We start from the raw sequence: 144,179 nt of genomic DNA, 5'->3' as shown, positions 1-144,179 counted from the left end.
CTGTGTTTGATTATACTGATTGGACTTGATTAGGAAAGCCACACACCTGTCTATATAAGACCTTACAGCTCACATGTCAGAGCAAATGAGAATCATGAGGTCAAAGGAACTGCTGAAGAGCTCAGAGACAGAATTGTGGCAAGGCACAGATCTGGCCAAGGTTACAAAAAAAATTCTGCTGCACTTAAGGTTCCTAAGAGCACAGTGGCCTCCATAATCCTTAAATGGAAGACGTTTGGGACAACCAGAACCCTTCCTAGAGCTGGCCGTCCGGCCAAACTGAGCTATCGGGGGAGAAGAGCCTTGGTGAGAGAGGTAAAGAAGAACCCAAAGATCACTGTGGCTGAGCTCCAGAGATGCAGTCGGGAGATGGGAGAAAGTTGTAGTAAGTCAACCATCACTGCAGCCATCCACCAGTCGGGGCTTTATGGCAGAGTGGCCCGACGGAAGCCTCTCCTCAGTGCAAGACACATGAAAGCACACCTGAAGGACTCCAAGATGGTGATAAATAAGATTCTCTGGTCTGATGAGACCAAGACAGAACTTTTTGGCCTTAATTCTAAGCGGTATGTGTGGAGAAAACCAGGCACTGCTCATCACCTGTCCAATACAGTCTCAACAGTGAAGCATGGTGGTGACAGCATCATGCTGTGGGGGTGTTTTTCAGCTGCAGGGACAGGACGACTGGTTGCAATCGAGGGAAAGATGAATGCGGCCAAGTACAGGGATATCCTGGACGAAAACCTTCTCCAGAGTGCTCTGGACCTCAGACTGGGCCGAAGGTTCACCTTCCAACAAGACAATGACCCTAAGCACACAGCTAAAATAACGAAGGAGTGGCTTCACAACAACTCTGTGACTGTTCTTGAATGGCCCAGCCAGAGCCCTGACTTAAACCCAATTGAGCATCTCTGGAGAGACCTGAAAATGGCTGTCCACCAACGTTTACCATCCAACCTGACAGAACTGGAGAGGATTTGCAAGGAGGAATGGCAGAGGATACCCAAATCCAGGTGTGAAAAACTTGTTGCATCTTTCCCAAAAAGACTCATGGCTGTATTAGATCAAAAAGGTGCTTCTACTAAATACTGAGCAAAGGGTCTGAATACTTAGGACCATGTGATATTTCAGTTTTTCTTTTTTAATAAATGTGCAAAAATGTCAACAATTCTGTGTTTTTCTGTCAATATGAGGTGCTGTGTGTACAATAATGAGGAAAAAAATGAACTTAAATGATTTTAGCAAATGGCTGCAATATAACAAAGAGTGAAAAATTGAAGGGGGTCTGAATACTTTCCGTACCCACTGTATATGAGATGTTACTAAATCATGTCACATCAAATCCAACACACTCTCATTAAACTTTGTAATAATTAGTATGAGGGCAAAAATGTGTTTTTATGACTTTTCATGGTTGGGTTTAGGGACTTAGGGGTTTGGAAAATGTTTTTTTATACAACTCAAATTGTAAAATTTTACCAACAAATTATTACAACTGGGTTGATCAAATATCTTTTTCTTTTTTTTTTTTCTTTTTTTTTTTCTTAAAGAGATAGTTTCATTTTTGAGCGAACTGTCATCATTTGCTCACCCTCATGTTAATCCAAACATGTATGGCTGTCTTTCTTCTGTGGAACACTAATGATGATATTTTGACAAATTGTTTTTATTCATACTATCTAAAAGGTTCAGTTGGGTTCTATATAGAACTCTATTGGCAAAAATAACTTTATGCCAAAAGGGTTCTATGGAAGGAGAAAGGATTGCATAATACTTTCATGTTGAACGGGTATTTCAATGTTTTTCTGGTGATAAAGTATGTTTACAAGCTGTTTAATTCATACAATTTAATTAAAATTAAGAAAAAATATATAACTAAATTAATTAATTAAAACTAAATCCCATTAAATGATCTTATGATGGAGGCCCCTAAAAGGTTCTAACGTTTTCTTCTAATGGTGTGTTCACACCGAACGCGAATAGCGCGTCAGGCGCGAGTGATTTCAATGTTAAGTCAATGCAAAAACGCGTTACGCGCGTAAAAAATTCCTGCGGCGCGAATGAGGCTTAGAGCGTGGCGCGGTAGACGCGAATACGCCTCGTTCGCGCGAATAGCGCGAATTGAGCGTCTGGCGCGTTAAGCGCGTTAAGCGCGAATGATTTTATTTGTGCTTTTTGTGCATTCATGCGTTTGACACGAATTCGCATCTGCCGCCCGAGTTGAAAAATCTGAACTTCTGCGTCAATTCGCACCGCGTTAACCAATAAGGAGCCTGCTTGCTGCTGTCACGTGGTGAAGTGACAGTTTATAATGTTATTTTATGTTTGGCCTCAATAAATTATTTTGTAATATAACTAAAATGCACAACAAAGCAAATCTTTCACATAAAAACTCGATTTCAATATATGAGAGATACTCATTTTGTATTGAATGCAATTTATTCCATATCTATTCTATATTATATGAAACATTATTAATCTAATGTAAACACAATTTAGAGTATACAAAAAAAAATGGCTCCATTTATTATCAAAACAAAAATAAATGACAGATTAGGTGGGTGCCGGCGAGGGTGAACCTCGCGCCGGGCTTTACAGCGCGGGCTCGCCAGGCAGCGACCACTCGAGGCCGAGGCCTTATATGGCCTACGCTGTCCTCGTCAGCGTCCTCACCGTTAGGTCCACCAAACCTAGCTCCTGGAGCAAATTGTGAAACTCCTGAAACCCTCCGGAGGGTCTGGTGGACTTGAGTACAGCGACGATGTCCCCTACACAGCTGTTTCTGCTCTCCAGAGCATATACGAGCAGTGACTCTCTCGATTAATGCTAACGCTAATGCTCGATAAACATCTAAAAAAGATGGCCGCCAACGGGTTTTCGAAACTTTCGCCTCTGACGCGCGTAAATTTCACTTCAAACTTTTGTTTTTACGCGCGTCAATTAATGAATTAACACAAAGTGGTCAAGCGTATAACTAGACGCGGCAGGCGCGAATTTGACGCGCTATTCGCGTCCGGTGTGAACGCACAGTAAGAGTGTATAATGAAAGTCAATGGGGTTCAAATCAACACAGGACCCCACTGACCAGGGGTGTCCAGTCCTGTTCCTGAATGGCCACCTTCCCACAGAGTTCCAACCCTAATTAGACATTTCTGAACCAGGGAATCAAGGTTTTCCAGATTAATATGTTGCATCCCAAATTGCATAGCCTACTTGTAACATAACTGCTCCGAAACTCAAGGGTTGAGGATCCAAACACAGTTTAATGGGTTAATCCACAGACTAAGGATGGCTGACGCGAAACAGTCGTTCCAAAGCTTTGCGAGATCCCGAAGCGCAGATGTTTCGAAACACTGATCCGAAGCGTGATTCAAAACACCTATGTCACGTGACTATGGCCAAACGAAGCCTCGAAGGGTTTCACTAAGTGTTTCATCAGGTGTGGTCCGCCGAATCAGCGTTTGATTGACACGGTCGGGAACAGACCACACAGTCGCACATCTGTATAAAAGTGAAATCAACGCATCTTGACCTCGTGGGTTTTTGTGAGAGGAGTTTGATTTTGAGATAGCGGATTTTTGGTGATATAGTGACATAGTGCGATTTGATTAGTTATAGGCTATTTAGGCTTGCATTTAAATTTAACATGAATTTAAATGAAACTGGAAAGAGATAGCAGTAATCTTTCCTCATTTGTATGTCCTAGCTAAAAAAAATATCTCCGCCGTCGGCGTCAATGGCCTCGTGGTCAGTTCGCCGACATGTAGCGCCTTTGCACTCGGGCGTCCCGAGTTCGAGTCCCGGCTCGTGGACCTTTCCCACCTCGTTTTTTTGTCATCTCTCTACTGTCCTGTCACAATAAAAGGAAAATCACCAAAACAATATATATATATATATCTTTGCATGCCAGTAACAAGTGTCCCTTGTGAGAGGATTTTTTCAAAGGCTGGAGAAATTATCTGTAAAAAAAGAAGTAGTCTAAGTCCTTCCACAGCAGAGAAATTAATATTTTTGAATAAAAATCTCTAAAAAAGTGAGACATTGTGGCTTGATTTCTTTTATTAATATTCATTTTGCAAGACCAAAATAACATTATGCACAGTGAGGAGCCTATAGGTTACAATCTTCACATATTAGAAAATTATAATAATAAAAAAACAACACATTTTTTTAATGGCTCGTCAAGGTTGTTTCAGATCAACACCTGCAAGTGACCACTAGGTGTCACCGTTGAGACGGGTGTCGGATTGATTCGAAGCCTCGAAACAATATGGCACATTTGGTTCAACTGTTTCAATTGCTTCACGAGGCCTCGGTCTGGCCATCACTACCACAGACATGCACAAAGGCCAGGCAAAGGTCGAAACACAGATGAGCAGTCCAAACAAAGACAATGTCCAGGGCTAAGGCAAAACCAACTAAATCTGGGGAATAAGGCTCAGAAATGCAGTACTTACAGACTAACAAGACCTAGCAAAGAGTGACTGAATTAACCAGGTATATATAGGCAGAAACTAACAAGCAACAGCTGAATACAATCATGGCTGATATTCTGGACAGTGGGTTATGGGTAATGAAGTCTTTGCTCGAGTAAAAATAGTCTGAGGTGGAGTACCCTCTGATTGTAATCAAGGGGCACTCTCACTGGTGATCGTGACACTACTATTCATCCAAAATATTTGAAAATTAGAGTTAGTGTGTCCTAAATCGAAACATTTTGAAATGAGTATTCATGCAAACTCTCAACCCATTGCATTTTTAAAGGATTCAATCAACAATGGATTTGATTCAGAACTACAAACATGACTGAAAAGTTAAAAGACTACAAACATTGTGGATGTGCATGATCAACTGTTAAGTACAGAGACTTGGGTAAAGGGCGCTTGAGTGATGATATATCAATAACTCACCAGTCAAAAAATATTTGAATGTTATTCATGTTTTTTTTTGTTTTGTTTTATGCAGGTTTTTGTGCTGAAATACTGTATGCAAATACTGTATGCAGCAACAACAACAACAAAATTATAGGGCTTGGTCATACAAGTACCCCTAAAGGCTTAGATGTGTATAATGAATGCCAAAATTATAATTTTAAACACATCATCAGATTAACATAAGATTTGAAAAATGCTGAATATGTCACAATAACAGATTCCAACATCATGCACCTCCTCTGCATCTCTCATAAATTGGGGTCAGTAACTACAGAGGCGGCTGAGAGATGGCTATATGCTGACATTTTACTGCTAACAGCAGAAATAAACAACACTCAGCCAAGCCTGGATGAGATTGGCTTTCCTCTGCAAAAGGTTATGCATGAAAATACTCTACATCAAAAATATATATATATATATATATATTCATGTATGCAGGTAATTTGAAATACTTAAACCATTGTACGCTGAACTTTTGCATCTAAGCAAAATTACAATCTCTTTTTGTCAAAACCATACCTAATTTATCAGAACAAAATAACATTATTGTAATTAAGATGTTTGTAATTCATTTTTACAATGCATTCACAGATTCATTCCATGAAACACTGATGTATAACTGAATAAGTGCTGATCTACCAAAAATCTGAATCAAAGCCGCAGTTAAGAGTCTTAGCCAAAGGTCCTGTAAAAGGCTACAATAATTTATACTGTAAAAAATACAGTATTAGCAACATTTTAGGTTTTACAGATTGAGCACAGATGATCTGCACAGATATCTTCAATTGGTATTCCACTCGACCATGCCCATGATGAGGCCATGCCTCTCATGGAATGAGCTCTGATGCCTATGGGACAACGGAGGCCCGTTAGACTCATAAGCCAGCGAGATAGCATCTACTATCCAGCATGACAATCTCTGCTCCGTGACCACGAGCCCTTTGGTGCAGCCGCCGAAGCATACGAATAGCTGTTCTGACTGCCTGAACGGGGCAGAACGCTCTAAATAGACTCTGAGAGCCCTGACAGGGCAGAGTAGATTTGCGTCTCTTTCGCCCTCTGACGGGAGAAGAGCTGATGGTGAGATGACCTGCTCTCTGAACGGAGTGGAGAGCACTTTAGGAACATACCCGTGCCTTGGCTTAAGGATGACTCTGGAGTTGTTGGGTCCGAATTCAAGGCAGGAAGCCCTCACTGAGAGCACTTGCAAATCACCCACTCGCTTGACTGATGCCAGTGCTAGCAAGAGAGCAGAATTGAGCGTAAGAGGCTTCAGGTCAGCGGACTGAAGCGGCTCGAATGGGACCCCTTTCATGGCCTCCAGGACTGTGGAGAGGGCCCAGACAGGTACAGAGGGGAGTTGAGGTGGGTTTAGCCTTCTGGTCCCCTTGAGGGAGTGCACAACTAGGCCGTTTCTTCCCAGTGATTGCCCGGCCACATGAGCGTGAAATGCTGCTATGGCCGCTACATATACTTTGAGCGTGGAGGGGGCGTGACCTCTTGTAGAAAGGAGAGCACCTTTGTCACTCCGCATGAGTACCATGCTGTGCACCAGCCGGAGAACACTAACCATTTTAGTGCGTAAAGACGCCAGGTTGAAGGCGTACTCGCTTCAGAAATGGTATTTAGCACTCTTTCCGGGAGGTTCCCGGATACTAGTTGAGGGGCCATACTTGGAGGGCCCACAAGTCGGGACAGGGATGCCAGATTGTCCCGTTCACCTGCGTGAGGAGGTCTCGGCCATGGGGCTGTTTCCAGCAGCTCAACCATAGGCTGGAGATGGGCCTGCCATAGGCTGGAGATAGTGGGCACACAGCCTACATTTAAAACATCTCCAGCGTGAGCTAGAGGGAGAACAGACAGAAAACTGCTCTTTTTGTGTTTTATTTGGGTTGCTGTTAAAATGGCGCTTGTTTGCAGGTGTGCATGTTTTAAAACAGACTCATTGACTGCAATGTTGGCATCTCCAGCCGCCTGAACTAAATAGTGGACTGTGTGATGTGTAAACGGCTTTTTGGAGGGTGGTCCGGCCGCGGCGGGACTCAACCACTCTCTTTTCCTTCCTGTCACAGTACTAGGGATGCTCGGGGTCCAACACAATCTTGGGTCAGGAATTCTCTCATATCCTTTCTCCTCAGCGCCGCCGACATTCAAATGCGGCGCTTTCCACGACTTTGTTAGTTCGTCATGCACCTCGGGGAAGAAAGGAGCAGGCCTCTGCCGAGGGGCCTGTCGGTGCCTCTGCAGGAACCACTCGTCCAGCCTGCTTCACATGGGTTCTTCTTCGACGGCCTTAGTTAGCATGTGGAGAAGCTCAGAGTCAAAGCTGGCTCTCATGCCGCTGGTGCTGGCTTGTGTTGAGGGTGCAGGGTCGGCTATGGAGCCCATCCACCCCTCGCATTCGGATGCAGCAAGGGAAAGGCTGTCATCCTTCTCTTCCTCCTCCTCTGATCCCCCAAAGGAGACGAGACCGGCCACTCGCTGAGAGGGACGCTGGTCCGCCTGTGTGAACTGGACCGGCGAGGGGGTTTCTCTGGGTGAGAGTGAGGCACGTGGGGACTGGACCGGCGTGGGCTCGCTCGCATCTGTCCGCTCTGGTATCCTCTGTCCGTGGCGCTTCTTTCTGTGCGACCCGGGCATAGGTAAGGGGAGAGTGGGAGGCGTGGGGTCGTCGTCTGCGAGGCTGGCCAGTCGAGCCCGCAGGGTGGAGAGCGCCATCTCATCACACTCCGGGCAGCTGCCCTTAGAGAGTGCAGGCTCAGCGTGGTCGCAGCCCAGACTGGGGGCACACAAAATATGATGATCCGTGCCAAAGAGAGGACCTCTGCACGAGGCACAGGTGTCTCGAGGCATTTGAAACAATGCCTTAGAGAATTTGCTCTTTTAGATAAGTGAGTCGCAACGGCGAACACACTAACTTTGAAAGGATATATGGCACAGCAGAACAGCGGGCTGAAGGTGGCGTCCAGTCGAGATCAGGAAGCCGGCGTCCTCAGAGCTGCTTAGCAGGTGGCTTGTTCCGCTGAAGGCTTTTTGACGAAAAAAAAAGGCTTTTTCTCAAAACCGGAGGTCAGCGAAGTGGAACTTGCTGAAGGAGATTAAATCTGAATTCTATGGCGAAAATGGGGGCTTAAATAGACATAAGCCACACCCATTCTGGCGGGCTCTGATGCGCCTTAACGCGAAGCGACCTGATTGATTCGCACGTCTTAGCCGCCTTGCCATAGGTTCGTGCAGTTGCCACAGCACAGCTAATGAGCGCGCTAGACGCTCAGTTGTATGTTTGCTGTGCAGCTGCACTGCGTTTTAAAAAACGCATTTGGCTTCAATATTCTCGAGAAAAAGAGTTTTTCCCATAGGGTAAGCTAACTTACGCAATACAAGAGACCTCTCAAAAGGGAACCATAGTTATTTCAGTGTAAAACAATCAAATGTTAAGTGTTGCACAGGGAATTCTGGGAATGACAATGTACTGTTTTTTATGACATATGATTTGTTCTTTTTTACTTCCAGAAGCTGTAAATTTAACAGTTTTTTGCTGTAAAAATGAAATGAAATGTCCCCTTAACCAATTAACAGGAATTAACTGTTGCATTGTTATGGCCATGCTTTATGGTCTTTCTTTTTATGGTCTTAAAATTACAATCATTTTTACAGCGTAGTAAGCCTGCTGCCATGCCTTCTGACAAACAACAAGAGTGAATCAACAGTATCTAAGCCTTTTGTGAATAATGTGGTCTCTACTGCTCATTTGATCAAATGTTTTATTTTGAATAAACCAATTTAATTTCACGGCTGACTCGATTTTGTAGATGATGAGGAGCATTGGCTGGGTGTGATTAAGTGGGTTTCCAGCTTGTTCGATACATGCAGCCCACAGCTTAACCCAACACACAGAACAGTGATCTCATCAACGCTCTCATTTGGGCATGCTTGCACAAATCGTTGGCACAGGCTGCTGTTTATGCAAAATAATAATTGAGATGTCATGTTGAGCTTGTTCTCTTGCACATTCGTGATACTTTAGATGGTAAACAGCAGATTGTATTCTTGCATGGTGGTGCAGAGATAACTATGTAGGGTTTGGTGACTTTTAGGTGTGTAGTGAGTGGGTGAGTGACTTTGGTTGGTCAGCCCTCATTACAAACCAAAGCATATTCAACTATTAAATAATAAAGCAGGAAAGATGTGGGTGTGTTTTTTTATGAAGAAATTGACAGACAATGGGCTAAGAACTGAACATTCATTGATTGAACTACTATGTAATTATTTGAATGAGTGTTTTCTACCCCTGTCTCTTGTTACTATATCAAAATAATCCTTCACCTAAATGGCACGTAAAAAAAAAAGAAAAAGAAAAAGTGTTTTGACGTGCCAACACTTCTCATGTTGGTTAGAGAGACCCTTCCTTTCTAAATGAGAGTTCCCTGACTAAAATAAGCCGCAGACTGTACATTACTTTAGTGATGATGTTAACAAATGTGGTTTTGCAAAAGTAGACAATTAATGGAAATTGCAAAAGAAAAGAAAGTATAATCACTTTTATCGGACAGACTGCTAAAAGCCCATTCACACCAAGGACAATAACTTTTTTAAATCATTCTAATTCTAATAGAATAAAGATGTCTGCGCCAGTAATGATAATAATCAGAGGAACATTATTGTTGGAATGACTTTCAGAATTATTATTATTTATTTTTTTCTGATGAATGATAAAAACACTCACAGCCACACACACCACATGACTTTTAAAGAGTTTGAGCATTTAAAGCAGCATAAAACGTTATCATCCATTGATGTGGACACTAATCCAGTTATAATTATAGATATAATTCTAAGTGTGAACAGGACTTAATTCAAAGCAGAGCTGTTACTCAGCTGGTTTGGCATCATAAGCACCGGACTAGCGAGATTAGTAAAAGTCAGATACCCTATGAAGGAAAGTCAGAAGATGAATAAACTGAGATCAAACAACGAAAATAAAGATCATTCTTAACTCCAGTTGAAGGCTGGAGGATGAGAGGAAAGTTGGATAGAGGGATGATGAGAAAGGAGAGGCAAGGAGTTGAGAGGGGTATAAAGTAGGTTATTCCGCCATGGATACATGCATTTGTTAAACTCCCACGTCTTCACTGGCCGGAGATCAAACATATGTATGCACTTCCTAGGCTACTTATCCACTTTGCTTTTTTGCCTTCACTTTCTCTCCATCCCTCTCATTAACCATCTAGGCGTTATAGTCATTAGGAACTTCACTTCAGTACAAAAGAAAAGAAAAGAAAAGATGAAAAATAAGGCACAAAAAAAGGAAAAAGATAAAGAAAAAGAAAATGAAAAGCAAAGATTCTGAAAAAGAGCAGAACATTTCTCTGTAAAGAACAGTGTATCAGCAGCAGTGCTGAGTCACGACCATCAGTGGATTCATCAGCAATCAGTCTGTCGTCTCTCTACAGGGACACCAGGCCTTTGTTCGCAGTGCATTAGCCATTCCATCACAAACAATTAAATACATGCTTGACCATAAGATGGCAAATTAAAGATCTTTTAAATGCAACCATCGTTTCTGTGAAATACTTTTAGCCTCACACTGTGAGACGGGCAGACATGTAGAGCATCAAGTGCTGCTATTACACAGGGACACAAGCACAAAAGCCTTTCACAGTCCTCCATTAACTCCTACTGAGATCTTACACCTCAGGCTCTGCATTAATTTACAGTCACAGTGTGTGTATGTGTGTGTGTGTGTCTGTGTGTGTGTGTGGCCAAACTTGACAGGGTTTTAAGGAATTACACGTGTCCTGATCCAGAGGAAGAAATGGAGAGGGCACCCTTCCTGAACTACAGGCCCACTTTCAGGAGAATCATTTTCATTCAGGGCACCTTGAAGTAGGAAGTTTCGAAGCAGACTCAAATTAGTCATTCTGGGATGTGATCAAGTGTGTAACTGACTGAATAAAGAGGATAACCACAGAATTTGAAAATAGGAGCCTTTCAAGAATATGGTATGTTTGGTGAAGTTCATAGTTCAGGGAAGGAGGAGCCAGGAACTGGCGAAGTTTAATCACAAAAATAAACAAACAACAAAATGAGAGTAAAGTGGCAGCCCCTCACCGACAACTGCTGCAAAACACGAAAACAAAACAACAACATAAAGTTCCATGCCTGGTCCTCCCTTGTCTTCCCACTGTCATCACTCTTCCTTTTATCCTTCCGGAGCTCCTCCGTGGGACTCGAGACCAGTGTGGTGTGCAGGTTAAATTCATTGACACTCACGCCACCGGCCTCGCTCCACTGCCACGGCTCTCAGCCCTGACCTGCTTCATGCCACAGTATGGTTGGTGTTATATGATGGTCTGAGTTAGTAACTGTAAATGTGTAGGTTTAAACTCTGGTAGCCTAAATCGATGACTTTCACCATTGTTCCCTTTAAGCAAGACACTTACCCTCTGGTTAACCCAAAGGTTGCAGGTTCGCAACCTGCTGCAGTACTTCTCAGTACCAGCAGTTCACGAGTTCACACTTACAAATAAGTCGGATAGAATAAATGCGTATTTGGCGTGCACGGCGGGTATTCGGCCCGAACCCAGAGTACATCCTTATATACCAATAAGTTGGTCAGGATGGACAATAGTGGAGTTTCTCTGAGTTAAAGGGACACACTGGCTTCCTACCAGGCATTTTGAAAAGGCCATTCTGTTTTAGTCTCCAACTGTCCTTACAGGATCCAGACAAAAAATGGCTGCCGGCTATCATAATGGTGCGTTTTTATGAGGAAGTGACACTGCTGTGGTATAAACAGGAAAGGAAGCTGTGGAAGTATGTCTCTCCTCACTCCTGGTTAATTTCCTGGACACCTGTGGGGCCAGCTGGTGAGAAGATTTGACTGAAGACTGCTGACAGACCAGCAGAAGGGCTGAAAGCTGATCCTGCATCCCTTGCACAACAAGCGCAAGGCTCACCATGCCATTGCTCCAAGCCAGAGACAGATGCAGAGACAAACTGCTGGCAGGTCTATGGCTCTCTCCTCTGCTGTGTCTCACAATGGCATAAAAAGTCCCCTCGAGGGTGCTTTCACACTCTCAAATGAGTTTGATTACTTGGTCAAAACCTGAGTTAGACTCCCTTCCACACTTCCTCTTGCTGGTCTCTGTTCACACTGTACTTTGCAACATAGGCTCATTGGAAAAAAACATGCCTCTACCTACACTTTTGCTAGACTCCAGAAATGTACCTATTGTATACAATTCACTACATTTGTCTGCTGAAATGAACACTAGTGACAGTAAAATACCTAAAAATTTTTATTCCTTTTTCACTCAAATTATGATTACAAGGGCTGATTGTCCATTAACAAAGACTTATTTTCTCTCGGTTCCTAGCACAATACTATGTTATGACCTCCAAACACTTTTAACATAGTGAATGATTTGTAAACATTTTCACATTTGCATCACATAACCAGCTGCATATGGATTTTCTGACAACACAGGTACGAGTCCAGTGAAACACAAGTCACTATTAATGATCTAAAAGACTTGTAGAATGAAACTAAAATGGCATGGGTGCTTCAGCCTATAAATAGCACTAATGTTAGTTTTAGGGTTGGGTTTAGTATGGGTGGTACATCATTTTCAATTGTGTTCAAGCACTAAACTTTTAGGGCCACTCGCTGGACATTTAATTTCGACATTTACGTTTATCTGTTTCTGAGAAAATTAAGCATGGTTTCAGTGCCACTTACTGGACAATACACTTTGAAAGCGCTTTCACATGAACAAAACAAATATCTTTGACGACAATTTGAAAGCCCCCATATTTAAACTTTTTGTAATGAAACACTGAGTCCCTGTTGCCTGTTATCCTCTAATGCAGCTTGAAATAATGAAAGTCAAAGTAACATAATGAGTCAACAATAAGCCCAACCTTGTGCAAGAGAAAAGGTCAGGTTCAATAATGAAACACCTTTTACAATCAGCTTCTACAGTAAAGTGACCAAACTGCTAACTAACTGCAATGAAAGACCCAGATGTCACCATACTGTGCAAGTTTCTTTTAGAATGCTGCAACCAGGGGTTAAAGTGGGCCGGAACGGTCCAAAACTGTGTTCCGTCACCTCATCTAAATAAAATAAAAAGTATTAATATCAATGATAATGCGATGGTAGGCTATAGTTAAAAAAAAATGTCCGAAAAAAAAAAATTGCACCGTCAAATTGCAGCCAGCCTGGTGCTCCTTCTGAAGGAGTCCTTCCGCATCAAATCAAAACGTAATATCACAAACACGCTTCCCGACGTTATGTTCTCAGTCACGGTTCCCCTGTCTGATTTGAGTGCATCTACGCCGGTTCACGCTTGCAGACAAAGTCCTTCCACCCCTCCCCGCTGAACGCCTGTGATTACTAATGCGTGAAATGCACTCACGGTGGTTGAGCGTGGTAAAGTTAGTTTTAGGTTCAATATTCACCGGACATTTGTTTTCCCTTGCCATTGTTCTATAGGGTCGGCAGTCTTACAAAGATATCAATAGCAGGATTAGTTTTAACATTATGTAACCATTGTACACTGTAAAAAAATTGTAACACTCCCAAATCAAAAATTTCAATTGACCAATAACATCTAAATTTTTCAATTGGCCCAAGTGAAAATCTGTACATTTAATTTTTGAATTTACAGAATTTCACTTGGGCCAATTGAAAAATGTAGATGTTATCGGTCAATTCAAATTTTTTACAGTGTATATCGACATGAAATAGTCATTCAAAATCACCTACGTGCATTATAGCTGCATATTTGTTTCCACAGCGCGTGATGTCTAAGGGAACGTCTGCCAGTTGCACCAACTGCGGTAAATGTAGCCTATAATTTGTATTATTTAAAATGACTTTTAACATTTAAAAACGTCTCGGTTCCCTGAGATGAGGGAACGTGGATTGCCTAAGGCTAGCTTACGCTATGGGAAAACTCCTTTTCTCGAGAATATTGAAGGCAATTTTTTAAAACGCAGTTTTAGCGGCAACTGCACGAATCTATGGCGAGGTGGCTCAGATGCGCGAACCAATCAGGCCGCTTCGAGGCCTAGCACGTCAGAGCCCGCCAGAATGGGCATGGCTTATGGCTATATAAGCACCCATTCTTTGCCAAGGAACTCAGGTTTAATCGACTGAAGCGATCCCCTGATCAAAGCACAGTGGCACGGCGGGTTACGCAATAAAAAAAAGTAAAAGTAAAAAAGTAACCGAGACGTTCCCTTTCGAGAGGTCTCTCGAATTGCATAAGGCTAGCTTACGCTATGGGAACCCCCTTCAAAACGCCGTGCATGCTTAAACTTCGCTCCGTACAGTAGCCCAAGGCAAGATGCCTGAGGCTTATAGAAGAGTAAAGTATGAACCCAAAAAAAGCTGTGGAGAGGTCCCAGATAGGCACTGAGGGGGGTCGCGGAGGGTTTAGCCTCCTTGCCCCTTTAAGGAAGCGCATGATGAGGTCGTTTCTTCCTAGTGATTGTCCGGCCACAAGAGCGTGAGATGCTGTTATGGCCGCCACATATACTTTGAGCGTGGAGGGGGTGCGACTCGCGTCCAAGAGCTCTTGTAAAAAGGCGAGTACACTTGGTATTTCGCACGAGTAGGGATCCAGGCTCCGTGCTGCGCACAAGCCAGAGAACACCACCAATTTCTGAGCTTAGAGGCACCTAGTCGAAGGTGCTCTTGCTTCAGTTATGTTTTTTAGCACCCTATCCGGGAGACTCCATACATGAGGGGCCATACATGAAGGGCCCACAAGTCTGGACGGGGTTGCCAGATTTTCCCGCTTCCCTGCGTGAGGAGATCTCTCCTCAGCGGTATTGGCCATGGGGCTGTTTCCAGCAGTTGTGCCAACTCAGAGAACCATAACTGGGTCTTCCAGAGAGGGGCTATTAGTATCACTGCGCACTTGCTTTCCTTGATCTGTTCGATGACCTGTGGCAGCATCGTGACCGGAGGAAATGCATATAGCGGACGGCTCGTCCAGTCATGGGCTAGCGTGTCATTGCACTTTGAGAAAAATGTTCGGCAACGAGCGTTGTCTTCTGAGGTGAAGAGGTCGACCTCTGCCTCGCCGAAGATGCTCCATATCAGCTGAACCGTCTGCGGGTGAAGAAACCATTCCCCTGGGGGAACATTGTCTCTGGATAGCATATCCGCACCCTGGTTCAGAATGCCTGGTACATGCCCTGCCCTCAGCGAGCGCAGGTTGTGCTGAGCCCATAGAATGAGACTCCTGGCCATGGCGTGCAGGTTGTTTGACCCGAGACTGCCCTGGCGATTTATGTAGGACACCACTGCCATGTTGTCCGTCCGGACCAGGATATAGTGGCCTTTTAGATATGGGAGAAAAGCTTTCAGTGATAGAGCAACCGCTCTCATCTCTGGACAGTTTATATGTAGGCGCTTCTCCAGGGTTGACCATAGGCCAGAGACGGGCCTGCCCTCGTAAAGGGCCCACCAACCTAGGTTGGAGGCGTCTGTCGAGATCACTTTTCTCCTCGAAACCACACCCATACTCACGCCTGACTGATACCAGTCGGCTGCTTTCAAGGGAGCCAGGGCTTTGATACAGCTGTGGTTCGCTCTGATTTGTAAATGGCCAAATCGCCACGCGTGAGCCGATACTCTGGGTTTTAGCCAGCGCTGGAGAGGACGCATGTGCAGTAGTCCAAGCTGTAGTACTGATGATGCTGAGGCCATGAGACCCAACATCCTCTGAAATCTCTTGAGAGGCTCTGAAAGATGCCGCTAGGCGTTGAATGGTGAGCGCGCGCTCTGACATAAGGCGCGCTTTCATTTGTATAGAGTCTATCACTGCACCCCACTGTACAGTGTGCTCTTGGAAGCATTAATCCTTAGACCCAGGCATTGTAAATGGCTGAAGAGCCAGGATCTGTGAGTTATCAACTGTTCCTCCGATTGGGCTATAATCAGCCAATCGGCGAGGTAGTTTAACACTCGCACTCCCCGCTGTCTCGGGGGAGAGTGCTGCGTCCCTGCATTTCATAAATGTACGAGGTGCCAGTGATAGGCCGAGCGGTAGTACTGTGTACTGGTAAGCCTGCCCCTCGAAGGCGAATCTCAGGAATGGCCTGTGATGGAGTGATATTTGGATGTGAAAATAAGCATCTTTCAGATCCACTGAGAAAAACTAATCCCCTGGGTGAATTTGCGCAAGGATTTGTCTAGTTGTCAGCATCCTGAACGGACATATGCGCTTTGTTCAGGTGTCTGAGGTCTAGGATGGGCCTGAGGCCACCATCCTTTTTCGGAATGAGGAAGTAGCGACAGTAAAAGCCTGACTCGCTTTGTGAAAGAGGGACTGGTTCGACAGCTGCCTTTTCTAACAGTTTCGACACTTCGGTGCGAAGGATGTGCGCCACATCTCTTCTCACTGTCGTTTCGACCACGGCTCGAAAGCGGGGTGGGTCTGCGAGCAAATTATGTTTTATTATGTTCAACACCCATACTGATATACTGGGGATGGTCTCCCAGGACTTGGCCCACATAGCTAGGGGTTGAAAGAAAACTGGGGACGGGCCGCTCTGTGACAGGGGCCCGGCCGCCCAGCCATCTTGTAATGCTGTGTGAACAGTGCTTATGTGCAGGGGCGCGTACTTTACAGCAGGCAAACCTTTCATCACATCTCCAGCGCGAGCTGGAGGGAGAACTGAAACTGTGGGAACAGTTTTCATGTTTAGGGGTGCATACTTCATAGTGGGCACACAACCTACATTTATTACATCTCCCGCACGAGCTGGGAGGAGAATTGGTACTGTGGTGGCAGTGCTTATGTGTAGGGGTGCATATTTCATGGTGGGCACAAGCACTACATTCATTACCCTTCCAGCGTGAGCTGGAGGAGAGTTTGATACTGTGGGAACAGTGCTTGTGTGCAGGGGTGCGTACTGTATAGTGGGCACATGACCTGTATTTATTGCATCCCCAGTGTGAGTTGGAGGAGAGGTTAATACTGTGGGAACAGTGCTTGTGTGTAGGGGTGCGTACTTTATCGCGGCCACGTGACCTACATGACACAGACAGAAAAGAGCTCTTTTCGTGGGTTTTTTGCGTCGCCGTAAAAACGGCGTTTGTTTGCAGATGTGCGTGTTTTATAACAGACCCATTTACTGCAACATCGGTATTTCCAGCTGCCTGAAAAGAGGGGACTGGGAGATGTGTGAGACGTTTTTTGGAGAGTGGTCTGGCCTCGGCGGGACTCTCTCTCTTTCTTCCTAAGGCTAGGGAGGCTTGCGAGGCTCGCGGTCCAACACAATCTTGGGTCGGGGGCCCCGTCTCTCAGGGAACTGCTGGCGCTTTGCAGAGCGAGAGCGGTGACGGACTTCAGCCGCTGGGCGGGGCTGGGAGACCAGAGGCGCTGATTTTACCTGCTGAGGAGGTGGCTCCTTCTTTTGGCGGCTTGAAGCAGAGCTGGAGCGTTTTGGGAGAAAGTGACGCATAGCTTGCAATGCTTTCTGCGCCTCAGTGTAGCGCTCCGCGAACCCTTTGACTGTTGAGCCGAACAGACTGGTGGTGTAGATAGGAGTCCAGAAAAGCTGCTCTATCTGCGTCCTTCATCTCAGTCAAATTAAGCTATAGGTGCCGCTCAAGCACCATCAAGCTGGTCATGCTTCGTCCAATCGTCTGGGCTGTCGACTTTGTGGCTCGCAGGGCCAGGTCTGTGGCGCTGCGCAGATCCCTGAAAGCTTCCGGTTCAGGACCAGACTAGTCCAAAGAGCGGAGAAGTTTGTAACAATCGGCCTTATCGGTAGAGTTACATGAGCTAAAAATGGGGTCAGATTAAACTGTGTGAGTTTGTTAAGTGTTTTAAAAGATGAGATGACAACAGAAATAAAGTGAATAAATGAAGTGTATTTACAATTTCTACCAGGAACTTAAAACAACACAATACAACAAAGAAGCCTTAGGCTGTTAAAAGCATAGTCCATTGGTTCCATACCATAAAACAGTCCTTAAGAGTCCTTGCGTGCTGTAAGTCCCAATGTGTAAGTGTCCACCGGTGTATATACAATCCATCTGTAGTGATAATCCAATGAAAGTGATGTGGTTTGCTGGAATGGTAAGTCCTTAAAAGCAACTCCTCGATCCAGCTTTGGTCCTCTTGACAGAGACCATGTTTGTTTGCCATGCTGCTTCCTTTATGCTGGCTATTTCCTGTTTCCTGTCATGTGATTTCTCACATGACAGGCAGACCATAATCATTTAAAGACATACACACATAAAAACAGATAAGAGGAATAAAATGGACTAAAATGACTAAGACAACATGTAAACCTATTAAAACTCTAATATACATAAAATCATTATAATACATAGAGTGGTTAAAACATGTGTCATGTGTGACAGTGGCGCGGCAAAGCTTGGACGGATGCAACGCTTTAGCTTTCCATCCAGTTGTGGTGGGCAGGCAAAGGTGTGCAGCCACCGCTTCCTCGAGGGGAGGAATCACCTCATAGCCTTTCTCCAGAGCGTCGTCTACGGTAGAGAGCATCAAGGAGAAGGAAGGCTTTAAGCAAGCTAAGTGTGGCGCCTTCCACGATTTCATCAGCTCATCATGCACTTCTGTGAACGATTGGTTCGTGCATTTGAGCTGCCTCGCCATAGGTTTGTGTAGTTGCCGCAGCACAGCCAATGACCGTGCTAGTTGCTTATCTGTGTATGCTTTGCAGCTGCACTGCGTTTAAAAAAAATTGCCTTCAATATTCTCGAGAAAAGGAGTTTTCCCATAGCGTGAGCTAGCCTTATGCAATACGAGAGACCTCTCGAAAGGGAACAGACGTTTTCAAATTCCAAAGCTTGTAGAAGGTTCTTATTGGCAATACTGACTTAGGCTACAGCTTCCCTGGTAACCTTGAGTAAATTAATTTGTCTAAGAAAATGATTCATAAAACATATACATATCAGTTGAGCCTATGTTTACTTTCTTCACTGACACAGATGAAAATGAAAAGACTATCAGTCAAAGTTCAGTTTTAGGAGGGGAAGAAATAGGGCAGGATAAGGAGACTGGGAGAAAAAGAAAGATGAAGATGAGGAGAGAACAGGTATTGACAAATAATCTAATGCCCACTAACATGGTTTTAAAGTTATTTCTTATCCATTTTTGGGCCTTCAAAAGTCTTAAATTGCACACATGTATAGGTCAGAGAAATCCAAATTTTCTTTGGGGGAGCATGCCGCCGAACCCCACTAACTACCTCACATTTGAATGCCGGTGTCTGTGGGTGGGGCTTGTGGTTGTGATTTATTTCTGTTATAGTTGTCTTCAGCCATTTTTATGTTTGAATTTACATTGTGAAAAACAAGGTTGTGTTCAATATTGTGGGGATCAGCTATTTTAACATAGTATAGTCATCATATCAGTGTAGATGTAGATGAACCAAAATAAAACCATTATAATATCAAGTAAATAAGTATTGTGATACTTGGTGCCACAGTGACACTCTTGTCCCAAAAAGTATTGCTATACCACAATACTCAATATGTTGTCCCACGGTGAGTCATTTTTCCCTGTTGCACCTACACAAAATTTGAGGGTTCCCTCACCTGCCAAATCCCACTTTAACCACTGGCTGCAACACAGGCTCATTGGAAAAACATTCCTGTGGCAACATTTTTGCAAAATGCGAAATACATACCAATACGTACATATCACTGCAGTTTCTAAACACTAGAGGCAGTAAAACACTTTTAATCATTTTCACACGCAATTATGATGACCTCAAAACACTTTTTTACCATTGTGCATGATTTATAAACTAATATATTTTGGAGTTTGCATCACTTAAACAGCTCCATATGTTCAGTTTTTCTTACTTATAAAGATTGCTCAGTAGCTCAGCTGGTACAGAATTGTACCTGTGATGCAGAGAGTTCAGGTACGATCCCTGTGAAAGACGAGTCACGATATATGAGAGCTCAAAGTTCAAAAACAAGTTAAAGTGCAATGGTTTCAATTACGTTTTTATGTAGCAGTTGCTTTTGTTAACACTATCTGGTAGGTTTAGGGTTTAGTGTAGCTGTATGTTATTTTTAAACGTGATAGAACATTCATCTTTTAGCGCCACTCACCGGACATTTCAATTCCGAACTGCAGTGATATGTACAAACACTGACATAATAAAACGTTGCCATATTCACGTTCACCTGTTACAAAAAAAAAAAAAAAAAAAAAAAGCGCCACTCACACTTTTTAGCGCCACTCACTGGACATTTCATGTTCCCACAGGTACGTTTTTTCGAATGAGCCTGGGCTGGAATATTCTATCCCGGACACAAGTCTCCTATTTTCCAAAATTCTGTAAATCATTTAAGGCAGCACTTCAGAGGCACTTCATCAAACCAAAGTCTTGGTGTATTTTGTGGCTCATTTCCCACATCGGCATACAGCCGAGATGTTCTCTAGCACATTATACGAGCAGAGAATCTGAAACCAGCAGACCGACATTTATGTGCAGCCCCCGTGCTCTTTATCATACCTTCTCCAGCTGCTAATGAGATCATGAGACCACATTTAAATCAATAACGCAATTCACTTTCCACTCCGTTATCCACCAACCTATTTCGCCTCATCCTCGCCGCTCTCTTACGGAGCTGTCAGCTCTCTGATGGGTGGCGGTTTGGGGGGGGGGGGGGGGGTTGGTGGTATATCTCTCCTGCTGTGTGCAGATGGTAAGGTATGTGTGATCGGTTGTTCTGTGAGTCTGAGCGAGGCACTTGGCAGAAACACAGTTGAGCAAGAATTTACATGAGCATAATAATACAGATGGTGAATGAGGCAGGTTCTGCGTGCATTAGGGACATTCTGACAATGTGAACACAGTGTGTTTACAAGCATACGGTGCCTCGCCTGCTTTCAGGTTGAGGACACAATGTCATAGCACCAACTGCTGTGTTGTTTCAATAAGCTACGGTTCGCTTTTCATTTATTTATTTTTGTTGAAATGTCACAACTTGTTTTTTCAAAAGAAAAGGTAGAAATGGAAATGAAAAAAATTAATGTTCACATCTTTATGTATGTGCTTTGCATGGAACCCAGAGTAGAATAACATAAAGGAATAGTTCAACCAAAAATGAAAATTCTGTCATCATCTATTCACCCTCATATTGTTCCAAAACCCCATGGTTTTCTTTATTCCAAGTTGATAGTGGTCCATGCTCATTCACTTTTATTGTACGGAAGAGGGCTGCGTTTCCCAAAAACATTGTAAGCCTAAGTTTAAAGAACAATTGCCACCAATGTTCTCTACGATCAACTTAGGTTTACAATGCTTTTGGGAAACGCAGCCCAGAACAGTAAAAGCATTCTTCGCCCACTATCTTCTTTTTGTGTTCCACATAAGAAAATACTGTAAATGATATGGACTGACAAGAAGGTAAGTAAATGATAACAGAACTTTTTTTTTATTTTATTTTTTTTATTATTATTTTAAACCATAATTCAAGTAACACTCCTTCATAGAGGCCTCATTACATTCAGCAGCAAAAAAATTCACAGTCTCCTGAGCACGCCATAAAAGCAAGAATTAGAAAATGAATTGAAGCGCAGCCAAATTGTCATATTCTGCATCATAAACCTTAAGCCTTTGACATTTATTTTCCAAGACAATGTTGTTAATGAGCCACACCAGCTTCCTAGCGCTGCAGAGGTATGAGGCGGGAATGTAAGTGGTAAATGCTGCCTTCCCTTTAAGCATGATAAAAAACATCTGGCTAAGATCAGAAGTCTAGATATGCAACAGAGCTCTTGAGAGAGATGCTCCATTTGTCTGATCTATGCATCCTTTACAACCCTGTGCTCCACCTATTGTAGAGACACATTCCATAATGCAGCAGATAGGGTAATGAGAAATGAGGATGGAGAGCTAAGTCATGGTACAAATATGAGGAAGGAGCCACTGTAACATGGAGGAGAGAGTGTTTATGTGAGGATTGAGCACTTGTGTGTGTTTACTGCCACAAGCCTACTTGAACATGTGCAAGAACACTGTATAGCCTATTGTTACTTTCTCTGCCACCTGTGCATGTTGTGTGCTGACTAATTCAATTATTCAACTAGGGATTTTAAGATTAAAGTTCTGGTACAATCTTGTTCCAATCTTTTTATTTTTCACCCTTGAAATGGTTAATACGGGTTTAATGTAATCCTGGGTTTCATCTTGTTCAATAGGCCTGTTTCACATTGTTCATACTTAATTAAGTCTGGATAGTCGGGTTTCAAAATTTCATACACATTTGTTTGTCATTTTACAGAATATGGCTGGGGATTTACATGCAGATGAGGGTCCATCTACTGTATAATCTCTACGCATAATCTTAAAAAAAAAGTCTGAAAAAAATCTTTCATAAATGTTCCTCATTTAAATATTTGGTCTGTGTTTGTATTACAGACTTTATCAATCATGGCCTCAACAACACAAGAAACTGTGACATCACATGCCCTCTCTGGGATGACCCTGAGTCCACGCAGGCACTGAAACCTTGCCTTCAGGATGCTTACCCTGCCCCGTGTTCTGCTGTGGGCCAGGTTGAATTGTGCCTGTAGTCCAGGCTCAGGTTCAGGTTAGGGTGTCATCATATAGGGCAGACAAGGGTACCCACTGTCCCCCAGCAAGTAGCCACTGAAGTGTCCTTTAATGTTAGTGTATAATTAAATAAAGAAAATAAAATCATTGTGTAAGTCAAAACTTACCTTTTTGAAATTTGTGGCACAACGATAAACATTCCCTAACTCCCTAAACATTCTGGCATCATGTACAGACCCTGGGCATTTTTCTTCAACATTAGTGATGAGGTGGGTTGCATCACATATTACCTAGTTGATGGATGATTTAATGGTTTAAACACCAAAAGATTTAGCACCCAAAAATCTATTTTTACCTGCACATTGATGCTATAGATTGACTTCCTAATAACGCTGTCTCCTTCATTGACTGAAGGAGCTTTAATAGGAATGTGGGCTCCATCAATGCACCCAATCACATTTGGGAACCCTGAAATTGAAAGTTATATAATTATAAACATTTTAAAATGATTGTGGCTGTATAGTCAAGTCAAGCCAAGTCACCTTCCTTTATATAGTGCTTTTAACAATATAGATTGTTTCAAAGCAGCTTTACAGTGATAATAGGAAATTAGAGTAACAGAGATTGTTTTGGCTTTACATTAGCTCTAGAATAAAGGTATTGTCCAGCTAAAGTTAGTTTTGATTGATTCACATCCGTTGCAACGATCCTTAGTTATTAACTTAGGGGCCGCTAACACGACACCGTTCAAACACAAAACACAAAACAGTGCCTGGTGGCTGGAGAACGCAAACCTTGAAACAGGTTCCATGGTGCAAGCCTTGTAAAAAATTTTAAAAAGGTTATCTCTGTGCAAACCTCAAAAACGCCAACGGTGCACACATGCATATTACGTGCCTAGTCTATAGGTATGCAAGTTTGAATATATATGTGCGCTAGGGGTGTAACGGTTCACAAAATTCACGGTTCGGTTCGATACGATACACTTGTGTCACGGTTCGGTACGGTTCGGTTCGGTACGTTTTCCATACAGCAAAAATAAATAAATCCCAGAGAAATTTCCTTGAAATAATTTTTTATTTTTATTTTTTATTTAATGAAACTAACATTATAAAGTATGATTTTTTTTTGTTTGTTTTTTTTTTGCTTTTTTTTTACTGAGTAATAATGGAGCTTGACTCTTCTTATGAGCATATAAAACAAAACAGCTCCTTGGACAAAATGAAATGTAATATTATAATAGTAGGCTAGTTAAACAAAGGTTTATTTTAGTTCAGAGTAACATTTGAGGGCAGCAATTGTATTCATAATGTCAAAATAAAACCGACGTAATGTTACTTAGAAACATTATAGCCCACTATTCCTGACAAACTTCCATACCTTGCAGTTAGTGTTACTACAGTAAATCCATGGTGAATGTTGCTGATCTGTGGATACCGGTCAGTTCATTCATTCATGGCATGATGTTTCTTCCTGGTTTCCACGTCAGCGCTGTTTGATCCGTTAATAACAGAGAAATGTGCATGTTTCTCACTAGATCTCGCAGCGATGTTATTACTTCAGTGGTGAATTCAAAAAGCATTTGAAATTCAAATGCTTTCTTTACTGGTCTGGATCTCTTAGCGCTGTGTGGTAGTGTTGCTTAATCAGGCTCGCGCATAGGGCTCGCGAGTCCCGCTTCACAGGTCAAAACTGATAAACGGTCCACACAAACACAATAAGAGTAGCTCCGTTTCGTTCCTTACATTGCATTTGCCAGTTGATGTTGTGGTCGCGCCAACCTCTATGAGCGCGCTTGCCACCCGCGACGCGCCTTCATTTGAAATAAAATTGAAATTTTGGTCGGCAGAAAAAATGGTCCAACGAACCGTTCGGTACGTAATGCGTACCGAAAACCGAACCGAAAGCCTCGTACCGAACGGTTCGATACGAATACGCGTATCGTTACACCCCTAATGTGCGCACAATATATGTGTAGTCTTTCTTTACAAATTGACAACAACAAAATACTTGTCTGGCCTTAAAAATGAATAATACTGAATTATTTATTGATTCCGCGTAGCCATGTCAACCGGAATTATTTTGACAACGTTTTATCTGTGCCTGAGGTAAAGGGAAGGAGGCCTTCACAGGGGAGAGACTAGTTGACACTTCAGGACTGCGCTGTCGTCATGTCCAGGCACAGGTCCTTCATCAGATCTGGATACGGCTTGGATCCGGCAGACTGCGGTAAACCTCGTACAAACACGCCCTACACACCCCACATGCTCTGCATCGCCATCTATGTTATACAAAAAAACATAGGCCATAGGCCTCTCACGGCGGAAAGGATTTCGTATTATCTGCTTCCACATCCACTGGATCGTCTTCAAAAGGGCATGCTGTGTTATGCTGTGTTAAGGAGCAGGTTATGTTCAGAGCTTAAGTTGCTATGACTACTTAGATACCATGAAAGTTACCTCCGTTTTTGGAACCGAAAGCTGAGGTTATCCGCTTACTTACCCTTAAACTTATCAGGTTATGTCACATAACCTGCTTTCTGGAATACCCCCCTGGACACCCCTGTGTCATACAAAAGTCCAACAACAACAAAACAAAAGACTAAATAAAAGAAAAAGAAAAAAGAAAAAGGAGTATTTCCTGTCACTGTTCAACATTTTAACTTCCATCAAAGTCTGTGAAAGTTTCATGGAATCTACAAAACACATTCATATTGAATGAAGCAAGCATTGAGACAGTTTACGATTGGCTGTTTGATGCTAATCAACCATTATACCTTTGGCAGTGTTGTTGAAAGTTAGCAAATTGGCTACCCCAATGTAAAAAGACGATGTAAAGAAGTCTAATTATTTGTAGAACCTGACAATATTTGAACATTTTAAAAGGAGCTTGTAGAAGCTGCTGGTCTGGCATCTGGATTAAGGCATGCAGTAGCTTAGAAACTGGAACTGGACAAGTAAAGTCCTGGGTTGTGACATTATACACAGGTGGCAAAGCTTACATCTATGCCTTTCACGGACACCTGAAGAAGGTCAGCAAACAGAAGATTAATAAGTATGTCGTGTCAATAACACTTTAAGGTTACATTTATTTTAAGGTGTCGTTGTTACACTGTAATTATACATTTAAGTACTGAGTAATATTAATTAACTACATGTACTTACTATAGGGTTAGGGTTAGGATTAGGGTTAGTTGCATGTAATTATGTATAATTTATAGTTATTACTATAGTAACTACATGTAACATAATATGTAACAATGACAGTGTAAAATAAAGTGTTACCCACTTTAATTTACAGTGTCCTTGTTACATATGTTACATATACTTACTATAATAACAGTAAATTATGCATAATTACATGCAACTAACCCTCAACAAAATCCTAATCCTACCCTAACCCTATAGTAAGTACATGTAGTTGATTAATATTACTAAGTACTTAAATATATAATTACACTGTAACAATGACACCTTAAAATAAAGTGTAACCGTAGTGGAATCATCTGTATTTGTATAAAGACTCCAGCTTCAGAAAGACATGGAGGACCGTGAGATTCATCTTTCTGTGGAGAGTAACCTCATTAAGAGTGATTAATTCAGTCTCATGACTAATATAGTCCAGAGTGACCCTGAGCTTCCACACAGCTCCCCATAGACCTTTTCATCAGTTAATCTAGATAGGAGTCTTGACCATGGGATCAAGGTTTCTCTGGTTTACATGGCCAGTCAACCCCTGCTGCTCATATCTACACCATTTTGCAGGCGAAAAGCCACTGACAGTCATTCATAACAACTGTGCATTCTGAGGAAACATACAGTTACATACATACAGTTGCTTATATTAGAGTGGATGTTTTACCAGTGACAGATTATTTACACAGGTTTCTCCAGGTAATATAGACCTCCTTGGCTTTGACAACAGACGCTCATCCTTGTTATCAAAGCACTACACAACACCAAAGCAATAACCACATCACCCAAACAGACAGACATGTTTGCCCTCAAGCTCACCTTAATTTACCTGAATGAAATAAGACAGACGATAAATGTAGAGCTGTCACCTGGCACAGCACATCACAGATTCCCCTGAGAGGTGTGCTCCGAGCAAAACGAGCTTCACTTGCGGTTGGATATTCACTTACTTTTGACAGCCTCCTCAAAAGTTGTTGCAAAACTTCTTCAGTCGCACGCTCTCCTTTTTTAGTACCACTCATAACCTACTTAAGCTGTATTTTTTCCCACCCTGTCATTCTTGCCTTCTTGTGAATGTGAGCCCACGCCAGCTCACTGCTCCTCGGGAGCTTAATGTTCTAGCATTCATGCTAAAGTGAGGTATGAGCTTTACAAGTGTACCCATCAGTCCTCTGCACCGTTCTCCAACGACGTGTTTTCCACTGACGAATGAGTGCGATGTTTCATATGAAATATTTTTTTATTGTGGCATTTGTGAGAAAAACTATTAAACTTTTGTAAGAAAATAAGTGTTACCCCAGTGATGTCTTTTTATATTTAATGATGTGTTATTAACAAAGTTTGGGAGGAACATGTTCAAATTGACTATCCAATCTGCACGAGAGGAGGCCTATATGTATGTGCATAGCCGACTCACCTATGTTCCTCGATAGTTTTCTGCATCCCTCCTCCACCCCGTCTCCTCACTCTCGCCTGGTTACTTTCCTAGCCAGGGATACGGGGGTGAGTACTCTGGGTTCGGGCCAAATTCCGAGCTTGGAGCCCTCCCCTCGGACAGCACGCCAAATACGCATACTCTTTACTCTCTCTGATTATTTGTAAGTGTGAACTCGTGAAACAGTAATTTGCCTTTCTGAATTCAAATCTCACTGGCTACATTGCTTGCATGTGTTATTTTGCTCACATTTGTTATGTTTACCCTTTTTGAAGTTACTGATATGATTTGTAAATGAAAAATAATCTGTCCTCCTATCTGACTTTTTCATTTTCATTTTGAATTCACCAACTCCAAATAACCCCAATTTGCCTTTTTGCTCTAATGCGGTGTAATCTAAATGCCACCAACATGCAGTATTGTGAAATGTAAAACATTTTGTGCTTGCTGGAACATCACTGTAGCACTGCCAGCAATCTTCACACGGCGCTATTCTGGTATTAGTCAACCTTTGTGTACCCTGAGGGAACTTTCATCAGCTCTTCATACCAGCCATGGTTGTCTTGAGTTTCCCATGGATCATGCGAAGTATGATTCAGTGGTTCCAAGCATTAGCAGTCTCCATGTCAATCAACCCCCGAGGCAAGGACCCCTGCCAGAATGCCAGAAAATCCATCCTGCCCAAAGCTTTTTCTCTATAACCTAGCTGAGGGAAGGATTTCCTCCCACTTTAAAGTCAAAGTCGATGCCAGGGACAACATTACCATTTCTATCCCAATCCATTACACTGGTGGAACACCATCCGAAGAGACACCCTGAGAAAAGAACTCATAAGTAGCAAAGGAAAAAGCAGTTGCTACAGTCCTCAGGCAGATTCTGTCTACACCATTAAATCAGAAATCCACTAGCTTCAGCTATGACAAGGCAGAATCAAGCAGCTCCTTATGCTGGTGAACTGCATTCTTATCCGTTGGCGTTGAGACAAGTTGGATTTCAGCGATATACCCTGAATCAATATCGCTTTTAATGGCAAGAACACAATTTCATTAGTAAAGTCTTGGTTAACTCCCGAATGAAAATTACATCAGATACAGCCAATTAAAGCAAGACGGACTGAGTGTAAACATTCTGAACATAGCAATCTCAAACTCTCTGACTCTATATTAAATTCAGTTACTTAGAGATGTAAAGCTGGAGGCAAGAATTTTTAGGAAACTAGGCCTTGGAGTATTTCGGCCAAAGAAATTATTTCAATCAGAGGGACAAATACATGCGGTTTCCTTTTTGCGGTTTATTCATCAAGGCTAGACCTCCAATTAATGAAGCTCAGGAGACTTGGAAAGGAGGAGGGCTACTTGTAGAAAAACGAGGAGATTATCACTTGGACTGCACTGATTAAAACATAATCAAAGAACAAGGTGGGTGAGCTCCCTGTCTACAGTATCTGTTGCTTTCTGCTTCTCGGGGTGCTCATCATTTGGACGATGCTGAGAAGACTCTCGAGAATTCATATGCTGTGTAGTGTTGATGAAACGAAACAACTTTGCCATCATGTTAATCAAGCCCATGAGGATGCAGCAGGTCTCTGACAGTTGGAGTTGCTTGACTCACCACTTTTAGCTCACTGCTGAGGTACTCTGCATTTGAAATGAGACCGATAAAGTGAAAGGGAGACTGCGGGAGAGAGGGCTAGGAATGTTTTTTGTCGTTTAAATATTCCATTTCTCACACAATCTTCCAGTAATCATTTAGGGCTTAATTAGAAGCACTTGCTAAGACAAGCATCACTTGTCCATACTTAAAGGAATAGTTCACCTAAAAATTTTAATTTCTAAACCTGCACTCATAAATGAATAAAATGTTTAAGGTTAAAGATTTTTGTTTTAAATTTGCTACTGAATGATCATCTGTATTTTAAAGGAGAGGTGTGCAAATACTTGTCTATGTTGTCAGCCTAATGTGCAATGAAAGGGGTAACATTTTCCACAGACTATCCGACTAGCCGAGCCATATTTAGACACAAAAAATATCATAGAGGCTCAAGTTTTGATGGCTAATAAGCAACCACATACAATGCACTAATAGTAATAACCATTTAAAACAGCTTAGCAATCACCGAAACATCACGGTAGTGGATTTGGAACTGACAAAAAACACGTTTCTTAATAAAGTGAACACATCTAGTCATCATAAGCGAACTACTGCGCTCAGCTTCACTCAAAAAATCTTGCTCAATGTAGTCTATGTTTGAGTCAGCATACACCCAGACAAATCTCAGCTAGACATAAGCCTACAGCACTGAAAGCATCTGGTGGACATCCAGAGGAGACTATGAGGCTGAGCACCACTCATCCAGTGCAAAAGCAGAGCACAAGAGTCTCAGCTCTGTTCAAACAGACAGTTGCTGAGAAAGGATTGTTTATACTGTTTCTCATACAAGAGAGTCCTTGCTGATCTAGATCATATTTTAGTCTATTCTTAGTTCCATTTATTAGTTTGAATTATTCTGAACGGATCTGCTTAAACTCATATGTGTATTATTACTTTTCTTCCCACCTGTCCTTGCCTGCATTAATGTGCTGAGATCTTGGCTTGAGTTTTACTGAATAATACTCTTCGTCAGCGTGTACGTTTTGGGGTGTCAAATTTTCCTTCCTATCCAGGTTTAATGTGAAGAGAAAATTATGAGTAAGCCTGCGGGTTGACTTCTCAAAGAGTGTGAACCTTGTGCTGTCAAAACATTGCTCTGTTTGTTGGAGCATGTGAAGTTCTGGCTCAACCAATAGGGTGAGTTTTGGATGGGACTACCTGTTTGTCTGATGGATGGAGGATGAATGGAGTGTCTCAGAAATCTGTTATTGCAATATAGCAAAGCAGTGATAATGTATTTTACTAGGCCAACCCAGAAGTTAGCATCACCCTGGCTTGGCAAATCCATTTGTTAATTCATTCTCACAAAAGCTCATCATGTCAACCTGGTAGTTTTAAATTATGATTTTGTTAACCAAATCATTGATTTTCCCAATTGCATTGCTGTTTGGGCTTAAAATTTTCACAAGGGCTTTACAATTTTGGTTGCAAAATGCATCAAACAGTCACTAGCTATGTTTCCATTCAAAGTTGGGAATTTAACTTATGTGCAAAATTGGAATATCACATAAAACATTAGCTAATAAAGCAGCATTTTCATCCCATGTGTTCAAAAAAAAAAAAAATCAGCATTTCAGAATGATCAAACCAACATTTGAGATGCTGTGCAATGAAATTGGTCAGCTGGTTAGTCCAGTTATCCAATCACATCCTCTGTTGAGGCAAAGTCACGTGAGGTTTTTGTTGCGCACTGAGGGATTTATTTAGCAAATGTGTTTCCATCATAGTTTATGCACATCTTTTTTTTTTTTCATCTTAACCACACAAAGATAAGTCTTTATTAATCGAGAATCTGGTATTTAGGTAGATGCCTTTTTTTTTTTCAATGAGCCAATGTTGATTAAAACAGTTCCCAAGGTAGATCTTTATAACACTATTCTTTAAGTACGCTGTCTCACACACACATACTTGCCATTTCTCATCCCTCTTTGCATCTTGCTATCCCTCCTTATCTGTCCGTCTTCCACTCCCATCTCATCTGCCGCACCATCTGTGCAGCTGTGATAAGTGCAGTACTTTCTGTCTCCTCCCTGTTGTTCCCCCCAGACCCTTTCTCCTTGTATTCCTGCTTGACTGACACACCTTCCACTATTGTATGATTCGACATTGTATGATTGTCTCCTGCAGTGAGATGGGTGTACTGTTGTCAGCAATGGAAACACTGCTATTAGAGACCGCAATGCATTCGTAATCCAGTTTGCTACAATACAAAAGCATCTGTTCTAACATGACATTTTCCACACAATGACAAGGCAGTCTGCAGCAGTGATGGCATATAAAATAAGACATTTTGTGATGCCAAAGTGGCCTCTGCAGTTTGAATTTGGAACGCTTTCAAGTATAAAAAGTGAACACAATTAACAATCTAAATCGCAAAGTTACTCAGTGGATAGGCAGCTAATTATTTTCATGTATAAAACCCTATTTATACTGTCTGAGAAGAATAGTAAGATATTATAGATATCAATAAATAACCAAAGTTAAATAACTGACATGTGTTATTAAAAAAGTACGTCAGACAGAGTTACAGCACGCACGGAGATGAAAAGGGTATGTATGGACGTATCTAACTCTGGAGGATATGGTGAATAAGCTAAAGTCCCAAGAAGTCAGCGTGTTCCTTTAAGAAAACAATTTTCTTTTTCTTTTTTTTTCTTTTTTACTGTTGAAAAAGTGAAAGCATAATGTTTGGGCCCTTGAGAAAAATTACTACATTTTAGCATACTTTTAAAAAGAGTACTTATTACAAGAATAATAGACTTTACAAGAACATACAGTAACACTTAAGAAAAAGTGTTCACTTTTTCTACTTTGTTTTCTGCACTCGTTGGAATCATGAAATCACTCTTGTTATATTATATGCAAGTTTATTTTATTCATTGGAATTGTTTCCCAAAACAAAGAACACATTAATGCTGTGTCTCCTTTGAGGCTCAGTCAGGAATAAAAGAATCCTTGTTTTAGATTTGATGTGTCTTATTCCCTGACATAGCATATACAGACGTTGAATGGCCAAATATATAAATGGGCAAAGACAGCTATAAATCACAGTCGCTTTCCACTGAATAGGAATTGCACAAGGTCGCTTGGCTCAATCCAACTCATCAATAATCTGGTTTTATCGGCTGTAGAAGTGCACCTCATAAAAACAACAAGAAACAACATAAATCCTTTCATGACACAACAATAAAGATGTACTAATCATCGTCAATGCTGAACCCAAAGAAAGGTAAAAGTTAGGGATACCGGTTTGTTAGGACCTTAGGGAGCTTGAATTGTTTAATGCGGACTTTTAATTTGATGGCTCCGCCATGTTAAGATGCCATCCTGGTCACTTCGCTTAGACTGTGTTTTTATCTTGTATTTTATTTAGAATTACTCTTGTCTTTGCACATACAACATCTGCAGTGAATCACTGCAGATGTTGTATGTGCAAAGACAAGAGTAATTCTAAATAAAATACCTTAACACTTTTGACCATCAGAAACCACTATACTCACCTATTCTGTGGCGTTTTATCCATCGACCCAACGTGGCCACCAAAGATACTTTGTGCGACAGATGGGAATAATAGGCAGGAGAGATGTGACGGAACAAAAAACACAAAGGGAACCGTGCTGGGGTTCGTAATAGACTGAGGACTAGAGCACATAGTCCACCTTTACCCAGTATCCTGCTCACCAACGTCCAGTCGCTTGAGAACAAGATGAATGATCTCAGAGCCAGGATAAGATTCCAGAGGGACATTAGGGAATGCAATATCCTCTATCTGTCCAAAACATGGTTGAACCCCTCAGTACCGGACATAGCTGTAACACCAGCCCATTCTCATCCCAAGGAGTCATATAGTGACGCTTTTGACATTTCGTCTACATCCAACGCACATGGCACCCTTTAGCGTCAATATGAGACGCAGATAGATATGGGCCAGAAGGCGCCTCCTAGCGGTCTAACCCTAACCCTACCCCAGACCTAAGCCTACCCATAACCGAACAAAGCTATCTGCGTCTCATATTGACGCTAAAGGGTGCCATGTGCGTTGGATGTAGACGAAATGTCAAAAGCGTCAGTATATGACGCCCTAGGATGAGAATGCGTTGGTAACACCGTCTGATAACTTTACTGTTCTTTCAGATGGACAGGACAGTTTGTTTCATGGTTAACAGCAAATAGTGTGACCCCAGGAACATCACCACCCTGTCGCATTCCTGCTCGCCTCACTTGGAGAATCTAACGATCATGTGCCGATGTGTTCTATCTGCCTCGGGAGTTTATGTCGGTCATCACTACGGCCTTTAATATTCCACCACAGGTGGACATAGATACGGTCCTGTCTAAGCTCCATGATGTGCTCAGTGTGTGTCTAAACAGTTATCCGTGCGCTGCTACCATTGTGACTGGAGACTTTAATAAAGCAAATCTCAGACTAGGTAATGCCGAACTTTATCAACATATGATCCAACTAGAGGGGATAACACACTGGGCCACTGTTATTCTCAATTCAGGAATGGCTACCGGCTTTTGAAATCAGATCACGCCACTATCTTTCTCATACCAGAATATAAACAAAGGCTTTGTGCGGGTATCCGGAGAGGCAGGTAGTGAAACATTGGTCCGCCCAATCAGAAGCTGTGTACAATGCAGGACTCTTGTCAGGAGACATGAGCGACTAAAAAGAAGCATTTTATGCTCTCCGACGTACAATGAGAGCCACTAAACAACGTTACAGAGAGCGAGTGGAGTCTTATTTCCAACTGAATGACTCCCGACGCATGTGGCAGGAATTGAGGACTATTAGTGCTTTTGGAGGAAGACACACAGCTGCGGTAAGTGCAGACTCTTCTCTGGCAAAATGAATTGAACACCTTTGCGTGCCTCGTAAAGCTCTGAAGCACGAGACCAGTGGCACTTGTGTCGCAAATTACGAAGGTTTTTGAGAGGCTTATCAAGAATATCATGTGCTCCTCCATCCCCAACAACACTGACCCACTCCAGTTTGCCTATCGCCCCAATAGGTCTGCTGAGAATGCTGTCTCCCATATCCTGCATGCCACTCTTACCCACACTAACAGCAATAAAGGGAATTATGTATAAACACCAGTAGAGAGAGTGAGCAGCTTCAAATACTTTGGAGTGCACATCTCTGAGGATTTGACCTGAACTCATCACATTCAAGCCCAAGTAAAGAAAGCCAGGCAAAGGCTGTATACCAAGTGAGACTACTAAGGAAATGCAGGGTTCCCCCTGCAATCTTAAAAACTTTCTATACTGAGGCTATATAAATTAATTCATTAATAAATTAGTAAATTAATTTAAATCATTTCATCTCATCATGGTACAGGAACTGCTCAGCTCAGGCTCGTAAAGCCCTACAGAGAGTGGAGCTCGTAGCCGAGCGTATAACTAGAACCGCTCTCCCTTCTCTGCACGTCATTCACATCAGGCGATGCAAAGTCGGGGCTGTCAAGGTTCTCAAGGACTCCACCCACCCTGGAAACTCACTATTTAACCTGCTGCAATCAGGCAGACGCCCCTGTAGTCTGATGGAGAGGCTCAGGAGGAGCATCTTTCCTCAGGCCATCAGACGACTCAACTCTGACATGAAAAACATTGCACTTTAATTAAGGAGGCTGATGGTGATAAGTTATTTAGTACACTGCGCTGCACTTTACGCACATTGCTTGGTCATTTCAATGTTGTTGTATCCTTTATATAAAGTATTTGTGTATATTTTTATTGCACAGTCCACAGGAAATGCCTCATTCTGAAATGTGTTAACTTTCAAGGTGGTTTTCTACCTGCACAAAACAGCGAGCAGCAAATGTAACCAGGTGACCATTTTGCCTTGAAAGTGATGTTTATTCTGATGATGGAGAAAATCATCATCCCTGCATCATGAACAACTTAGGCGCTAAACAATGACAAATGACTCATGTGATAAACGCACTGCATATAGACGATGGAAAATGGAAATGCGCGTGTCAAATTGAAAGCACAGGATTGTATCAGAAAGAATATGGCGTTTCAAAAGTAGGGCTGGCCAACCATTTTAAGTCCAAAGTTGTTTGGAAGAGTTGTGCACAATGCATAATTTACTTCATTTCAATTCATGAGTGTGAATTTAAATTAAATAGGCCATTCGAAGAAAATCAATACACTCAGGAGAAATTTCATTAGTCCAAAACAAGTTTAGAGTTACATCATTAATGTTAATCATCATTAATCATTAATGTCTATTTATGCTTATTAATTTATGTGAAATTTCTTAAATATCTTTTTGAAAGTAAATGTTTACCCTTTTCAGTGTTCCACCACAGTTCATAAAGTGGCTGTATTATTTTAAGTAATTTAATATTAAATAATTAGTTTAAAAATCCAATAGGTGCATTACAAATATCATTACTCCTTATGGTTGCATGAAGTTACTTATATCTTAATTTTAGACATACATTTTTATTTAAATTTAGTCCATTTTAAGTAATAGCTATACTCTTATACTACATGTTTGCGCACTAATGCAATGAAGTTACACTTCAGTTGTATCCACAAAAACTTAAACAATAGAAACTGTCTATCATAAGTGAATGTCCATTTACTAAAAATAATTAATAATGCAACACTTGATTTCAACATTTACTTTCTAAATTCAGTCCTACTCAAAGCATGCTAGGAATAAAAAATAAAAATAAAAACACGGCCCAGTTTTACTTAATTCAACAAAAATAATGAATGTAGTCTTCACTAAGCTTCACTTTTACGTAGTTAAGAAGTCAACGCAATGAAATTAAGTTGTATTACATTGCTTTAGCTCATTTTCATTAAATAAATTGTACAAGCAGCATTTTTTTTTTTACTGTGGCATTTTAAACTTTAATTGTTCATAACATCTAAAGTTTCTGGAAAACCCCAATTCACTGTGCTGTGTAAAAAATTCAAGAAAGATGCGTCATGTATCGCCTGAATTGATCAGAATTATTCATTATATTTAATGAATAATCCATAGACCCCTCACCCAACCTGTTCCAACTAAACTAGAGGCCAACGTGTATGTGAACAACACCTCCCGAAAGGCAGAACAGGCTTACCATGGCAACAAAGACAAACCAGCCAAGAAATGGCACTTTGCGACCCAAAGGAATATGGTGCGAGTCTCACATAAAGGTTGTTCAGGTGGTTAACTGACTCATATGTTTCCATAGCTTCAGTACCCTGTTTCGGTTTCATTCATTCACTTTCACTTTCCATTTACCCATGTATGCATGATTGTACGCGTTTGATGAGACAAGTTATGTGTTTGTAATTTAGTTAAATACAACTTTTGTGCACATTTACACAATAATTATTACTAGGTGTTGATTCTGGGGTCATTGCTTGCAAAACAAAGTCCCTTTAACGATGCAATCACAGTAGTACTGTATAACATTTTAGGTCCCAATGAAGAAGAAAATGATTCAGAATCAAAATCAAAGTTAAATTTATTAAACTACATCCACTAAGGTACAAACAAAAGTGGGAGTCTACGAAACAGAGTGCATAGCACAAACAATACCAGACCACTGAATGAACCAAAATGAGGGACTTAAATACACAGTGATAATGAACAGAATACAAACAGGTGTGATCGTTAAATCAAATACTATAGTGACATACTAGTGGTGGGAAAATGAGAACAAAGGAAACGGGAAACCATAAGCAAACTAATGTCCTTGAAAACCAAACAGAATGCAGGTGTGACGTACTGCACCCATTAAGAAAGAGTTTTTTTTCTTTGGCTGTGAAAATAACCTTTCTGAGAGTTGATAGACGATTATTACTAAGTGTCCGCTGGACGAACAGGCTGTTTGATTGCAATATTAATTCTGCTGCATCAAGATAATTCTTGAGTAGAAAGAGTAGGGGTGTAACCCCGGTGCCCTGGCAACATTCCACCCATTGGCCCTTGCCAATCATGGCCTCCTAATAATCCCCATCCACTGAATTGGCTCTATCACTCACTCTCACTCTCTCTCTCTCTCTCTCCTCAGTGCTCCACACTGGTGGTGGTTGAGGAGAGATCCCCTGATATGATTGTAAAGCGCTTTGGGTGTACAGTAGTGCATATGAAAGCGCTATATAAATGCCTCATTCATTCATTCATTAGCATTTTTTGTCGTTTTCACAGATTCATGTGAACGGGGATCATTTTGACAACGTTGTTGTCTGTACTACAAAAAAGCAAAGGATAAGCATTTCCATTTTTAGTACATTGTTGTCGTGTAAACGTACCCTAAGGGCTTAAATACACAGAGAATACATTCAACAGAGCAAGGAATGTGTGAGAATAATTACAAACAATAAACTAGAACTCAGGCAGAACAGTGACAGAAAACAAAACTAAACAGAACATGATTGTGACACATATGAAGAGTTTGACAAGAGTTTCTGAGTAATTCATTTAAAAAAAAAAAAAAAAAAAAGGATAATTCTGCATCCTTTTCTCTACTTTAACATTAAATTGAAGTTCAAGAATCAAACTCAATTCAATTCACAGTAGCGGACAACCCATGGTATTTTGCTCATCTAACACAAAGCAATATCTGAGGCAAAGTTGCCTTTGGAATATCAATGCTTCTAATTCAAAGTCAACCTAAAAGCCTCAAAAAGAGAAAAGCAGGTCGAAAACAGACACCATGCATGTCAATGCCCACAACACAAACATATTGATATTTTAAAACTGAACTAACACATGATGAATGCGACAATAAACTTAGAACACTGATCCTCGGGTGAACAGATGCAGATGAAAACCGATCTGAAAGAATCAAATTATTTTCCAGATCGATATGGCTTTATTTAGTGTGTGTATTTAAATTAAAATGGGTTTTTAGAATCTATTTTTTCAGTCATTATCTCTTCTATTGTAATGAATACCAAATGGTCCAGAGGCCACAGCCAATCGATGCAGCTCTGCCTGAACACTCTGCGCCTGTGAGGTTTCTGTGAGGTCAAAGCACTTAAAGGGTTAGTTCACCCAAAAATGAAAATTCTGTCAGTAATTATTCAGATAGCATGTAATCAATGAAACAGTGTTGACTCATTGTTGATGCGTCAACGCTAATTGCATTGAATTAATGTAACAAAGTGATGTTGCTTTAGTATCACTCTTGCACCCTCAGTTAATGGTGAAGCAATGTTGAGATTTCAACCAAAAATCAACGATAATAGTATTGATTCAACATTACAAATTGATATTTTATCAACATCACTTTTGCACCCTCAGGTAATGTTGAACAAAAAAATCAATGGTAATGCTATTGAATCAACATTACACTATGATTGATTATGCATCACCGATGCTAAATCAATATTGAAATTAACAAAAATAATCAATAGTAATATTGTTGAATCAACGTTACACTATGATGTTGAATCTACATCACTGCTGTTGAATTAACAAAAATTATCTTTGGTAATATGGTTTGATCATGTTACAATGTGATGTTGATTCTTAAACACGTTTTGTTGAAACACTGAAGTTAATATTGAAACAACATTCAAATTTCATCTACACTTCAATGGTTCGTCAATAAATTCCTGACCATTTCAAAATTTAGCGAAAACCTTTTAAAATATAAATGACGCCTTTCCAGCAGTTGAGTCAATTTATTTTATTCAATCAATCAATGACAAAAATATATTAAAATATCTGATCAAGGGGGGGGAATAGGACAAAAGCATTTCAACCTCTAAAAATAAAATTGGCTTCAGAAGTCTGATGTCATAACTATAGGTGGTACAACGGTTCAGGTTTTTAAAAATCTGTCTTACATCAGACTACTGCCTCTTTTCCTTTGGGTTCTCTAAAAAATGTAAAAAGAAAGCATGATGTTACTCAAGAACAAGACAATTTGGTTGTCATACATACAGTCACAATCAAGAATGTTAATATAATAAACGCAATATGATTCACTTTTTAAAAAAAGTTGCTGAACACAAAATATTCTAACTACTCGTTAAATTCTGTATATTGGATTTATTTTTCTAAAATCTATGAATGCTTCAATATCAAAAGAAAGCACTTTGACAGGGGTGTCTGATTTTGGCCACATTTACACATAGCCGGGTATTTAGAGAAACGAATATTCCCCCCCCCCCCCCCCCCCCCTCCGTTTTCAAAAATAACATCGTGCACTCAACATCGTTTTCAAAAAAGTTGTCGTTTACATCAACCTGCATAAATACGCTGTCGAGCGCCATCATAACTATGCCAAACCTATGGGCGGCAGTGTAGGGAGAAGGATAAAGCCATGCAAGCCAATCAGAATCCTCAAAATCAACAACAACGAATAGCACGAGCGACTTCCTGTTCCTTTCAAAACAACAGACATGGCACGAGGTTCATGACGTAAGCATTTTCTGGCGCATAATGTGATGTTTGAGAACCTAAAACCCCGTTTCTCCCAGTTGACACGGCAACACATAACCGGCGTTTTCAGAAATCTCCACTTTGGCCGGAGTTTTTAGAAATAATCGTTTTCTGGGATAAAAACGGCATTTTCGTGTAAATGACAGGCCAAAACGCAGGGAAATATCTGCGTTTTCCCATCGTGTAAACTGTGTATAAATTTCCTATATCTCCAGCCCTAATTAAACACACACCTGAGGCAGCTAATCAAGGTCATTAGGATCAATGAAAACTTCCAGGCAGGTGTGTTGGAGCTAAACTCTTCAATAAGAGGAACAAACACCTCTGAGCTATAGCCATTAAATATATCTCAGTTCATTTTCTGTGAAACTACATAGCATTCAAGTAACAAGTTTATCTTGTAGAATAAAAGAACTAGGTTTTTTCAATGAAAAATTCTTTAACAGGATAGTTCAGCCCGAAATGAAAATTCTGTCATCATTTACTCACCCTCAAGTTGTTCCAAACCTGTATGAGTTTCTTTCTTCTGTTGAACACAAAATAAGATATTTTAAAGAATGTTGGTAATCAGAAAGCATTGATTTCCACAGTAGGAAATAAATACCATGGAAGTCAATGGCTACCATAAACTGTCTGGTTACCAACATTCTTCACTCTATCTTCTTTTGTGTGCAGCAGAAGAAAGAAATTCATACAGGTTTGGAACAACTTGAGGGTGAATAAATGATGACATCATTTTTAACTATCCCTTTGAAGCTGCAGATTCACCTTATGTTGACCTTAATCTCTTTAAATATCACAAAATAGCCATATCAGTCACTTTCTTAAGAAACACAAGATGTTTTTTGTTATTGTGTCTCAGTGGAAACAAGCTAAACTGAATGGAAATCAGTTACATTTCTCAAATTTAATACAGATTCAGGAATATGAATGATTACCTGATTAAGCAGTGATAATGCACAGGATATAATCAAGTCCCAGGTCAGGTGATTATGCTGTCGACAACAACTCAGTGTATAATTAATGTCAGCATTATCAGGAGGGTGCTTCTCTTTTTTATTTTTTTATTGTCCATCTTCATCTGCCTTCACTCCTACTAAAGGAGCAATGTGCTCTGCATGCAAGCACTGATGGATGCAAGACATGAGCTATGTTTGCAGTGCAACATTCTTGCTCATGTTCATGTCTCCTGCACTTCAAGAAATCTGTTAAATGACATTAGAACTATATTCAGGAAATTCCTAATAAACTTTACTAAAGCAAGGTGCATTTTTTAAGAATATAGAAATATAGATGCTTTATTCAAACACTTTAATAACTTTTTAATCTATCGAATTACAGTGAGTAACAACACAAATCAAACGCAAATAAGCACGCAATACAAAGGAGCAGAGAAATAAGGTGCACCATTGTTCGAAACAAACATTGAATACAAGTCATGTAAGTATGTCAGGTGCTTCAACAAACAAGGCTTCTGTATAGGATGCACCTATGTTTTCTCTCTAATGAGGAAGCATTAGACTGCTGAGAAGTGCACATGCAAAACCAAAATGGGCGTTTACCAATCAGTGGCCAATTTCATAAATAACGACGTTATTCAACTATTCATTTTCTTCTGTGTGGGCCTCTAAGTGAGTTCACGTAGTGTAACAGCGCAGCGCTTCTGGGTTGTACGTCAGAATGTAGGCTCACTATTGGCAAGCATCACACACATCACACACATGACCAGCGTCGGCCAATAGTGAGCCTACGTTCTGACGTACAACCCAGAAGCGCTGCGCTTCACTACATCAACAGCTTAGGAGAATGACATGGAAGAGAAGAGATGGTTGAATAAAGTCGTTGTTTTTGTTTGTTTTTGCGCACAAAAAGTATTCTCGTTGCTTGATAAACTTAAGGTTGAGCCACTGTAGTCACTTGGACTATTTTAACGATGTCTTTACTAACTTTTCTGGGCTGGCAGATATCAATTATCTTGCAGCCTATGAAGGAGTGAGACAGCTCTCAGATTTCATCAGAAATATCTTAATTTGTGTTCCGAAGATGAACGAAAGTCTTACGGGGTTGGAACAACCTGAGGGTGAGTAATTACTGACAGAATTTTCATTTTTGGGTGAACTAACCCTTTAAGGCAAAGCCAGTGATTAAATGAATAGTTGCGCACAGGTGTGTTTACACAGGACTGTAGTAAGCTGGATCTGTACGGCAGATCTTGTGTATTCATGCGTAAGAGAGAGCTATTGATCAGATTAGCCTGTGGAGGTACATAGCGATTGGTTTGTCCTGATAAGCTGTCTCTTTCTCACCTTCTCTCTCTTTTTGTGGTCTGCTGAGAAATAGAGGTGGTAGGTGAGGGAGGATTACTTCCTGAATCAGAACCCTGAGCCACAGCTGTATGTAATAGGGTCCATGTGGACGTCTGGGAACAAAGATGAGATTATGAAAACAGACAGAGGGTCAAAAGAAGGAGACCTTCTCAATCAAGAACTGTGAAATGTTAAAACTCTAGACTCTGTTGCGGAGCGGCTCACACTCAGCATATACAGTAGGACCTCAAAATTGCCATCCTTTGGTTTATGAGCTCCCAATTTCACTGCCAGGTTAGTATAATTTTATTATTTTAACTAAAATATGAACATTAATAACCTAACCAAATTTTTAAGTGTTAAAGCAAATTCAGGTTCCAGTGTGTAGTGGAGCCATCTAGTACACAAAAGTATGTACAAACAAGAGTTCACTGTTAGTCGCCAGCAGCACACCAGCTCCAGACAAACAATGATACTCAAAACTGTCCTGTTACAAGAGCTAACATGATAACAAAAGCATCATTTGGTTCTGTGATATATAGCAAAACCAATGTTACTCATGTATGGAGCAAAACCAATGCAACCTCAGGCTTTCCCATTTAGGTCTCTCCTGCGCTGGAATGCTTTTCTAATCCTCAAACCACATACTCCTGCCAATTGGCGAAAGAATTGGAGGATGAGAAGGGCAAGGTATTTCTAAACCTCTTGTAACATCTTGTTTGAGGAAACTGCTCTTTTGCTGAGATTTTGGGCACCGCTGGCTGTGAGACCAGCAACGGAACAGAAATAAATTATTTCTGCTAGCTCCCTCCATCTCTGGGTTGCCCATCTCAAGGAAGGATTGGAAGGTTAGGCGGGTGCCGAGACTGGCGGCATTACCTTTCTGTGGGTAGCTCGACGTTGCGGCTTAGGTGAAGGCTGCTGCTGTGGCCGTGACGAAGCAGATGTGGAGGCCACAGGGGGACACTCTCGGCAACAAGTAGGTTGGGGGGGCAGACGGATGGGTGTTGGCAGCAGCATCCCACTGCTGGGCAAAGTTCTTAACAGTGTCGCTCGCAGAAGAGGCCGGTCTGGGGGATGGGAAAAGCGAAAAAAAAAGTCAAGAAAGCGAACTTTGTTGACCTCCTTCATATCGACCAGGTTCAGCCACAGATGGCATTCCTGGACTACTAGCATGGACATCGTCTGCCCCAGGGGACCGCGCAGTGACTTTCGTCACCTGGAGGGCAAGGTCCATCGCTGTACGCAGCTCCTGCATCAACCCAGGGTCAGAAATACCCTCGTGCAGCACTTTTAGTGCCTTGGCCTGGTATACTTGTATGGCATGCAGGGCGGAGGCGGCATGTCCAGCGGCGCTGTGAGTGCAGCCGAGAACTTGTGATGTGGACAACTCTGCCATGTAGCAGCATTTTGCGGGCACAATGGTACTGGAATGACACTGTTCAGCACACCCTGCCCCAAGATACCAATCGTCCAACCGCGAAGGCTCCGGTTCAGACTCAAACAACACTACTCTCCCTGAAGGAGGCAGTGCAGCCAAATCTTCATCCTCAGAGGATGCTAGCCCGCCCTCTGATGCAGCAGTCAACATCCGGTCTATCCGTGGGTGCCCCGAATGAGATGCTGGGACCTCCATGAGGAGGCCCAGCAACCACAGCCAGAAGCTCCACAGCCTGCGATGGAAAAGAGGAGTGGGAGGGCCATGGGGATTCACCCGGCAGGAGCGCTCCCACTGTAATCTTCAGATTACCCTGTGTATTAACCAAAGTGTCCCTCTGCTGTGCAGAAGAAACAGATTGGGGAAAATTAAGAGGGGACTCCACCTTTTACAAGATATCTTAGTATTGATCTCAACATCGTAATGGCTATCTTCCCACAGTGGGTGCATGACACATCAACGAATTCCACCTCAGCGTGCTTACGGCCCAGACACGTGAGGCAGAGATCGTGGCTGTAAGACGGGGCCAGGAAATGACCGCATCCAGAAACACACGGGTGGAATGGGATCTTCAAAAAGACAACATCACACCCGGGTTTACTCTTTTAGGGAAAATTGCTCTTTTTATGTTGAAGCGCCCAGGGGAACAGCCGCTGCACTTAACCATGCACACACACACAGCAACCATGACCTCCACTGGAACATGCCTTCACACCAACACACGAACAGCTTCCCTCTTGTTTTGTAGAAACTAAACGATGATTGAGAGCAGAGTGGAGACAAATGTCCACTAAGCGAAAGCTTAATGTGAGTATTTGCACGCTGCCTTATAACACCTGGAAGCAGGGGAGCTGCTTGCGATGCAAATCTCACTCGCCATTGGCTTGTTCTGTTACCACTCTAAGGTGATTGGGCTCTCAGATGAGATCCCAATTCGTCAGTTCAGTTCTGACGTGACTGACTGATAGGGAACAACTGTTATGTGTATCTTATGTTGTAACACATACTAGACATGGTGGAGAAATGTTAGTCTAGTTTGGCCATTATGCATCTGTAATCCATCATTTTCTACACTGAACACCATAAAATATCTGACTTCAAGGGATTTAGAGTGTGAGGGTGTGAGAACAGCATGCGGCCATCTTTGATTGAAGGATCCATTTGGCAGTCAAATACACACAGATATGATCAGACATGGCTTGAACTCAACTCTCCACATTAAAGCGTCATGGTGCCTCACAGGCAGATCTATTCTCATTCGCCCCATGTATCAGGGATCGGTTACTCTAATGATGTTCCCACAAAGAAAAATTGCCCCCCTCCTCAGTTCCCTTTCCTCCCTCATAGACGGATCCACCTCCTCTCAGCACTCTGATTAGGATTTCCTTGTGCTGAAGATGCTCATAATGCGTGACTTATCACAATGAGCTTGCTCTAAACACGAGCCACCACAGACAACTGGTGAATGGAAATATAACTCCGACAGCCAGGGTTCAAGACCCTCATTATAAATTATTTAATAACATGGATATGGATACACCATTATAATCTCAGACGGACCACTGCACTCCTTGGCCTTCTGACCTCTGCAACAACATAAAATTCATTTTCAAATGGTTAGGATTAGTATTAGGTGTGTAGTTAAAGCAAATAATTTCTGTGTCGATAGTGGTATCAAAAGGAATTGCGAATATAACTTTATTTTAAAACCTGGTGGTGCTTGTCAGGGTAAATTGGCTGCCATGATGCTATAGTAGCATGTTGTGGCAATGTGTTGCTATGTGTTTGCTAAGGTGTTCTGTGTGATTGTGGGTGTATTGCTATGTGGGTGCTGTCTGGTCCAAATCAAAGGAGCCTTACCGTCTACAATGTAAGTCCATGGTTATTTTTTGCCCATTTAAGTGCCCATGTGAAGTGTGTAAAGTTGTGGTCACAGTCACACACTGTAAATTTTCACCTACAGTATTTCAACTTAAAAATGTAAGGCAGCAACTGAGCTCAAGTTAAGTAGAATCAAATTGTCTGTACAAGTCATTTCAAATTATATATTATAAAAAAAATATTTTGAAGTTAAATTGATTTGACCTTATAAAAGATTGAAATAAAAAAAAAAAAAAAAAAAAAAAATTGATAAGATAAAGTAATGTTAAAACATATGTTGCCGTGAATTGTTGATCAAATCATTTTTTTAAAGCTGCATTTGCCATTGTTCTTCAAATATTTACGGGCGAAATCCAGTCATTTCTATGGGAATCCATGCAATTTTGTGTGAGGACACAGATTTCTCTGCATTGGCCAACAGAAAGCAGCTTGGTTTGAAAGTGACTTGTGTGAGCTGTGCTTCATAAATTACTGCACTATTGACAGTAGTGATCACACCTTAAAGGGTTAGTTCACCCCAAAATTATAATTCTGTTATTAATTACTCACCCTCATATCATTTCAAACCTGTAAGACTTTCATTCGCAGAGTTGGGGAAGCTACTCTGAAACAGTAGCTTGACACATAAGTTAAAGTAGTTAAGATATAGGGGCCGTTTACACAAAACCAACTTTTTTATGCGTGTTGGCTGTTCATTTACACAACGATGGCATTGCTGGCCTGAAAACGCACACTTTTAAAAAAGTGCACGTTTTTGAAAATGACTCCATGTAATCTACAAAAACGTGAATCTGTAAAAACAGTGACATCATGCACATTCGTATAGGCTATTACGTGTTTAGTCAATAGGCTTTTTTTTTTCAAATGGGAGGGGGGGGGGGGATATAGACATCATCACAAGCGGTTATAATTACACAAATCAACACAAGATATTTTGTCGTCATGAAAAATTAAGGAAAAAAAAAACTTCTTAAAGGAAGTAAAAATGGGCTTTATATGAGAGGAGAATATTCTAAAATTGGGATTACATGTTTCTGGTTTTGTGAAGATGAAATTTACCCAGAAGACAAATTAGGCCTATGTAATTTGTGTCTACACAGTCATGTGCGTTGGGCTAGAGTGTGTTGTGGTAAAATAATGTGTATGTGCGCAAGCGCATAGTCTTTCTTTACAAAGTGACATCGCCAACTACTAGTCTAGCATGCATGCTACTTGCTGGAAAACAGTAGTTATAGCTACTGGAAAAGCTACACTGTTTTAAAAGCAACTGTTCTACTGTCAAGCTACTGAAAAATGTTGTTGTTAAAGTTAGTAGCGTCTCTACCTGTAGTAGTTAACTACTCCCCAACACTGTCCGTTCATCTTTAGAACACAAATGATGATCTTTTCAATGAAATCAAGCTTTCTGTCCCTCCATTGACAGCCTACGCAACTACCACTTTCCAGCCCCAGATAGGTAGTAAAGACGTCATTAAAGTAGGAGTGAACGTGCTGATCGGAGAAGACAGTGGTGTACTCGCGCCAGATGGACAAGTAGTTGGAGGCTTGTTAGGAACTTTAGTTTTAAGTTCGAGCGCTCCAGCCTTTTCAGACGGATTGCACGCTGAGTTTCAAGCTTGACTGTTTTTGTGCATCAGCTGACTTTGGTATACTGCTGCCGGCTTCGTTCCAACTCAAGCTCCTTCAGCAATGGGTCTCGTGGATATTGCAGCTCAGCGGAATCTATGCTGAATGGTTCCTCTGGTTTTTGTCTGCTCCGCTCCCTCACCCACCGAACTGGGTTTTGGGTTTGCAACACCTACTAGCTCGCCCTCCTCTGGCAAGATCCAATTTTCCATCATATGTTTCACAACCACTTCCTTAATCTCCCTCTTTACTGCACTCACTCAATCTATCTATCCATCTATCTTTTTTATTCAGTATATTAAGACATATTGAGATTGTGGTATTGTCTTTTTAAATTGTGACTGGCATACAATTACGCAGACCGCCAACCTAGCAGGCAGCTCTATTGAAAATGTTTCATAGCTTATCGAACTTTTTGTGCAATTTCAATTCAGCAAGAATAAATAGGTAATGAGATAAATGAAAAACACTTCAGCCATCATTGTGTTCCCGCTGGTATGACGATGAGCTATACCTGCAGAATCACAATCACTTCATCTTAGCTCGCTCCTTCTGGGAAATGCTTTTCTTGATAAAAAAATAATAATCGGCCATTCTTCAGATTTGTTCTGTGTGACTTTCACACACTACTTAGAAGAAGGTGGTAACTATAAAGTTCAGAGAATAAAAGTGAAAGCAAATGTCAACACAAACACACACGTTGGTACACCTGTCATTATTACGAGGACATTCCATGAGCGTAATGGTTTTTATACTGCGCTAATGATATTTTCTAGCCCCTAACCCTCTAAACTTACCCATCACAGTAAACTTTCAGCTTTTTTACATTCTTAATTTAGAAAATCGTTTAGCATGTTTATTTAGCGTTTTGAATTACAAGGACATCCTCATAATGTAGGGGACATGGCCTGAAACCTGCACACTACAATATAAGGAGGACTTTGTGTCCTCATAATGTAGATCAAACTAGTATACCCACCTTCAGACAGAAGCACTTTTAATGATCATATTACTCGTACACAGCATGTGCAAAGTTCCGCAATAAGCCTTTTAATTGGATTAGAGCAAATTACCATTTGTACTGTCAGCTTAGTTTTAGTCATGACGATAATATTCTGATCCTGCCACTGCATAGACATTAATTACTGCCTAAGACAATGAACCTGAAATATAACATTGTATCTACTATTTTCCATTAGATTATCATCTGCATGTTCATATCAAACCCTTCCAGACTGGTTTATTACATTTACTTCAGGGTAAATCTCATGAAAACATGAATTCTTCATGTGAGTGAACAATTAAAAACAAATTAGAAAACTGTTAGTAACACTACAGTAAGATCTCAGTTACCCTTAATGCATTAACTAAAATTAACTAACATTAACTAACAAAAAATCAATTAATTTGATATAGTATTTATTAATTTTTGAAAATGTTAGTTAATGAAAATACAACTGGTCATTGTTAATGTCAGCTCAGGTCCATTATATAATATTAACATACAACTTTTGCTTTTAATAATGTCAGTGAAAGTTAAAATTAACAATTCTAAAGCATTTATTAGTCTAATGTTAAATGGAACAGTATTATAAAATGTTACCATACTATCATTTTCTTTGTGAAAGAGAAAAACGACTCAGTGCACCTTTAAGTACAATATAATGCCTTATTTCACTGAAAGAAATATGTGAGATTGACGTAGTTTTCTCTTTCTAACAACAGGTACAGTATGATGAATTGATTCTGTAAATGAAAGACAAAAGACACAGCAGGAGCCCAAAAAAAGCAAGCAAGTCAGACAGAATGACATCGATTGAATCATTTCAGCTTCAACTGTTGAATAGAGATGTGGGATTTTCTCATGTTTCCTCTGCTTCAGCCTCCAGATATCATTGATCAGAATCAGAACAGAGATTTTAAGATGGGATAGATGAGTCCAATCAGAATGCTGGCATTCACGACACAGCCTCCAGAGCTCAGCCTATCACCATACTGGTCCAGCAGCTGCAGAGCAATCCCATTGGTCCATCCGAATCCCAACTATGCCAAAGGAACAAGAGTGAGAGTTTGGATTATCAGTCACGTTTCTTTGCACAAATCATGTGAGACCAGATATTCGTCAAATTTTAATAAGGTTAGGGTTTCAGCAATAGAAATACTGATATAAAGTATAAAGTCTGATATAAAGACTTTCCATGATACATCTTATGAAATGTATTCTATGAACTTGGAATTTGATGATCTGAGCTTCTATTAATTTGCCATTTCTTCTCTAGACACTCTATTGGTCCTCAGGGTCTTGAAAAAAAAATAAAATGAGATTCTACATTTCAAGAATGGTTCTGCTAGTCTGAAGAACTCTAATTTACCCCTAATTCCTCCAGAGATTAAAATGTCTCCGAAGCGCTGTGGCCAGCTCAGAAGCAGATTTATGAATTTGAATATGTAAATATGAACAGGCCATTAATACCTGAACTTCATACTCGCCACCTCCTCCGGGCTTTCCATCACCGTTGACATTGTACTGTAACAAGAACATGGGGTGAAGAGAATTGCAGAGAAAAAGAGAGAGTGAGAGCGAGGAAGTTGAGTGAACACCAAGTCATAACGTATTAATTTACAATCAACATTTAAGAAAGCAGCATTCCCATTAATATTTTACATTTTTAGATCCATTTAAAGATGCGTGTCATTTGTGTGCATCATTAGCAGGAAATAATGGCTGTTCAGAATGAATGTTACATTAAGTGTCATGCTGATCAGCTGAATATTGCTCACTTTTTCCTTGTTATTCCACATTCACTTGTGAAATAAATGAATCGGGGCTGATGGTGAATAGCGAATTTCTATAATGGCATCAGCAACTGACAACTTTTGTGTGATCTTGCTGCATAACACAACACAAATAAGAGCAGCAAAGCTAGATGAAACCTTAAAACCGGAGTGACAAAGCAGTATCAAGACTCAAATATAGAATAAAAACAGTATCAAACTCCATTAGAACCAACCAACCAACCAACCATGAGAAGAGATCAATATACAGAAGAAAACGGGTAGGTTTTTAACAGACTTGAAAACAGACAGTAGGGGCCGTTCTAATCTCAAGGGGCAGGGTGTTCCAGAGTCGTGGTCCTGCCACCGCAAATGCACGTTCTCCTCTCCCAAGTCTAACGCGAGGGACTACCAGCAGAGCCTGGTCGTTGGATTTTAGGCTTCTGGAGGGAGTGTAGGGATGGAGAAGTTCAGAGAGATAGGCAGGAGCTAAGTTATGAAGAGATTTAAAAACAGTAGAATTTAAAAAAAATAGAGATTTGAGAATCAGAGAGATGTGGTCATATTTGCGACACTTATGTAGAAGTCTGGCCGCTGCATTTTGGACTAACTGAAGACGAGCAATTTGAAAACTTGATATACCGCAATAAGGAATTGCAGTACTCTAGCAGAGACGTTATAAATGCATGAACAGCCATTTCCAGAGTTTTCGAGGTGAGAAAGCCTTTGATTTTAGCGAACAGATGAAGTTGGTAGAAACTGGAACTGATAACGGATGAGATCTTAACGGAAGTTCCACACCCCTGGGGATTTAAGAGCAGATAGACTCTCTAACTCTGGACTTATACACAGAGTTTTCATTTGGGCTGAAAACAATGACCTCAGTCTTGTCTTCATTTAGGAAGAGGAAATTTTGGGCTAGCCATGCTTTAACCTCCTCGAAGAATCGCAGAAGAGAATTCAGCGTTGTAGGGTTGTTTCTCTTGATTGGAATATAAATTTGAGTGTCGTCTGCGTAAAAATGAAAGGGTACGCCATGACTCAAATAGCGTTAAAATAGCGCCCAGAGGTAGCATGTATAGAGAAAATAGAGAAGGAGCCAAAATAGAGCCCTGTGGAAAAACACAGGTCAAGAGGTGCCATAGAGCTGGAGAAATTACCCATCTTTACTCTAAACTCTCTGCCAGACAAGGAATTTGAGAGACAGCAAACATGAATATTAAAGTCGCCCACCAGTAGGAAGCGATCATAGTTTGTGGCAATATTGCCGATAAGCTCAGTAAATTGCTGTATAAAATCCTTAGAAGAATGTGGAGGGCGGACCATTCCAGTCTAGATGGAGAAGCTTAGCTTCAAAACTGGGGAAAACCGTTACAGGGACAAACCAGCAGCGTGAGGAGAGAGAGTTATTTAAAATTGTTATAATACCACCCCCCGTGTCTATTCGGACGAGGAGAGTTAAAAAACGTACAGGTCGCTGGAACCAGTTCTGAGAAGGGAGTTAAAGGGTTAGTTCACCCAAAAATGAAAATTATGTCAATGACTCACCCTCATGTCGTTCCAAGCCCGTAAGACCCCCGTTCATCTTCGGAACACAGTTTAAGATATTTTAGATTTAGTCCGAGAGCTTTCTGTCCCTCCATTGAAAATGTATGTACGGTATACTGTCCATGTGCAGAAGGGTAATAAAGATATCAAAGTAGTCCATGTGACATCAGTGGGTTAGTTAGAATTTTTTGAAGCATTGAAAATACATTTTGGTCCAAAAATAACAAAAACTACGACTTTATTCAGCATTGTATTCTCTTCCGGGTCTGTTGTCAATCCGCGTTCACGACTCCGCAGTGGCGCTGCTGACGTAAGACGCTGCTGACGTGCACACTTACGCACCATTTAAAAAAATATAGCAATACCAAAATACAAACAATGTAGAATAGCTTGAATACAGCGTGCGTCTCCCTCAGACTGTAAACGAAGCTCGGGCGCACCAGATAACACGTCAGCAGCGTCTTACGTCAGCAGCGTCACTGCAGAGTCGTAAACGCGGATTGACAACAGAACCGGAAGAGAATACAATGCTGAATAAAGTCGTAGTTTTTGTTATTTTTGGACCAAAATGTATTTTCGATGCTTCAAAAAATTCGAACTAACCCACTGATGTCACATGGACTACTTTGATGATGACTTTATTACCTTTCTGGACATGGACAGTATACCGTACATATATTTTCGATGGAGGGACAGAAAGCTCTCGGACTAAATCTAAAATATCTCAAACTGTGTTCCGAAGAAGAACGGAGGTCTTACGGGCTCGGAACGACATGAGGGTGAGTCATTAATGACATCATTTTCATTTTTGGGTGAACTATCCCTTTAAATCACCAACCTTTATCCAGGATTCTGTGATGAACATAAAATCTTAGTTATGTGAAGAGTAGAAGTCATTTAATAAAAAGGTCTTATTCACCACAGAGCAGGCGTTTATTAATGCCATCTTAGGTGGAGGAATAGTAGCGTGAGATGAAGACGCTTTTCTCAATGAGCGCAGATTTCCGTGATTAACTCCTTGCCGCCGGGAGCAGAGGCCAACACTGTGGAGATCAGCCCGAGCGACAGGACTTATGATGCAGGGGAAAAAACAGGACGGAGCCAACGGTAAAGCGCATCCAGTGGGCGCCAGGCAGCAGAGCTGCACCGAAACGAAATGCCAGCTCGTAAATAAGCCTTGAGTTCCACGATGTATCCTCCGCGGGTTCCTCATTTCCTCCTTCGCTTTCTCCGTGAGGTTTTGAGCGGCCACCGGCGGATATCATGCAGGATGACCGTTCGGAGTGGCTCGTGCGATATGTAGAAGGGGCAGTCCACGTCCAAGGTGTGAGAGTTCGTGAATGATCCACAACAGAGGAGTGGATGTCTGGGAGAGCTTGATGGGCATAGACTAGACGCGTACAACAGGTTACAGACACAGCAAACAAGCAGAGAAGAAACCACGAGAGCAACAGACGGCAAGCCAAACACACAGGCGCCATCTGAAGTGACCTGTCATGACTATCTGAAATCGGCACCTATTCCAAAAAAAATTATTTAACTATTACCTACATTACTCCACTAATATAGTCCACTGAATGAGTGAATGAAAATGAAGCGAATTTGGACACTGAATGCCCTGCGGACTGTATTTTCTGGTGAGATGCAGGAATTAACTAAATTCATTGGTAAATTGGTTGTTCGTTCCCTCAAATACTGCACTATATAAGAGTATAGGGGGTGATTTTGGAGACAGCCCAGAGTGAATTTTTAGTGGACTTAACCTTCTCAAACATGGCCTCATATTTGATGTACGCACGCCAGTTGGTCTGGATCCACCGTTGGGCCAAACTGAAGGCGAGCTCTTTAGCGTGGGCTGAATCGAGCCCAGAGAGACCTGCAAAGACATGATGGATGGGGTGAGAAGTGGGTGGGTCATTTAAATGGCAAATTCACCAACTACTGAGAATCATTAATCACATCTTAATAGTCACTTCCAAAACTCACAGACAAGATATGACAGCAGGCAAATTGAATTTTGAAGGGAAAAATGTGATTTAGTTCACTCTGAATCTTCAGACTGAAGATTCTTCAAACACACTGCTTCAAGTTATAGCTGAACTGGCTGATGTGCGTTTGATGCTGATGCATTACAGCCTGCCTGCGCCTTTGGATAAACCGTACACTGCTGCAGTTGGAAGAGAACCAAACTGTTATTGTCTACAGGATCACACTTTTTTTCCAAGGATGTTCTCTCCCAACCATTTGGTTCCCAGGATTTTCAGTGAGAAAAATGCAGATCTTCATCTGCCACTTGATAGAAGCAAGCCAAATTCGGTAGATGACAACAAATTTGCATTACATGGTGTCGTCCTCAAACTATGAACAAACTACATAAAAACTGTAAAAACTGTTCTGGTGCCCAATCCTGTTCCGGTGCCCAATCCTGTTCCTGGCAATAACTTCCTTATTGTGTCTTTATCCATGTCGCGTTGATCAATACGCCATTTCATATTGCATTTTTATTGGCTGATCAGTAGACACACTGAGATGATCATGCTAAATTTGACACTTTCAGAAAATGATTGCAGGCTATCTATGGTCCCAAGACCATGACAACGGCCGTCTTTGAACCTCTCACTATACGACGTAGTCGGAGCCACGACCACAGAAATCGGCACGATTGGTTATCTTTCATCTGGGACAGCCCAAAATCATACTATGTGTCCCGGGCATAAAGTGGACCTTCGAAATAAAGTGCACCCCCCCCCCCCCCAAAAAAAAAAAAAAAAAAGAGGAAACTGCAATTGTAATGGCACACTGTGTTGATTTACCACTTTATGTCCAAAGTAAAATGTAATAAACAATTACCTATAGAAGTATTGGCTACCGGTCAACATTAACCAATATCCTGCACGTTCTTAGAAGGGTGACCAGAAAAATCATGCGTTCATACAATTAGCCTGGATGTTGCAAAATGTTTGGCCCAACAGATGTAGCTCTTTATTTAATACTTTGTTCTATTAATAGGTCAAAGAACAACCCAGCCCACACACACTCATTACATAAGGCTAAACATCACACTGCTGTTGTGTTTGCATGAGAGAACAAGTGTGAATCACAGTGCCAGTTAGCAACCAGACTAAAGAGAAGTCTGATTATCAGGACAAATGGCTTCCTGATGGAGACAGAGTCAGAAATAGTGCTCTGATCACATTAGGCTTAGTTAATGTCAGTTTGAACAAAAAGTTAAAATACAGACAAATATACTGATGAATCATGTGCAATAAAACCAAAAACAAGTATTTGGAAAGTAAATAGGGTCCATTTAAGTTACATACAGTGCCAAATAGTATAAATTGCTTTATGTGAGTGTAAATTAGGTAAGCACATGTAAGTGTCCATAGTCTAAAATAAAGTGCAACCATATTTGTAATAGGGTTATTATTGTTTACTAAAACTAAGAAAGTACTGGGTAATATAAGGTGGGTTAAGGTTAAGATTAGGGGAAGGTTCAGGGTTAGTGCCTGGTTATTACCCAGTTATTGTAATAACTATAAAAAGAACTTCGTATATACATGGGGAACATTGCTGTACAATAAAGTGCTACCAAAAACATTTGTTAATTGAAAAAGCTGAAATAAAATATAAATAAATATATTTTGAAAAACTTACACTGAATGAAAATGTTGCCTTGGCAATAAACTGAAACAAGTTTAAGTTGAAGCACTAACTGTTTTTGTCAAAATGTAACCATTATATCACCGAGCTCTTTATGTAAAATTGGATGTATAAATATGTACAACTTTATACGCATTCATACAGTATACTTGTTTAGGGAGATATTTTCTATACATTATATATATATATATATATATATATTAACCTCTTGATTGCTTTAATTGTTTCAAAACGTAAACTATATTATCGCCCATTTATTATAGGCATTATAGGCATAGAGCATATTGAAAACTCAATTAGAGGAGGTGATAGGCTAAAGAAACTCTTGCAAAGAGAATCATTTTGGATTTATACTTTGAAGGCTACATGTTTCCCTGGTCTAAATGGAGAACTAGATTTTGTTCCTTTTTTGTAATTTAATGTTTTTTTTTTTTACGTTTAGTGGCTTTATATTCTTAGTAGTAAGGTTTTTTTTTTTTTTCTCTAGTTTAATGTTTGTAGAAATGTATGCTTTTTGCTCTGTAGTTAAATTTATTAGTTTAATTATTCAAGGTGTTTTATTTATTTTTTTCTAGTTTAATCTTTGTAGAAACATATGTTTTTTCTCTGTATTTAAATTTACCAGGATTAATGATTGTAAGCAATTTTTTGTGACACTAGTCATTTAATCATGTGACTTCCTACCTGTTCAACCTAAGCAGCTGTTATTGATTACTGGTCTTAATAAGGAAGTGAACTGTTTGTCAAACATTTCAAGCCCTGACGAAAGCCTTGTTGGCTGAAACGCGTAGGCATGTTTTTATTTTTATGAGACTAGCCATGGATTAATAAAGGCTTTTTAATCTTCATCCTCCTGAGTGCCTCAGATCTTTATCTCAAGATATATTATCGCCCAGTTTTAACATGGGACTGTAGATATTATATACATTAACATTGCGATTTTCTGTAAAGCTGCTCTGAAACAATGTGTATTAAGAAAAACACTATTCAAATACATATGACTTGACTGACTTTGATTTCATGTTGACTTTAAAGTCACAAAAAACAAGATTAAGCGACCATGTAGACCTTATGTAGCGCCGCCCCTTTTCAGCACTGCGCTCGTTGTCTTGTCTTCCGGTCTGTATTTTCACAGCGATCTTGCGTATTTATGAAAGAATGGCTCGTTTTAAATCTTCCCGGTCTACTGACATTTGTAAAGACATCTGCTTTAAACATTAAAATCCTCATGATACCTTTCGTAAACTTTACATTAACTAAATCCACTTTAAAAGCTAATTACTCCTGGACAGCAATGCCATAGAAAAATACAGAGCGACCGCAAAAACGGAAGTTCAAAGACAATATTCTAAAAATGGCTGTGCCCTCGTTTCTCTGGCACATAAGGTCTATACCTTCTATAATCATGTGTTGAAGCGGAGGCCAGGCGTTGGGCATGTCCCACTGCTGCCCACTATCACTAAGAGAGGCGGGAACCCCGTTAGGATAGTCCAGTCCTCCACTAGCCTAAACAAAGAAAGAGAAAAAGAGAGAACGGTTTAAGAGGAGGTTTGTGAAATATTGTGCAAAGAGTGCCATCTGCTGTTGAGCATGGAGTTTGCTTCAGTAACAAGATGGGAATTGCAACCTCACTGTTTGAGGTCTCACTTCTTCCTGTGAAATTTAAAAATACTTTTTTCTTATTTGAGATATTTTATAAATCAATAGGGAACAAACTGGGAAGCGAACAGTGGTGTTTCTCAAGAGGGAATATATAATATATAAAGAATCCAATTTTAAGTGACTGAGTGTGCATGGAAGGTGCTAATGAATGCAGCATTAGGTCAGAAATCTGGAGCTTGTCTGCAGGAAGGAAACATTGCATATGTTGTATACAGTCTGTGTGTCTATGCATCACCCACTCTGAAGGGTCAATAACTGACAGAAAGGTTTGTAATGTGATAGGCTCACTCTCAGATACTGCACGGCCTGTTCGGCCATCTCCGGCTTCGAGTAACATTGTGCCCAGAGAGGTGCCAGGTTGGATGGATAGAAGGACAGGTGCCGGGTCTCGTTCAGCAGGCTGAAATCAAACCAGGCTCCTCTCTCTGCATCCCACAGTAGACTTTCAACCGCTTTAATTCTAGCAGAAAATGCCTTCTCATATTCTGCTGCCTTCTCTTCATTGCCTGCAGGAAACAAGACGTCAGAAAAATCCCAGAGGGCTTTTAATAAAACACACAAAGCACAGTGTTCATACACTGTCGCCTTACTATGTTACCTAAACTAAACAATTTTATAAAATATACACTACCGTTCAACGTTCAAACGTTTGAGGGCAGTACATTTTCTTTTCTTGAAAGACATTTAAACTTTGACAGTTAAGTCTTTGCATTGCTACTAAATATTTCCATTTCAAATAAATGTAGTTCTTTTAAAATTTCAATGTCAAAGGTTTCCAGAAATATATGCATGCAGCACAACTGTTTCATTATCAATAAGAAAAAAAATCTTGCAGTAAATTAGCATATCAGAATCATTTCTGAAGGATCATGTGACCCTGAAGACTGGAGTAATAATGTTGAAAATTCAGCTTTGTATTTTAATATATTATAATTGAAAACGGTTATAGTCTTATTTTTGATCAAATAAGATCAGGGAATGAAAAACTTATTTTAAAAACATTAAACAATCTTAACCTGAAGCTTTTGAACAGTAGTTTTACCACACCTGTTAACACAAATGCATATATGAGGTCCACTGTATATACAAATAATAATGTATATATACACTCAATGTGTGAGCTCTTTAATGTAGATAAAAAAATATCTATGCATTATTAAATAAATACATCTCTAATTTCAGTGCTTAGAGAAGACAATCGTCCATCCTTAAAGCATTTGCCCAATGAAGTTACTAAATTAAATTACATGGATTCGTTAACTACAGGTGATGAATGAATATTTGAACCATCAATCAAAGTATAATTTCCTCCATGTTCTGATTTAATAATGTGACCTTATTAAAAAGATAAAACGCTTGCCATTTAAGTTGTTAAAAATTATTAATTACAATGATCAATTATTCATTACCATTCTATGAATTTGTGTTATTACTAATTATAATTGATTTATTAAAAATGGAATAAATTAAAATAAAATAAAAATACCAAGATGACAATTTGCAGGAATAAAAGGAAGATGTAATAAGAAGAGTTCATTATGGGATTAAAAGAGTGCATGCTTCAGGTAATTGAATTGTTTATTCAAAATTCAGACAATACTACAAAATAATCGAGGACTGATATAGAGCTTCATAAAGGGGAAAAAAGGAGTCATTTTGGATATGATTTTCTGACAAAGATTCGAATTTCAGCTTCAAATTTTGGAAAAAGGTTCAAACACATCCTTTATCATTTGTTATTAATGATACAGTAAAGATAGGTCATTAAATTATACGGAGAAAAAAATGAAATAAGGAAATTAGTTTCATCCAACTAGCATCATCCATTTGAGAACCATAGAGAATGTGTGCTAATTTTTAGGCCACTGGTTCAGCTGGACCCTTACGTTTTACTAAAGAATATTTATGAATGTGTATATTTATTAAAATCAGGTATACATGTGTATACATAGAAATAAGTGTGTTTTTACTCTTTTACCCAGAATCCTGTGGAAGGAGGCCAGCAGACGCTCATTGCGGCACATAATGGCATTGAGGTCAGCAGGAAGGATTGAGCTGGTCTGTGTGTCTCTCAGGGTGCCATTGTTTCTGCCTGCGCTGTCTATATACCAGCGAGAGGAGAAATCCCAGCCTGACTCTGCCCCAGATGTCAGTTCCATCCAAAGTCTCTTCTGAGCCTCTGTAATACACAAGCATATTCATATTCATGCACATAAACACACACAAGAAGGGATATCCCTTTTAAAGTGCCCCTATTATGCCATTTTAAGGTTCCTTTCATTTTCTCATAATATATATGGGAGCATCACCTATTTACTCTCAGATTCTGAAATGGTTCGATCAAGGATTCAGTCTCTAATCCCCTCCTTTCTGTGAGCCTACTCTGCTCTGATTGGTCGGGTGGGCCAGTGTGTTGTGATTGGACTACCGCTTATACCGCATGTCGCAAATTAAACTCCCTTTACTATATATGAATTTCAGCTCCTGATCTTCCTCAGCGCTTGTATACACAGTGATACGAACAGGAACGATGGCGTCAGTTTTACCTTATCAATTCTAGCCAGAGTCCTTATCCTTTGGAAGTGCATGCAAAATGGATTTGCTTTTGCAGCACAGAAAACAGCATCTTCTCGACATGTCAGCAACATGAACAAACCATTCCAGGCCTCAACTACAACTACAGTGTTTGAGAGCAGGTCAAGGAAGATGCTGTTTGCAGTCAGCCAATGAAGACCATAGGCTGGCATTATGCAGATTTGTTACAAACCTACATAGGTTTGTGTAGGAAGACTGGAATTACCAGTGTTGCCAACTTAGCACTTCATTGCTAGATTTAGCGACTTCTCAGACCACTTCTGCGACTTAAAAAAAAAGACAGAAAGAAAGTGCCTAGCGACAAATCTAGCAACTTTTTGGACTGCTGGTTAAAGGGATAGTTCACTTTGAAATTAATTTTTGATATGTTTTAGCTTACCTCAAGGGCATCCAAGATGTAGGTGTCTTTGTTTCCGCAGTAGTTTCAATTTTGATATTTTTAGGTCAAACTGTTCTTGTCTGTCAGTCATATAATGCAGGTCGATGGTCACTGGCTCAAAACACAAGCACAGAGTCCAAATTAAAACAATTCCCCATCATAAGTACACATTGATGGCCTAAGACACGAAACGAGCGGTTTGTGTGAGAAAACGAACAGTATTTATATAGTTGTTATCTCTTGAAAACAGCACACGTCCAAATGATCTGACGGCGCGGGCGGGGTATAGATATACATAGATGTCGCCTTGGCTACGGTTTCGTTCCAATGAACTGCAGTAGCCAAGGCGACATCTATGTATATATCTATACCCGCCCGCGCCGTCAGATCATTTGGACGTGTGCTGTTTTCAAGAGATAACAACGATATAAATACTGTTTGTTTTCTCACACAAACCGCTCGTTTCGTGTCTTAGGCCATCAATGTGTACTTATGATGGGGAATTGTTTCATTTGGACGATGGGGAATTGTTTTAATTTGGACTCTGTGCTTGTGTTTTGAGCCAGTGACCATCGACCTGCATTATATGACTGACAGACAAGAACAGTTTGACCTAAAAATATCAAAATTGAAACTACTGCGGAAACAAAGACACCTACATCTTGGATGCCCTTGAGGTAAGCTAAAACATATCAAAAATTAATTTCAAAGTGAACTATCCCTTTAACATGTAGCCAGTCACTAAATCAATAACATTCTGTTGTATGCCAAAATATGTAAATGAGAACAGCTTTTTTTTTGTATATTGTTTTTTTGGTGATTTTTGCCTTTTATTATGACAGGACAGTATAGAGTTGACAGGAAGCAAGGTGGGAGAGAGACGGGGGATGGGATCGGGAAAGGTCCACGAGCCGGGACTCGAACTCGGGCCGCCCGAGTGCAACGGCGCTACATGTCGGCGTGCTGACCACGAGGCCATCGGCGCCGACAAATGAGAACAGCTTTATTGGATATTCGGCAATATTATATTAAATTACAGTATGTGAGCATGGATTAGGAGGGAAAACAGATGCCGATAACTGGAGCATGACGTCATTTAGTGACATTTATCAACTTTTTGAGCAGGCTTTAGCTATTTTCCATTGAAAATAGTTGGCAACAATGCTGACGGTATTTCAGGCAATTATTCTAAATTGAATTTTTTTCTTTTGAGAGACAACTCCATTTATCAAGCACTTTGAAACTTTGCAGACCTTTACATTCACAAACTATATTACACACTACACGAAAGATAATATCTGAAAAAGCATAATGGATAGTACACACAAAAACAAAACAAAAAAAAACTTTAAATTCTGTCATCTACTCTCCCTCATTTTGTTTCAAATCTGTATGAGTATCCAGTAACACTATTTTAAGGTGACGTAGTTACACGTTTCTACATTTTACTACCAGTACTAACAGTAAATTATGCATAATTATAAGTAAAGTAACTAATCCTAAACCAATCCCTAACTGCAACTTATTGTAAGTACATGTAGTTCACTAATATTACTGCGTACTTAAGTAATATTTATTTTAAGGTGACGTAGTTAGTGTAACCAAGTTTCTATCTTCTGTTGAACACAAAAGTAGATATTTTAAAGAATGTTGGTAACCAGACGGTTGATGGCAGCCACTGACTGCCATACTTTTTTTCCTACTATGGAAGTCAATGGCAACCATCAACTGCCTGGTTCCCAACATTCTTTAAAATATCTACTTTTGTGTTCAACAGAAGAAAGAAACTCATGAGGACAACATGAGGATGAGTAAATGACATTTTCATTTGGGGGAGAACCATTCCTTTAATATGACCCCTTTTAATGTTTATCTTGCTGTGGCGCTTGTAGGCATCTAAATATTAGTAGGTGAAAATTGAATTAGGTGGAGAATGATCTTGAATGATTCCTACCTGTTGACAGACCCTCAGCCAGTTCAACATCATCACTGTAGGACTCAGGCCTGCAAATAGTCACAGATTTCTATGTAAGCACTGATGCATCCAGATGTTTTACTTTATTACTGTGATTCTCAATATTGTAAAAAAGATTCGATTTTTTTCATTACTGTAATGAGAATTGGGGTATGTTGTTATGATTTAGCTGATTTAGTAAACAACCAAACAAAATATTGTGTTAATGTTTTATGCAGGGTTATGGTTAACTAAAACCATAAAATCATTTTAGTAACTTGAAATTTTTCATTCTTTTAGTTTAACATGAGGCTCTAAAATAAACCTAAAAATAAAATAAAAATATATAGTCATTTAAAAAAAAAAAAAAAAAAAAAAAAAAAAAAAACTTTAAAAATATAATTAAATAAATAAAACTAATTCAAAGTATTATTAAACTATAATAGTATCTGAATACCACTAAAAAAAATAGAATAAAATAAAAGTTAAAGCTTAAGTAAGTTTCATTGTGTTTTTATGTTTTAACTGCTTTTAAGAAAGCATATGTATGCTTTTTATTTTAAAAGAACTCCATCCATCCATCCATCCATCCATCCATCGTAGTGGGACTGACAGATTATAAATCACCCATATAATCATAAATACAAAAAAAAAATGCATTTCTGTAATGATAATTTTATATAATAATGGCTAAATAACCAAATTGGTCCATTAATTCTTTATGCAAAATATGAGTTCTTATTTTTCATTTAGCTTTAGGGGTGACCTTGAGTGTTAATGCATGGTCTCACCTGGGTCTGTCCACCGGTACATTATATTGATTCAGGATGTGGGTCAGTCCATTTATAGCCACAACATGAGAGCGATTCTGCATCCAAAAGCTGTACTCTCTTTCCAGTGCTGGCAAAACCTGCCTAAACACACACACACACACACACACACACAGAGAGAGCTCATGCAGTGCAGAGGTGTTTTTCAGAGCGCTTGAGCGCAACACCTCAATATTCAACAACCCTGCAGGAAGGCAATTTAGTAGGAAAGATTACCTGAGGAAGTCTTTGTCTTTGGTGACCTCATAGAAGCTCTCCACCATTATGGGAAGGAAGGGAGGCTGACTGCGCCGCTCGTAATAAACTCGACCACCGTTTGGGACAAAGCCGTATCTAAATGGGAGTGAAGGGGTCATATTTAATAAAATTCATTATATTACTACAATTTATTTAATTGCTCAATTCAATTTCACAAACTGAGGCAATATTTAGTACAACCAAAAACATTTAGAAAAAGAAAGAAAAAAACAGCAAAATGATTACGATATGAGGGTGAATAATATTGAAATATTTAGTGGTACTGTTTTGAAACAATAAAACTGGTGGGTGAAGTGTTTTGCACAGCATTTAATAGACTGTTAAAAAGCAATTAAGACCTGCAGTACATCCATGTGTGTGAGAGTGCACCTTTCCACAAGGAACGCGAAGTTCAGAATCATTCCTCGAGCTGTCTCGGTCATCTCAGACAAAAGGAGGCCGTTTAATACCCAATATGAGTCCCTGAAGAGCAATGTATGAGCAATAACAGTGATACTGGCATTAGCAAGTACAACTAATTATTGTGCAAATACATGTGTGAATGTATCTGGTAAAGAGAGAGACTAACCAGTAATAGAGTTCCCTAAAGCGGCCACCGGGCACGACGACTGGGTGTGGGGTGTAAATCTGCGAGTACAGCTCTGGATGGTCTCTGACATCATCACGGATCTGCACAGCCAAGTATACAGTAATAAGACAAATATTAGCAGTACAAAGTCACTGTATAAAAGTACGTACACTGTAAAAATTGATATATCAATATTATTGGCCTTTCTACTTAAATTTCATGTTTAATTCAGTGTTATCTGACATTTCTTTGTAATTAATGTGTAAAGTTTACTAGCATTTTCTGTGTAAACCATATTTTTTTTTAGCTGTACAATTGAAAACCAACATTTACCTTTCGACCAAGTGACTTCCACAAACCGTGCAGTTCTTCAGCCCAACTGCGATATTTTGAGTCAGACACCCTGGATAAGAATTTTGGTCTGTGGAACAACATTCAAGTTTAAATGGATGTCTTTGTGTTCCAGTGGAACACAAAAGGAGTAATTTTGCAGAATGTCCTGGTAGCTCTTTCCATATACTTTAAATGAATGTTAACTGAGCTTTCAAACCATGCAAAATTCCTCCTTTTGTGTGCCAAGAAAATCATAGACTGGAATGACATGAGGGTGAGTAAATGACAGAATTTTCATTTTCAGGTGAAATACTATTCTGTTGCATCAAGACAACTCATTGTCCACACAAAATGTTCTTACTTTGAATGCCAGTCTGGAGGAGTCCACTGCTCAAACTCCTTACCCGGCTCTTCAAAGTACGTTTGCAGGAACTTCTGCAGCTCTGTGGATGGGACGGTCTGGTTTGGGAACCCTGAGGTCAGATTTGCAAAAGCCTCCACAACGACCTCTGTGGGTAAGCAGGGGAATAGCAGAGGGCACAAGAAATCAGGCCTAGAGCTGTTCTGATGAGCATCAGAACAAATCAAACGTGTTTGACCCACCAGGAGCTGTAGTCAACTTCATATCTACAAAGTACTTGTCATCATCAAACAGTTTAGCCATCTGCACCTGTCGCAGGACTTCTCCTGTGCAGAAGATCAGACTGGTGGCAACAAACATGTCAGGAAACTGATGCACAAGAGTAACAGGGTAGTTTGTCTAGCACTCACAGGTTAAGCTCATAAAAACCAAGATCAATAACATTCTCTACTGCTCCTTAATGATAAAGGTTCAAAGCTCAGCTTCTCAGCATTCAACACTCCACTTGCTTTGTCACAGACTCAAAGTTCAGCCATAATGAGAATACCATCTGGTGGCTGTTGAAGTCTTCATAAGGAAAACCACTTCACATAACCCATTGAACAAAGCCAAATTTAAGCGTTTACGTGCACACATCAATCACCAATATATTCGGCTTAAAAAAAAATAGAAATTGAATGCAGGCATCTCATTGGATAATTCACAAAAGCTGTTCAGATTCCAGCAATGAAGCCTTGATCAAGATGATGGTTATGGGAACTAACCTGTCACAAGGTGCCAGAAGCATGTCGCCGGAAGAGAAAAGGATGGATGAAAAGATAGCCACAATTAAGCAGTGCATCTTAGTGAGCTAAAATAGAGTCAGTAGTAATGAGTCAGTAAAATAAAGCCTGAGTTTTAAAGCTCATACTATTGTGGTTAATCATTTACAGAGCATAATATGCCTAGTCTGTACATATCAGATATTAGTATGCAGATTGTTACTAGGGGCAGCATTAAAATGTTACATAATAGGGAAGAAATGATATCAAAACTAAATACTGACATCTAGTGAGACAAAGCAGTATTGGAAACTGACATTTATAGAGACTAAAGCACAAACAAACATACTGTAATAAGTCTTACAAGAGGAATTCTTCACATTAAATTCACACACCAAAACAATTAATATGTTATGAGAAACTCGGTAAAAAATATTTTAAAAAAGACACCTTAAACACACATGGAACTTCAGTGAGCTTTATTTTCAAACAAAAACCAATCACAGATGTTAACCATTGCACTTTCATACATCTCAAATCTTTAAAAACGTAGCATCACTGAGAAAAAAATGCCAATTGAAATTACCCAAATTGAAAAGGTGGAAAAAAAAAATATATACTTTGGATTTCTTAAATTTGGTTTGTCGTTTTAATCTGCAGTATCCAAAATAAAAATAAAAAAAATCATCAAATTTAAGGGCAAAGTTAAGAGATCAAATTTTCCTTACCCTAAACTCCCAAATTGTTCATTTGATGTTTTGAAACCAATTCTCTCCATTTCCCTCCCACCCACTAACCCAGACCGATGCATCCAAGCACCCTCAACACTGAACAGGGCTGCGATTCTCAAAAACACTGTAAGCCTAAGTAGATTGTAGAACCATTGACTCTAATGGTCTCTACGATCTACTTAGGCTTATGATGTTTTTGGGAAACACAGCCCAAATTAAGTATTGGCATAGCAAGAGATGCATCAGGGCAGCAAAAAAAACCTTCCCATTCAGCCCACCCCCCAAAAAAATAAAATAAATATTAAAAAAAACAAAAAAGCAAAGGAAAAAAAATATTGAAGAAAGAGTGGATTTCGAGATGGTAATTTTTGTATGCTTCAGATAAACTATTAAACAGGTGAGATGTTCTCCACCCTATTCTTCGAAATAAAAGGAAAACAAAACCTAAAATGAAATCAAAACCCCAACCACCATGGCAAAGACCACAGCACGTCCAATCCCATGCTGCTTTACAGCATCTCAGGACCGAACAGTGATTTTCACGGCAAGTGGTTACTGAAAAACACCGGGCTGCTGCCAAAGAACCCAGTAACTTGTATACTCCTCTCTAGAGCTGATCTGTTTCAAAAAGCCCCCAAAAGAAACCAAAGCTGATTAGCCTGGCGGACCATCTATGTGCACACCGGGGGTTATGCGCTACAGAGAAGAGAATACAAGCTTGGATTCGAGCAATGTCACTGGGAAAATGTTGCAAGTGCTGGAATATGGGGCTAATAATGGTTTTTGCTCATAATTTGGTAACTAACCACAGTTAGAACAAACTTGCTTAATTGTCTCAGGAAAAACTAATAGCAACACTCCGCAGTAGACAAAGCCAATCCGTTTAATAAAATAAAATAAAACATCTCACCTGTTTTTCACGTTTTCTTTTTTTTGAAAGCAGTTGACTTTCTAATGGGGACATTGGTGATGTTACACTCCAACGTTAAATTCAAAGTAAATTCTGTGCCAATAATCACACACACACAAAAAAAAAAAAAAAGTGCCAAATTGTATCCCTCCCAACCTCCAACCGCATAAAGTTACAACCCTCAAAACGTCACAAGTCAAAACGCATAACTTATTCAAAAAGCAGCAGAAGGGCTAAAGTGTCTCAAGCAAGCCCCTATCAATCCCCATAAAAAAATAAAAAAAATAATAAAAAAAATTAATTCACTCAAAAATCTATAAAGGCTATTAGTGTTTGGGGGAGGGGGATAAATATTCCGCTGCAAAAAAAAAAAAAAAAAAAAAAAAATCATTTGGTTTCAGCACCCATGAAATACCCATACCCCATCTTAAATACCCTTGTCCCTGCCACAATACTTCCTCAAAACAAAAAATAAAACTCACCTTCAGTCTAAACACATCTGCCCTAACCGAGGAAGTGCTCCCAGCACGTGTGCAGTCCGTATTATTGCCCAACCCTTGAACTAAAGTTCAAACTTAAGTGCAGCCCACACTGCAAAGGTTTAGAATCTTCTGTTAAATCTGTGCAGCATCTTAAGAACATGGTCTTGTTACAAAAAAAAAAAAAAAAAAAAAAAGCCTGCTGTCTCGATGCATTGCATGTCTCTGCCGCTACATTATGTCAGTCCATCGTTTAGAAGTCTTGGCGTCCAGTTGTTTTTGTCCATTTTTCCTTTTACCAATGGGAACAAAGTTCCCTTCAATCCTCCCACCCCAAACGGTCTGCTTAAAGTCATCATGACCTAGTGCCAGTGAAAACAAACCCATGTAACAGCTACACATCTCGCTTATAAAGTCAACATTTTTGCACGTTGCCAATTTGAGCTGCACTGCAGCGAGAAGCACTATTACATGATGAAAATATTAAATTACCTCTGATTAGAGTCACCCGAGTTAGGGGACCCTGCAGAGTGCCTCGTAAGTCAGTGTTACAAGCAAAAGGCTGGAAAGCAAATAAGCCTCATGTTTTCTCAACCCTAAAATGAGGCCATTTATTTGAGCAACCCATGTCAGGAACTTGTCAACACTGGGTAATGGATGAGAGCCAATTTAGAGTGAAGAAGTGCAAATCTGAACAACTGCACCACCTGCTGAAACGCTTAGAAGCTTACACAAAACATTTGAACAGTGTTTTGGGATTTAAAAAGAAAATGTGGGAGCCCAATTTTTTTTTTGTTATAACAAAACAAAGGTGGTGCATTACCTGGAAAGGTTTAAACATTTCCCATGGGCGAAAATGATGGAATAAGCAAACAAAATACCGCCGTCCAGTGCTGACAAAGTCCTGATTTTAAAAGATCTTTCAAACACTGTTTTCAAATGGTCATCCAGCCTTTTTAGCTCGTTTTAAAACAATCCATTTAAAAAAATAAATGAAGTATTTACAAAATGTTTACAATGTGCCAAATCTGTATAAATGGCACATTTAGGACAGAGTGCCTACCCAATAAGAATGCAAAACTGTACTGAAATCAGGAGAAAAAGGGGAGGGGGAAGAAAAAGAAAGGAAGAAATCCACATTCGTCTCAAAGCAGGAGTCCTCATGGCCAAGGAGAAAGGCTGGTCTGAGTCCGGTCAAGTCTCTTAGTGTTGGCCCACTGAAGACAGAGGGGGAAAGAGTTACGGGTCTCTAGAGGCATGGTGTGTTCCATGAGTGGATGAAGGGGGGGAATCCATTGAGAGCCTTGTGGGACTTTCGAAAGCTTGACACAAGAACATTAGCTCCTATCATTGTCATCATGCTCACTGATATCATCTCAGTTCTCCAGGGGGCTTCTCTTCACACCATAGTCAAGTATGCCAGAGACTGCACAAACCACACATGCCACCCCCATCCTCTCTCCCACTGTGAAATCCTGTTCTTCATTGCCCCAAAAATCTATAGGTGGCAAATGCAAAATTATTCTTCTGATGTCAAACAGGAGGGGGCAGACAAGCAATACCAAAAGCCATAGAAAAATCAAGATCATGTCTTAAAATGAAGAGTTATGAAAGGAAAAAAAAAAAAAAAAAAAATCATATCAGGTTATTACTTTTTGAACAAGTTAGACTGCTTGTTAAGGCACTTGTTTCAAATGACTAGAAACATGAAGATGTGCAGAGGGACAGAGAGAGTGGGGTGAGAATGTGCTTGCAGGCAACAAGTAGTCATTTCTTTTCTTCGGAGATAAATCCTCATGTCCCCTCTTTCCCTCCTCGAGTGATTTGAAGTCTTCAGGATGAAAATTTCAGTGCAGCAGTCCTTTATTAGGCCATGAGTCCTTCCTGATTATTGTGCCTTTGCAACATCACATTCCTTGTGGTGGCACCAAACAAGACAGAAAAGAAAAAAAACAGGGGAAGAGGAAGACAGACGGAAGATAGTTTAAACAAGATTGTCCCCTATTCCCTATACACAGTAGGGAAAGAAAAAAAAAGGTGGGGATAGGGGACAAAGGATTGGTGATCTGCAAGGGGTAGAAAAAGAAAAAGATTGTTAAATCAAACATTCAGAGAAACTGAAAGCTGTTGAGTGAGTGACCTTTGAACTCACCTCTCCTGCTCACAGTTTAACCTCCTCCCCACTCTCACTATGGTACTCGGCCACATATAGACTCTTGTCAATACTGCTGGGAATGGGCTTGATTTCAGTACCCAGCTGTTCTTCAATACCTTTCAGGTTAAAGCGGTCATCATAAGTGATCAAGTTAATGGCCAGACCCAAGTGTCCAAATCGGCCTGTGGGGAGAGAAGGCGAGTATCATTAATGCAGCTACCCTTTCAAAGTCACTGTTTGGCAAGTGCCAAATGCAACACTACTTCATCTCAGAGCGGAGACCAAAACAAAAACCTTACTCACCAGATCTGCCAATGCGATGGAGGTACGTCTCCCCGAGTTTGGGGAAATCGAAGTTGATCACCACATTCACAGCTTGTATATCAATTCCTCTTGTGAAGAGATCTAAACAAAAAAGTAGGGGTCAAAAACACCAACTTTAAATATGTCTATTATAAAAGAGGTAAACTGTTCTTACCAGTGCAGACGAGATTTCGACATAAGCCATTTCTGAAATCATGGAACACACGGTTTCGGTGTTCCTAAACACAAATTAAAACATGCATTAGCAAAATTGGGAACGTCAACATTTTGGCTAGATTTATAAGCCCAAAATAAAGGACATTTTTAATCCTGTAAATTCATTACGTAAACACTTTCTCCATTTCAAAAATCTGCAGTGCAACACCACCACAGGCCCCCTTTACTCCCACCTGTCTCATCTTGGCATGAATGTAGAAACAAGAGTATCCAAGCTGCGAAATCTTCTTGGCCAGGAGCTCGACTCGCTGGGATGAATTGCAGAAGATTATAGACTGATTGATCTGGAGCTGAAAAACAAACAAACATTTTAAAAAAAGGATGTCCGCATGTTCTGCAACAGTCAGTTTATCTGTAGTCAGATAAAGTGTGGCATGCACAAGACTCAAAAGGCTTTTACCCTGGAGAACAGAGTATTAAGGCAATGGACTTTCTGCCTTTCAGTCACATAGGCGTAATACTGAGTAACCCCTTTCAGGGTCAGCTCCTCCATCAGGTTTATCTCATAGGGCTTCTGCAGATGGGCGTTCTGTTCACAAAAGCAGCGTAAATTAATACTTTCTGAAAACGGATGACAGCCTTGGAAAACAATTACAAGCAAACATTATTGTACTAGGCTTAAAAATGTAGCAAACATACAATAAAGTACAAATCAGTGTTTCTGCAACTAGGCAACAATAACTAAAAAAAGCAAGCCATTCTATTTGCGCACTCCGGATGCACAAAAACAGTGACCTGACGATTAATGAAATCTTATTTTCATTTACATTTTTGGCTTCCTACGATTAAGAAAATAAAACCGCATTACGTTGTTTTTTTGTTTTACAAACCCAACACTCACCCTTAATTTAGTCCCCAAATTTGTAGTGCACTGCAGCAACAGTTATTTATTGATTCAATTTATTTATTTTGATATGATTTGTATTATTTACATGTTTGGTCAATTAGATTTAAAGTTCAAGAAAACCAATTTGTTTTAATAAGTTTAAATGCACAATGTTTCCACAGTCAAGTCATTCTGTTTAATAATTGTGAATGACTAAACCATAATTATGATTAATAATGGAATAATTGAGCACCCCTAGTGACCACTGGCCAATTTATGAACAAACTTTGAGTCTCAATTAACTGGGTAGCGTTGGACCAGCCATTCATGAGTTCTTGTAACTAACTGTACTTTATTCGGTTGCACCATTTGTTCTTTAGGCAGAACGTATCTAGTAGGTTGTAAACTCTCTAAAGTAATGCGTTGTCGTCAACCTTCAATGATCCAACAGCAGCCTTCAAATACGTAAGCAGAAGCTGTTTAAATGCTGCTTCAGTTTATCCTTCATTCTAACTTCTTTAGCCACACATATCTAACGGCAAAAATACGTCTCCATTAAATTCAATACTAAATCATTAGTAACATAATAGGTACTTTTATGTAAATAACATTTAGAAACTGTATTTGAAATTAATAACGATCAATAAATACTGACACAAAAATACAATACTATAAGAAATGTCATTTTTATTTGACATGCACAACACGGACACGCCATTTAGGACAGGTTCATACTTAAGGGCCACTAACAAAGTAATTATCCACAGTTAGGCTTCAACCAAGTTTAATGGTGCAACGCAGAAATATTTAGTAGTGCGCAAGTCATAACTTAGTGCCCATTTACGTCAAAACTAGGCCAAGTTGTAACTTATGTACAGCTGGTACAATTGGCTCCTTGTCAAAGGCTGTTTACACTGCAAGTCTTAATGCACAGATCTGATCTTTTTAGTCCCGTTGTTGTTTTACTATGCGACATGGTTGACCCTTAGGTTCTGAATGGCCGTACTAAAATTATTGTATAATTCACGTCTGTTGGCCAATTTTGCTGCATGGATAAGTTAAAAGCTGTCATGGATGTTTCCAGCACAAAATCTGACTGAACTGATATAGGCAGCAGAAGAAATTGGTAATTATCGTTTGTTATTTTAGTAGCGTGGTAAGATTTAATTTATTTGAAGGAATTAAAGATGGTGAGAGAGAGATTGCAAGTGTGAATTAAATGGTAAATGGACTGCATTTATATAGCGCTTTCATAGACCTATGGCACCCAAAGCGCTTTACATAACCTCACATTCACCCATTCATACACCGACGTTTATTAACTGCATGCATCTAGTGAAGCTTGTTATTTACAAAAACAGTGAAGTTATCATCTCATTGTTGAGAAATAGCCTATAACGTAGCTTTTAGTAGCAAAGCTTGCTTTATTTTTTAAATTCACAGGGCAGAGGTTGAAAACCAGATTCTATGCTCCTGAATGTTTCTGTGCGCGTGCAATTTCTTCACAGTTTCCACCCCAGTGAAATAAGCTGTGAGATTTAGTGCAAGTGCAAACAGGCACGTCGTCTTCATATAACAAAAGCTATCTTTGTGGGCAAACGTGTTGCAATCAATTTTATGTGCCGGTGTAAATGCAGCCAAAAAGACGTGAACATTAAAGTCATAACTGTTACAAAGTTGGCACCGAGAAAGTTACAGGTTCACAATTACTCTATTATTCAACATAAAATAAAACAATGCATACTTAAAAGCAATGCATTTTTTTCCAAGCATTCAAGCTTTCTGTTTTTACATCTGAATCAGTGACCTTACCATGAACTTTTGCACACTCAGTGGGAAAGTGGCAGAGTACAGCAAAATTTGCCTTTGTTTGGGCAAAGAGCTCAGCATCTCCTCCATCATCTGTACAAAGTCCTGCGACAGGAGCTTATCTGCCTACTCGGTAACATGGGTTAAACATCAAAGAGATGTGTATTACCATATGGCATTTAAGCTAGTAATTAGCATAACTACAAGATTAAGCTCTTATTCACATACCTCATCCAACACAACCATCTGTACTTGATTGACTTTGGCCACTCCCTTTTTGATGAGGTCTAAAATTCTTCCTGGAGTGGCGATGACAACGTGCACTACAAAGGCAAGAGTTTAATCCAATAAGACCCAGGGTTTATGAAAGGTATATTTACAGCAGTTGAAACTATTTTAAAACTGTCCCTGCTCATTTATGATCACTTGCCTGTTTCGTCGAGTCTCATGATGTCATCACGGAGGTTGGTTCCACCTGTAGTTGCCATAACCTTGACCCCGCCCATGTGTTTGCTGACCTGGATGCAGATCTGGCTGACTTGTAGAGCCAGTTCTCTAGTGGGCACAATGACCAATGCTGCAAAAAGCATTTAAAGCATGAAGTCACTTAAAAGCAATAGAGAGATTGTGTATAAAACCTATAATGGTGAACCAATGATCCCTAACAACTTGTAAACATGTCAAATCCAAGATAGTCACTGACCTTGTATGCTGTCTTTCTTCAGGTCAATGCGTTCAAGTAAGGGAATGAGGTAGGCGCCACTTTTTCCTGTGCCGTTCTTGGCTCTGGCTAGAATGTCCCTCCCAGACAACGCAATGGGAATGCTCTCCTCCTGCGGGAATTAGCGAGAGCACGGTAATGAGCAGTAGACATAAGCCGTTATATGTAATACGATATTATAAATTATTAAAATCAAAAGTTGTAACTGGTTTAATTGATCTGAGCTAACATGAACTAACAATGATCAATTGTATTGTTTTTAACTAACGTTAACGAAGAATAACTAACAATGAGCAACAGTAACATTTGTTACATGCTAGTTAATGCATTAACAAGACCTTATTGTAAAGGGTTACCTTTTTCTTTATAATTTTTAAACATGTTTACTTTATAAATCTGTGTATTGCTATATTCAGGGGTGATAGTAGAAAAAAATCCTGAGCCTGAACTTTTTTCCCTGGGAGGTAAGCGGGCCCTATATATCTAAGCCAAGATATATGCCCTGATTAACATAATTGTCAAGTGGGATCCAGGGGTGTGCTCCCCTATGAGAACATTTTGATAAATAGTCCCTTAAATGATAGAGTCTTGTGACTTTTGTGGATATAAATGGACATCGTTCAGACATGAGATGAACAAACCCAATACAAGCCTATATATTACAGTAGCAGGTTTCAGTAAGTCAAATTTAAGACCTTTTTAAGACATTTTAAGACCATAAAGATTGAAATTTAAGACCTACGACGCATTGCCAAAGAAATATTCAAATCGAAGAATTCATTTTATTTCAATGAATTCAGTCATTGAAAAAGCATTTATTTAATTTACAGATAAAGCAATCACATTAGTAACCGTTACAAGTTCAAAAAGTTTTGACAAAAAAGTTTTTTATAAAAAGATAAACCTCACATATTTCAGACTTTAAATGATTATTTATAAAAAGAAAGAGTCAAAAAAAGATACATTACTGACATTTACAATGCACTTTAGCTTATCTTTTATTATTAATAGTAAAATTAGGTCCGATTTTCCCGTGGCGTCTGTCATTGCTATTTAACCATGCTCTGCGCTCTCCACAACGACAAAAAAGTTTTATTGGCTAATGGATTTCCATGGAAAAAAAACGAACGCGTCGCTTCAATTATGAGCGCGCTTATTACCTCTTACCGCGCGCCTACATTTGAATGAACTTGAGCGCGCAAAAAGACGCGATATATGAACAGCCTGTTGGCGAGCTACCTCAAATCAGGCTCGCTAGCGAAAATTTTTTCGTCAAGTTTGATCCACCATTATCGACAAGTTTGATGTCTACTGTCTTCCCCTGGCTTCATAAAGTTGCACTCCATGACTTTGGCTATGTTTCGCGCTGCTAGTGTGGGAAACACATTCGTAGTGTATGGGAAACACAAAACAAATTCGCACGTGGAGTGACTGCTGAATCTATCTGATTGGCCAAAACCCAAGACCAGCCCCTGCCTACCCTATTACCGATTGGCTGAAGTTTACTGGTGTGGTTTAGTGAAAGCAAAGCGCCTCTTCACGCGAAAGGTTTTTTTTTTTTTTTTTTTTTTTTTTTTTTCTTTCTTTCCGCAGACACGTCTGTACGCCGGAAATCCGGCGTGGCGCCGGATCGCTATCAGCCCTGTATATTGTATTTATATGTTCAGAGTTATTTTTGTTACAAGACAAAAAGTTATTAAACCTGTTATAGTATGATAACACTTTTTTGTAACTTATTTCAATATCGTGATAATACTGTTTACCGTGATAAAAGCTTCAGCAATTATCGCAACATGAAAATTTGATACAGTCACATGCCTAATGAGCAGATTGGTCAGATTAAATGCAGACTTCTCTTGCCTTACACTAGATGGAAACTGTATGGGCACTAACAGGCAAAAAGGTTAAAAAGCATAAACAGTCTAAATTCTGTAAAATACACTTTTCTGAAAGAAAAAGAATGAAATACTTCATTCACTTAAAAGTAAGTTTCAAGAGTTTTTTTTTTTTTTTTTTAAACAGTTCAAATACAAACTTCTTCTAAATACTGTATGTCACACACTTTGATTGACACAACTAATAAGACTGCAATTTAAATATGAATTTTGCATGTCTGTGTGGAATGAGAGCTGCGGTTTCATCTAATTCTCAAGTGTGCATGACACTCTGGTGTTGTCAGCATCTGTAGTCTTACTGACTATGAGGACATGACCTTCATCTCCAGAAGTGCACTAAGTCACTTGAGCATTTCACCATTTCTTTTGATAAAATCATCATATCAAATACACACAAACTCAATGGTCTATGTGACAACCCATCAAAATAAAAATTTGGTTTAACTTGAGGAAACTGTGACAAAAATATTCCTATTGCACAGAAGACTGCACTTCAAGTAGTAATAATAATATAATAATAATAATATTAAGACGCACCTAAATTTCACTAAACAGCTCTAAATTTCCTCAGCCGAATCCAGCTTAAATTTATTTTATTTCTCTCCCCCAAAAATAAAATAATTCTTAATGACCCCAAACTTTTGAAGGGTAGTGTTTAATGTTACAAAAGCTTTCTATTTCAGATAAATGCTGTTCTTTTGAACTTTCTATTTTTCAAAGAATCCTGAAATAAACATTTAAAAAACTGTTTTCAACATTGATAATCATAAATGTTTCTTGAGCATCAAATCATCAATAGAATGACTTCTGAAGAATCATGTGACACTGAAGATTGGAGTAATGATGCTTAAAATTCAGCTTTGATCACAGGAATAAATTACACTTTATTTTTATATATACAATATTTAATACAATATTTCATCAAATAAATCCAGCCTTGGTGAGCAGAAGAGACTTCTGAGCAAAAAATCTGACCAATCTAAAACTTGACCGGTAGTGTGTATGTATGTCTTATTCTTAATTTGGGAATAAATAAAACTAATTTCATAGGGCCGTACACAAGGTATTTGTGTCTCAGCCGATTAGCTTAAAAAAATAAAAAATAAAAAGAACATTTCTCCAGATATATCAGATCTCTTTAGCTAGGAGTGATACACATCTGAAATTTGCCATCATGTGTCTTTTTTTGCCTCTTACCTGTATAGGTGACGGTTTCTCCCAGCCCATTTCAAAGATGCCCATAAGCAACTCCCGTTTCAGGCAGTAATCCTCAAACTCGTTTCCCTTGGTTGCCGTCACATCCTGTAAATTTTGATAATGATTGCACAGAGTTTTACAGACCACAAGCAGCACATCAGAGAAAGACTCTGGTTCAGAGGCTACGTTTACTTAACAGACATTAGAGCTGCATGAGTCAGAAAAAAATGAGGATCACATTTTTTTGTATGAAAGACCACAATTCTCCCACAATCCTAATGAAACTACTACACAAAACAGTAACTGTACGTTCACACCGCCACCGGCGAGAGCGGCAAAATTCGCTCTCGCCGCCCTGCCAGCGACACTGGAGAAAGATTCGGGGACGCTCTGATGCTCTTACGTAGATCGAATTGCGTTCTCTGGAATCCTCTCAGGCGGAGGACTTCTACATTCTGATTGGTTGCCGCCGAACCACGTCATAGCTTATTACCATAAAGTTGACCTGATATACCTGACGATCCAAAAGCACAAGGAGTCGCATGTTCTCCAAACACTCCCGCAGCTCTGATGCATCTCGAACAAGCCTTCCATCAGCAATGGAGGTTGTTGCGTTACTATTGATGCTCATGGCTTTGTGAACCTACATCAAAATCTAAAAACGGCGAATCCAACGCAATCGTGCAGCTCATTGTAATCTGCATAGACGGAGATTACAATCGAGCAAGTCACAAGTTTCTGTTTGTCTTTTTGGTCACGGTAACCCTGCCCCCAGCCCCTGATGCAAGCGGTTCTTACTTCTAGACCAGCAATGTTTTGGCGCTACTTACAAACCTGCCTTTAATTTTCAAGTGATCCTGAAGACCTTAATTGGTTGCTTCAGGTGTGTTTGATTAGGGTTGGAGATGAACTGTGCAGGATAGTCGATCGGCAGGAGCAGGATTGGGCAGCCCTGCTATAGCATATATGGTAGGGAATCACTGGGTACCTCACGATATGATATATGGCTCACGATACAGCAATTCTGCGATAATCAATATTAGGGAATTTTCATCGTCATCGCGATATGAACTCGCGCGATGAACACATCGCAACAGACAGCCTGACACGATGAATAATGCCTGGTTCAGATTACAAGATTTTTGTGTCTGTTATGATAGTCACTGTGTCAGATTACACGATTTTGACTCCTAAAATCTTGTCGTGTCGTGGACAAGAAACATGTCAGACTAAACGTTGCTTTCCGACCAGTCACCGCGTGCCGTCACACGCACACATTCACTTGCACGCACGCACACACGCAAGAGTGCGAGCAACAGTGAGTGTGTGTGTGCGCCAGTGAGCTCACGTAGGTTGTCGCCCACTATGACACACTTCATAGATACGAGATGAAACGATCGAATCTTGCGTCCCGACGCCCGTTGTAGTTTACGAATCCCCACGACACCCTACGTCAAACGTATCGTGTCAAAATCGCGCTAAAATCATGTAATCTGAACCAGGCAGGTAATAAACGTTTGACCTATCACGCAAATAACCTATTAAAGCACTAAGACATGGGAACAGTATAGCTAACATTCACATTTGAATATTTATCGCAAGTCATATCGTCATCGCAATATTAAACAATGTTATCGCACATGGCAGCTTTTCCTCATATCGTGCAGCCCATATCAATATATTGGTAGACAATCCTAATGATGCATCACGATATCTGTCTATCGTAGAATTGCTGTATTGTGATATTATCGGTATCGTATCGTATCATATCGTTAATATCTTGAAAATTAAAGGCAGGCGTGTTTGATTAGGGTTGGATATGAACTGTGCAGGACAGTCGATCGGCAGAAGCAGGATTGGGCACCGCTGCGCTATAGTATGGCTTTCAAATGGTTTAAAATGTTGTGCAGACTTAGAAAACGGTCTAATGCGGTTCAGTGATTTTCGTCCATGGAATGCCCCACTTCCGGTATTTTGCCGGTTACTTGAAATATATATATAAAAAAATAAATTAAAAAAAAGTACTTTAATCAAGGAATCGTGACAGTCCTACAAAAAAAAATCTATTTAAAAAAAACATTTAGTTTGAAAGAATGATTCGATGACTCGCTAATAAAGACTTTGCTTGTTTCATTACTGGATTAATCTGTTTTTGAACGATTCTCTTGAATGATTCAATGACATATACATTTAACAGTCACTTGTTGCCACCTACTGGTGTAACAACGTAATTGATATCATCTTTATTTAAAGCGTCAAGTTTCAAAAGGTGACTTACTCCATTTTGATCACTACTGTACATTTAGTAATAAGATTGCGTGAGTCTTTGAATCGAGATTACGATCTCTTAACAATTAATCGTGCAGCTCTAACAGGCAGACAAGTAAACCTGTTAAAGATGGACTTACTGAAGTTCTCATGCGCATATCCTTTGGAGGAAGTTTTAGATTCTTCTTCCAGTCATCCCCAGGCCTGATAAGGGGGGAAAATATATATAAAAAAATCCCAATCACCACCATAATAAAGCAGCACTCACTGCATAATCTGCACTCCCTCAAGGACTTACTTGATAATAGTGTTGGCTGTGGGTGCAGGCTGGGAGTTGCCATTGTTGACTGTGCTGGAGGCTTTGACCTGGGTAGGCTGCATTGTTTGGGACCCCCCTCCACCTCCTCCAGGACCCCCTGCTGGCTTAACAGAGCCTCGCATTTGGCCATTCTGATTCGACAGTCCCAGAATCACTGGATTCTCCATTCTGGCTGTACTCATGTCTTAAATATTCTATCCTCCAAACGTGACAAAAACCGTGGAGATAAGTTTATCTGGAAGGGCTTGCAAAACAATTCACAAGTTGTCCTTCCCACAGCTTTCGCAGTGTCCAAAGCGCACAAAAAAAAAAAAAAAAAAGTTAAAGCAATATTTTTCACCAGTTCCTTGTTCCTCAATATGCAAGTCTCTTGTGGAACATCTCAATATGAATGTCACTCAAGCAACAGGTCACAGATATTATAAGCGGGGAGGATTAGCTTCAATTATCCTTCCACCAATGAGTGATTCTTTCCTCTGCAAAAGGAAAGTTTCACAGAGCAGGGGCCAGGAAGCCAGTGTTAGTCTTTTCGATGATTCTGTCCATTCCTTTCTCTCCAATTTCAACTATTTTAAATATTTTCCACCTGTGTGAGAGAGAAAAAGAGCATCTTAAAACACATAATATGAAGTGTCAAACAAAACCACCAATCAAGATTTTAGTCAACACCTAGGGCCTAGGCCTATACAAATTATGTAGGACAGGGGTTTTCCCAACCTTTACAGAGGTTAAAATATATTCTCATTCGCATAACTTTTCAAAAACATTACCTTAACAGATCATTCTTTAACCAGATTTAGAAGAAAAAAAAAATCTATATTTTGATTGAAGTAATAACATCGCTATATGTTATTTTCTGTGGCGAATTCAAATGCTCAAATGCTTCCTTTACTGGATCTTAGCGCTGTGTAATAGCAAAGAGTATAGAAGCCCAAGAGGCGAAACTCAATAGAACGCCCCATAGCAACAGTTGCCCCCATGACTTGACGGCGCGGCCGCCATTATGGACTGAAAACTGAAGGAAAACGCCGAAAAATAAAGGGAGTCAATGGCACTGAAAAACTTAAAATAACAAAAACTTAACATAGCTTAATTTTTTCTGGCCGTCATATCTAAATATGAAAACAATTTAAAATACATTAATGAGTATGACCGACGTTAAATGACAGAAAATATACGTATATGTGTTGGTTAGGAAAATAGTATTTTGGGACAAAATATTACTATAGAAGTACTATAAGACTACTATAGAAATACTATAGCGGCTCTAGGATATTATAGAGGTATTACAGAACATAACATACTTCTGTGATGTTCTGTATAGCCTCTCTATAATATTTTTAAGCTGCTATAGTAGTCTTATCGTACTTATGTAGTATGTCCCAAATTACTATAGTATTCCTATAAGATTACTATAATATTTTGTCCCAAAATACTATAAATATGAAAACAATAATAATAAAAAACATTTATTTTGTCCCAAAATACTATAAGATTCCTTAGTACTTTTTAGTAAGGGTATCCCCACCGAATCGGCTTCATTAGCCTACCACTTACGGTTTGCAAAGATACAATTATAAAATTACTGCAAAACTTTAATCTATCAATATTTATGTTCTATTATGCATTTTCCTTGTTATATGACTAACAGAAATTCATGAAATAATATATGTTCGCTTGTCTATAGGCAGATACACAGTAATTAGATATAAGTAATAAGATATTTATTCAAATGTTGATTTTGAAATTAGTAAACATCACCATATATATGATTTTGAAAAATTTTTTTATAAATGAACATTTCTAAAGACAGTTAATATTTTACACAGTGAACGTTTCAATGGCAAGAAAAAAAAAAACTATGAATGTCCTATTACAGGCGGAAAGGTACAAAAAAGATGTGCAATCTAGCAGTGCACACATGAACTATTAACACATACTAAAATGGATTTTGCCATTGACTGGCGCTAACGATTCCAGCAGCTTTCAGTCCATAATGGCGGATTCGCCTCCGCAGCGCCATCTACAGACTGTTACCCATAACACAACAGAGTTTCGCCTCTTGGGCTTCTATACTCTTTGGTAATAGTGTCACTTGATCAAGATCGGCTCGCGCTGCACTGACATTGGTAAACTGGACAACTGATAAACTGTTAACGACAATGGTGTACCGTCGATAAATAACGATACCGCTTTATCGCCCAGCCCTCCTTTAGTTTCACCATCATGAATGTTTGTATTCACCACTCTGTAGAAGAATGCACATGTGCACAGGCGCGTAGTGTTTCTTTACAAAGTGGCAGGCCACCTACTGGCCTGGCATGTATAATACAGCGCTTTTAGTCATTTTCACGGATCTGTGTGAATAGGACCATTTGGACAATTATCAGGCTGCTGCACGCTGCATCAGCCAGTCACATCACTTTACAGTAGTGAATAACAAGTTTCTTTGCACAAAAAGCATAACGAAAACAGCGGAGGACACAGAGTGTGCTGCTGCGGGAAAGGTACATGATCCAAGTTGTCCGAAACATGAGAATGCTTTATATTTATAAGTGCTTCAAACACAGGCATAAGCATTTACTGCGTCTTCTTTGACAGATGCGTGTGACGTTTAATGTTTCTGGCACATGACAGCGCATAACTTCCATTTTATGGTTATATCCTTGTCTGTAAATGTTTGAAAGTCCCGCGAGTATTTCCATTTTGCATATCCTGACTAGGGCTGAAACGATTAGTCGACATTGTCGACAAATATCTTTGTTGTCGAGTAGTCGTTTGATCCCACGTGACCTAATGTAAGGGCCTGCAATATCGCGATTTGACCGCTACGGCGCTGTAGCGCTAAAGTGTAATGCAGCCGTTACAAATGCTATTGCGGTAGAAGAAAACACAGCGCGAATTATGACGGAGTGCAAACGAATCCGAACTAGTAAGGTGTGTAAAGTTTCACAAAACTGCAAACCAAGAATGCTGTCGTATGCAATACATGCAAGGCGGAACTTGCTTTTCACGGGAGCACAACATGCATGTTAAAACACTTAAAGAGGAAAAACCCGGCACGAGACGAGCCGGTGAGAGGTGAATATTCTCCAGCTGAAGCTAAATAACTAGCAGTAAATCTCTTTTTAGAGAATACAATACTACTAATAATAGCAATAATATTAACAATAATAATATAATTACAGTAATGTGATGATTCATTTTTGCATAGAATAAAGCTTGATCGAGCTTAGGAGTCGGGGCTGTTTTTATTATTGTAGCTCTATTAGGTAACGTTATTACAGTCTTATCCCTTGCCTGTATTTTGTTACATATTCATGAAGACTTACAAAAGGAGATGTTATGAAGAATATCATGTCAGTTAATTTTTTATACTGTAAATTAAAAGGTGAATGAGAATGTATCTGTCAGCTCAGCTCAATTGTCATATCAATTTAAAAAAAAAAAAAGATTCTTATAATAATTGTTTGCAGTTTAAGTGTGTCTGTAATGCAGCTGATAATTTTTTTTGTTTATTTTTTTCTATTGAAAGAGACCAGAATATTTAAACAATGCTTAGAGAGCATTTGTGTGTGATTTGAGTTGGACAGAAATCTGAAAACTTAAAGAGAATGACCGGTTTAGTTGCTCAAAGTTCATTAAAACAACCATTTCAAAAGCTGAAGTGATTTTCTTTTTTTATATTATAGTTAGAATATGTATAACTCCGTGTTTTAACTAATTGAAAAGGCTGAATAATCGTTCCAAACGTACTGATTAGTCGGCGAAATAATCGATGAATAGTCGATTAATCGTTCTAATAATCGTTAGATTAATCGATTATCAAAATAATCGTTTGTTGCAGCCCTAATCCTGACAACAAGGGTCTTGTTAAACTTCACGGTCTTCAATATACTGTTTTCTGTATACCTAAATGTAAGCAGGACACATTTGACACTGAGATACATAACTTGAACTGGGGAGATATTTTATCTTCTGAAAATCTGGAGCACAGCTGTCAGTTATTTACATCAAAGATCAATGTTGTCAGAGATAAACTCACTGTTAAAATTAAGAGAAAAAAAACAGAAACAAGGTCAACCTGCCTTGGTTCAGTGAAAATTTATGGAAACTGATGAAGAGTAGAGATGCTGCTTTAAAAAAGTCCATCAAGACCAAAAGAGATGCAGACATTTTGGTTTACAAAGGCTTGAGGAACAAAGTGGTTAATGAACTGAGATTAGCCAAGTCACAATTTTTTCTTAAACTTTTGAAAGATGCTAACGGTAACAGCAGCCAAATATGGAAAAGTATCAACAGTTTAATAGGGAGAGCTCACCATCATACCGAGGATATTCGGCTCACAGTTCAAACCAAGATAATAAATGACACAAAAATTGCCTTCGCTTTTAATTAGTTTTTTATTGATTCTGTTCAGGAATTAGGAAACCATTTTAAACCTAGGGAACAATGTATTAGCTTCGGTATTGTAGGAGAGGGTTTTGACTTAGTCACAGTCACTGAAGAGGAAATAAAAGTGATTTGCGTGTGCGCGTGTGTGCGCGCGTGGGGGTGCGTGTGGGGGTGTGTGTGTGCGTGCCAGTGAGGGGCACTTCATGTGTGAAGTATGTTGTTATATGCTCTTGAACAATGTTTGACGCGTCACATATTCTTGAATAATGTTGATATCTTAATCTGTGCTGTATTTATTTGTACTTGGGGACTGCAGATGTAAATTAGCCTAAGGCTAACTCTGGTGTAATGCATCAAATGTTTACATTTATGTTTTTAATTGCACATGGTCCCTTTTAAATAAAATCAAATAAAAATCAAATAAAATCAATCAAATCAATGAACAAGCTTAAGTTAGAAATTAAGTTTAAGTTTAAAAATCCTACATGTAGCCTAACACGAGCAATATAGCCTACATGAGAGCTGTAATGTTCAGTAAAGGCACTATTGTTGGAATAGCCCATTAATGTAATATAATTGTGTGTTTTCAGACCTCGTACAAATCAACATTTTGTGCTTTTGTTTGTCTATTATCATTTTAAGTCAGTTGGTTTAATTTCTGCTTTAAAATAGTAAGCAATCAGTTGTTTTTAGGTTTAAAGTATTAACACTTTTTTTTGCGTATAATGTACAGCATAGCCTACATGGATACATTCACTATATTTGTTTTCATAAGCTTTATTTTACACATTGTTTGAAGGACAGCATTGGATAGCATGTGGAATAATATTGTTTAAAATAATGAATTTATTTATTTCTAATATAAATCTTTTAATGTAGAAAATTCAGGGGTTTTTTTCTCATCCGATTAATCAAATAATCGAGAGATTAATCGATTAGCAAAATAATCATAAATTGCAGCCCTAAATTCAGCCATTACGATATTTAATTCACAAATGTGCACAATTCTTTGGTAAAACGGTTACTAAATTTTGAAACTAACAAGTGAAGTTTCACTTCTGTTGCCATCTCAAAATGGCAAAACATGTGCGGATCAATCTGCCAAACATAGATACAGACATAGATAATTTGAGTAGTAATTTAGCATATGTGGTATTAATACAGTACATTTACACTAAATTGTAATGCTACAGCAGCAAAAGAGTTAACTCACTGTAGAAGGAATTATATACAGAGAAAAAAAGCTCTGGCAGAAGAGGCACAGGAAAAGTATCTCTGTCAACTCAAAGATAATTTGTAATCAAACTGGAATAGACTTGATAAGGAGAAAAACATGCATGGTTAGAACATATGAACAAGGAACGTAAACCTTAGATGTCAAATCTGACCTCAGTAATGATGGCATGTGAACCTGGCACAAAGTCAACATGATAGGCCTCATATTAAAACAGCCGCTAATTAAATCATTTACAGATTACATAGACATTAATGTGGCGATTTCGCTTATGTTGTTGTGGGTTTGTTAAACAGATGCAGTAGCAATTTGACAAAATGTGTGTAATCTGGTTAAAATGAGAAACAATGTAAATGCTAGTTAGCTCAAGTTGCCTGAAAGTCCCTCCTAGTCACGAAACTCACTAACGGAACACGGTAAACCAATGTATCTCAATGTAACCAATGTTACTCTGTCGTTATTTAGATAACACTCTTAAATTTTAAACGTCTTGCTTCAACACAACGTGCAAATCGCTGTCACGCAGTTAATGCTAATGTTTAGCTAAGCGGCTACCCCTTGCGGCTTCATTTTAGTTAACAGTCGGATAACGTTTAAACAGTTAGGGAACACAGCTATTAATAATACAATTTTGGCATTCTGCTTCGGTTAGAAGCATAATGAAATATTTGAACTGTGTGAAAGAAAAAATATTAGCATTGTGCTAGAGTTCATTAGCTTTTGCGTCCACACACAGGCCGCACGCGAATTAACCACTAACTGATTCACAATTAACGGTCTAAATCACTAAACACCCATTTTTATAAGCCATAAGACATCGGTTAGAAAACATTTACTGCTTACTAAAGCAATTAGCTGAATGCCTTGACTGAGACAAGAAAATATTCATGACACCACAGACAAATATGTAAACACGCAGCTAAAAAGAAACCCCCAAACCGGACTTAAAATCTAACTATATACACCACATAAATTGGACTTTCTGTAAACTTACCAAACGTGGCTGAGTATATCTTTCTGCGTGTTTGTGAATTAGAGGTGTGGAGCTCTGACATATATTTTAGGGGTGTAAAGCGAGTGTGTAAGATGGCTTCCAGTCATCTTTAAACCCTCCCATAATCAGTCACATGAGAGCCCTGTCTAATCCACAAAAACACCGCGCATAATAGAATTATTTATTTATTTAATGCATTTTTACTGCGGATTTTATTTTAAATGCATGGGGAAAAAAATATACATCAAAAATTTTATCAATACAAAACATGTTGCATTGCAGTTTATTATATTTATAATTCTTTATTTATTGCATTTTTGGTGGCGTAAATAGTCACAATTATACTTTTCCTTAAAAAAAAAAAAAGTATGTGGCAGTGCTGTTTAATTCTTACCTGAGCTTGTTTTTGTCTTGACTCTTGGCAGAAACCTAACATGTGAAGGGAGTCATTTAATCAGGTAAACATGTTTGTGCTTGACTAATTGGTGGGTAATGTGATTTAAAGAAGATTGACATTTATTTAAATTCCTAAAACCATACGTTTTCATTATAACTACTTATTCCATAAGTGTTGAAGATGTTTGGTGTGCACATGTTAGAAATCTGTTGATAGGGACACCTGTGGGATTCAGACAGAGATTGACTACTTAATTAATTGCCATATAGCTGAATGACTCTCTCCTGACCAATTAAACTGTCCTAATTGAATTAAGGCTTATGCTTCCCTGATACCCTACACAGGATAAGTTGTTTGGAAAATGGAATGCTATGTTGGTTACAAGAGTGAAATCAGGCACAATATCAATAAGCACTTGAAGAGATTTCTTTCCTAGTGAACTGGAACCACTCCAGCAAGCTTCACACTCTGAATGGGTCCATGAGTGTAGCAATCATTTTAAAAACATTTTCTAAAAAAAAAAATAAAAAAAAAGGGGGGAGCAGTAGGCTAATTGTCTGTGCAAAACTCGCCGCAATGCAGGAGTGTTGTAGGTGGTTGCTTGTGGTTTACATGTTAAAATATGAGTAACAGAGAAAGTGACGCTTGCCATAGCAGCACAACACTGGAACGTAATCTATGTCAGATGTTATAAATATAGAACATTTTGAGACTGCATACAAAGTCTTTCTGATTGATATATGTATCATTAATATTTATAATTTGAATTGTGTGACCTTCGTTAATTTTGTCAACTTAAATGCAGGGTTGGACCTGTTGGGTCAATTTATTTAATTTTTTTCAGTGTTTGGGTAGTTTTTGTGCAACTTTTTAGTTTACTTTTATATATCCATATTTTCCCACAAATGTTTTTTTGTATGTTGGCAGCCTACCTGCCAAAGCCAAAGTTGAAGTGGCTATTTCTGTAACCAAGCCAGATAGCTGAGAAATAAGTAAGGTGCAAAATGTGCGGTCAGCCAGGTGCTAAAAAACAATAGGCTACAAGAAAAATGATCAAAATGTCAAAATGTAAAATTCTAAAAAATAGTATATTTAAACACAATTTATTTGTATGTACTTTAGTGTATAACTATACATGTATTTGTGGCGCACTATAAATTGGTATACGTAAAAAATTTGAACAAATTTTGTACTAAATACAACTTTACCGCTAAAAAGTACTACTAAATGCATTTTAGCTGTCCAAAAGCAGTGCTGAAGTTCAACTAAAGTTGTATTTAATATACTTGTTTGTAAAGTGGAACTATTCCAAGGATAGGCCTACTTAAGTACACTATAAATATACTCTTGTTTTGAAACGCAGAATTGACTCAGCATAAACTTTTTGTGACAGTACAATTCCAATTCAATTACACTGCAAGAGTATTAAACATTGTGGTGGAAATTCTTTCTCAACTTTAAATAATAATTGGAAGACAGCTGGAGATTTCAAAAGTTATAAAGATCTTTATTTCTTGCAAGAAATAGACATTCACATACAGAACGCATCTGGTATGGGAAGGTTCCGACTTCTGCTTTTTGCCCAGCTTATATACACAAAACACATCCTGGTTAGGCTTCACCATTCGTTTACCTTAAAATCTTTGTCTTGCATAAATTACATCCAAACAGAACAATATCATGCCTAGATACAAGTTCCTGTTTTTAGCTGCTGCTCAAAATTCACACCTTTTGTCTATCGTTATTTTGATCTGAAGCTACGCACATACTTTCACACTTTAAGTCCAACAATAGGTCACTTGAGTACTCTTAGTCTCTTTGCTACTAAGTCTCCTATAACTCAAAACATTTTGTCACTCAAGCTTGTCTTAACTTATGCATTTCTAAAACTTGGTTACATATCTTTAATAACGTGCTTTAGCTTATATGAATATATTTCTTTAAATGCTCATGAGTAAAAAATAAAGTGACAGATGTTAATACAAGTTGTACACTTCTAAAAGTAAAAACACATCTAAGAGTAAAAAACACATCTAAATGTAAAATTTCTATTACAACATACATTAATATTATACTGATAACAAACTTTTAATGATTTTAAAACACATTGCAATGCCATCATCAAAAGATGTGTTTGGAAATTCTGCCTTTCCAGCACCTGTTAGCAGAAACAAACTAGATGCTTCAGGTCTACCTCACATTTTTGTTTGGTTTGCACACAAAGAAAGTCTCATCTAAAAAAAAAAAAAATGCATAGCGTCATCTAAAAAACAATGTCATCCTACTCGGATCTGAAATACATGGTGAGACTTGCGTCTTCAGCTGCAATGAGTTTCTAGACTCTAAATGTTTCCTTCTGACAAATGTGCCAAATCTGCAACACAGATTCCCCAATAGTGTGCAGTCGCGAGTTCGGTTGTTTAGCAATACAGAAAAAAACGATTGTTGGTGAGTGTGATTGCATTGACTTTATGGCGTGTTCGAAACATAGATCAAGCATAGCAGTCTGACGTGCTAACTTCTGGTTCAACCAATGGTAGGACGTTGGGGTCAATGGGGGTCAAGTTTAGCTTCGGTGTTTTCAAGTCACGCACATGTCAGCGCAACTTGTTATTATGAGTTGAGTCAACTGGATTTTCTTAAGAGTTTCCGAGTTAGGTGCGCGAAGGTGAGAAAACATGTCAGAGGCAATGGATGCCGAAATCTATTTAAAGGCCTACATTTATTTCATACTATAACCATACTGCCAAGGGCGTAGATTTGGTTTGAACATTGGGGGGGTGAAGTTTGGGTATGCCTCCTTTTCATGTGATCATGGTATAAATATTGGGGGGGTTGTAATGCATAGATTTAAATATTGGGGGGGGGGGATATTTAAGGATATTTAAAGGATATTTAAATATCCCCCCCCCCCCCAACCCCCCCACAAATTACGCCCCTGCATACTGCAAACTCATTAATATATTTACTGACATACTGCTTTAGACTTACCGATATAAATATTATATATAAACTTTATTTGGAGTTTTTCTTTATTTGATTTGATTATTATTGATTACTATTATTTATTATTATTAAGCCTATGTGTTTAATATCACTATTAGTAAGGATATTTAAAGTGTACCTATATACTTGCACTTTAGCACAATCAATTATATAGGCCTACTTAAGAATATCTGTAGTTGGACCTCAGCACTATTTCCGGATAACTAAAGTGCATTAAATACAAAATGAATTGTTCCAATAGCAGACTTTAAGTAAACTAATTTAGTAAAGTACAGTTGCAGGGTATTTATATATGTAAATGTATACAAAATAAATGTATTTCAAATAGATTTTAGTGTATTTATTTATAGGGTAGTGTGTATGCCGATACTGAATAAATCTGATTGAATTGCAGGAGAGTGGGGGATGTGTTGTTCTGTAAAGGAAATGTGTGGGCTTAATTGTTTTTTTCTAAAGAATTCAAATAAGGTAAGTTTGAGGTCTTGAGGAGATTCATTTTAAAGAGGCGTGTCTTGACAATCTGAGCGCAAATCATGGGTCGGTGATCAGAGGTTTTATCACCCGGAGTGGACGAGGGACACACATTTCTGAGACAACAGTATAGTCATCCACATCAAGACAAAAACATGGATCAAATAACACACCAAGTCACTCTCGATGTGAGTATTTCTAAACTATCAATGCATTTTTAGGAAATTACAGTATGGTAGTCATCACTGATTTAATTCATATCCTGTGGAAACAAAACAAGCTCAATTAGAAAAAACATACAATTATGAACTGATTTGTACATTTTGAGAAAAAAAGTTTTTTAATAACAACATGATCAATTTGTTATTATTATTATTATTGGTATTATAGATACAAAATGATCAGTTTACATCTCCACAATAAATATTTTCTAGATGTTTTCCCATGAATCATTTTATTTGTCATAACTACTTTTTTTGCTACTATTACTGTTTATTATTATTATTAATTGTATTATTTATAATTATTTCCATTTATTTTATTTTCAAATACGAAAAAAAAAGAAAAAAAAAAAGGAAGTGAGACGCTTCCTTTAAATAGCTTCCTGTAAACGCCACAGGTGGATATAAAACTGCTTTGCTTTATGCAACTTTTTTTTCTTTTCTTTTTTTTTTGTTAAAAATGCCCCCTTAAGGCCCTATTAACAATAAGGTCCTATCACTTTGGATAAAAACATTTGCTAAATGCATAAATGAAAGTCTTTGTTGTCTGTTTTAATTCTGGATTTGATTTAGAAATGTATCAAAAACTGGTAATCAAATGAAGGTCTAAAACTAACATAATTAAATTGCAAATGATTAAGCAAAAAGCTTTAATGATTCTAATTATTTATATAAAAAAATATTTCTATCTTTTTTGGAAGGCGTCTTTAAATATTGCAACTTGCAAATCAATTGTTGACATTACTGAAATGTGTAGTTTCAGAATTATCGGGATGAATTTGATTATCCAGATGTGACAGAAGGACCTGATGGAGTTGACCAGTACATCTGTACCAACGAAAATAACCCACTGCATCTGTTTCACACCGTGTTCCAACCCCTTGTCTATGGTGTGGTGTTTCTCCTGGGCTTAGCTGGAAATGGTCTCCTCTTGACAGTTCTGGTAAAACGGCGGAACAACCTGCGCATCACAGAGATCTATCTGCTACATCTTGCCCTGGCTGACCTGCTCCTCCTCTTCACTTTTCCATTCGCGGTAACTCAAGGTGTAACCGGGTGGCTTTTTGGAAACTTTCTGTGCAAGCTATTGGGCCTTATTAATCGCCTCAACCTGGTGTGTGGGAGTTTGCTTTTGGCATGCATCGGCTTTGATCGCTACCTCGCCATTGTGCACGCCATCCCCAGTCTCCAAGCCCGTCGGCCTAGGACCGTTCACCTCACCTGTGCGCTGCTCTGGCTCATCTGCCTATCTGTGACCATTCCCAACATGGTGTTCCTGTCCGTGAAGGAAGAGAACAACTCTACCAGGTTCTCTTGTTCTTACCACAACCATGGCATACATGCAAACAACTGGTTGTTGGCCAGCCGCTTTCTCACCCACCTGCTGTGCTTCATCCTGCCTCTGGTGATCATGGGGTACTGCTACACTTCTATAATCATAACTCTTTGCCAAAGCCAGAGAAGTCTGGAGAAACAGGGAGCAATTCGGTTGGCCCTACTGGTTACATTGGTTTTCTGCCTGTGTTGGCTGCCGTATAACATCACCGTTTTCATGGATACCCTGGTGGTTTTGGGGGTTATGCCTGAGCGGGGATGCGATGGTCAAGCCTCACGGGAACGGGCGCTGATAGTGACGCAGAGCATTGGTCTTTCCCATTGTTGTCTGAATCCAATCCTGTACGCCTTCATAGGGGTCCGTTTCCGAAGAGACCTCCTGCATTTGCTAGCAAAAACAAAGTGTCTGCGTGTATGCCTGTCAGGTCTGCAAAGAAAAAGTCTTAACAGGATGTCGGTCACAGAGGCCGTTACTACCACATCAAGCAACCAATACATTTAAAAGCAGCTGAGCTTTTTTGAAAATATTTTGTTTTTCTGGCAAGAAAATGTAACCTTTAATAGGTTAAAAAAATACCATACGTCCCCAGTTGATTACGTTAATAATTGCACAAAAAATAAATAAATTGTATTACAAGTTTTCTGAAATGTTATGTTTAAATATGCAAACAAGGCGTTATCTAATTAAATATGCATTGGATAAAACCAGGTTCAAAATTCTTGTTTCATTTTTTTATATATATATATTAGAGTCAAAGGTTTATACTGAGGGGATTTTGGATATCTCTCTTTTATCACTCCATAAATCAGAAAATACTGTCAACAGCCAGAAATAAATAACTTTTTAAATGTTGTATAAAATCAGGAAAATTATATATGAACAAACCCCTCTGTGAAAGCCTTATAAGACCATAGATAAGAATAAAACTGTAAAGTTTGGTGTAAGTGCTACTGAAGTGGAGATTTCTGGCTCAATGTAGGAGGAAAAACTAATTTTGAGAAAATGGCCTTTAATATATATACTGCAACTGAAACCTACAGATGCAAATAGATAAAGTGCTCTAAAAAAGATACAGTTAAAAGTGTATTTTGGATGTTTTCTTTCCACTAGTCTGAAAAAACACTTTATGAAAAGCCAAAAAGCCCAACATCTCAAAATTGACAGATGCATGAAAACACTGTTTTTGTCTGTAGTGTCTCGCCTTGCCAGCTATGAGCTTTACAGATTTGAGATTTACAGATCACTGAGCCAATGACTGGAAACATGGCTGAATGCACACATGTGAGTGTATGAAATCATATCAATGGAGACAATCTGTTAGTCAAAGAATGAATTTCATTAATAAGCAAAACAGAGCATCATCCCTAAACTGCTATAATGCTTTGCATTGTGTTTTGAATGGATTATTATTAAATATGAGATCAATTGCTCTGTAACAAATAACTGGAAATAAAAGAGTGATCTAATGGTGTCTTGAATTTTTTTGTAATGTGATCGCCGGTCAAAATGTCCCCTTATACACATCAAAGAAGGCAAACACAAAGTAGCTGAACAGATTTTTTTTTTTTTTTTTTTTTTTTCATATTTGTTATTAGATTTCTAATAAAACACAGTATACAGAACAGTTGCAAACAAGCACAAATTGCATATTATTTACAGCAACTATATATATATATATATATACTGTATATATATATATTATATTTATATATAGATATTTATATATTACCTTCCACAACAGTTTGGTAGCCAGAATGTAATTAGAACATAGAAACCCAGAGGCTTTTTTCCTTTAACCTTTGCAATCAAACACACTGATCTCAAATATACATATTTTACAAATATCTTAAAAAATGGCTTCAGATTTTACTTAACTGTTATGATAACCCTCAACAGTTGCATTTTCTCCCAATGTTATCTTCAGCATCAAGAGATTGTTACTTAAACCAAAGTTTTTAGCATTTTATTGCCACAGTTAGTCAAAGGCAATAAAAACACATCCAAATGAGAAATAGCCATTAAGAAACAAGGTTTTTACAGTATTACAGATATGCTAGTTTAAAAGGGCATGTTGGCCATACTTCCAGGCACGTAGCCCAATGGGCTGTCCAGTGACATGCTCCGTTGTCTAAGACTCTGGGGGCCCATCATGCCAGACTGTGAATGTGGAGGTCCCATCATAGGTCCTTGAGGGGACATGAGGGCACCCTGCTGGCCAAAGTGCTCCCCAGGGAGAGCCATGCCCCGTTGCTTAGCCTGCATCATCATCAGATTCTGCTGAGCCATAAGATTATGAGGGTGCTGCTGTGGAGACAGCATGCCACGGGGAGGGTGGGACGGGTGTTGTAAGAGGTTATTGGCCATCATGGCCTGCTGTTGCTGATGGTGGTGTTGTTGCTGAAGCTGCTGTTGAGGAGACATGCCTGTCCTGCCCATCATGTGCCCTGGGTGGCATATGGGCCCCATCCCACCTCCTGATCCCATGCCCCTGGAGCCAATCTGAGGCATGCCCATACCTTGGCGCATCCCACAATGTGAGTGTGAAGGGTGTAGGGGCAACTGTTGCTCAGCCATCATATTCTGTAGGTTAGCAATATGGGGGTTGGAGGAGGGCATGTTGCTATGGGGAGGTCCAGATGAGGAGAGCTGTTTGAGCAGTTGAGCAGAAGAAGCCTGTGGAGGCGGTTGGCCCTGGTGAGGATTTTGCTGCGGATGGGACATGGCTTCACTCTTGGGGAAGTACTGTAGGGTGCTGCTGGGCTTGTCCGAAGGAATGATACGGGAAAGATCAAACTCAGGAATGCCTGTATGCGAGGGCCTGATGACCTCACTTAGGTCTGGACCATCACCCATGGACATTGATGTAAAAGTGTCTGGTTGGTGAGGAGGCCGCTGGTGAGACATGCCTTTACTTAGAAGATGCATCTGTTGGGGTGGTAAGACCTCATCAGGACGCTGGGGGTACTGCTGCCCCATACCACCAATAGGGGAGTGAAGGGGTCCCTGCATACGAGGGAATCCTCCCATCTGGTTTTGGGGGTGCATTGGGGAAACATTACAGGGCCCTATTCCATCTGGAGGTCCACCTCCCATTATTGCTGAGGTCATTCCTGGTATTCCCATAGGGTTAGGGGATGGGAGCATAGGTCCTGTGGGATCATGGGATAGCTGCGGGCCTCCTTGGAGAACCATTCCCATTGGACTTTGCGGACCACTGTGAGGTCCCATTGAACCCTGCGAGGAGAGGAGCATCTGTGACTGGTGATTTCCCATGTTGCCTACTGAAAAAGAGATAACACGTAATGATTTTAATGAATAACTTCTCTAATAAAGACAGAAAGCAATTGAAAAGGTAAAATAATATAAATGGGCATCAAACGTTTATTATAGTATAATTTCCATGATGCATTGAGTTCTGGATTCTAAAACGGATGATCTGTCTAAAATCTGTACCTGACATGTTGATTCCAGGTAGGAGGGGTCTATCGGGTAGCATCTCATCATCTGATGTAGCGATTGTTTTGATGGCGTCATGGTAGAGCGGAGTGGAGCTAGGCATGGCATACTTTGACATTTGAGACATTATAAGGGATAGAGGATTCTGGGAGGGAGGGGCATCTGGTGAGGATGTGAAAGGCATGCTAGGATTGATAGAGTTGGTAGGCTGACTGATGGGGGTTGAGTTGGAACTCCTAGGTGGCAGGGACATACCTAATGTAAACAAACAAATGGTGGAAGACATGTAAATCATGTAAAAGAGCATAAATATACCAAAAATTTGTTTTCATATTTCTATGAATGAACAAAGAAAATAGATGTCCGCACACTGAAATTGCAGCTCCAAAGAGTTTTATCAAACAGTGCAACTTTTAAAGAATTTCAAGTTTGTATTACTTTTATTTTTTCTAGGTGTTATTTCTTTGTCACATGTGTGTGTCTAATCAATTGTCACATGACTCTGTGTGTTTCCAATCTTTGTTATCGCCTGTGCTTATCAAGAATTGAGTCTCACTCCACAATGGTATTGTGCCTGATGAAGATCTGGCTGGTTGAAAAATTGCACTGTTTGGTAAATAAACTCTTTGGAGCTGCAATTTCAGTGTGTGGACATCTATTTTCTGTGTTGATTTGTTGGTGTTTTGTTGTCCTGCACCTGAGCCCAATTTGGTTTTGGTTTTTGATGTGCACACTTTTTTTTATAATTTTGATTCATATTTCTAAGAACATTTTTTACCTGTATCAGTGGAGCTGCTCCCTCCATTGCCTGCGACCTTGACACTAGGAGGCCCTCCAGGGCTAGGCATAGCAGTCTTGGGTGAGGCAGTCCAGCCAGGTGAAGCAACAGGCATGGTTGGAGATTTAAGGTGTCCAGGGGAGCCAGATGGTGAGCGAAGACCAAGAGAAGGGCCTATTACCTGGGGGGATTTGATAGAGGTGGAAGAGGGTGTTCCAGCCCCAGAGGCTGCTGGTAGAGGAGGGTGAGATGGACCACTCTGTGGTAACTGGCTCGGTGATTTCAGGCCTGCTGCTGAGGGTGAAGGCATGAGGGGTGATGGCTCCTGGCTAAGAGAAGGCGATTTAAGCTGGTGAGATGGCGGTATAGCTGGGGAACCCATTGGGTTAACACTAATGGGCAGGTCAGGAGGGTGTCGGGCACCAAGGTCTGTACCCCTTGAGCCAGAGTTTATGGGAATGTGACTAAGTCTTGAGGTGCTGCTCATGTGGGGAGGACCTGGCTGGTCTGGTCCAAACATATCAGAGCATGGCTGCTGCATGTATAAGCCATCACCTTGACTACCAGGAAAGGAGCTCTGATTGGGGTATTGAAGAGGTCCATCTTGCCCAGGGATCATTCCTTTGTTAGAATTACCCCGGCCATTCTGTGAAGCCCTAATGCGGGAAATGTCTTCAGGGTTCAACATCTCTCCAAGCTGTCCGCCAATTCCAGGACCTCCCCTCAGCTTCTGAGCCAACAACTGCTGCTGCTGTGGATTCATATTCATGCCCATATTTATATTGAGGTTACCCCCTAAAGGAGAGTCAACTATGTCTCTCATTGTGGGGCCACCATCACTGCCTACTCCACCAATAGGAGAGCCCATTATAGTCCGAGAACCAGGAAAGTCCATTGGATCGCCACGGGAGGGTGGACCTCCTCCCATTCCAGGATTGGGAAAGCCTGGTCCCCCAGAGTTATCTATCATCCTAGGGCCTCCAAGCCCGGCCTGCTGCTGCTGCTGTCTGGATATTTGCTGCATGTCTAATCTATGGAGTCTGCGGAACATCTCTTCCCGTGTCATAGGGCGATCCAAATCACCTTGAAAGTGCTGGGGAGGTCCCCCAGGACCCCCTGGAGGATAGCACCCATGAAATGGGCCTCCACCACCCATGTTTGGAGGCATTTCCTCTAACCAACCCATGCCTGGCCTTGGAGGTCTCTGAGGCCCCAACCCCTCGATACCTAGAACTCCTCCAGGGCTTTCTGTGTAAACCCCCCCACCTGAAGGACCTCGCATCTGTCCAAGAAACCTTGGCCCTCGAGGACCTTCCTGATGCATGTCCATTATTCGTGAATTCCCTCCCATTCCGCCCCCTACCATTGGCCCTGGCCCCCACTGTTGATCAACAGGTTTACTGTGATATGGTGGTGGGGGGCCCCTCATTAGCATTGGAGGTCCCCCAGGCATGCCCATTTCTGGGATCATGCGGAAATGCTGGGGATGTTGGTGGGGGTTAATCTCGTGTTGCCGCCTTTTCTCCTGGTAGTACTCTTCTTGTAGCTTCCTCCAAGCTAGCTGTTCTGGTGTTACACCCTCAGGTCCAAGAAGGGGCCCCATGTCTAACCCTGAGGGTGAGGAGAGGTGGTGGGAATGTGGTGGCATACTATGGTGTGGGCCCATCAGCGAGTCATCCAATCCAGGGCCACCAAGATTTTGTGTCTGTGAGATGATGGACTGTAATGGCTCCTCATACTTTTTCATTACACTGACATGGGGCATACTAGCATTGTTGCTATGGCAAACACCAGCATTCCCTCCACCATTCTCACCATCTTCTAAACCCCTACCCCCATCATTACTATTGTTGTTGTTGACATTAGTGCCATTAGGATTGCCATTAGGACCTCTTGGTTCTTCATGGCCAGCACCGGCTCCACTACGGAGAAGCAACCTCTCAATGTCTCGAAGAGTCTGCAAAGAGCGTTCACGATGTTCCAGCTGCTCCTTAGAGAGGCCATCTGTGTTTCCTGGCCCTCCACGTTGGGCCAGTTCACTCTGACGGAGTACAGATAAAGCAGAGGGACTTGAGGAAGGAGACACACCTGCACCATGGTGGGGAATTGTACCTGGTCTATCCACTCCTTCTGTTCCTGAAACCCCTGCAGACTGTGGACCTGAACTTCCTGGGCCCAGTGAATGAACTGCAGAGCGGCTGTTGCTGCTTGATGTTCCTCCTCCTCTGTGGGTTTGGGCTGGCTCACTGTCTGGATGGCCTGTGGAAGAAGGAGTACTGGTGCCAGGAAGGTGTCCCCCTACAACCCCACCAACGGAAGCTGGCCGGGGTGTACCACTTTGGGATTTGGGTGTGCCAATGGGTGGACTGTGACTAGAGCTGATCTCTGTTAGGTTGGTGAGTTTTCCAACACCAGTAGACTGCACAGAGAAATACAGAAAAAAAAAAAAAAAAGAAAAAAAAACAGGGTAAGAAAGAAGGACAGGGGTGGGGGTGCAGTTAATGCCATCATTAGTCTCAGCTCAATACATCACAAAAGACTTCAACTCTACTGTTTCTCATCAAAACAGAAACAGGAACAAAGATGAGCATTGTGATTTAAATAGCCATTTAAACAAATACAATGTTTCACGCCATGCAGCACCTGCAACTGTAGGTGCTATGATACATTTTTTCCACTCTACTTTGCATTTTAAGAGCATATACATATGGATCATGATTACAAACATAAACAAACCCATATAGCCTAATCATTTTATAATCTAACATAACAAAAATATGCAGTCATGTATGTACACTATATGTCTATATGTAAAGACAGACCTGGTCCAGCTTAGTACGAGGGACATTCTGCTGATGATACAAGAGGATAGAGTCTGTATGGCCATGCATCACTGCTTCTGCAGCACTGCAGAAAAATAGAATAGTTGAACAACAAAATAATTGTTTCCTATTATTTGCATAGTTTTCTATTCAGTCATGTGACAATTGCTTGTAAAAGCACACTCCTACATCCGTCACAAGAGTGTGGTGGAAAATTGTCTGCTACGTTATTACGTGCATATAAGCTCCTTTGTTGTGGCTTTCTCAAACATTTCTGGCTTAAACATGGCAATATATGGTACATATCCCATTTGTTCATTTAAAAATGAGACTGTCAAGCTGCAGGGTCTATTAGGACAGAAAAAAAGCAGTCATACTGACCTGTTGGCTAGGCTGGTGGTGAAGACATACACTACTTGCTGAGGGGGTCGAGGATGCAGATCTGTGCGAATACTGGGTCCATGGCCAGAACCTAATCCTGGACCTCCTGGATCACTAACATGGCCTGTGGCCGATGAAACAGAGTGGCCCTGACTGGGACACATAACATGCTCACCTGAGCAAGTGTTGAAAAAGAAAGAGAAGGATAGAAGAAAGATAAAAAATAAAAGGTGTATGAGTGAAACAAATAATTAGCTCAGCAAACAAATTGAGTCACTTGTAAATGTGCCCAACCATCTTTTTAAGAAAAGGTAAGAAGCAATAGTAATTCTTATTTATGAAATAAATATGAATTATTATTTATTTATTATTATTTAAAAATATCAGAATATTGTCTGATACAAGTGATTTTGTAGTTTTTGTAGCACTCATTTTTATAGTTAAAAAATAAAGATTATAGCTCGGCTGTTAGTGTTTAGGTGAAAATATGATGCTTGTGATTGCTAATTGTTACACAATCTGAAAAGTTTCAGACTCACTGGTTTATTATATCAGTATCTTGTATGCATTACCGCTCATAGAGTCTACTTTTACAAAAAAGCTCAGTGAAGAAGGTGCCATGATGGCATCAGTATGCGATTGTATCAGATAATAATACATGGTACCAAAGTACTGAATGATTACCATATTAATACCATAGATTTCTTAATTCTTAGCATATATTATAACCCTTTCTAAAAAATGTTTGCAACTATAAAGATGTCAATCCAAAAACAGATGTTTGTTTACTACAAAAAATAAAAACATATTCCAGAAAACCACAAGGAGGAGCTAAATCCCACAGAAAACTTCCCAGAGCTTCAGTTCCATTATGAACGTCTGATAGCTAAGCATTTACGTCATGAATGTATGTGGGCAGATATGAAACACTGAAGATTTGTACAAAATAGGCCATGTTCTGTCACATGAATGTCACAAGAAATTAATGGAAATCTAGTGGTACATTTGTCAACAGAAGTTACAGCACACAAAATATTAGGAAACTTCGATTCATCCTAATGTCTTTCAAATTCTGACATGACTCAGGCAAGGTCAAGGTTACAGAGCTGGACATTTTTCTTAAAGGGCAACACCGAGCATGTTAGTGGTGTTATGTTGCCCTTGTGCAGGTAATGTTTCACGACACACCTTCAGTCACGTGTCTATACACAGATAAGGGAAGCTGAGCTTACTTCACAAGAGGGGACAATAGCTCTGAAAGCTCAATATCATACCTTGCATGCAGTTCACACATTATAATGTCAACATTACTCTTTTTAATTTATAATATTTCATTTACTTTGCCAGATACAAATGGCATTATAAGCTGTGGTTGATAAATGTCTTAAAAACCATACTAAATGTAATTGAATACCTTTATTGTCATTGTATACTTGTATACAACGAAATGAAATAGTATACAACTAAATTAATAATACATCCTACAAATACATACTAGTTTATTAATAGTTCATCTTAAGCTAAAAACAACTTTGGAAAGGTGGGTAAACTCAATGGTGTAGATTAAAAAAATATAATATATAAAAGCACATTATAGGAGTTTGTTGTCATTTGATTAACTATATGCCAATTGTGGCAGTCATGACAGAATTTTTAAGAGATATTTCTACGAATATCACTCCAATTGAAAAAAGGAGATTGAGGCATTAAGTTTCACAGCCTCCGTTACCATTCACTTTCATTGCGTCTTTTTTTTTTCCCATACTGTACAATGACTGTCAATCACCTACGCTTATCTTTCGTGTTCCACAGAAAAGAGAAAGTCATACAGAATTAAACTTCATAGACATGAGGATCTGTAAATGATGATAGAACTTTCTTTTCCTTTTTTTTGGTTGAGCTATACCTTTAAGACACTTATTTCTGTTTTGTTTTTTGTTGTTGTTGTTTGTTTATTATGTGAAAAAGTCTTCATACAGTATAGTATGCCTCTTTCACGACTTTCACATCGTCTTTGTTGAGGTCCTGAGAGGAACGTGCCCTGGTCATATCTGACCCCAAAATCAAAAGAGAAAAAGGTAACAATTTATTTTACAGTGTCCTTGTTACACATGTTGCATGTAGTTACTATAGCAGTGTTATTCAAATGGTTTGTCTTAAAGCATTTTAAAAACAGCACACACACACATATAAAACAACATTAAAAACTTGATTTTCACCACAGTGCGTCAGCATAGATAAACTCAGCATATTTTGATTCCCGCATCTTTGATATGATAGGCACTGCTGCATTTTATATATAACTTTGGTACACTTTTTTTAAGGGTGTCCTTGTTACATTTTAATTATACATTTAAGTACTGAGTAATATTAATTAATAACATGTACTTACTATGGGTTTAGGGTTAGGATAAGGGTTTGGTTTAGGGTGAGTTGCATGTAATTATGCATAATTTGTTATTACGATAGCAAGTACATGTAATTTGTGTAACAAAGACACTAAAATAAAGTGTTGCCATAACTTTTTTTCTTAATTTTTTTTTTACTTTATTTTTAGTGCCATAAAAATGGTAGTGTCATTCATAACCATTATTATGGCTGTTTGTTTTTCATTCTGTTTTTATTTTATTTTTGTCTTCAAATGGCTCTTCCTCAGCTCTACTCTGCACAGAATGGCAGGTCGCGCAGGGTGCACACACACACACACACACACACTCCAGGCTTGTGGTCACCAACTGACAGATGCACAGCCATGCTCGCAGACACAAATACACAGAGTTTAATGTGAGGTGTTGCAGTGGAAAAGGAATGACTGTTTTAACATCTGACAGTTGGCCAAGATCTAAATGATGTGTATTTTTAATAAAAGTAGTCATGTAATTATTCTTGTGTAATATATATATATATATATATATATATATATGTATATATTCTCACGCATCAAGCATGTTCGGTTGAGCTTCTGTTTAAGTTCACTGATCAATTTTTATATGTGAATAAAAGCCTAAATTCAATCTGTTCATCATATAAAGTGATTGTCTCTCTTCAGAAATTTTGGACTAAACCGCCAATTCATATAGATTAATTTTATGATCTCTTTAGGAACTTTTTAAAGCGTCAAAGTGATAGTTGCACAGACTGTCAATAGAGGGACGGAAATCTCTCAGATTTCATTAAAAATATCTTCATTTGTGTTTTTACACATGACAATAAAGGTATTCAAAAAAACAAAACAAAAAACGTCTTACAGGTTTGAAGCGACATGAGGGCGAGTAAATGATGACAGAATTTTCCTTTTTGGGTGAACTATCCGTTTAATTTAAATGTTAGTACATAGTAGTTAAAGACACTTAATATAAAGTGAGACCAAAAACTCTGCTAATGTCAATGTTACAATATGCTACAAAATATTAATAACTGTAGAAATGCATCATCACAGACTGTGAAAAGGGCCCATTTTCATGCTAATTAATTAATTTCATTATTGTAATTGAGTTCAATCTTCTGTTTGTTTTTTTCTTCCAAATTCTGAAATACATATGTGAGCTGAATTACAACATTTAGCCTTTTTTCCCCACTGAATCAACAGGACTGCATGTTTTTATGACAACAACATCAACCAGACGTTCGTGCAAACAGTCTACAGGAAGAAACATTCATTAAGGTTTATAAGACAGTGTTTATGTACAGGTAGAGCCTGGCAGTACTGTGTGCGCATGTGTGTACTCACGGTGTGTGGCAGAAAGCGGTTTCTCATCCTCTTCCTCAGTTTCGGCCCCTGAACACCATTCATCACCACTGTACGGCTGCTTTCTCTCCAGCACACACCGGCGTTTGCTGCGCATCACGCCCTCTACTGGACACCATTCAGAAAAACACATAAGGCACAACAACGTAAACACACTTCAAATAAACAATTACACACGTTTATATATGACAATGCGGTTTCTATCCACACTGCTATAAGCAAACACCCACAAACTGCCTCAAAAAGCACATTTTGAACTGATAGTATTGTCACGTACTCCAGACACAAAGCACTCCAGAAATGTTTTGGCATTTAAGAAGTATGAGAGGACACAAGGCCTCCAAAGCCTTGACACATCCCCTAACCTTGAATACCAGACACGGTGAGGGAGAAAACAGGGGAGAGAGAGTGAAAACGAGAGGAAGAGAGCACAGAGCGTTAGGTTGTGGTGTCCTCGGCCTGCGCACGCCGTGTTGGCGGCGGGCAGAGATAAAGAGCTGACCTTTTCTGCATCCTCTTTTGTTCCCAGCAGACATCAGTTTACGTAAATGAGTGAGTCAGCTCTCTTTCTCTCTCTCTGGTCTACTTTCTCTTTAATCATTGGTCCTTTCCAGGTGTGGCAGTGGAGTGGTCTGAAGTGGCTGAATTGCATTTCATTTGAATGTCTTTCTGTTTGCTTTTCTACCGGGTGAACAATATTAACAGAGCAAGAGAGAGAGGGAATACCCCTGAAAAACAGCTGGATGGTGACGGAAAGGATCTCACCACCCCGTTTCTGATTCTCTCCACTCTTTCTTCACAACCAAGGCTATTATTGTTAAAACTATACTATAACTGACCTAAAACTAGAACCAAGCACTCCCTCATATTTTGACCGATAAAATCCATGACTTGACAGTTGTTCATTATTACAGTTGTATCATTATTATATATAAAATTCATATTTATATCATATTTATATATAAAATATATATTATATTTTATATTTATAATATATTTTTGAAGTATTTTCTATTTGAATATTTTATAATATTTATATCAATATATTATTTATATTTTATGTTATTAAAATATTTAATATATTTAAATGTATTAATATTATTTTAAATAAATAAATAATTACAATTAATTACATTTTAAAAACTATTATTTGTAGAAAATATGTTAAGATATTTTAAAATATTGTTATTTATATTATATTATTTATTTATATTTTAAATGTTATTAAAATATTCAATATTATTTGATTATATATATATATATATATATATATATATATATATATATATATATATATATATATATACACAAATACATATATACACATATACACATACATTATATATATGTCATAATGTCATTTTACTGAAATGTTTAAAATAATATATATATATTTATATCAATGTATTATTTATATTTTATGTTATTACAATATTTAATATATTTAAATGTATTAATATTATTTTAAATAAATAAATAATTACAATTAATTACATTTTAAAAACTATTATTTGTAGAAAATATGTTAAGATATTTTAAAATATTGTTATTTATATTATATTATTTATTTATTTATATTTTAAATGTTATTAAAATATTCAATATTATTTGAATATTATATATATATACACAATATACACACACACATATACACATACATTATATATATATATATATATATCATAATGTCATTTTACTGAAATGTTTAAAATATATATATATATATATATATATATATATATATATATTATTTTAAACATTTCAGTAAAATGACATTTTCAATCAAAACACTAATTAAAATTTAAATAAAATTTTCTGAACTATAAATTATTCTTTTTAATTATTTTAAGATATTTTAAAATATTATTATTTATATTTTAAATGTTGTTAAAATATTTTATATTATTTAAAAAACAAAACAAATATATTAATATTATTTTACACATTTCAGTAAAATTGCATTTTTAATCAAAACAGTAATTGAAATTAAAATGAATGCTATTTTCAAAACAATAAATAATTTTTTTTGATATTTTTTAAATATTATTATTTATATTATTCACATTTTAAATGTTATTGTAAAAAAATTATCAAACATATTATTTTTAAACATTTCAGTAAAATAAAATGTTTAATCAAAACACTAATTGAAATAAAAATAAATGACATTTTTAACCTATGATAACCCCTTCTTCCCCTCTTCTACCTTTCATGCGGTTATAAAGCCAAACAGGTGTGAGTGTTTGTGTGAAAGCATGAGTGTGTATTCACTCACAAAGGAGCTTCAGTGCTATTACAGGAAGCCCAGATGACTCAGTTTCTCAAAATCACACTATTGGCCCGTTATTTCCCCTGATCTCTCTCTCTAATACACACACAACATACACAAAGCACTGGGCAAATGGAAATAAAATAAGAATCGCACAATGAACCAAACAAAAAGAAACGGCTCGCTCACACTTACACACACACACACACACACAGTGAAAAGAAAAACACGCCTCCGCAATCCAGGAAGAGAAGACCTGTTATTGCTTTTCATATTGGGTAGAAACTGTTAGGGTGATTCTCACAAGACCTGTCAGGAACAAGTTTTGCTCATATTTCACCCAAAATAAATAAATACATACATATATTTTCCATAGATTTTATGCATTTTTATGACAATTGAGCACTCTCACTAGCTCCAATTCTCATTGTCGTAATGCAGTCTCGTTTGCTTTCACACATTTAAATCTAGCACGCCGTCAGGTTTATGCCCTGTCAGCATGCACAGGTTTATTGACAATTATGTGGCATAAAAACCGGTTAACATGAAATTACATTGTACAACATCTTAGCGGTAGTGGCATTCATAAGTGTTACTAGGGCAACCAGAAGTAGAAACAGACCAGCGTCCAATCAGTACAGCAACTGCTGACATGCAGCGACAGAGTCATTGGTGTGTGATTCCTATTGGTGAATTTTCATTTTGGTGAATGATTCCTTTCATGACGGTCCTGGTGAAGCAGTCAGACTTTTTTATAATTATTAATTCATTTGTTTTGGGATATTGTAAACCATATATATTCACATTCACTTATTATATTTAACAAAAAAGTGTTTGTTTTTTTAAATGTGACTCAATAATTGACCATCACTTTTATTTGTATTCTTTTTCTCATTTTCATTACATAGAAGTATTATTGAAATTGTTTCTAAAGTATTTATATATCATTTTATTTTTGCACTGCCTTTTTACAATGATTTTAACTAACAAATGTATAGTAATTTTTTACTCTAATTCAACAAAAATAATTGCATGACAATATATAAATATAATGAAAATCACCAGTAAGAATCTGAATTACAGAAGACTCAATTAAAACACACAGATTACAGTAATGATAATTTGAGGAGAAAGTGTGCTTAAATTGTCAAAAGAAATATTGTTATTTCTTTATGCAAAAAAGTATTTCATATCTTCTGCTTTGGCTTTGGTGTGAAATATGACCTGGACATGTTTTTTGTCAAAATCCCCAAACCACATTAGGGAACTGTGTATGTGTGTGTGTGTGTGTGTACTTCTACAACTATCTTTGTGAGGACCAGTTTGAGTTTTAGACCATTGGAGTGAGGACAAAGAGAGTAAAGTGAGGACATTTTGGCCGGTCCTCACTTTCTGAGACCCCTTTAAAGGCCTGTTTGAGGGTCAAGACATGGTTTTAGGGATAAGGTTATAATTAGGTTAAGGGTAGGTTTAGGGTCAGGGTTCGGGTTAGGCACTTAGTTGTGATGGGTAAGGTTAGGGTAAGCAGCTAGAGATTGCATTGTGTCAATGAATGTCCTCATAAAGATAGATGTGCAAGAATGTGTGTGTGTGTGTGTGTGTCTGTGTGTGTACACTAGGGAACCTGTTGTCATTCAGGAACTTGTTGCGTAGAGTCTCCCTCCCCCTCAGTCTCTCCACCCCGCTCTATTCTACTTCCTGTGTGTGTGCAGTGTGTTTCTCTACCCCCACTTAATTAGAGAGTGACACACAACAGGACGACCAAAAGGAAAACACAAGCACATGTGTGCACATGCATTGCGCGTTGTTTCAGGAGCATAACATCTTACATGATGCAAACATATAAGAACGAACACGAACACGAACACACACACACACGCTCAGAAAGGTCAGGACATTTTGGGGTGGCTGAAAACAGGCAGTTTCATCTTTACTATGTTTCCAGTTAAAAGGGGAATTCCAGAAGTATGGCCTTTTTTATGTTGTTGATTGAGAGATACAGTGATACAGAAAAATGTGTAAAATGAATATGTGTAGTGTTGAATTTGGTTGTGCATGACCTATTGAGTATCATATATGCTGTGTTTGTAGTATGCTAGGCTCCTATAGCCTGACTTTTAATAATGGGCAAGTCTGGTCCACTTTACAGCAAATTCTGGCCATTTAGACACAGAACCATCAACTTAGACGGGAATAGACTAACAATTTTCAAACTTTTTGATCCCAAGGACCCAAGTATGATGATCCTTTTGTGAGAGATCTCCTTCCTAAAATAGGAAGCTGTGTAAAAATAGTAAGCATTATATTATAATGATTTTGTTCACAAAAGCCAAAACAAATTATAAAAAAAAAAAGGTTAACAGGTTAACGGTGTCAATCTCTCTCTTTCTACTGAATGTCAGAATCTAACATCAAATATCAGATATCAATATTAACAAATAGAATGTGAGCAAACTAAGGTGGAAAAGGTTTCCAAAAATACGATTCCAAACAGTTTTGTACGTCACAAATATTTGCAAAAAATGATCAAAACTAATTATAATATGCACCACCTTGCATGGGTCCTATCCATTTCAACAACAACGACAACAAAATAAATCGAACTATCTTCCATTTTCCTTTAACTCAAATCCCACTGACACATATGCATATACAGTATCTATATACTATATGTTTCAGGCTGTAATCTGGAAATCAAAGGAAAATATACAGGTGTATACAGCCAAATCCAGGGATTAGTTATTTGTTTGTCTCCGGTGGCTCAGAAAACTAACAGATATTACATAAAGTAAAGCTAGTCAGTCAGATTGGATCTGATATTTTGATAAACCTCATGCCATTTTGTTCAACGGACTGTGGGCGGCTGGTGGACATTCGGATGAGAGGATGAGTGTTTCATTACGCCTACCTTTGGCATCTGGCTCCAAAACAGGGGTGAGTGACTCTCTTTGGTCTCCTGTGTCCATGGAGACGCTCCTTTCCCTCTTCGCCTTGGTCTTCATCATCCCACCAATGCCACCACCGGATTGGTTGAGGCTCTTCAGTCCAGGGTTGCCAGGAGAAATCTGGTTGGATTTGACTCCATGGCTCCCAGACCCACTGCCCTTTGACCCTTGGTTGCCAGCAGGTCCTTGCTGCTGTGCTTGGTTTACATTGGGGAGCTGTGATTGGGCCCCACTTGTCACTTGCTTGCCATGATTGGATAATTTATTTTCAGAGTGCATTTGATTGGCTGGTGATGGAGAGGAAACTGAGGGGGTTGGGTTGCAGCACTGTGTCGTGTCTGTCTGTCAGTGAGACTGCAAACAGACAGCTTAAGGGAGAAAGAGAAAGATGAAAGAGTGTAAGAGTTCGTCTTATCAATTTCCAGTAGTAACATAAAGAAAATTTTACCAACTTCATCTCATGGCGGTATAACAGTTTAGGGCTGTCACGATTCCTCGATTAAATTCCAGAACTCAATTTAAAAAAAAAATCCTTGATTGCAATTTATCCGTGTCGAGTAACCGGCAAAATACCGTAAGTGGCGCATTTCACTGACGAGAATCCATGAACCGCACTATTAGACTGTTTTCTAAGGCTGCACAATACATTAAAACCATTTAATACCATTGTTGTGAATTCACAAAGGCTGCGATTCAATTAAATCAATATATGCCCTGCGGGTTTAATATTTATTTACATGTGTGTAGGTTACGTGCATCTCAAAGCGGCTCCATTCACAGTAAATGCAGCTCCACACGAACTGTTATCATTTACATGCGTGGAGGGCGTCTCAAACTCCATCTCTACATATGCTGTGAGTTTGGGTTGCTTATAACGTTCATCTGGTAACAAAATGTGCACCATTTCATCAGATTTGTAATGTAAATCACTTATAAACCTATGCCAACACAGGAGAATACGTTAATATATTTCTAAATATGCAAACTGTTCATCGCGATTTCAAAATAAAAGTTTAAACCCTCGCTCTGAATTTGCACTAAAGGAGGCTGAACTGTACCAACTACCTCAGGGGGGACTGAATGCCGCTAGCTGGAACAAACTGTAATTGGCACTACAGTCTTTTCAAAATAAATGAAACGAAACCTAGCATTTCCAATTGTACCAAACTTGTATCGAACCGTGACCCCAAAACCGAGGTGCATACCGAACCGTGACTTCTGTGTTCCATTGCACCCCTAATATATACATTATATATATGCAATTTGAAAGTGAGATATATATATATATAACTCTTTAAAGTATTCATGAAATCAAAATTGACCCTATCTACTTTGTTAGCGCATATTACTAGTCTTGTGGTGAACAAGAACAATTAATCCAATTAATACACGGAAAAAAATTGTTTGTCGTTGTAATCTTTAATCAAAATCTGAAAAGTTACTTCCGCTCTTGAATGGCGTTCCTTTTCTGATGACGTCAGTTTGACGGCTTGGGTTGAAAACGCTAAACCACTCCCCTCAAACCGTGATGAGCGAGAGACGGAGAGGAGGAGCGCTAAAGTAAAACCCTGCCTTCTATTCAATATTCCGTTTCACTTGGAAATACGTCACAACACTGGAGAAAGTTCACGGGGACTTTAATAAAAACAAATCCTGAACTTGAGTTGCATGAGGAGCTCACAGGACTCTGTATAGGACTCTCATCTAATTTTGTTCATGTTTAGTGCAGACACAATGTCAGGTGGCAGAGGATGCTGCGGGTTTGATTTACGCACCTCATTGGGATGAAGGTCCAACAATCAAGCGCATTCCGACGACGTCTCACTGCTGTGACTACACTGATCTGTAACACACACGCATTCAAGAGAGATTTAATTATGCTTTAATTTAACTCAATTATGATCTATTATCACACAGAAACATAAAAAGAAAATAATGAACCATTTTAGCATACTGACTGGAGAAAAATGAAAACCTTTGAAAGAGAGGTTTTTGGAGAGGTGTAACTGTCCCTTTAAGAAGGGGGCTGTAAATGATGTTTGGATACTCTGATGCCCAGAAGTGAGTTTCTTGTTTAATTTGCTCCACCCACAGTGAGCAGAAACCACAAAAACTCCCCACCTTCAATAATAATATCCAGACTGTCTCATTTTTCAATTCTCATCCTCGCACTTTTTCTCCTTTTCTCATTTCCACTTCCTTTCTTTCTTTCTTTCTTTACAAATGTAGAAAATATTAAGTCACCTTGTGAGAACTTAAACAGCAATATTTATGTCTTTCATTAAATGTGTAACTACTTAGAAAATGTACGCATTTACATAGATCCTAAATATCCTAAAGATCATCTATATGCTGATTTACTCTGAAAAGGTGAGTAAATTAAACCTTGCATTATAAGTACGGTATATAACCATTTCAAATTTACAGTATTTCACTTCTGGAAATGAACTGATGAGTCATCTTGTACTCAGGGGCGTGTCCATTTTTTGTCCAATAAAATGCTCTCTAGTCTGGCAAATGACTAGCAAAAGCAAACAGCCCCCAAAGACAAAAGGCTATTTAAAAAATGCATTAATGAAAAGAAAAACATGCATTCATGTGCAAAATCTAATTTTGACTTTTTTTTAAATTTATTTTATTCATATGCCCCTCATAATCTTTAATCAAATATGCTAACCTCCCCTCCCCCTTGTTCCCTTCATGACATACACTACCAGTCAAAAGTTTTGGATCAGTAATATTTTTAAGGTTTTTAAAAGAAGTATCTTCTGCTCACCAAGGCTGCATTTATTTGATTAAAAATACAACAACAAAAAAACAGTAATATTGTGAAATATTATTCCAATTTAAAACAGCTGTTTTCTATGTGAATATATAGTAAAGTGTAATTTACTCCTGTGATCAAAGCTGAGTTTTCAGCATCATTACTCCAGTCTTCAGTGTCACATGATCCTTCAGAAATCATTCTAATATGATGATTTGATGCTCAAGAAACATTTCTCATTATTATTAATGTTGAAAACAGTCATTTACATTTTTTATTTCAGGATTCTTTGATGAATAAAAAGAAAAGCTTTACAAAAGCTTTTGTAACATTAAACACTACCGTTCAAACGTTTGGGGTCAGTAAGATTTTTATTTTATTTTTTGGGGGAAAGACATAAGAAATCAATACATTTATTCATCATGGATAAATTAAAGTGATCAAAAGTTACTGTAAAGACATTTATAATGTTACAAAAGATTCTATTTTAAATAAATGCTGTTCTTTTTAACTTTCTATTCAAAGAATCCAAAAAATAAAAATAAATTACACAACCATTTCAACACTGATAATAATAATAAATGTTTTTTTGAGCATCAAATCATCATATTAGAATGATTTCTGAAGTATCACGTGACATGATGATGCTGAAATTCAGCTTTGATCACAGGAATAAATGTAAGTTATTTTAAATTGTTATAGTATTTAACAATATTATTGTTTTTGTTGTTGTTGTATTTTTACTCAACAGCATTGGTGGGCAGAAGAGACTTACCGATCTAAAACTTTTGAACGTTTGGTGTTATACAGTATATCCTCCACAATTGACTGCAAACTGCCATTCAGATCTGCCTCCATTTAGTTTAGCAATGCCCAACTTCCTACCATCCAATCAATTCCTGAAGGACGAAATCAAATCCCGCCCTATGTTTTTTTCAATCCAGAAGACATTTCACTTGGATATATGTCACAATAGAGAAGAAAAGACTAAACTTCTAAACTTAAGATCTAAACTTCCGTTTCATGTCGACTTTAAGATATATTTACAGAGGAAAAACGGGATTTAAAACAAACTGACCACATTCCAAGAGTTACTGTAGACCCGGAACAAATACACACGTAAAAACACATACACATGTCTCATGGTTCTCAGCACAGCTGCCAGGGCTGAAAATGTGTGAAGGATCGGGTTTCTCTCATGTGAATGAAGAGAAACTGCACACAATCCCAGCAGCCACCTGCCTGTGTCCATAACCTGCAGACCTGTCCTGCATGTGTCTGTGTTGAGGGAGTTCCCATGCGTTCGCTGCAGGTCTGTCATGTCGAACGTGTAGGAGAGGCATGCGGTACATGTCATACATACAGGTCTGAACAGGACGCCCTGAAACCTATTGAACAAAACACACCAGCGTTCATGGAAATGATCGAAAGAAATCAGTCTTATTTTCCAGATTCTAAAAGCTAATAGGGCTGCCCGATTTGGGGATTAAAAAAAAAAAAAATGCTTGTGCTTGTTAGTAGGCCTGCACAATTTGGGCAACATTTTGTGATTATACATAAAAAAGGCTAAATAATAATAATAATAAAAATGTCTTCATTTTCAAATATTAAACTCTCGAACTTTTATTTTGCTTCTCTTTTGGTGATAAGCGCTTCTCATTACTAGTTTGGGAAGATGGTTGGGTGTGAACATGTTGCGTTCCCAAATGCACGTTAAAGTGACCTAAACTCAGAGCAGATGCAGAGATGGGGTTCGTGTGGAGAAGCATTTACTGCAAACCGAGCCGCTCTGAGACGCTAAAAACACTGTGTAAATGAACACAGTGCTGCGCTTCATTCTGAAACACAGAGCGCATATATTTATTTCATTAAATCACAGCCGCAATTTCGGTATATTTTGATTAATCGTGCAGCCCTAAAAGCTAGCATTTTAAATTGTACTTAAAACCAAAATTCTAATATTTACTCGTAAACAGGCGGTACGTATTATAGAGATGCACCGATCAACCGGCCAGGGACCGAAATCAGCCGATTTTCTGCATGCCCGGGCCATTTGTTGCCAGCGGCACAGGCAATAACGTCAGCTGCGCATTCTCGCTCTCTTCTTTTCAACGGCTAAGTGTTAAGTCTCCAACCCGCCTCCTCTCACTCACTCGTCTCATTCGCTCCGATTAAATAGTGCTTATACTGTATTGCGCATCGTTTTACTAATTCCATCAGGTTTCACACTCACACCAAAAGCGCACGTACCACCAATCTATATAAGTGGTGCATACATAAAGCCGCCTCTCAAACAGCTTGTGAGTCACAAGTACCAAAATGAGAGGCTTATTTCACTTAAACGGTCAAATACACACAAAATGATGTCATAATGCCCGTCTTGGCAAATAATCAGTTAAACACAGTCAGCTTTGGAACGTAAATAGTTGAGCAAGATAACAGATTTTATTTTATTACTGACTTTTTACTTTTTTGAAGTATTTGAAGTGTTTTTTTGTTTGTATGCTGTCAATTATAGTTCTTAGAAAGAAAATAATAATAGTCAAAGTCAGTATCAGCAGGTCACACTTACAAAAAAAATACGGATTCGTAATCAGCCAAGACCATTGCAATCGGTGCATCTCTAACGTAATACACACACACACACACACAGGCACACAAACTCTTCCAGTCAGTGTGTCTGTGATGCTAACGGGGTCCCACACACATTTCCATCCCAGAGGCATTCAAGCTATTGACCTCAAAAACAAACGAAACATTATCGGTCCCTCTCACACCCCCTCACTAGCACACCTCTGCCCCTCTCGCTGCCTCCATCACACTCTCCGTCTCTTCAGCGGGAAACTTTCTTTTTCCACTTACTGCCGTTCACAAACACCCTCTCCTTCCTCCATCGAGAGTTATTTACACCCTTTCTTCCTCTCGGTCTCAAATGATGCGCTTTTCCCCTTTCTCTTTCTCTTTGAGGTGAGGTGTGTAATTTCTGTGCCACAGCGGCACCAAATGGATATGTGAAAATAGTTAGATTTCAACACTTTCTGAAGAAGATGTGAGTGTCTGCCAGTGCAAAACTGGGACGACAACATTGTTTATACCAAACGTGCGCCGTAGTTATGTATTCTGCTGCTTTAAATGCTAAAGCTCTTTAAAGTCAGCTGGATTCTGATTGGTTGTCATTGTTTTTATTATTCATCAGCTGGTAAAAATCATTCTGCAAGTGACTGCAATGATATTTTTTCTCTGTCTCGTTATAGTTGTAGTGTAGACTTCATTATCCTCAAAGAATTAGAACGATTATTAAAACATAATAGTACACCAGTAGTACATTTTTATGCTTTTTCAGAGATTGTTACACTTGTGTGGTTGTTAGGGTGGTTTGAATGCTTGTATGCATTGTTGCTTTACAGTGTTTTGAACTGTTTTTGCACATTGTTGTGAGGTTACTAAGGTGTTTGAAATGGATTGTATGCTTTGTTGTGCTGTTGCTAAGTTGCTCTGAGTGTTATTACACATGTTGTGTGGTTGCTAATGTGCTCTGGCCGGTTCTATATATTACTGTATTTATGTTTGTAGCACAAACAGTCAGTTTGCTGTTGTTGTATTTTATTTTATTTTCAAATAATTATATTAATCAAACAAACAGATAATCCCACACCCCAAATACAGTCGGTGTTTATATTTATCAGAGGAATTAATCTGAAAATGGCTTACTGATGGTCATCTCTGCACATAAAACTGTAAAATAGGTAACAAGTATTCTATAAAATAAAAAATAAATTAAAAAACACACTTTACCATTAAATTGTCGTTTCAGAGGCGTTACCTCACACACAACCTGGTGGACATCATTTAGTCATTAACTAAAACACACACAGTGTTCATTACTCATTAACTCTAAGAGGAAATTCTCTTATGATAGTGTATCGCAACACCCTTTGTGCTCATCTTCTAGTGTGGGCAGGTCATGTTGACTGCACTAACTAAAATCATTAGCATTAGTGATGACCGATATGTTTTTTTAATGGCTGATGCCAGCGCCAGCGTTTCTAGAGAGAAAGGTGGCAAGCTGATGACTATACATATAGTCCCTAGTGAAAAAGTAGTAATCAACTATTTCAGACCCAGGGGGATCCATAACACAATAAAAAAAAAACTTTAAAAAAAACCACACAGAGTAAAACATAAAAATACAAGGCTTCCAAAATGTTCAATGTCTAACATACAGACATGTTCGCCAATGGTTCCACAGTCTAGAAGAAAATCTGACAGAACTGGGTACAGGGTTAGCCAAAACAGTGATTAAGTCATTTTCTGACTCAGATACCCTGCACAAATCCATACATCAGGTTACGTAAACCTGCAGAGCAGGTAGGTACCCCGACACTGACTAACATATGGCTTGCACTGGAGCTTCTTGGAGCTCTCAGCGGCAGCCTCATGCTGTCATTATAAGCCACTATGAGTTTTCTAATGCTGCCTTGCTTATAACGACACCACAGGTAGGCAGTATACAAAGGTGTACAGTGTGCTCTAAAAAGTGAGATCTTCACAGGTACAGAGCACATGCTAAACTTACGACAACATGTTCACTTGTGCACACAGCTTCCGACGCTGCCTATAGATATCCTTGTCATCAGACAGGAAATTTGCAATAATATGGCCCAAATATGTAATCTCTCTGCACACCCCAAGTACTGTGTGCATATTCTCAGAAGCTGTTGTAGACCAGGCACTATATGAGCTAAAAATGACCAAATCGTCAGCGTACATAAGGTGATTAATTAGTGAGTCACCAACCCTACATCCTGTACCACATGCATTTAAAATCACAGACAAATCATTCATATACAGAATTCCGCCCTGGCGAACACCATTGGTCACTTGGAAGGGATCAGAGTACTTTTTTACAGCCTATACTTAAAAGAATATACATAAGTGCAACGTTTTCAGACACTTAATTGCGTGTTAATTGCAATTAAATGAAAATGTATCATATTTAAAATTTATATTAGATGCAATTAGCTGAACTTTAGAGATCTTGTTTTTTGACTCACTTACTGTAAGTAACCTAGCCAGTTTAAACTATAGTCTGTAGTTTTTCCTCTTCGTCGCCATCTCTGTTCGAAATCTGCAATTGCAGTTATTCGCGGAATTATCAACTTTACGTGGGTTGTGCCTCGGCACGGCACAGCGCGGATGAATCCAATGTTTTGAGGAGAATGTGCGGCTGTCAGTCGCCGCGCCGGTGAGGATACTGGCATGATCCGGAATCACAGATTCTACTTTTTGGAAGTATGACCAACATAAGAATTTTTACCGGAAAATGTCGTCTGAACAAGTAAGCAACATCCACTTTTGTTCTGACCAACTAAGGGAAAAAAGCATTGCAGTAAATCGTGCTGATTAAATCTAACGATAGCTTATCATATCACGTCAAACCGTGCAAATTATACTTTGTTCTCAAATTATTAATGTTAACAACATCAGCATTGCATGACTACATTTAATGCCTTTCCGATATTTATCCTTGTTTTCGCATGGGCCCGGTTGCAGTCTCTTTTTTTCTATAGCCACTCCGAAGTCCGAAGTCTTTCACGTTTTACAACGGGTGAATCTCCAGTTGTCACTAGTAATTGTCGTTTGAACCTTTCTGGATCCGCCATCATAATTCATAAGTTTAAGTCAATCAAGTGCAGTGAGAAAAGGCTATAAATCTCCACCTCCAACATCCTCAAACGCAATATAGCCTACTAGCCGAGACTCCTTCTTTATGTGTACAGATGTGACGTAATGATGCAAAGATATGCTCGAATTTCCCCGCGGAAATCCACCAGTACCACTGGAATTAAAAACATTATTACAAGCTTACCATCGAGCTAAGGCAAGCATATAGTGTTGAACACTGGCTGGTTATGTACATGCTCAAACATTATTTTGGATAATTTTTAACACCAAAAAAGTTACGGTCTGCAGCTTTAAATAATATTAAATAACACAGTATAGCTAAAATTATAATAAAGTACTTTAAATTAGCTGTAGTATGTTAGTCAGCACAACAAGATCATTAAAACAATAATTTAAAATGTACTTTAAATTAAATCGTTTAATTTGACAGTGCAGAAGTGTACTTTTTTGAAGCCCCAAAAAGCGTATCCATTCATCATAAAAGTAATCCACACGACTCCAGTGTGTTAATAAATGCATTCTGAAGCAAAGCAATGGGTTTTTGTAAGAAAAATATCCATATTTAAAACTTCATAAACTATAATGACTGGCAACAGCCGTACACACGCACAGGAGAGTCGAGTTCCGGCAGAAGGGTGACCTCTGACCCGAAGTAGGACGTAGCTCCTTTTCTCTTATATTGAAATCCTCCAACATTTTTCTTTAAAACTTATCATTTTAGACTTCTATTTCGTGACCGGCGTTTTGTTTTGCTCTGTCCTCTGTGTTTCCGCATTCATCAATTCTCATCTAAGCTTAAGCTACGCCCGCCTACATCATACGTCGGGTCGCCCGCCGGAACTCGACTCGCTCGTGAACGCGCATACAGCCGTAGCCGGAAGCCAGTGATTGTTTATTAAGTTTTAAATATGGATATTTTTCTTACTAAAACCCATCTCTTCACTTCAGAAGGATTTATTAATCCACTGGAGCCGTATGGATTACTTTTATGATGGATGGATTCGCTTCAAAAACTCTATTCAATGCCATTTCAAAGCTGAGAAGAGCCAGATCCAATTGTGTTCGGCTGAATGAAGAAAGTCATATACACCTAGGATGGCTTGAAAGTGAGTCAATTATGGGATGATTTTCATATTTGGGTGAACTATTCCTTTAAAGTGTGTGTTTTTTTTTAAATATACTTTTAAGATTTGAAGTACAATACGAGTGCACATTCAATACAATTAAGCACACTTTTTCACATGGGGAAGGGCTGTCAATCAACTAAAATATTTAATCTCACACAGACTAAAGGCTGCAAAACTATTCGGACGGGACTAGTTTTCTAAATGACGTTTGAGTTACAATTCTTATCACTCGACGTGTTTATGACAGAGGTGGGAGTGTGTGTTCTAGACGTGGGCGTTACAGAAGGTCATGTGCTGTGCATCACGTATTATGTATATGTCTTTTCATCTATTTGTTCATTTTAATTTATTATTTAAAAAAAAACCTATTTAAGTAAACTTCACGAGTTTGTTGCAGTGGCTGTTTCTAATAATCCTGCATACGTGAGCAGAGAAATCTAGACAAGTATCTCACTCTTACCTGACACTGATATTAAAATGGGCAGTCTTCTCGGTTTCCGTGATTTGGCTCCATTTATAGATTGTATGAATTTTTTCGTCAGATACCATCCATATTGAAACTAAATGAAAACATGCCGAAGATTGGTGCGCAAACGGTAGCTCGGGTAGGCCAAAAAACACATGAGGAAAAGCGTCAGAATAATACAACATCAGCAATCACAGACATTTGCAATTCGGACGGGATTAGATTTCTCAGAGGACCGCTGAGTTCGCCAGAAAGCAGTAGGTCATGTGCTCTGGGATTTTTACTGAGGTTGTGTGAGAAAAACACAAATTCTGACGGGATTAAAATCGCAAAGTACGTCTGTGAAAGACGAATTTCTCTAACGACCCCATGGAAAACCAGTCCCATCCAAATTTGGCCCTAGAACATTAAGAGATCCCATCAAAACAAAGTATTGAGGATTTTTGTTCAAATCAAATGCTCTCTAAAACGAGAATGCCCCTCCCCCGATACCACCTGTGACAGCAACTATTTAAACAAATGTCCCACCTAAACTTCCTGTGTAAAAAGTTTTGTTACATTTGTCATAGTTTCTGTGCATTTAACCATGAAGTCTTTAAAGCAGCAGTTACATCAGTGTGTCTGAATAACTGTCTTAGAGGAACACAAATGCACACCTCCTAAACCAATGAACAGTTTGTGTGGAAGAGATTAGAGAGAGGGAGGGAGAGAAAGTGAGATGTGGGAGAGAGCAGAAGACAGAAAGAAAAACAGAGAACATCTTAAGAGAATGACCCAGAGAACCCTGTGAAAAGCGTGATTTTTTTTTTCAACCATTTCTTCTCAAAAGTCAGCTATTACCGCTTGCCACTTTGATCCCATTTACACAGTCCAGGACAAAATAGAAAGAGGATGATATGAGAAAACAAGAGCTCGAAATGGGAGTTTGTCTCTTGCAAATGGCATTTGAATTGAAAACATGAAACTGACGTCAGCCAAAGAAACTTTCCAGAGATTCAAGTTGTGTTTGACAGAAACAAAATTAACTTCTGAGATGATTGGGGGTGGGGGTGGGGGTGGGGGGGTGCTGATGTCATGAGGGGACCACCAGCATATAGATGACACACAAGACAGATTCAGAATGGACATTCCCAAGAGTGAGTGTGTGTGTGTGTGTGTGCGCGTGTGAAATGAGAAAAATGAGTACATTACACAACTACCGAATCACCACCAAACAAATAACTGCAAAAAAACATCAGATATGTGTCTGTCGACAAACTCTCCCATCTGCTCTACAAATGTGCAACAAATGGGTAAATATTCTGCCAAGTGCCAAATAACAGCAAAAACAAAGTGAATGGACATGCAAGGCCATAAAGTACAGTTTGTTAAATTGAAAGTGGAGCTCGCCATACTAATTCATTTAAAGTAGTTAAACTACAGTTAAGGGCCGTTCACACCAAGGATGAGAACTAAACATTTTTAACAATCGTTCTAATTCCGTGAGAACATACCACAACTATAATGATAACAACACAGAGTTCAACAATTTCGTTGGAATCATTTTCAGAACACTTTTTTTCAGAACACTCATTGACAGCCAATCAGAATCCACCAAAATTTGAAGAGCTCGACCATTTAAAGCAGCAGAAGACATAATAAATAGAACATTATTTACATTATTTGGACGATAATATAACTATCATTAAAGTTATCGCTCTTGGTGTGATCGGGCCTTTAAAGCGATAGTTCACTTTGAAATTAATTTTTGATATGTTTTAGCTTACCTCAAGGGCATCCAAGATGTAGGTGTCTTTGTTTCCGCAGTAGTTTCAATTTTGATATTTTTAGGTCAAACCGTTCTTGTCTGTCAGTCATATAATGCAGGTCGATGGTCATTGTCTCAAAACACAAGCACAGAGTCCAAATTAAAACAATTCGCCTTCGCTACTGCAGTTCATTGGAACGAAACCGTAGCCAAGGCGACATCTATGTATATATCTATACCCGCCCGCGCCGTCAGATCATTTGGACGTGTGCTGTTTTCAAGAGATAACAACGATATAAATACAGTTCGTTTTCTCACACAAACCGCTCGTTTCGTGTCTTAGGCCATCAATGTGTGCTTATGATGGGGAATTGTTTCATTTGGACGATGGGGAATTGTTTTAATTTGGACTCTGTGCTTGTGTTTTGAGCCAGTGACCATCGACCTGCATTATATGACTGACAGACAAGAACAGTTTGACCTAAAAATATCAAAATTGAAACTACTGCGGAAACAAAAACACCTACATCTTGGATGCCCTTGAGGTAAGCTAAAACATATCAAAAATTTATTTCAAAGTGAACTATCCCTTTAAAGGTGCAGTAAGGTATTTCTGAGAAACGCTGTTGAAAGTGGATCGGACTGAGCACCAAAACACACTTGTTATAGAGCTGGTAAGTCCCGCCCCTTCCGTAAAACCCCGCTGGACCTCAAAGTTGAAAAACCGTCAATGCAAGTGAATGGGAGAAAATAATTATTTTCTGGTCCCGTTTGAATTGTGCCATGAATGTGAACATATGTTGTCTGTGAATTTTTTATATAATCTTTCATGTTACGAGTTTGACAGTGTATGGTATGATTCTTCGGCTAGCAGTTGTGGAAGAGACATAACGAGAAAGACTACATGTCGCCTATGTGACGTCACCCCATAAAGTTGACTTACCCGTGGTTTTCGCCAACCTCAACGATTTTGTCCTCTCCCTGAAAGAAGGCGGTGAAGTGCACCAAAGACACAGCCATGTTTAGCGGGATCCGTGAGCTAGTGTCCGTGTGCTAGTGGTGGTGGCGTTTCAAACGCGTCGAAAGCAGCGAAGAGTTGTAGTCCACAAAGTGCTCTCACACAAAGTCTAACCGTATCAAACTTCTACCCGCTAAATTGTAGCATTCTTCACACGAAAGATTATATAAAAAATTCACAGACAACATATGTTCACATTCATGGCACAATACAAACGGGACCAGAAAATAATTATTTTCTCCCGTTCACTTCCATTGACGGTATTTCCAACTTTGAGGTCCAGCGGGGTTAGCGGAGGGGGCGGGACTTACCAGCTCTATACACTTATTAGGGGGGAGGTGCCTGTGTTGCGTAGCGTGTTTGTGAATTTGGGGGCGGAGCTATTAAGATAGGGGTGTAATCCTATTTGATAGGGGTGTGTTTGTTTTGGTGATTTTAAATGTCAACAGCATTTTTCAGAAATCCCTTACTGCAGCTATAAGCTAACCTTTCTTGCCATACTTGTACAATTGTGTTGCGAAGAAAATGCAATACAAAAGACATTAAACCACAAAAAGACTATTTAAATACAAATCCTGCGTGTTCTGCATGTCTCCGTGTGAGTGAATGGCGCAGACGCACGGTTTCATTTGCCACACACACACAGAAGCATGTGTGCACGCTTGTCGCTCGCAGTGTTTTTCAGCCTCTGCCGCCTCTCTATACATCATCTCCAGAGCTGAGAGCCACTACATCAGCATTTTACCGTTTCATTTGAGAAAAACAACAAGATTCAAAGGTCTTCACGGCAACCCATCAAACTGAAAGTTTTGAAAACTTGAAGAAATTGTTACAGAAATATATTACTGTTATATATATTACTGTTTATTTTTAAGGAATAATCACAATTTCATAGAAATATATATTTTTTAAACATAAAAATGAATTTATATGAGTTTATATGAATTCAATTAAGAAGACATGTTTTTTTGATTATTAAAATTGTATTAAACCATTAAAATAGAATCCAGAAAAATGAAAACAGAAAACACAGAATTTGGTAAAAAAAAAAAAATTTGAAATTGTATTTCAAAGAGCCCTAAACATGTAATTTTTGTTAAACTTTTAACAAATTGTTGTAAAATTGCATAAGTTTCATGATTTTTTTATTAATTACACATGCTTTTTGATTACTAAGATTTTATTTAACCACTAAAATATAGTCGATCGGACTCCAAATTCACATCAGCAAAATAATGCATAAATTAAAGAACTGTTAACTGAGAAAAAAAAATCTTTTGAAACTAGCAGAAACCAACCCCGACATTCTTATCCATGTTAATCTAGGAGCAAGTCTCCAACAGACAGACAAGCACACACACACACACACACACACACACACAACTTACACTGTTGCACATTTTTAGCATGCTGAGGTATATTTATAGCTCCAAATGCCCAAAGGAGAGCAGGAGAAAAGTACTAGGAAAATTCTAGGCCCTCTCCTAAGACACACACACACACACCTCTCACCCTCTCTTATACTTGCGTAAACACATAAATCTCTCACACACATGCACACAGAGCCGTACTGTAGGCAATACAGGGTCAATACTGTGACCAAAGTGTGTGACAGAGGAGTTAAACGTTAACAACACACACACAGACGCACACACAGGGAAGGCTTTATGACATTGGCCCCAGCTTAACAAACTACATTTGAGCGCGGCGCCAGTGGAAATGTGGGGAGGGGAGAAAGAAGAGAGAGAGAAGAATGAAAGGGTCTGATGGCCGCCTCTGTCCCAGCCTGTCCACTTAGACTTAGTCTCTCTGGCAGACGAAACTGTTTGTTTCCAAAACAAGCTCTTTGACTTTTCCAACTTAACAACTTAACTTCGTAAATGTTGCAGCCAGATTGAATTTGGTTGAGAAAATGGTGCGAGATGAGAGTTGAATGACAAACCTATGGACGTCCTATTAGCAGCGTGTTGTGAGATTATTGAAAGGCTGATACCAATATCTATATAGCAGATCCACACACACGATATTAGGATATACAAATATATACAATAACATGAAAGAATATTTGCAACACATTTTACTTCTGCAATACGACATGATATAACCAGGTGAAACAGAATGTTCACCAACAACAACAACAACAACAACAACAAAATGTAGGCTGGGAATAGATTTTAACCATCAGGAATTTTGCAGGAAAGTTTGCAGTTATTTGCAGAGGACCGGGGTCAAAAACAATACAGTCTGTCCAATGAATCATGCCACATGGTCATCGTTTGTAATTCCCGAATGTACAACAATGTATAACTGAACATTTGCTTAGGGTATAGGCTAAGACGGAAGGCTAAGTACGCTAAGCTAGTTTGCCAAACAAAGAACAAGAACATTTTATATAGATTTTAGGGTTGTCACAGTACCAAAATTTCAGCAGTCGGCAATACCAGTAAATTTTTTCGGCTCCCATTTTGTCTCGTCTATTGGGTATCACCGTCAGTCATCGCAGTTTCCAATTCAATCAAACATTTATATACGGTTGATGGGTAATAAACAGAAAGCAAGAGAAGAGCCTTCCCTTTTTGTCAATCTCTAAAAGCGCAAGCTCACTGAATTCTGCACTCTGGCTAAAACTCCCGTTATAATTTAAAAAAAATGGTCTTAATTGTAAAAATTTATGTCTTATTTACATTGCATTTACACTTTTTGGGTTAAAACGTAAGGATTCGAGCGTGCGTCTTGCATTTAATAAAATAAAACCTTCAAGTTTCATGTTAAGCTAATTCTGACTAACTTCTAGACTAGCACCTCTTATAGGCCATTGCGTTCACACACTTAAGAGATAAGATTCTGATTGTCTACAATGCTCAACAGTTGTAAAACCACGCTGTAAATAGAACCCTTCAACGCTCAGAGCGTAATATGCACCAATGAATCAGTAAAACCAGAAGAGTCAAGTTTCATAAACATAGCCACTATGTTAAGACTAGTCTAGCAGTTAGTTAGAGATATTCAGCCTCACTTTTCAGATTTGAATTAGAGCAATCTCCCTTTTTATGTAACTTTTGACTTTTAAAAGTTATGTCCAGTCTTAAAGAAAAAATTTTTATGACTAACTTGTAAGACTAGTCTAAGCAGTTTAAGCAACCGGCCACAGGTATGTACATTTGGTCAAATTTGATTTCATGTCGACTTTAATGATGGAAAATGAGATGTACAAAAAATAAATAAAAAAATAGGCAATATTTAAAATTCACACCAAAAAAAAAAAAACAGGCATTAAAAAAGGCTGTTTTTCCCAGCAAACCCCTGTGACAAACTTCTGGCAACTATTTTCGGCAAACTGTTTTGATTCCCACAAATTAACCTCATGTTTTGTGCAAATAAACAGATTTTGCCTGGGCAGTTACTCGCACACTTCATATAATCAATGCAAATCACAGACAAAGGCTAGTTACTGTGATGAAAGTTTATGTACACACATACGTTGTTGACTGGCTCCTATTTGGCATGGAGTTCAAAGGGTCAGCGGTAATGTACTTAATCCCACTACATCACCTGATGCCAAGACCTTTGCTCACACCACTGAGCACTATAAAGGAAAGTTAAACATGCTCAAGCTGACTGCCATGTTGAAAGCTCTAATCATTCACCTGCTACCGGCATTTAAAAGCCCATAAGCGCGTCCAGGTCACAACTGAGCATTCACTGCCGCCAATCAGGTCTTTCAGCTACTGTACGCTCGGACAAGCCCAGAAACAATGATCTGAGCTTCAATTACAACAAATGTACACAAAGGTCACAAATTATTTCAGTCCACGATTTAGAGTCAAGAATTTGGGTGGGGAAATTTATTGTTAAAGGCACACCTTTTTGGGGTGCAAGTTAAAGACAAAAACTTTGTAAAGAGACTCACTTAAGTATTTTTATTATTTCCAATAAACTTTGGAAATAATAAAAAAATACTTAAGTGAGTGTGCAGTTATACTCTTCCTTTACAAGGGCACAGTTCGCCCAAAAATGACTGTCATCATTTACTCACCCTCATGTCTTAATCTGTATAACTTTCCTTCTTCCATGGAACACATGCGCTGTTGTTTACTGATAGGCAAACCTGTTAACCACTGCGACTGGATCACTGAGTCAGCTAGTTGACCTTGAGAACAATTCAACGATGGAATATTAGTTTGAGATTAGAATTTATTTTAAGGATACACTGAAACTTTGTTTTTAGATATTTTTGGTAGGGATGTGTAAAAATATTTTCAAAAGCGATCATATTTTCCCTCTAATCCTAAGCCAATCAATGGCAAAATTAACAAAAAAAAATGGGCCATGGCTACAGGAAGGGATGAACACAGCTGATGAACGAACAAAGTTTGGCCTGTAACACTAAGCAATCATATGGCTTGAAAAATACAATGCGCAAATATACTTTTATGGTGCTTTTGTGTCCTTTTGAAGCCTTTAAAAAAAGCGATTAACTTTTCTTTTTTTTTTCAAAAGTTCTCCTTTCGTATTCTATTGGAAACTTAAAAATGAAAAGAAATCCTTTGAACAACACGTGGGAGAGTAAATGACAACTATCACTTTAATTCCTTGGGGGGAAAAAAAGCAAACAACTTCCACTATAACTCTCAGAATTGAGCACGCTTATGGCAATGCCATAGAAAATATATCGCCCCACACCCAAATGACGACCGATGACTCAGCGTTCGACAGAATAGCTACTCATCAGAATGAGAGAGAGACAGAGAGGCCTAATTGTTAGAAGTCGGGATTGTGTCTTGTTTGAACACGAAACTTGCCGAGCCAAAACCCAATTTCCCACGCGTCAGCTGAAACCACCTGAGTCAAACATGCTTTCATCCCGAGTCTGACTAATACGGCCACTTTCTCACTTTCCTTAATTTCTTCCCTTCCTCTGCAGCGGGGACTACTTCACACAGTCTGAACACTTCCCCCTCCCCATCGCTCTCTATTTCTGTCTCGGTATGTGTTCCGCTCGTTCCCTAATGAAGTGTATGAAGAGGGAGCCATTAAACACGTTTTAAACCATGTTCAAACCCATTATTCATGCTGCCTGTAGGATCGCATTTGACATTTGACTGAGCATCAATTATGTTTGACAGCTCTATAAATGATACATAAAAGGACTTGTTTGTAGGGCTTGCTAAGGCAAGCATTACAATTGCTTATACTTATGGCTTGAGGTTTATTACAATTTTGAACTCGAAGTAGTATAAACTTCAGCACATGATTCGTTTGTGCCACAGACATGAATTGCTCCTCACATCGTACGCTTGGTTGAGAAGAGGTGATTGGACAGTTTTTTTTTTTTTAAGCATTTCATATTGATTTGACACAAAGAATGATCCGTTCAAGGATATTTAGGGTATAGATACTAATCTAATGAAAATGACAGGAACAGCAAGGAATGAACACACAGCCGACAAACAAAATTTGGCTAGGTTCTTATACAAAGTCTTACAACTTCAGAATAGACTTGCTTTATACTTTTATGGTGGGGGTTTTTTTTGTCCTTTTTGAAGCCATTAATCATAACTGAATGGGAAAAATGCATTTTTCTAAATTTTACTATGTTTCTAAGTGATTGTACTGTTTCTGACAAAGTGACAAAGAAATGGGTGTAGCATATCTAGGAACTAGGGATAGTTCACCCAAAAATTTTTTATTCTGTCATCATTTACTCATTGACTTTCATAGTATGGAAAAAAAATAATACTCGATACAAAGTCAGTGGGGTCCATCAACTGTTTGGTTACCGGCATTCTTCAAAATACCTTCTTTTGTGCTCAGCAGAAAAAATAAATTCATACAGGTTTGGAACAACTTCAGGGTGAGTAAATGATGACAGAATTTTCATTTTTGGGTGAACTATCCCTTTAAAGGTGGGCCCAAGGTTAGTTTTGCTTTTTCAAGTTAGTTTTTATTTCAATAGCAAATTTACTGTAATAATGATTCAATGTTTTGCATGTTGCAGTGAATGAGCAAATGTGGTAAAACATGCTAGCAAAACATGCTCATGCATGCTAGCAATATGCTACTACATGTGTTAAATCATGCTAGCAACGTGTTAAAATGTAATTCTAGATGAGGAATCGACAGAACATTTCCTGAATAATGTTAAAGGTGCCGTATGTAACTTTTTCACTCTACTAATTCATTATTCATTGTCATGTAAAATCCTAATCCCAATGGGGATCCATTCCAGAAAGACTGTGTTATTGGAGGCAGGACAAAGCCTTGCTTGGCCTATCAGGCACAAAACGGGGGCAGCTTACTGGATTGAGTGCATTTTCAGCAGAGTCACTGGATTAACACGGCATTGTCATCTGCAATCCCATGAAGACACAGATCAAATGTGAAAGTTACAAGAATTATTGATTTTTATCGCATAATTCATTTCAGTTTTACGCACTTTCAGTTTTTTTATTTACTTTGCATTGGTTATTTTGTTTCCGTTAAAGGCGGTTTTTAAATAAACCGTTTTCATTTTAGTATAAGCTACCTATCAGAACGCACAGAAAACCACTTATTGTAACACCCTAGCATTGAGGTGGAAGGTTTTGCATGTAGAAGTGTAGTACCTTTTGCAATGGGTGATGGGAAATCTAGGTGCTTAGGTAAAGAGGTATTAAGAGGTCAGTATGTCACTGAATTCTCTTTCCTGCTGAATCATGTTTGAACGTAACTGATCTGGTAAACTGATCTTGTGCACGTAGGCTTTCAAATTAATGTTGCATAACTAGGAGATGAGTAAATATGGAAAATAATGGAGCTGAACACTCCCAGCCTGGCTTTTAGTAAAAAAAGAAAAAGAAAATGGGTCAGATTGTTAAAACCTGTTTTCATCAAATAGAGGGCTTACCTAGAAACTTCCCACTGTCAGAGTGTCTATCTAGTAATTTTCTCTCAGTCTCTCTCTGTCCAGCAGCGAGTCTTCTCTCTTCAGTAAGTCTATTGTTCTTACGCTGCAACAGGCCGTCTGTTTTTCAGTTGCCTGTTGTCGTGGGAGTGAGTGCAGTGCAGTTCTCGAGTGGAACAAAAGGTTACGAGAGTGCAACTGTCATTTGTGCAAACAGGGACAACGACGAGGCTGCAGGTGAGAGCATGTGTGACTTTATCAGAAATCAGAAATTAACCGGGCCGGACCCTTTACTCCCATCCTCCAGGACAAGCTGAGTGCAGTTTGGGAGCGCTGAGACTTTAGGACGCCAACTGCAGGCTGCATGCGTCAAGAACTTGCTCATTCACACTGATCTAATTTTCTTCTGAATATTTCACTGTCCGAAGCCTCACTGATGCGTCACAGAAAGCCATCCGAAAAATCGAATCTGCATGATCTTCGTCAAAGTGACTTTGATGATACAGATGGTTTTTTGACCAATGAACTCCCATGACTTTTCCAATCATTTGTGGTCATGATATAGGCTATGTATATATATATATATACACACATACACACGACTGTGTCAGTACACCAGTTCAGCAACATGGTCCACCCAGTCCCAGTAAAGTAATAGGAAATAAGATTGATAGTATAATTAAACGTCCTACATCTAAAATAAATATTTGTCAACACGGGAAAGAAAACCACTCCAGAAAATAATACTTGCAATGCATTGACCAATCACATCTGCATTCGCGTACTTGTGTAGATGAATGTTTCTGGGCTTAGTCGAGACTTGCATTATCTCCCAAGTGTGTACTGAACATCCGAGACACCCCGCTGAACAACTTTGATAAATAACATAATCAACAACAACTCACGACAAATTATAATCACTCTCAAACTCCTTTTTCGATGTCAGGTGATTACTTTTCTCAAAAGACAATTTGGTAATTATCTATAATTACCGAAAGCTTCTCTTCTAGTTTCACAGAATCAGTTGGATACATGCACCTCATGCCAGGATATTTGCAAATGTAAACTAATCATAATCATGTTGTAATAAACATGATTGGCATTTTCAAAACAACAAAAAAAAACTTTAGAGAATAATTTGCATGCCTGAATAAGTCTGTTCTTTGGTGCACTGTAGGCGACTTGTGCAGTGCATTGTGGGACTTGCACAGGTGAAGCCAAAAAAAAAAAAAAAATCAGCCTGTTGGGGTTTAGGAAGGTTGCTGTGGCACCAACACATGACAAGGGTCTCTGCAAATGAAAGCAGCGTGAGAGAAGAGTGAAGAACGCGAGGCCTAAAGCGGACTGGATGATGACACAACAACAAACAGAGCGACCGAGAACGGACGCAGCCAGGTGGAAATCATCTCGCAGCCGGGCTTGTTTGAAAACACTGCCCGTGCCCCTGCGCCAAGAAACAATGCCACAACAAAGTGAAAGAATACTGTTTATTTAAGAGGAAGGGAGGACAGACTGCAGCACTCTGAAGAAGGGAAACAAGGAAGGAGGAGTGGAGCAATCAAAGGCAAAGGAGCCAATATAAACACCCTCACTGCAGATAGAGCCTGAGACACTGTTTCCTCAAAAATAAAAACATGTCATCCCAAAACCTGTATGATGTTATTTTTCCCATGGAATACAAAAGGATAAAGAGGACATATTATGCCCTTTTACAATGTCTTGATTTTGTTTTTGGAGTCTACAAGAATAAGTTTTCTTCCACAAACTGCTGGATGGAAATGCCAAGATGTGCATAAATTCTGAAAATGGTCGAATAATATTTGTTTCCGATAAGAAAGCATACGCATAAACTAAAATAGAAACACATTTACTGAATAAATTCCCAGATGCGCATCAAACAAATCATGTGACTTTGCGCGATGAAACGGCATTTAAAATGCTAATTTAAAAGCGAAAGTAAAATGCGCACGGGCATTCATAATGGGTGGAGCAGAGCAAGCGTTTGCAGTTCATTCCTATGGAAGCTTAACTTCTGCTCCGCACCACTGGACACGCACTGTTGTGAATGCCCATGCGCATTTTACGTTCGGTTTCAAATTTGCATCACTTGGGGAGAGGCAATTGCTTGAATGGTAGGTTCATTATTATTCTTAATGAAAATCACAACAACAAAACAGTGCAGTGACAAACTCACTTAAATAGGTGCTTTTACATTTCACTTTGAAATCAAATCTTCCGCCGTCGTCTTGTCAGTCAAGAGTGAGGTGAAGTGGTGAAGGGAATGGTGAAGTAAAGTTAAATCTGACTCCTGCTGCTGATCTGTGCAGCGACTCTCATTCGGCTTAAGCTGAATTGAGCAGACACATTCAGTTTTTAACTGTAGTGTCTGTTCTCTAACTGTACTCATTTATTTTTGTTACTATTAAAAATCTAAATGTGCCGCGGTGGGCAAGTGATGTAACCGGTGTTGTGGCTGAAAACCGGTAACACCGGCAACACCAACTATCGCAGCAAACCTAATAGCTAGTAACATTAAGCCCCTATTTACGAAAAGCCCAATTGCTCTGATTGGTCGGCTAGACCAGTGAATTGTGATTGGTCAACCACTTAGAGCGTATTTCGGAAATGTCACACCTCTTAGTAGAGCTGTCCGTTAAAAGATTGCAATCTCGATTCAAACACCCACACAATCTCATTCCTAAAATGATTCGATTCGTCCATGTCTATTAAACTTTTTGACAAAATCACAGCGAGACATTCAAATCTGCGTTTTGCCGCTGACCCAGAGCGAACAGTTAGGCTATCTAGGAATAAAACAGCTTCACAAACAGTCTTTTTAACCACACACCGTATCATTATTTCTGTGTTACAAATATTCAAATGATCACAGACGTACTGGGATAAAAGTTTACAGTTCAGATATAAACACTGATGTCGATCAAAATAGAGCAAATCAACATTTGAAAGTAACTTGGTGCTTTAAATAATGATTGCTTTAAACAAGTGACTGCTAAAAAAAATTTGTTGTCATTGAATCATTAAATCAAGAAATTCATTCAGAAATGCTGATTCATCCAGTAATGAAACAAGAGAAGTATTTATGAGTGAGTCATTGAATCATTTATTCAAACAGATTTTTCAATTCAAATTCAAATTAATTAAACATTTTAAATAGACTGCAGCGATTAACATTTTGTCATAACCTCTAGTAAATGGCGTGTTATTTTGTTCAGTTGTCTCTTGTCTGTTCAGAATCATGGGAAAATCTGCATTTAAAAAAATAAAATAAAAAAAAATTCATGATTCTCAATTTATCCAGAATAATGCAGCTCTACCCCTTACAATAACTGCATAACCAAGTTATAAAACACTACCAAAGCAACTCAACCAGGCCTCGTCCCCCTTTTTTTTTTCTTTTTTTTTTTTTGGCATATACCTTGGACGTAAAATGTGTGCATTAAGTCAGCAAAGAGATTGCGTACATCATGCTAGTACACATGACAGTCTGCAAACAGGGCTGGGTGAAAATATTTGCAAAGTCTTTGCTAATGTAAATTTCAAAATGACATCAATGCAATTTTAATTTGTCCATTAAGATTCCTAAAGTTTATGTAATGCAAGTATTTCAATAGAAGTAAAGTATTCTGAAAATCTGATTCTAAAACTATTTGTTTGTGTCATCGCAAAAATGTTCACAGAAAGTCCTGAAAAATGTTAATTCCTAATACTGTTTTACTGCCTATAAATTCAAATATAATTAGTCCTTGTGTTCCTTCAGTGAAAACAGTGTGGAAAACATACCTTGATTATTTTCAAGCTGTGTAAAGTGTGCATTTTAAAGCGTGTCATTCTCTTTCACTAATCCAACCAAACAGAATTGCACAAAAAATGACTATATAATGTGTTTAGGTGCACTGAATACTCCTCTTGTCTGCTATTGGACAGAACAACAGATCTTGCCCCAAACTCACACCATTGGTTGAGCCAGTGTTGCTGTGTCGGCCTGGTAAGGATTGTTTTTTCTTACCCAGATCTATCTGCAAAAATGACTACAAGGGGTGTGAGGTAAACATGAATGCATTCATTTGGATATACAGAATGATCAAATCATGGAACAGAGTTTCTTGGAAGCACATACCATGTGACCAACAGAAAAACAGAGAGTGAGAGAGAGCGAGAGAGAGAGAGGGCGGGCAGCAGTACAGCATAAACAGATTGTCATAGCCACAGAACAGCAGTGTGTGTGTATGTCCGCAGTCCCTCGGTGAGCTCTGCAGTCTCTTTCTCGGTCTCATTCTCTCTCTCTGTAAAGACAGGGAAGAGCTCGGCTCACTTTGCATGGGGGTCAAGGGTTGTCTCTTTTCCAACACACTCTGGGCCATCAGCCAACAAGAGCAAGGAAAAAGAGCAAATTGCAGCCAAACAGACAGAAGATGGTGAGAGTGAGACGGAGAAGTACTCATGTGGACTGTAGATCTAGCGTTCAGCATGAGAGAGAGAGAGAGAAATGCAGGAAAGTGAGACATGCAAGTGTAAACTAGAGTTGTATATATTTCTGAAGAGAATGTGAGTGGTGTTTGCCTGTGTTGTTGCTGCCACAATGCCAGGATCTTCCAGGGGGTCAAAAGAACCCACCGCAAACTTACTACGATATTCTGGTTTCTAGATATTCCTCAAACACTTTCTTTTTTTTTAAAGCACAAAAAATATGCAATGCTGCAACAGTAATCTGTCAGTAACAAGTAGGAGTATGATTCTGATTCTGAACAGACAATTAAACATAATAACATGTAATTTACTTGAGGTTCTGACAAAACGTTGATTGCTGCTCATTTGAACTCATTTGAAATAAATAAAAAATTTAAAATCTGTTTGAATGAATGATTCAACGACTCAGTCATAAATGTTCATGTTGGTTTCATATGGTTTTTAAAAACTTTTATACCATTTTTAACAAAAGTTTAAACTTAATTATTTCCCCAATATATATATATATATATTATATTATATTATATTATATATTTTTTTTTTTCAAACATCATTAATTATTAATTAAGAAAAATCATGAAGTTTTGTGAAGTATTTTTCCTGCATGTTTCTGCACTTGGGTTGTACCACATGAAATCGTTTTTAAAATATTTATAATATTCTAATAAAATCACTTCACTTTTTTTTTTAAGAAATAGTAATAATAAGATTATGTCAAACTGCTTAACGTTTTGTTTCCAATAATTTTTTATTGGGGCTTATTTTATTTGTTAAGATACTAGGACAGTTTTACCACCCTGACATTTCTTACTATTTTAGCCATTAAAAATGTGTTTATCACAGAAGAGGGGTATTCAAGTCATTGTACGTTTAAATTAAAAATTGTAATGCATTTTTAAATAAATTAATAGATCCTGACAAAAAAGATTAGCATCATGTCATTCATTACTTTTTTTAAATTTTGTGAATCACAAGCTGTTTTCACATAATTACATAACTGGTCAATTGAAGCCTGATTAATGTTTTACCATGTTTTGTTAGTACTACCCCATTCTTGCATGATACACACCAAGACTTTTAACCATCGCACCATTTCCAGGTCTTTGCAAATCTAAATGAACGACATAAAATCATCATTACAGGGGAAACAATACAGTAAATTTTCTCTTATGAGAGAAATTTCACTTCATCATTGGCGTGTAAAGCTAAATATTTAGGCTTTAAATTAAGCCAGTGTGTACACACTCTGCCATCCAGCCAATTACAGCGCTGGAGGAACAAACTCAACAGGAATCTTGTACACACACACACACAGAATAATTTCCACTCCACCTTAAATGTAGGGCAAAGTTCTAGCTTGATTCAGTTTGTACTAAGGGAAAAATAGACTTGTTGTGTAGAGCGTGGAGTGTTCCGAGTCTCACAGCTGGCTACTGTTGTTTTCTGTGCGCTGAAAGCTTCTCGATATCACATTATTCTTTCATAGCTCGCCTTAGCACCGCGACTTGTAACTCATCTGGAAGCTCTCAGATCACCTGACCAGATAAGAAACACTTTGTTCCAAACGCTGGATCTTATTGTCCTTCCAACACACTACAAACAGCCTTTAATAGACCCAAAACACAGATCTACACTTGATGACACAATTCACCTTCCTCTGCGTAGCCTTCCCTGGCTTGAGATAAGATGAATGATGTCATTTCCTTGCAAAACCATCGCCAAACTCTTGTTGTTCTTATGACGAGGTGATACTATGGTGGTGCATTCAGGGATTATATGACATACCATAGACCTGCGGTGGTTCTTGCGTGTTACGGCACACAAGCACACCGAACGCCATGCACCGCAGCAATGATCTGTGATAGGAATTGATCAGCTGATGTGCTAAAAAACACACATGCACACACAGTCTTTGTGAATATGCATCCCCTGGACGCCTGTCTCTGTGCCGGAGAGGACGCACTACTTTTCAAACATGGAAGCAGATGGTAGCATGGGGACGAACGCTGTCCCTTAGCAAAGGTGATCTGAAGTGTGGCATCACATGATCTCAGGTGACAGGCCATATGTCAGGGAGTAAAACGTTTGCACAGGCCAGTGTGAAGAAGCAGAAGAAATTGAGTGGCCTTAGAATAGGGCATCGGTCAGAAACCTTACACCACGTCTAACCCGGATGTGTGCAGACATCGCAACGACAAAACTTGATCGCTTCTGTTATAATCGATGGGGCTGGACTTCAGCCCATTCATGGACGGACGCCGTTTCTATTTTTAACATTTTTAACAACTCCAGCTGCTATATTTGATTCGTCTTCTATGAATTTATTTGTTTTTAAACTTCTAAATTTTACATCAACGCAAGCTCATGATGGCGCAAGAGCAGGATGCAATGTGCCAGATAAAGTCAGCGCTAGAGCTGCTCGATTCTGGATAATTTGAGATACAAGATTTTTGTTGTTGTTTGAAAATAAAGATCACAATTCTCCCACAATTCTGAACAGACAAGAGACAACTCGTCAGTTACTAGAGGTTCTGACAAAATGAGTTGAATTAACTGCAGTTTAATTCATTTGAATGATTTAACAATATATATATATATGAATGAATGATTCAATGACTCTCATAAATACTTCACTTGTTTCATTACTGGATGAATCAGCGTTTTTGAACAAATCTCTTGAATCAATGACACAATGACAAATAGTTTTAAGTCAAGTGTCGCAACCAAGTGGTGTAACGATATAATTGATAACCATTGTTATTTGAAGTGCCAAGTTTCTTTCAAAAGGATGTGCTCTATCAGTGTTTATGTCCAAGCTATAAACTTTTAACCCAGTACTTCTGTGATCATTTGAATATTTGTACCACAGAAATAATGATACTGTGTGTTTAAAAAGACTGTTTGTGAAGCTGTTTCATACCTATACATGATAACTGCTTTCTCTGGGTCTGCGGCAGCACAAAAACACAGATCTGAATGTTCACTGTGATCGTACTTGTCAAAGGTTTAATAGACAGAGGAATCGCTGTCATTTAGGAATGAGATCGAGTGGGTGTTTGAATCGAGATCGCGATCTTTGTGCAGCTCTATTCAGCGCAGAGAGTAACTTAAAAATAATAATAATACCACTTCATGTCTGAAAGGTTTATCAGGTATGCACGCTTAAAGGAACAGTTCACCGTAAAATGACAGTTCTGTCATTGTTTATTCATCCTCATGTCATTGCAACTCTATGACTTAAAGTCACCATGAAATCCAAAAATGACAGTTCTTGTTTTATTTATGGAATATTGCAGTATTTGTTAAAAAACACCATTATAACAGTAATAGCAAACCACAACAAGCCAATGATCCAATCAATTCCCAATGGACAAAATCAAGTCTCGCCCTACATTTTTTCTTGTTTGAGAAGCCGTTTCACTTGGATATACATCACAAAACGGAAGAAAAGACTATCACAACTTCCATTTCATGTCGACTTTCATCTACAAATGAAGATTTATTTTTAGACCTAAGAGATTCCTCCTGTAAAGAAATCCATGTGAATTGAGCGGTTTAATCCATTGAACCATCTGATAAACGCACATACACAGGTAAACATGGAAGCTCAACCGTGCTTGCTTGACTTCAACATCAAGCAGGAGCCTCTGCCAACAGGTTGGTTTGGCTGCGGGCTGAATGAATGTGCAAGCGGTAAATGGCAAACACCAATCAAAACCTGCTTTTCAGCAAATCAGTTAAGATAAATGTCAAAATGAATATTTACGACCAAAGCTGTGCCTTGAGAAGCTGACATGTTAACTTCCTGAGGAGTGAAGACATGAAGACTAGACTATGGCAAATATATATATATATATATATATATATATATATATATATATATCCTTTGGCTAGCTTTATATTATATGATCTTTTATTCATGCAAATACTTTTAAAACATTCAAGCGTGACAAGATAAAGAGAACGTGCTGGCTGTGAATGTAGTGTCTGTGTGACACACACACGACGCACAGAAAGACACGTGCCGGTATCATGCGCACAGACAGCGCGTCAAAATCGAGATCTCTTTCGCACTTGAAAGAACAATAACACACATTTATGAAGTATCTGTATAAGAGCAGGCTTAAATTAGTTAAATGAAGTCTTAAATGAACGTAAAGAGTTGTAAGAGAATGAGAAGCGTGTGAGATCCGCGGCATGTGCAGCAGCGGCAGGTCTTAAAGTGACAGCAGCCACTAATGCTGTCTGTCATTAATGTTAATCAAAAAACAAAGGTAACAGAGAAAATTACTCATTGCTCTTGATTAAAGAACGTTTGTTGCTTTAATAAGGATTAATCCATATTTAAATTATAATTTATGCAGTGCAGACTGTTTGATAACTTAATTCAATTTCTAAATATGACATTTATTAGCCTATGGGTTTATGTGAGGATTGTTTTAAGTTTACTTAAATTAAAAGTTGCTTTTTTTTAAGCTTAATAAAGGTTAAGAAAAATATTTGTTTAATTACACTAATGTTGAATGGCTATAATTAATGTTTAAAATAAAAAAAAAATTAAATAAAATAGAGACATCATTAGCTGTATTAGTATTAGTGACCCCTCACATGACCCCTCACATTTCACCAAACATTTTAGTATATCTTCTCAAGGGACAATACTATAGAAATGAAACTTGGATATATTTTAGAGTAGTCAATGTGCTGCTTGTATAGCAGTATATATTTACTGTCCTCTCAAATAACTCAACATACAGCCATTATTGTCAAAATAGCTGGCAACAAAAGTGAGTACACCCTAAGTGATAATAGCTGTACGTCGTTTAACCATGCAAAGCCACATGTCCTATTCATCATGTTCATGTTTTTGTCTGCTTGACAGGACCATACAAATTGTTGTATCTTGTATTAGATCAGTTAAAATGTGTGCTTTGAGTACAATTCTCTCACACTGACCACTGGATGTTCAACATGGCACCTCATGGCAAAGAACTCTCTAAGGGTTTGAGAATTAGAATTGTTGCTCTCCGCAAAGATGGCCGAGGCTATAAGAAGATTGGCAACACCCTGAAACTGAGTCACAGTTCAGGCCAGGGTCATACAGAGGTTTTCCAAGACGGGTTCCACAAGGAACAGGCCTCGCGAGGGTCAATCAAAGAAGTTGAGTCCTCGTGCAGCGCTGTGCGTCAGATGCAGAAGCTGGCTTCAAAAAACAGACGCATGAGTGCTGCCAGCATTGCTTTAGAGGTTGCAGAAGCGGAAGGTCAGCTTGTCAGTGCTCAGACCATACGCCGCACACTGCAACAAGTCGGTTTGCATGGCCGTCGTCCCAGAAGGAAGCCTCTTCTGAAGCTGGCTCACAAGAAAGCCTGCAAACAGTTTGCTGAAAACAACCTGTCCAAGAGTATGAATTACTGGAACCATGTCCTGTGGTCTGATGAGACTAAGATAAACTTGTTTGGCTCAGATGGTGTCCAGAATGTGTAACGATGCCCTGGTGAGGAGTACCAAGAAAACTGTGACTTGCCTACAGTCGAGCATGGTGGTGGTAGCATCATGGTCTGGGGCTGCATGAGTTCTGCTGGTACTGGGGCGCTGTGCTTCATTGAGGGAAACATGGATTCCAACATGTACTGTGACGTTCTGAAGCAGAACATGATGCCCTCCCTTCAGAAACTGGGCCGAACGGCATGATAACGACCCCAAACACACCGCAAAGATGACAACTGCCTTGATGAGGAAGCTGAAGGTGAAGGTGATGGAGTGGCCAAGTATGTTCCAGACCTGAACCATATTGAGCACCTGTAGGGCATCCTCAAGCGGAAGGTGGAGAACCGCCATGTGTCTAACATCCAGAAGCTCCATGATGTCATTATGGAGGAGTGGAAGAGGATCCCAGCAACAACCTGTGCAGCTCTGGTGAATTCCATGCCTAGGAGGATTAAGGCAGTGCTAGAAAACAATGGTGCTCACACAAAATATTGACACTTTGGACACAGTTGAGTTCTGACATGTTCACTTTTTTGTTGCCAGCTATTTTGACAATAATGGCTGTATATGCTCTAAAATATATCCAAGTTTCATTTCTATAGTATTGTCCCTTGAGAAGATATACTAAAATGTTTGCTGAAATGTGAGGGGTGTACTCACTTTCGTGAGATACTGTGTGTGTATATATATATAAAAAAAATATTAACAAAAAGGCATTTTACAATTTATGCAACAATGTTTGAGGTCCAGTTATAACATTTATAATTAAATTATTCAATATTGTACAAAAATACTGACCTTTCTGAAATGGTATCTAATATGAGTGTATCTATGCCAACCAAACATTTACAATCGTGTCATATTGCTGGTGAGATTTATCATCAATCTCCCCAGTCTTTGCCCCTGTCTAGCTGTGCTCAGTTCAAATCCAGCTCATGTCATTCAATGATCTCACTTCCTGCTTTTTTTCCCCCCATCATTTCCCCATTCATCATCTCTGACTCTCTCAAAAAAAATTATTATCCAAAAGAATCTCAAGAATCCAAGTGCATTATCAGATAAATGCTCCTCCTGGCTAAAATGTGACGTCACAATGTGGCCTAGTCAAGTTCTTTAAAGCAGTTGTTTACCCTCTACTGTTTCCACAGAAGGAGAAGTGAATTGTAGGTTTGAACTCAGGTCAACTCAGGTCACTCTAACCGCACTCAGTTCCTCACATTTGCTTCAGGAAGAACGATTTTTCTGTAACACGCAAACCACTGCGTGAACACTTCTAAATTTAGTTTAAATCAGACCATGTTTTTAGGGAACTGTTTTTTAAAATGTTACAATTATTTGTCCTAGTATCCAGTTGAATACGTAGAGACAACTATAAGTGTGGTATTTCCAGGTCGATTCCCCTTGAAAATGTGCAAACACTGGGACTCTGTGGCGCTATTAAAACATTGCTCTGTTTATTTAAGAATCCCAACCAGTCCGACACAGCAACATTGACTAACTGCACCAGTGGTGTGGGTTTGGGTGAACTATCTGCTTGTTCAACCAATGACAGATGAAGGGAGTGTTCAAGAAACCTGTTTGCAGAGTGTTGAATGGCTGTACATGAGAGCTTGTGCAGAAACCCCCTATATGGAGGTGGTTTATGCTAATGTGTATTATGCTAATTAACTAACTGTGGCTACAGTTTTAAAACTATCTTTAAACCCTCTTTAAAACTATCCAGATTTGACAACCTCATACAAACTTGTGAATTCACCAGAAATGTTGCACGAGAACCTTAAACGGTTACACAACTTCACTTTACAATTATTTGTAAATGAGGCCCAATATCATGCCACAAAGCAAAGTTGAATTGGGTAAACACTTAATATTCACTGTTATGCCTGTGCGGTACTGTCCCTCCAGCCTGACGATGCACAGGCAAAAGAGTCAGTCCACAACTGAAGCACCACCACCTCAAGCGGAGAACGACGTCACATCTCCCTCATCTCTGTGATGTTACAACTGGAGCCATAACACAATATAGATTATCTAAATCACTTTAAAGGCAGATCCCTTGGTCGGTTCGCTGAAGTCTACGAGGTGTTGAGCCAATGTGGGGCAGAGCACACTGTGAGCCTTGGGCCTCAAAGACAATTCAGATCAAGTTGCAAACTCTGTGAGCTTCTAAAAATAGCGTGGTAGGATATCACGCTCCCAGCACTAGCTAATGGCCTGTGTGGTCAGTGGGCTAAAGAACAGCCAAACACTGCCAGAATACACTTCACACATTCTCTCTCTCCGCTCACACTGCTGACTACTACTGACGGTCTGTCGGGTTCTTGTGACGGAGGAAAATTTGGGAAAAGATGTGTTTAATTTAAACAGACCGCGGTGCCAAAACTATCAGGAGAAAACGCAACATTATCAGCTCTGTTTGATCTGGGGTCAGCTCATAGTATCACTATCTCTCCTTCTATCACACACAGCACTAACTTAATCAGCTTGCGTCACCGAGGCCCTGGAGATCTGACAGGAAAAGACAATTAGGGGAGCATGTGAAGGGAATGAATGGGATGCAAATTTCTACTCAAATATAAAGAATGAGAAGTATTAAATATCACCCTATTTGATATTGATCGTAATATATGTACACTAAGAAAAAATCTTTTTGCGCACCTCTGAAATAACTAGCCAACCTTGTTCCTGTGACGTCATCAAGCCCCTACTTTCACAATCCAATCAATTCCCAATAGATGTAATCAAATCAAATCCTGATTGAAATGCTGATTTTAAAGGAATATTTCAACCCAAAAACCAACTCACGCTGTTCCAATCCTGTATTCCTTCCGTAGAACACAGGAGAACATCCCAGCCACTCTTTTCCATACAACAAAAGTAAACAAGGGTCTTGCTGTGCCTTGTTTTAATGTGCGCAAGATTCAAACACAAAGCTATCACATGCAGCAGGGATTTCCAAACTTGGTCCTGGAGGGTCACTGTCCTCCAGAGTTTACACTAGCTCCAACTTGCCTCAAAACACCTGCTTGGAAGTTTCTAGTAAAAGACCTTGAGTTGGCTGGTTCAGGTGTGTTTAATTGGGATTAAACTCATCAGGACAGTGGCCCTCCAGGATTGGACACCCTGAGGTGTCTGAGGTGTCAACACTGAGGTGAACTATGTACAGTGAGCGCAAAAAACATTTGGACACAACTTTCTTTCTTTTTTTACTCTATTAGACACAACAGATCAATTTAAAGGAATAGGTCACCCAAAATTTTAAATTTTTTAATTTTTTGAACTCACCCTCAAGCCATCCTAATAATAATAATAATAATAAATTACATTTATATAGCGCTTTTCTCTGCACTCAAAGTGCTTTACATGGAAGGGGGAATCCTAGGTGTATATGACTTTCTTCTTTCAGCCGAACACAATTGGTGTTATTTTAAATAATATTCTGGCTCTTCTCAACTTTGTACTAGCATTGAATAGAGCCCCCGAGTTTTTTGAAGCTTCAAAAAGCACATCGATCCATCATAAAAGTAATCTATACGACTCCAGTGGGTTAATAAATGCCTTCTGAAACAAAGCTTTTTGTAAGAAAAATATCCATATTTAAAGCTTTATAAACTATAATCACTGGCTTCCGGGAAAGGGCTGTACAGGCGTTCACGTGTTCACGAGAGAGTCGAGTTCTGGCAGAAGCGTGACCTCTGACCCGAGGTATGATGTAGGACGCATGGCGTAGGCGTAGCAGAAGCTTAGGTGAGAACAGACGCCTCTCACGTAAACCGTGTGACTCTCTCGTGAACGCGTGTGCAATTACTTTTACTTACTGGTCCTGAAGCAATTTTTAGTGAATGTATAAAATCAGTTCCCCTTAAGTTCACACAGGTGTCCTAGCAGAGTAACCAAAGGTGTAGTAGTTCATCACAGTGAAAGGATAGTGAAAATTCTAACATTCCTTACAAACCTGTATGATTTCCTTTTCTCACATATCCTGGTCTCTCTTTTCAATATAGGCTAATGAACTTGAATTAAGACTAGGCCTATCAAGAGCCAAAATGACACACACAAAAAATGCAGTATAGAAGTACCATAAAAGTGGTTGATATTCTATGACTTCTAAAATCATACAAAAGGTTTGTGTGACAAACAGAATGAAATTTAAGTCTTTATTAATTTAACTGAAAATCTAGACATCTGCCCCGGCTCTCCTTGGCACATTAATAAAGGTTCATGAATGAATTATTCCTTTCAATGATTCTGTAGATCCAGTTCACAAAACCAGTTTGAATGATTTGTTCAAGAATCTCACTAATGTGGTTCTTGCTTTCAGCTCAATGACTCAACGATTCAGTCGCAGCGGTTAACAGCTCACTGGAGTCAGATTTCAGTCCGTCCCTCACACAAAGCTGTTGTATTGCTTCGAAATATCATGCACAAATCATATGGACTTTTTGAAGATTGAAAGCTTCAATCCCCATTCATTGTATGGAATGACCAGTACATTCCTCAAAAATTCCCTTTTTGTGTTCCACAAAAGTAAGTAATACAGATATAAAACAACACGGCCGGGTTTCACAGACAGAGTTTAGATTAAGCCAGGATTAGCCCTTAGTTCAATTAGGACATTCAAGTAGCTTTTAAAAATATGCCTTAGAAACAAAAACATTATGTGTTGAACTTGCGACAAAACAATGGCGCAGACATATTTTAAGATATGTCAGTGCAAGTGTCTTTCAGTTAAAACAGCTCAAACATGTATTTTAGTCTGGGACTAGACTTAAGCCTTGTCTGAAAAACCGGAGGCAAGAAGTTTAGGCTCCACAAACGATCGAACAAAAATTGTCTTCATTCCTAACAGTGTATTTTATCATTTAAACCTTGCCAAACATCATTTATGTAATGTTTTGCTTACAAACTGTGCTTGTGCTATCTTTGTTTACAGTAAATGTCTCTTGGTTTGATATTTTGATTTTTGTTATGCTGCAAGGACATTCAGACATTTAAGTGTGGCTTAAGTGGGGCCACTGTATGTGTGCACAACACTCGTTTGCACAATATTCAAAATTCAAAGAGAAACTAATGTTCTGCATACATACCCTGACAGTTTGCAGCACACTTTGGTAAAACATTTTTATTTATTTTTTTAAATCCCATGCCTGATGCTGACGATATTACTACAGACAACCGCTTTTCCATTGACTTCATGAATGTGATGGTGAGCAGCGGCCACATTCACCGTCACATTCTTCAAGTGCCTGCCTCTTTCTGCCAATCACTCGCGACATTGTAACAGCCTAGCTCGTTTTCCTCAGCCCAGTCCTTCAAACGACTGTCAAAACGCCCCAACTCACTCTTAAACCGCAGCTACAAGTCCTTCCTGGCTTTTCGTGTCTTTTTACGGTCACATGGAAACGGGCCCTACGTTACACAGAGCCTATCGTCAGCTCATTAGCATCCATTGCACTGAAGAGAGGCAGTTAGCAGGCGAGGCTAACTCCAGGATCCCCTACAGCTGCTGCTGTGACTACGAGTTCAGCACACCGGAGCGATACACAACACACGCGCCGCGATACATGCAGACAACTGACAGTTTGACGGTTTGCCGTTTAGTACGCGCCGCGTTGTCACGGCATTATACGCCGAGCTTGTGTGGGTGCGTGTGCGGGGAGCTTTCCTACCCCATTCCGCGGTGTGTCTGCGAGCGGAGGCCGATGTCAAGAGTGACGGCCAGCCGACATCACCCGAAGTGTCCGCCGCCACTGCGCAAGATCCTCCGCGGCTGTGTTAAGCGACCAATGCGATGCCCCGAAGTAAAGCCGCTGGTTAAATATCAGATGCTTTAAAACGTTGTTTCGGTTCGGCTCCGAGCGGAAGACGAGTCCTGGGGAATACAGCAGATCATGACTCCGCTGTTGGAGACGCTGTCTGCATATTCCAGCTAGTAGTGTAGAGGTAGCAGAAGGCGCTCAGACAGACAGTCGCTCTCGCGCTCATTACTCAACTCACTGTACACACATATGAGTGACACACTCACTCACTCGCTCGCTCGCTCACTCACTTACCCAGAACTGTTTCAATGAGCTCCTTTCATATTAGTTGATAATACACCACCACCAAGAAGAATTATATATTTTTATTTTATAATAATAAATATTATTCATAATATCATAGGTTGTTAGATATCAGTCTAAAATGTGTTTGTTTAAAATGTAGAATACATGATTGCACAAGCAAAATCACAAGAAAAAACTAATTAATAAAGAACAAAGTACAAAGCATTAAAAAAAATATATATATAATATATTTTTATTTTATAATATATATAATTAAATAATAAATAGAAAAAAAACGTATATATATATGTGTGTGTGTGTGTGTGTGTGTGTGTGTTTTCTATTTATTATTTAATTTATTATTTATTATATGTATATAATTTTGTAATTAGTATTTATTATTATACACACACACACATATATATTTATATATATATATATATATATATATATATATATAACACTTTACAATAAGGTTCATTAGTTAACATAAATAAATGTTTAACATGAACTAACAATGAGCAACATATTTGTTACTGACAGTTAATAAAAATTAATTGTTTGTTCATGTTACTGTAGTTCACAATGCATGAACTAATATTAACAAATACAACCTTTGATTTTATTGAAATTAATATTAACTGAGATTAATAAATGTTGTATAAGTATTGTTCATTCTTAGTTCATGTTAACTAATGTAGTTAACTAATGTTAACTAATGAACTGTATTGTAAAGTGTTACTATATATATATATATATACATGAGCATTTATACATTAAAGAGTTATAAAAGGGAAAAATGTTTAATGTATAAGGTGTATACGCCATATTAAACATGGTAAACAAATCATTATTGTATTATTTCTATATGATCTCGATTATGCTCATGTTTTTTCTGCCACTGAAACAAACCTTTCAAATATCCATGACTATTTAAGACTGATAACATATGGCCTAACTATAATTGACTTTTACTAAATGAATATGTTTTAAATTCACTTCGCGAATAACACAGAAACCACTCATGACTGATCAGAGTGTGTTGCCCTAAAACTTTGAGAAACACAGTTCTTTGACGTCTACTCTGTCTGAGACATCAGACATATAACCTGATCTGACAACAGAGGTATCAGATGTATCAAACCTCTTAGATCACTCCTTACCTGGCGTATGCCAAGATCAGTACTCTTTCCCTGGGAGGCATGATACCCTCTGATACATTTGGACCCTCAGCGCTGGTTGTTCAGTCATCATTTCACAGGTGAGCACTCCCTCTGGTGGTGCAGGAAACTGTTCAAAGTCCAAAAAGTCCCTTTAGTGAAGCCCTGATGAATTTACTATTTTACTCTTAGGTTGTCAAAGCAGGCAAACCTTCTAAAACAAAACTATGATTATGCAAATCATGTGTCCCAAAGTGAATTATCCAGTGTTCCATAACCGACAGACTTGCACAAAATGCACCAAAAGTTGCACCACAGAGAAATCAACCCCTCTCTAAACTGAAGCGCAAGCTAATCTAATTGTGCGCATACAAATAGCTCCTTTATGAGCTGGTTGTGTTTATATGTTTTACCCCAAGGAAGCATGCTTTATAATCTCATATACATGATGAAACCTTGAGAAATACAGGATTCTAATTATGCTGTTAAATGTGTGTAGTAAACCCTGACAAATGGACAGAGTGGTGTACAGTTGAGAAGTAAAAAAAAAAATAGGATGGGATATTTTGCTATGGCAAAAGTGTATTCCTGAAAAGAACTGGGCTCTTTCTCTTTGTCTCCCAGATCTGGTGTTGTGTTACACTCTCAAATGCCAAGCCTGGAGGAGAAAGTGGGAAAGAGAGAGAGATGAATGAAATGTACCAAGAAGACAGTAAGCATCTTTGTATAGATACAAAATTGTGCATTGGATTTAACCCTCATGTTCTGTTTGGCATCCGATAGACAAAGTCCATTGCTTGAAAATACACTTAAAGTAATAGCTCACAGAAAAATGAAAATTCTGTCATAATTTACTCGCACTCATTTCCTTTCAAACGTGTAT

At 39.0% G+C, this 144,179-nt stretch overlaps 4 protein-coding genes across 7 annotated transcripts; 1 reads left to right on the top strand and 3 right to left on the bottom strand.

The window, feature by feature from the left end:
- Positions 1-47,841: 47,841 nt before the first annotated feature.
- Positions 47,842-66,494, bottom strand: treh (trehalase (brush-border membrane glycoprotein)). 2 transcript variants are annotated; one of them, XM_084408883.1, is made up of 16 exons: positions 66,245-66,494; positions 64,125-64,210; positions 63,603-63,703; positions 63,361-63,508; positions 63,000-63,087; positions 62,667-62,767; positions 62,468-62,560; positions 62,057-62,173; positions 61,802-61,924; positions 61,011-61,060; positions 58,061-58,261; positions 56,371-56,588; positions 55,815-55,926; positions 52,524-52,636; positions 48,911-48,964; positions 47,842-48,480 (listed from the first exon to the last, which is right to left on the bottom strand). In XM_084408883.1, exons 2-16 carry the CDS (start codon positions 64,199-64,201, stop codon positions 48,343-48,345), a joined length of 1,734 nt encoding a protein of 577 aa, XP_084265009.1. In that variant the 5' UTR covers positions 64,202-64,210; positions 66,245-66,494; the 3' UTR covers positions 47,842-48,342. The 2 variants fall into 2 exon arrangements, with proteins under 2 accessions (XP_084265009.1, XP_084265010.1); XM_084408884.1 differs by lacking the exon at positions 64,125-64,210.
- A 544-nt stretch (positions 66,495-67,038) lies between these two features.
- Positions 67,039-85,038, bottom strand: ddx6 (DEAD (Asp-Glu-Ala-Asp) box helicase 6). 2 transcript variants are annotated; one of them, XM_084408887.1, is made up of 14 exons: positions 84,989-85,038; positions 77,951-78,557; positions 77,793-77,856; positions 75,385-75,489; positions 72,275-72,404; positions 72,002-72,148; positions 71,800-71,894; positions 71,575-71,697; positions 69,337-69,465; positions 69,110-69,226; positions 68,875-68,938; positions 68,700-68,801; positions 68,394-68,578; positions 67,039-68,307 (listed from the first exon to the last, which is right to left on the bottom strand). In XM_084408887.1, exons 2-13 carry the CDS (start codon positions 78,151-78,153, stop codon positions 68,403-68,405), a joined length of 1,455 nt encoding a protein of 484 aa, XP_084265013.1. In that variant the 5' UTR covers positions 78,154-78,557; positions 84,989-85,038; the 3' UTR covers positions 67,039-68,307; positions 68,394-68,402. The 2 variants fall into 2 exon arrangements, with proteins under 2 accessions (XP_084265013.1, XP_084265012.1); XM_084408886.1 differs by lacking the exon at positions 84,989-85,038 and adding an exon at positions 84,595-84,699.
- Positions 85,039-88,490: 3,452 nt separating this feature from the next.
- On the top strand, positions 88,491-91,491 carry cxcr5 (chemokine (C-X-C motif) receptor 5). The gene is made up of 2 exons (XM_084409164.1): positions 88,491-88,656; positions 89,447-91,491. The coding sequence occupies exons 1-2, from the start codon at positions 88,624-88,626 to the stop codon at positions 90,524-90,526; spliced, it is 1,113 nt and encodes a 370-aa protein (XP_084265290.1). The 5' UTR covers positions 88,491-88,623; the 3' UTR covers positions 90,527-91,491.
- Positions 91,492-91,931: 440 nt separating this feature from the next.
- Positions 91,932-142,092, bottom strand: bcl9l (bcl9 like). 2 transcript variants are annotated; one of them, XM_084409159.1, is made up of 9 exons: positions 141,762-142,092; positions 108,200-108,267; positions 106,388-106,792; positions 101,193-101,318; positions 97,463-97,637; positions 97,082-97,166; positions 94,260-96,678; positions 93,479-93,736; positions 91,932-93,306 (listed from the first exon to the last, which is right to left on the bottom strand). In XM_084409159.1, the coding sequence occupies exons 3-9, from the start codon at positions 106,701-106,703 to the stop codon at positions 92,084-92,086; spliced, it is 4,602 nt and encodes a 1,533-aa protein (XP_084265285.1). In that variant the 5' UTR covers positions 106,704-106,792; positions 108,200-108,267; positions 141,762-142,092; the 3' UTR covers positions 91,932-92,083. The 2 variants fall into 2 exon arrangements, with proteins under 2 accessions (XP_084265285.1, XP_084265286.1); XM_084409160.1 differs by having other exon boundaries at positions 101,193-101,315; positions 141,762-141,895.
- Between the last annotated feature and the right edge of the window lie 2,087 nt (positions 142,093-144,179).

The sequence above is a fragment of the Rutilus rutilus genome (genome assembly GCF_951802725.1).
Source record: "Rutilus rutilus genome assembly, chromosome: 5".
Taxonomy (NCBI): Eukaryota; Metazoa; Chordata; class Actinopteri; order Cypriniformes; family Leuciscidae; genus Rutilus; species Rutilus rutilus.
This window is presented reverse-complemented; position numbering and strand designations above follow the sequence as displayed.

Excerpts from the sequence above, each read along its gene's own strand:
- treh (XM_084408883.1), bottom strand. The coding sequence starts at position 64,201 with ATGCACTGCTTAATTGTGGCTATCTTTTCATCCATCCTTTTCTCTTCC. Across the intron at positions 62,768-62,999 it reads GGAAGTCACTTGGTCGAAAG|ATCCGTGATGATGTCAGAGA; the intron begins GTAAATGTTGGT and ends TTGGCTGTGCAG. Across the intron at positions 48,481-48,910 it reads GTGGCGAGTATGAAGTTCAG|TTGGGATTCGGATGGACCAA; the intron begins GTATTAATGGCC and ends CCTTTGGCATAG.
- ddx6 (XM_084408887.1), bottom strand. The coding sequence starts at position 78,153 with ATGAGTACAGCCAGAATGGAGAATCCAGTGATTCTGGGACTGTCGAAT. Across the intron at positions 69,227-69,336 it reads TTAATACTCTGTTCTCCAGG|CTCCAGATCAATCAGTCTAT; the intron begins GTAAAAGCCTTT and ends TTTGTTTTTCAG. Across the intron at positions 68,579-68,699 it reads CCATCGCATTGGCAGATCTG|GCCGATTTGGACACTTGGGT; the intron begins GTGAGTAAGGTT and ends CTCTCCCCACAG.
- cxcr5 (XM_084409164.1), top strand. The coding sequence starts at position 88,624 with ATGGATCAAATAACACACCAAGTCACTCTCGAT. Across the intron at positions 88,657-89,446 it reads CACACCAAGTCACTCTCGAT|TTTCAGAATTATCGGGATGA; the intron begins GTGAGTATTTCT and ends TGAAATGTGTAG.
- bcl9l (XM_084409159.1), bottom strand. The coding sequence starts at position 106,703 with ATGCACTCTGAAAATAAATTATCCAATCATGGCAAGCAAGTGACAAGT. Across the intron at positions 101,319-106,387 it reads TTTGGAGCCAGATGCCAAAG|TAGAGGGCGTGATGCGCAGC; the intron begins GTAGGCGTAATG and ends AATGGTGTCCAG. Across the intron at positions 93,307-93,478 it reads ACCTGGAATCAACATGTCAG|TAGGCAACATGGGAAATCAC; the intron begins GTACAGATTTTA and ends TCTCTTTTTCAG.